The 144,179-nt window shown below is 41.1% G+C and overlaps 1 protein-coding gene across 1 annotated transcript; it reads right to left on the reverse strand.

Annotated features, from left to right (window-relative positions):
- Nucleotides 1–12,385: 12,385 nt before the first annotated feature.
- On the reverse strand, nucleotides 12,386–95,844 carry Kit (KIT proto-oncogene, receptor tyrosine kinase). Its single transcript, XM_090343586.1, has 21 exons — nucleotides 95,738–95,844; nucleotides 61,112–61,378; nucleotides 59,251–59,532; nucleotides 57,637–57,773; nucleotides 50,863–51,031; nucleotides 47,836–48,025; nucleotides 45,592–45,707; nucleotides 30,871–30,985; nucleotides 29,095–29,276; nucleotides 27,739–27,845; nucleotides 27,512–27,638; nucleotides 27,069–27,173; nucleotides 26,819–26,929; nucleotides 25,015–25,165; nucleotides 21,972–22,063; nucleotides 21,153–21,280; nucleotides 19,947–20,069; nucleotides 16,788–16,899; nucleotides 16,590–16,689; nucleotides 16,156–16,261; nucleotides 12,386–14,618 (listed from the first exon to the last, which is right to left on the reverse strand). Exons 1-21 carry the CDS (start codon nucleotides 95,802–95,804, stop codon nucleotides 14,490–14,492), a joined length of 2,916 nt encoding a protein of 971 aa, XP_090199712.1. The 5' UTR covers nucleotides 95,805–95,844; the 3' UTR covers nucleotides 12,386–14,489.
- Nucleotides 95,845–144,179: the final 48,335 nt, after the last annotated feature.

A 144,179-nucleotide genomic window follows, 5' to 3' on the forward strand; every position in this document is an offset into this window, starting at 1 on the left:
TAGAACAAAACAAAAACTAATGAGATCCTCATCCTGACAAAATAAGCCAGCCTTGCTTTTAAAACCTGTCATCCCAACCATTCAAGGCTGTGGTAAAAGAATCAAACTCCAAGGCCAGCCTGGAGCTACCAGTGATACAATATGAAAGATAGGGAAGTGCACAACTGCCATCTCAGCACTTAGAAGGCTGAGTCAGGAGAATTGTGAGTTGCAGGGCAGACTGAGCTACATAGCAATATCTTCTCTTAACAAAATAATGCTGAGCATAATGCACACCTGAAATCTCAGCACTTGAGAAGTTGAGGTGGGAGGATTGTGAGTTTGAGACAAGCCTAGGCTATATCATGAAAACGTGTCTCAATAAAGCCAATGATAATAATAATAATATACATTTAGAATGAAATACTACAGAGAGTACATATGTGAAGTGAATCTTGCAAATACAATGGTGAGTTAAAGAAGCCAGACATACAACAACACAAATTTGGTGGGTTTTTTTCTATTGGTAGTGGTAGTCGTGAACTCAGGGCCTTGCACTCACTGTCCCTGAGCTCAAAGCTAGCATGCTCTATCATTTTGAGCCAAAGCACCACTTCTGGTTTTCTAGTGGTTAATTGGAAATAAGAGTCTCAGGGATATTTTTGCCTGTGCTGGCTTCAAACAAAAATCCTCAGATCTCAGTCTCCTGAGTTGCTTGGATTACAGGCCTGAGCCACCACCCTGGCAACAACACAAAGTTTTAGAACCAGCAACTTTGTCGTGTGAGACTGAGAGTTGGACTACTGATTACCTTGGGAAAATGGAATGGGAAAAGAGTTAAAGAGAGGAGGGACAAGGGTTAGTTAGAGATTCATCTAATAAGATGAGCAGTGATCTGATCATTCTATGATAGCTGACATAGTTGTCTGTTAAATTGTATGTCTCTGAACATATATCATTCTTCAATTAGATTTTTCTGGCCAGGCACCTGGCTCATGCCTGTAATGATTTAGGAGACTGAGATCTGAAGATCATGATTCAAAGCCAGCCGAGGAAGGAAAGTCTGTGAGACTCTTATCTCCAATTAACCACCAAAAAGCCAGAAATAGAGCTCAAGTGGTAGAGCGCTGGTCTTGAGAAAGAAGCTCAAGGACAGTGCCCAGGCCTTGAGTTTAAGCACACAAATACACATGTGCTGGAAACTGAACTCAGGGTCTCAGGGTTATTAGGCAAGCCCTCTACCAGCTTAGCCATACCTTCTGTTCTTTTGATTTCAGTTGATTTATCAGGTAAGGTGTTGCACTTTTGCCCAAATGTGTCTTGGACTTTGATCCTCCTACCTCTGCCTTCTAAACAGCTGGGATTATATCTGTGAGCCATTGTTAGGTTTCCCAAGGTTCTGTCTATGCCCTGTTTTTCACTGTAGGCCTAGAATTTGGTTTTGTGCCTTCAGAGGAGGTATTCAGGAACTGTGTTAGGTGGAGAGCTGTAGGGATTGAGTTATTAATTAATAATGTCCAGGACTAGAAGTGAGTTTCTGTGATAGATAATCTGTCTAGCAAGTATGGGCCCTGAGACTGAACCACATTGTCACCAAAATAACACACTATCCAGGTCATCTAAGGTGATTTTAAGAATAGGGCCCTAGATTTCAGATTTCAGGCTTCCCTTGATTAATATAAAATACACATAGTCATGAAGCAGTCAAAAGAGAAAGTATAAAATTGCCTATCTAGGGCCTAATTCATTTACCTCAGACTTAAGCAGCGCGGGGCAACAGGAAGAGAAATTGTAACGAGCAGGGAAGAGGGGTCTGCAGAGTAGGGGATATGGCTGGGGGCTTCTGCTTCTCCAGCAGCTGCACATTCCTGGAGGATTGGCCCTCTGCTTGCATCTTTGGGTTCTGACCCCTGACTAATGCTCTGAGCAGCCCTCATTTACTCACATCTACGGGAGCCTCACTGGGACAACAGCCACATGAGAGGTCACCACCAATTCTCAGCAGACCCAGCTTGCCTCCCCAGATTCACACACTCTGGGAATTCATCTGGCTAGTGATTTTCAAAACCTTTTCTTCTTTTAAGTAGCAGGGCTCTCCCTGCCCGCCTCCCCACCCCCCAGATCCACAAGCCACACAAATGTCAGATAACTCTGGCGAAAACAAAAGGGGAGACCTCGAGTCCTCTAGCTCACGGAGTATTTTAAAAACCACTGGTGTAACATGACCGTCTCATCCCATGATGAATCCAGCCCCACAGGGCTGAATTGACCTGTTCACAGCCATCCGGCTGCCAAACTCAGCCTATCTCAGCAGGATTAGACACACCTGAAGAAGAGTTCCTTCCATGTGTCCCTCTGCTTCCTTTCTAGTCAATCTGCTCTGGAAATCAATGATTACATAGTGCTACTTTCTATCATGTTTAAGTTCCAGGGCAGTCTCTGAAGCCTAGAGCCCCAGATGCTGCTGTATGATAGGGCCAGCCTGATGTCAGAGGAGGTGAAAGGGGAGCTAGAGGGATGTTGTGCGCCCCTCTACAACGCTTGGCAGATCTAAAGCTCTTTTTCAGATGCAGCAGTATAATTTGTTGAGAGATGAATTCGTGTGGCAGGCACAGGTTACCAGAAGACAACTGTCTCTCCCTTTTGCAGCCTTTGTTTTGCAGGCAAGATACCTGAGAGTCCTTCTGGGTAAGTTTTCTCAGAGCAAGTGAAGAGGGATTTAAGCAGTGGCCACAGAAATGTCTGGGGAGGAACAGGACATCTGTGATACTCAGGTTTCTAGGACTCTCTCAGTGAGGAACATTCTGGAAGATAAAGTCCAGTCCGGCTCCTGAATGTCCTGACTCCCAGCCAAGGCAAAGACCCATGTTGTCTAGCTGGTGCAGAACCAGCAGAAATGCCTGGCTTCCAGGGGGTTGTGTGTGACTTTGAAATGAGTATCACACAGTAACCAGGGTAGACATAACTAAGGACTTCTTCCTTTTTACTGTGTAAAAACCCTCCAGCTTCTCTCAGATTTCTGGGATGAATAGGAGGCCCTGATAATGATGTGGATTAAATCTCTTGCTGGTTGGGAAGGATGGGACTATAAAAACAAGTATCTTATACTTGTTTGTTTTTTCCAGTCCTGGGTTTGAACTCTGGGCCTGGGCGCTATCCCTCAGCTTCTTTTTACCATTTGGACCACAGTGCCACTCCTGGCTTTTCTGAGACAGGAGTCTCACAAAGTTTCCCGTCCAGGCTGGTTTCAAACTATGATCCTCAGATTTCAGCCTCCTAAGTAGCTAAGATTACAGGTGTGAGCCACTGGCGCCTGACTACGTTAGCATCATTAATAAGATATATTGTGAATACATTATTATTATTAGGATGCATTATTAATCTCTTTTATGTAAAACACTTTAAAACAAAAGAAATGAGGTCCTTACACAGGAGATATACTTCTACAGTCCCTGCAAAATTTCATGGGGGTAGTTGGGATACGGAAGATATTATTGCTCTCCTATCAGTGAGAAAAGTAGGCCTCTGGTTTTGTGTTCTAGGGTAGTGAGAGGTGGAGTCAGCTCTGCTGAGCCTTGGCTTTTCTACAACTGTAATATTCTCACCATTTTCCTAAAGAGATTGTAATGGGAATGACATTGTATAATGAGTCGTTTGTGTGTATGTGCTGATACTGGGTCTTAAACTCAGGGCACTGTCCCCTAAGCTTTTTCACTCAGGGCTAGCACACCGATATTAGAGCCACTGTCTATATACAGCATTTTACTAAGCGGAAATTTGAATCTCTTTGATTTATCTGCTATGCTGGCTTTGAACATGGATCCTCAGACCTCAGCCTCCTGAGTAGCTAGAATTATAAGCATAAGCTACATACCCAGTTTTATTTTGTTTATGGTAGAGATTTGAAGGCTTTTTCTTTTTTTTTTTTTTTGCCAGTCCTGGGCTTGAGCTCAGGGCCTGAGCACTGTCCTTGGCTTTCCTCAAGGCTAGAGCTCTACCACTTGAGCCACAGCAACACTTCCAACTTTTCTATGTATGTGGTACCAAGGAATCAAACCAGGGTCTTCGTACATGGTAGGCAAGCACTCTACCACTAGGCAAAACTCCTGGCCTGCAATGCGTTTTCTACTTGACTTATCTCACTTTGGACCAGAAAAGAGTTATGGTGGTTCACTAAAGTATATCAAGTTAGATGAACCAACCCTTAACCTCCATTGCAAACTTCTGTTTGAATGCAGGACTGCAGTGCTAAGAAAATTTCTTTAGGCTTCTAGAAGCTAGCTTCTTGCTGCAAATTCAGTTCTCATCAGGAGAACTTGGACAATAGTTAGATGGTGGAAGCCATCTTTTTCTCCTGCATCTACTGTTGCTTTTGGTGTCTATGTGTTCTCTGCACTGCATTGGCAATCCTAAGCTTCTCAGGCCACAAAAGGCACTGGCTGTACCAGAGCTCTTTGGTCATCTCTCCATGACAGCTATGAGATGAGATTTCAAGTTCAACAGTCCTAGTGGCTACCTCCTGACTTCCCTTTCCTGGCTGTGTCCTCAAGCTCTTGCTTTCCTTCTGGGTCTGTGTGGCTGTGTTTTCCTAAGGATAGATTCTGAGAGGATCAACCTAGAACTCACCCTTCCAACTGTCTAAATTATTCTCTAAGTATCTAACTCATTATGTTAAATCCCTCTGTGCTGGGAGAAGTCAGAACAAAATCATGGGTTTTGCCCGTGTTTCTTGAATGGCACATAGTTACGTTAACAATACAAATCTCAAACACAAAAAGGAAATTAAATAAGGGGAAAACAAGGAGCCAGGCAGGAGATGAGTACAAATGGCATATTTTCAAACCATCTCCATTTGCAAGGGGTTGATCAAAATTTGGCTCTAAGCTTTATAAGAGTGAATACAAACAGGAAAAATAATTATCTGATTCACAAAATCTATTAGGACAAACAGTTTGATTCATGAAAAAGTACCACTTGAACCAGGACCAGAAAAGGGCTTCTTTTGTGAGTCTTGAAAATGTTGTGAATGAATAATTGAATAGAAATGGCTTGAGTCCAGTAACTTTTGTCATCCAAAACTAAAGCAAAAAAATTATGGGCAAATTGGAATACTTGCAAATAGCATCATGGTACAGAAATACCTTCAACCTTTTATTTACATTAATCCTCTGTTTAGATATCTATTTCCTCTACCTTCCAGTATAGGGTAATGCCCTTTCTCTGATTTAAGAATTCTGATTGGAATTATAATGCTATCTTTCTTTTATAAATTATATCCACAGTACATCATCTGTGATTTGAAATTCCAGCTTGCTTAAATTAGAATGTGAAAATTAGACAATTTATGAAACATTTTGAGTGTGTGTTTCTTAGTTATTTTTTTCCCCTTCTGATCTGGTCTTCTTTTTATAGTTGTTATACCTACATTGTTGTTAGCCCTTTTCCTTAGCTTTTCATTTTCATGAAATCTTTCCTAACATTTTCCTTTTGATTTTTACTGGAATAACAATTATAATCATATTTACTGAAATGCTTTAATGGAAATCTTAAAGTATATTATCATTCCAGCAAGCCAGACTGGCATACATTTGCACGAAAATGAAGTTGACTTGGGGAAACACAAAGCTTAGTCAAGCTAGAGAATAATCTATTGGTCTAGAACATTCTATGAGTTTGGATGTGAATCTTTAGGATGCACAGCAAACCTAGGTGTTGCTGGTTAAAGCCATGGCTACACAAGAAAGTACTGACCACTGTCCTGGCAAAGCTTCACATGGATTATTTTGTGATTATGCAATAATCACTGTGCAACAGGCCATTGTGCTTTGGTACACTGTGCATCATTGTGCAATCAGCCATTCTTCTTTGTGTGCAATCAGTGAAACAACTGAGGCTCAGACGCCTGGTTTAACTCCTCAAAGCCTAGCTAAGGCAGAATTAAAACTCAAGACTTCTTGTCTCCACACACAAAACATTAATCACAACAATGTTCTTTTTCATCATGTCCCTAATCCAGGGCAGTAGCTGATAGATAACAACAAAGTATAATTACAATGAAGTATAAAAAGCACTTCTGGGACTAGGGTACTGCACACCCTTATTCATCTACACAGTGTTCTTGTAGTCATGGATGGAACTCAAATTTCAAAAGAGAGGACAGATGTACTGAATATTCTTCATGGTATGTAAGTATTAATACTATAAACTAGGCTTTTGATGGTCTCTATGTGTCAGAGAGTTGGAGACTGTGCTCTCTGGTAAGTACATGTAACATAGCTATTTGCAATGTCTGGTAAGAGCAGGCTGATGCTTTACCAATCAACCCAAAACAAGACTAAGGATTGATTGATGTTCTTGGGAGAGCAATTCAAAGCAAAAGTGATAACCTACTGTTATCTGAACAGTGAATCCCTAATATAACCCTGGTGTGGTTTGGGTTTGTTTTAGTCATAGGCATCTGACTGTAGAAACATGTAGACGCCTGGAAAATAACTCCTTTTCTTCCAATTTCCTTCAGACACCGAAGACAAGCAGATAATCTTCCTTTTACAATACATGCAATAAAAATCAATCCCAGCACACTATTCCTTTTACTATTTCAGTCCATTTTTACTTACTAATGTGTATCATATTTTTAATGTTTAACTTTCGTGAGCACAGATACTTCTCTCAGCTCTGCACTTGCATTAGGCCCTTGCATGAATTATCTTTATTAAGTAAACAGACTAAAATTGAATTCCTCACATTTACCCCAGTTTATGACATCCTCTACATTTGGTAGATGTGGCCTCCGTGATGTCATGACATAATACCTTCCAATAGCCAGGAGGATATATTTTTACCTGAAAACTTACACATTTTTGGTATATTCATACCATGAAAAATCATAAATTTAATTTACATGTGTTGATACCACATAATAATCATGACATGCTATAAGTTAAATGTTAAGTTGCAAGCTATACAGTATGATCTCATTTCTTTTAATAATACGTGAAAGAACACATACATATAAAAATGGAAGGTATCATACCAAAATTGGTCACCTACGGAAGACTAAGAGTTGAATAAATCTTTTTAAAGCAGTATAATCAGCCATCTATATCTACAGGTGTATATCCATGATTTCTGACATCCAAAGACAAAAAAATATGTATTATTGTTACTGTCGAGGTTATGTACAGAGGGGTTATAGTTACATAAGTCAGGTAATGAGTACATTTCTTTTTGGACCATGTCACCCCTTTCCTTACTTGCTCCCAGTTTTTCTCTCCTGTCCCCACTCACATGCTATATAGTTCATTTTCAGAAAATACTTTTAAAGTCACAATTGTAGTGAACATAGAGATTTTTACCCTTGTCAGTCCCCTAAACAATATAGTATAGGAAGGATTGGTATAGTGTTTACATTGTAATAGATATTTTAAGTATTAAGAGAGATGATTTAAGTATATGGAGGGCTGGGATGTACGTCCATGGCAAAGCACTTGCCTAGCAATGCAACACTGTAAGTTTGCTCCCCAGTACCGAAAAAGACAAAATGATAAAGTATATGGAATATATACATATTCATATCATATGCAAATACTGAACCATTTTAGTATCCAAGAGGGTGACAATGTTCAAAAAGAAATGCACTTATGACTTATGTCACTGTAATCCTGTATATCACCTTTACAGTTAACAACTGGAAAAGAATTTTCTAGAACAAATTTGTTGCAGATTTATTTTCCCTCCTCCTTCTTCTCCTCTTCTTCTTTGTTACAGGTTTGGATGAACCATTGTGTATTATGTAAGCATTTAGGAAAAATGTGAATATAAGAAACCACCTTCTCCTGGCTGAATCTGTTTAAGTGGATGGTAAACATCCCGAGTGTTCTGGAAACAGGAAGTCTTTGAGTAAGAGGAGACATTTGCACAGTTAACTACATTGTGATAGGGTGGGATTCTGAGCTGCTAAATTGCAGGGACTTTCCCAAAGGTAGTCTATGAGGGCCTGTTGCGGCTATGGGTTGGAGAGAGTGACTTCCTGAACCCATATTGTTACTGTCTTGCTTCTTGGCATTTTCACTTACTAGGATTCAGTGGCAATAATAAGGATACAGAACTGACATTTTCAGGGTTAGAGGTCTGGTGCAAATGGTAGGGCCTCTGTCATTGAGTGAAAGCATCAGATATTGAGTTTGAGACCCTATCTTGAATCCCCCCCGCAAAAAAAAAAGACAATTCCACATTCCATTAAGAGAAACTTGGGAGTCACAATATTTACTTCATCTAGGCTTGCCTAGAACTGTTTCTGCCTTCCAGGAAGGGGTCACTTTAGGAGTTACAGTACAAGAGAGGTCTTTAAAATCCTTACACTGTGGTATTGTCTTTCAATTTCCCTGCCACCCTTAGATATCTCACATTGCAGAATCCTTGGTTAAACTATCATCTCTCTTTGGGATATGTTAGAAAAGTCATCTCATTCAGCAAGGCCAGGATTTGCAATCCTTGTTGTCTTATGAGAAAAAAAAAGGCAGGAATCCATGAAACTCGTGTCTAGTAAGTACAGAAGACTGCCCTTTTGTATCTTATACCAGAAATAAACCTGAGACCTTTTTTGGTGTTTATTAACAGGCTGACCTAGGTTGTCTTAATAAAAACAAAAATTAGAGAATTTGATATAGTGATTAGAACCCAATTGAAGTCAGACTCCCTAGATTCAAATTTTGCCTTGGCCACTTAGCAGCCAACATGACCTCTGTAAGCTTGTTTTCTCATCTATGGAATAATAACTACTACATGTGGTTATTGAAGACATTAAATTGAAGTATAAAATACAAGTACACAGATAAAATTCTCCATACTCATGTCCATGCAGCTATAACTAATCAACTATAGAATTCTTCATCTCTGAACCTGTTAGGATCTATATTCTTCATAACAAAGTTACTGTATATAGTTACTAATTGATAAGCTCACCAAATAAAATTATTTACACATTGTATTATATTGACTGGAATATGGCTGTATCAGTGGAGAAAATCAATTTATCCATTTGAATTTTCTATACCAAACACTCCACAGTAGTAAAATGCAGCCTGATTAGAAGCAAACTGTCATAGAAGCAAAGTTCAGCATTCAGGCCAGGCATCCTGTTGTGTGGACACAAGGTTTGCGTTTTCCCTAGAATATCCTGAGACAATCAGCCATGAAGCAAGTCCTTTTGCCTGTCCTCATTCTTCATTTGTATTGAACAAAAGTGACTGCTAAGCCACAGACCACAAAGAAAAAGATCAGTCTCATGAAATCTACCACAGTCCAGCTGATGTGCTCATAAAAGCACACATACTTCAAAGCAACCATGGATGGAGACATAGGCAAGCCACTTGAGAATATGCATTCATCCAGCCCTGGTGAGGTCAAATCCTTTCCTAGAAGAGCCCACATCAGAAAGGCTGCATTTAACAAGCATGGAATGGCAGAGGAGCAGACATATGGGTAGCTGTTTCTTAATTTATAACCAGCAGCTAAGAACAGCTGAAGTGAGGGAGAGGTGGCACTTTCTCTCACACTCACATTGGGACTGAGATCCTCCCTTTGCCTCTCCAGTCTACTCACCACTGTTCAGACCTGCAGCTCAAGGGGAGTCCAGCATGGCATTTTTTCTCACAAGGCTCAGAAGGACAAGACTGTTTTTGAAACACAAGAGGAGAGGTGCTCCTGGGAAGGTGACAGGGGAGGGATGAGAAATTCATGTGACAATCCAGGGAGTGAGCAGATAATGTACCTATAAAAGCACCAGCTAACTCTATGCCTTATATCATTTTAAACTTCAATCAGCTTTATTATTATTATTTTTTGCCAGTCCTGGGCTTGAGCTCAGGGCCTAAGCACTGTCCTTGGACTTTCTTAAGGCTAGAGCTCTACCACTCGAGCCTCAGCACCACTCCAGCTTTTTTGTATGTATGTGGTACTGAGGAATCAAACCTGGGTCTTCGTGCATGCTAGGCAAGCACTCTACCACTAGGCCAAACTCCTGGCCCTCAATCATCCTTTTAACATCTTAGGCACCAGCAATAGTGGCAGTATTTGGTCTGATTTCTTTTATTGTATTTTTAATGTTTCATAAAATAAAGTGTCACTCCATGAATAATAAAGGGACTTCTCATGTCAAACTAGACTGACAAAGGAAGGCACTGTTTATAATTCTAGGATGCAGAGGTCAATAAATAAACTACAGCTTTCTTCTCAACTTCACTGTTCATCACCATCAGGTTTAAGGCAAGTTAGTGAGACTCTCAGAGTCAGTTTTCTCACTTTTCAATAGCGATAAACATACCCACTTCCTAAGTATATCCTAAGGTTTAACTAAGGTAACACAGCAAAAACAACAAATATAGATCCAGTCTTAGTGCAAATAGTAACTACCATCATGGTCACTTCTGGTAATAAGCTATGCAAAGTAATTAACAATTGCCACTGCTATTTCTAGAACCAAAACATCTAGATCTCTCTAGATGTTTTTAGAGAGAATAAGTCTATGAGCTTATGAGAGTCAAGTATACGGTATCATTTCAGAGGAAAATAAGGAAAAATAGCTAAAATTCATTTCAAACTAGTATGTCATGAGGGATTTTTTTTAAAAGATGACAATATTCTAAAACAACTGTGAGACTAGTTGTACAATAAAATCACTGAATATATACTTGCCATGGATACATTTTATGGCGTGTTAATGCTTCAGTGAAAGTGCCGAAAAACATTCTCCATAGATAGAAGCTAAAGGATGGCTCAGAGGACTGAAATTATCTTGCATGCAGCACAGCAAGTTGAAAGAAAGACATGCTTGATAGATTAAGAGACATGGAGGAAAGAGTAAGCTTCAGTGGGGTCCCAGAGGAAGAGAAACAGGACAGGCACAGCAATTTGAAAAGGAATATTCCTAGTATTGGTGAACCCATAGATACAAGAAGCCCAGAAAAGATATATTAAAAAAACAATCAAGCTTATACTCATGATAGTGAAACTTTGAAGATTAAGGACAAACAGAAAATATTTTGAAATAAGGAAACAAAGATCAAGAATCTTCAGAAGAACAAGACTAAGCTGATCTCTGAGTGGAAAACAGGCTGCCAGTCTATGGTTATGCCATTGTAGAGTGCCATAGGTAACCACGGTGATAGCCATGGCTGAACACCCTGGGCTTTAAGGCATATGAAGTGGTCTTGACTGCTGCTGTGGAGCTGAGCTTTCAACTACTCTGCCCAACTCCACAGAGCAGTGAGTGATAAAGCTGGGGTGGGCACTAGAATTTGCATGCAGTTCTTGCATCAAGCACTTGACATCAACAGGGCAATCAAAAGTAAGGGCTAGTAAGAGAAGACCAATAATCTATAGGCCCCTCAATGGCTTCCAATTCAGGATTTTAAACACATAATGAAGGCTAAATGAAATTAAAAAAAAAAACAATCTGGAAAGGACCTCTTTGCTTTGTGGTCACTTAGCACCCATCTGTCTGTAATAAAATAGTGACCATCACCTGACTGAAATATGGGTCTGTTTTCCGCTGATTATTGACATGTGCCTAGACACACAATTCCTTCCTGACTTGCAGAGGATTCCTCTTTATTACAGATCATCTTTGCCTCTCCACTTTCCTTTCAGGAGATATGTCCATAGAGGGACATGACACAGCCATAAAGGACCTGGAGACTGATGGCTCTGGGTGCCTCACAGGATTGCATGGTGCACATGGTCTTTATTTCAAGCTCATTCTACTGATCTAGAACCACAGGTTATCCCAGCCACAGGGCAGTACCTATGTCCTAGGCACAAAGTGTTACTAAGTAAGTGAAAGAATTTAACTCTGTTCCAGAAGCCAGTAGAAGCAAGGGCTAGGGGAAAAAAAAATGAGGATCTATCTCATGATTAAATAACCTCTCTTCAGAATCTAAGCCAAAGCAAGGATATAAACTGCTTTCTTCAGATTCTTCATTTCAATTTCATGTATTACACCTCATTGTTCAAGCTAATTTGGAGACAATCTGGTTTAGAAGGAACTATGCCAGGTATAATGGATTGGACCACATGAAATTGCTGTTACTATTATTTTTCCTGACAAACATTACTTCCCATGAATCAACTTAATAATCATAGCTATGTGCAAAATTCTCAAATGTCTTTTACATTTACTTTCCAATTTAAATAAAGACCCCAGGTTGCAAGAATAAAATGAGAAAAAACATAGTATATACAAAAATTCTTTTCAAATATCTATTAAATCTGCATATATACACATCCAAATGTGTTGCAATGGTCCTGTGTGCATTTTAATGCAACTAGACATAATATTTTCTGTTGGGGTGAATGCACTTTAAGGAATTAAAAACACAAACCTTCATTTACTTTATATATTTACATTTTTATTAGAATTCTTCAGAACTGTCAACAATTGGACAACATATTAGGAAAAAAACACATGAAACACAATATCTTTTAAACTTGCACTGCTTAATATTTACACATAAAGTTACTGTATATATAAAAAATATTTTCAAGGGCTCATGGGCTTGGGAATATTCAAAAGACATTATTGCTACATTTCCATATTTACAAAAAAGCCACAAAATAATCTCAAACATTAAGCAACTGAAAGAAACATCTGATGTAAAAAAAATTATAAAAATATAAACTTTCAAGAATTTCCAAGACAAAATTCTCAATGATGTGCCCCTGAAGTACCTAGACATTTTACAATGAACAATTACGTTGCTTATTATAATCATAGTCAATAAGAACACAAAGAACTTCTCAGACCAAGTATGGAAAATGGCGACAATCACTTATGTGACAACACAACCCCAAAACCTGTTAACTTTGGAAAGGTGCGAGAGCATAGAACTCCAGTGCAAATGGTCAGTGCCGGAATAAAGGCTCCTCTGAATGCAGACTAAAGGATGGAGGGGGGAAAACCGTGGAGGCAAATTGTGCAAGACAACACGCAAATCTTGCCATGGATAGATTTATCTTTTGTATTAGACAGTAATGGAGATGGAGGAGGAATATAAGCTACAAGAACCATTCCCAGGCTACAGCCTAAAGCAGAAAATTTAAATATGTTTCAGTGGAATAATAGCATCATCTAAAGTCTATGGAATGGATACAGTATGTTGAGTATAAATGAGAGTGCCTTACGTGCACGTGGATTGCAAATAAATAGGTCCTTATGCACTCCACTGCAGATCAAGCCTCTATGTCAGCTGGAGCATGCTACTCCTGACAGCCACGTGCAGAGAAAGAGGAAATGATGATGAAAGCCAAGGTGGTTCCTGGATACTGGAGGACCTCTTGGTCTCAGGGCAAGGATGCCCACCAAAATCCCTTGTCTACACGCATCCTCGCATGCACACGCATATACAGTAAAATCGATACTGACCCAATGTCCAGGACAGGTCCCAAAAAGGAAGCTGGATCATCTACTTCCTGCCACCTAAGAATCCAAACTGAGATATCTCCGTTTGCTCACTCCTGTGAGAACCCTATGGGAAATCAGTCCCTTTTGCAAACAGCATCCAATCCATTGAGTACGATGAGGCCCTTTGAAGCTGGTAGGCTTGTTCTGAAGAATCTACAGAGCAAGTTCACTGGCTAAAAGAGGAGGTTTTAAGATTGTGCTTGGCAGTTACAATATTTTTTTCCTTAAAAAATAAAAATATTAACTATTTCCTTCAAATTTCTATGGCTCTTAATTGATTACTACAGAGCAGACATAATGCCAGGGTTGTGCACCAGAACTAAAGCTTGTGGATTTCCCACCTCTCACTGTATGAAGACACACAACCAATAATGAATATGTACAAACACCGGCTGGGGAGGCCCTGTCTCCAACTCTGGAGCAGCAAACTCGATTTGAAAACCGGGTCAGCTGTACAAAAGCTCTTGTGGTAGTCAATGGTGGAGTCTCTATTCATGCTCAGGGGAGAAATTTTCACAGCCTAGACTCCTCAGCATGAAACAGGAGATTTCTTAAGCCTTGATATTCATGTTTGGGTCTTTTAGTCACTCTGTTTTCTGTATAAAGGACTCAGGCTGCAGTTTCTAATTCTGCTTGTCTTTGTATCATCATGGACTGTTCTTTAGGCCAAAGGTGACAATTCCTAATTATTCAAATAAACTATCAGCCATACTTTTCGTACAGAATGGAGAGGCATTAAGAGAGAACACTGAACATCTACCCCATTGCAGCCTCCCTTTCTCTGAATCAGAAGATTCTGGTTACAGTAGGAGCTATTTTGCTATAGGACTATATACAGTTCGAACCTTTGTAATGGGAAGGTAGCTGATGATAAAAATCACCGGCCACTAAAGTGTGCTCATAAAGACAGGATTACAGTGTTGGGGAGGGGGGAACCACCCTGGAGTAGGTTGCAACTTGAAGGAAAACAAAATAACCATCACTGAAGCCAGAAGAATGGGGACTGCTCCTTCAGGGGAGACTTCCCCACCCCTCTCAGCATGCTGCCTGCTCAGGCCTCTTCATGTACCAGCAGAGGCTGCGTGGAAGAGGCACTGCTCCCGACAGAATTCACTCTCATGGCATGGTCCACCACGGGATTCTCTGGGGTGTGGTTGCAGTTTGCTAAGTTGGAGTAAATCTGTAAAAAACAAGCCCAGAATCAACACTGAACTCTTCTACAATCATCACAGCAAGCAAGGGGCACTAGCAGCTTCAGAACTGCAAGTTATACACGAAGATCATGGGTATGATTATCAGTGGTAGTTCTAGGATTTGAACTTGGGGTTTCATCTTTAAAAGGCAGGAAGGCACTCTGTAACTTGAGCCCATATTTGTTGGATAGGGTCGCGCAGTTTTACAAAGGCCAGGCATGGGTAGTGATCCTCTTACCTCCTCCTCTAGTGATCATGGGTATATACCACCACATGCAATGTATTTGTTGAGACAGGGTCTCACTAGCTTTTTGTTGCCCAGGCTGGCCTCCAGATGAAATCCTCCCAGTCTCTGCTTCTCAAGTAGTTGGGGATTAGAGAGGTGTGAGCCACTGTTTCTGGACCCAAGACTTAAATAAAAGTGGTTTGCAAACACTTGGCAGCGAAAACCCAATCGTACTGACAAAACACATACAGGCCCAGTTTAACCCTCTACTTTCCCGGCCCCTAAGGAAATTACTCAAAAAGTAAGGGAAAACCCTCTTCAGGAGTAGTCCTTTTGATGGGTTCACAACTGAGAACAACCACTAGCCTATTAAAAAGGTTTACAAATTATAGCCAAGTACTACTTAACTGCCAATATAATCTATTTAGAAACCAACCCAAGGCTCTGCCAGGGATCTTATGTCAGGAATCAAAGCATTTGGGTGGAAAATGCTGTTTAACTTGAAATACACTGTGGCACCCTGCAGAACGGACTTTAATCCTAAAGTATCAGTGGCATGCTATTATGAAACAAAGAACTTGCTCTAAACACATAGCCTGGAAAGGAAAGAAAGTGGCTTTAAAAAAAAAATCTGAGACAAAAGTAAGAACGGTTGATTCATCCTTAAAAGCAGGAGAGGAATAATGGATTTGAGTTTTCATTTTCCACTTTGCAAATCCCTGGGAACAATCTTCTCAGTTCAAAGGACTCTGCCTGCCTGCTGATTGGCGGCCATCTGTGGCACGAGAGCTATTGCCATCGGCTGGTTGTGGATGTTTTGAGAAGTCCACTTCACTGTAGTAGCCAATGGAAAAGACACTTTCTGTGCTTTCACTGTGGATTTTTATACTACTCGACTCACATGATATGAATGATGACATGTGAGAGTGAAACAATCGGGGGCCCTCAATCAACATTCAGAGTGGAGGAAAAATTAGGGCAACTTCTTACAAGAACATGTCCTTCCACACTTCTGAGTACAAATTCCCCTGTGCTTCCCCCTCCACAACTCATTTCTTTTGTTTAGAGAACAAGGGTTTGGAGCCAGGCACCAGTGACTCACCCCTGTACTTGCTGGTACTCGAGAGGCTGAAATCTGACGATGGAAGTTCAAAGCCAGTGTGGGTAGGAATGCATCCCAGACTTATCTCCAGTTAACCACCTAAAAGCTAGAAGTGGAGCTGTGGCTCAAGGGTCAGAGCACCCATCTCAAGATCACACCAGGCAATGGAGCTGAGGCTGACCAACTGATTACTCACATGATTGGTGCTATCTGAAATCTGCTTCTCAATGAGCTGAACAATCTGCTTGAATGTTGGCCTTTTCAGAGGATCAGCATCCCAGCAAGTCTTCATTACATCATATCTGCAAAACAAGGGCCATGACTAATACTCTTCCAGGCTCATGACAGATCTTCCCAAGTGTGCCCCTGACAACTTCAATAAGAAGCCAGGGCTAAGCACCCAGACACCATGAAACGGCATATGCTTCAAACAATGTATGAAGGAGACATTGAGAAAACTTTGTGTACTCTTATTGGCAAGTAGCAGGTGATGAGAAATGGAAGCAGTGATATCGGATCCAGAATACCAAAGGAACCAAGTGACATTCCAAACTACAGTAGTGAAAATTGTCAAATATCTAGGTTGCCGCCTTTGCAAAGGAAATTAAAAGTGGGGGCGGGGTGTCTTACATTTCAGCAGGCGCATGCTCAGGGCTGAGCATCCGGAAGCCTTCCTTGATCATCCGGTAGAACTTGGAATCCACCGGCATCCCAGGGTAGGGGCTGCTTCCTGGGGCACAGACAGTTGGCAAACCCATGTTAATCACATGAAACCCCAAGAAGATATTCTGAGTCTAATGAGGGTGTCTTTGATAAGGCTCATGTTACCTAGAGAGAACAGCTCCCACAGAAAAATCCCATAGGACCAGACATCACTTTCAAATGTGTATACACAGTTGAAAATGCTTTCGGGTGCCATCCACTTAACAGGCAGTCGGGCCTAGGAGAGAAGCACAACAGGTTAATGAAGAAGCTCCAGAGACAGAACAGGAACTATTCCTACAGATGCTGTTTCTACTGAAAGGTAAGGATAAGAACTGAAGAACCATCTCACAAAAACCTTATCTATGGTCTCTTTACCTATACCTGCCCATGGTCTCTGAAAGGAGTGGCTGCCCCATGTTAAAGATGGGAACATTAAGTCAGTACAGTGCAGTAAATTAAGATCCTGAAACTCAGAGACCAACAGGCAGATTCCAATCCTCGATCCATTATTAGCTTTGTGCCAAGTCGATTCATTAGTTGTCATTCAATGCCCCTCTTCTACTTTAGTGACAAGAAATATGGCCTCTCATCTTAGGACTACATTTCCCAGCTGCCCTTGAAGCATGTGACGCAGTTTTGGTCACTAAGGTGTAAGTACCATTTGGCAACTTTAGAAAAACCCCTTTAAATTTAAATAGCATGTATTCTCTAACCTTCTTTCTGGTGGTGTCTCTTCCTCCCTGCCTTTTGGATGTGGGAGACTGGCTGTCTATGTGGTGTGCAACCTGGGCCAGGAAGATGAATACTGCAGCTAGGACTGGTGAAATGTGGAAAGGTAGAAGGAACTAGGTCTGAGCACCTGGTGGAACTTTTATACCAACCTGGGCCTGTGTTCTCTTCTCCTTCCCTTTTATTCTGGGGGTTTTCATATGCAATTCAAACTCACTCTCCCTAACCCATTAAAAGTCACTTATACATTGATAATTTAGCCTGAGAATGTTCTTCCTGTGAGGCAAAAATAACCCTTCCAATTTTAAGAAATGCTTCATGAGACAATGAGATGGTATGGGGTAGAAAGGCTTATTAGCACACTCTAACTTGGTGATCTGAAAAACCATTCACATCACAAGTGCTCAATGAACAGTGGTGGCTGTTCTGAGGTGAGGAGCAGCAGAATCAGTATTTCAGCTGCACAGCTGGACTTCACAGCCTGACACCTCTGGTTAAAGTCAAGACAAATACTGTGCGATTATGCCTTAGAGACAAGCTGGATTTCCGGATATTAATCTACCTTGAAAAGCTAAATCAAGTCTTCTCTCATTCCTTTTAGGACTCAAAACAAGGAAGATAATTTTTTTTTTTTAGGCTTAAGAGTTATTTTATGGGACTCCATTTTGGAGCTCCTCTCTGAATGGAGAGTTTTGTTTCTTTCTTGGCCATGATTTCCTGTCAGTTTCAAATAAGATGTTTAACTTAAAATGAATGAATGAATGAATGAATGAATGAATGAAGGCTGGGTGTGGTGGCTCTAGCCTGTAATCCTAGCTACTCAGGAGGCTGAGATCTGAGAGGATCAAGGTTCAAAGCCACCCTGGCACAAAAGGACAAAGGAGAGACTCTTATCTCCAATTAATCACTAGAAAAAGGGAAGTGAGGCTTGGCTCAAGAGTAGGGTGGTAGCCTTGAGCTGAAGAGCTCAGGAACAGTGCCCAGGCAAGTTCAAGCCCCATGACCCACAGAAAGAAAAAGAAAGAAAGAAAGAAAGAAAGAGAGAGAGAGAGAGAGAGAGAGAGAGAGAGAGAGAGAGAGAGAGAGAGAGAGAAGAAAGAAAGTAAGTTATTTTAGTAGGCTAAAAACAATGCCACCAACAAAATCTTATATTAGCCACCTTCAGATTTTGTATTAACACGCCAACTGATGCTATTAATTTGAGATATATGGGTGCCTTGAATTCAGGTGTTTGTGTACCTGGAAGGTATCATATCTTTATTCTCACCAATGTCTAGGTAAAATCAAGCACTTAAAAATTTCCCAACGAAAACATTCACTGGCCCTGTCTGTGACTTAGCTGCCTGTGGTACCACAAATGCCTTCACATCCATCACTACATGTACCGGGATCTGTAACACTGACATCCACACCACTGTGAAATGATAACAATGGTTAGAGTATGTTGCTTTTCTTGGTTAGTCCTCTGTATTTCAGGCTAAGAACTTAAAAACGATAATCTAGTAAGGGCTCTATCTACATAGGCCTCACTTGACTGACAGGGTCCTGGGCTAAGAACCATTTCTCATTCTTCCTTCCATTATCTGAAAGGACAGTAGTTGTTTACAAACTCACCTGATGATGATACTTGGCTTGGGGGAAAACTTTTTTGGAATTGCAGTTTGGCCAGGAGATAAACCCAGCCATATTTTCATAAAACCAGGTTGAACACAGGCAATAAAGATGGCATGGTGATGAAGGAGAAAGCATTACATTATCATAAGGGACACAGAATCTATCTCCAAGAATAAATCTGTACTGTCCAAATGGGCCTGGGCAAACAGGCCCGGAAGAATAATTGCAAAGGAGAATGTAGCTTTACATACCCATGGGATACTGGCTCTGGAAATTATGAGCTCTGGTTTCAGCCTCTACTGACCCATGTCATCAGATAAAAACCACTGAGATACACTGTACCTTACTTCCCCCATTATTAAGATTGGAAAGTCTTTGCACAGTAGGCCATGGGTTTGTTCTGAGGATACAATGAAAGCTGACAATGAAATAATTCAGCATTCTAAAAAAATGTCATTATGTCCTCCAAATCACTGATTACTTATGAATCTATTTAAGAGACCTCTATTGACTCTAAGATCCAACAGTCCTTATGGCTAACTCAGAACATAATCTTAGATTTTAATCGCTTTCACATAGTATGTCAATCTCCAAAAAACTCTCCTGCTGCGACCTTCAAGGCTAACATTTGTTACACTTGAGAAAAATCAAGTTCATTGCTATTCTCAGGCTACAATGAAAATTAAGGCTATTTCTGTTTCCTTCACATGCCCCATAATTACACAATTAGAATTCGGAATTCTATTATCAACTGTTAGTAGTAGAAACGTTCAGCATTCCATGCAAATTTTGCTGGAGTACACTTAATTTGACTGCTAAAATGCATGACATTACAAGGTAGATTTTGCATTATGAAAATCATAGAAAACAAGTATTTTTTTTTAATCAAAACTTGAAGCTCAAAATCCTTTGCAAGACTGTCAGAGAATGGATACTCACATTTCCTTTAACCACATAATTAGAATCATTCTTGATGTCTCTGGCGAGACCAAAATCACAAATCTTTGTGATTCGACCATGGGTAAGGAGGATATTTCTGGCTGCCAAGTCTCTGTGAATACACTATTAGATTGGGGAGAAAAAGAAAGCCATTTAAATTCATTTTAACTTTCAAAGAGTGAAAACTATTTTTAAGACTAAAATGTTGTTTATACTATTTTTTTAAAATCCAACTTTTTAAAAAAGTATTCAGCACACCAAAAATTTTTTTAAATATCAAAATTGCACCTCAAATGATATTCACATCTTCTTTGTCTCCTCATTAGGACGCTAATTACTATAATCACTTTTGAAATCAATTCTAATAAATACTCCAGCCCTCAGGACAGCTTTTATTCATAGTAAGATGTATTATAAATAGTCAAATTGTATTTTTTAAGCTGAAAATTTCCTTCTTATACATCTCTGAATGTCCTTTCAAAGGGCTCCTAAAATGTCTTTGCCACTTTGGAGTTGACATTTCCCAAGGACACAGGAAGGTCTTATTTCTGCCATCCTGTATCCTCTTTTAATTTTGGTAATTGTTCAGAAATGCCACCAATGACGTTTAGTTTGGAAGCTATGACTTCATTTCTCTTTGGCTAGTCCTATTTTTGACAGAATTCTTGTCTTTCAGAATCCATGTTCCCAGTTTCAATCCCATCGTCTTCCCATCCTCTTTCCCTAAATGTTCATTGTTCTTTCTGACCCCTTGTTTACTCATACCTTGTAAGCCATACGTATAATATTTTGGTGAGGGTATCTCGATTCAATAATGACTAATTGTGTATTATGTATTTCACTGAGCACAGAAATAATGAGTTATGACCCTGCTTGTACTAGTAAAATGATTATCCTATTTTCTAGGAGCCTACCCTCTATCTTAAAGCCAAAATTTTAAGTGAATTCACTGCACATAAGAGAATATTCCTGGAAGCTCATTTAGGCAGGTTTGCACTTTAAAGCTTATAAATTAGAACAGGAATTCCAAAGAGACAGCAGTTGGAACATGAAGAAACTAAATTTCCTCTGCTTTGGGTTACTGCACTTCAAAATGACACTCTGCATTCTAATTAAATTAAGGCTTTGAAACACCCCATTCTCAAAAGAAAGAAAAAGAAAAGAAAAGAAGACTGTGGGCATCATCTGCGCACCATTCCCACTCACGTTCTTGGAGGCGAGGTAAGCCATGCCCTTGGCCACCTGGTAGGAGAAGCTCAGCAAGTCTTCTAGGTCTAGGGCCAGCTCATCATCCTCCATGACAGCGGGAGTCACATCTCTTTCTATGTATGAGCCTAAATTAGGAGAAGACAGCCACATCAGTATCAAAGGCTGGCAATGAATGAGTGAATGAGAACTGACAGGCCAATCATATTCCCAATACTGAGCAAAGCTGAGTGTTAAATCACAAAATCAGAATTTAACAATTCCCAAATCCTCAGGGAAGAGGGATGTTGGGGTTTTTAGTCCTTCTTGCCTCCTGACCCACAAGAGGGATAGAGAGAACATGCCCCGACTAAGACAAGGCCGAGAAAGGAAAGGGCTGACTGGCTGCCTGCACCCAGCCCTCCCTTGCCGGAGGGAGGACAATCAGATGCGCCAGGGAGACTCATCAAGGCAAAGACTCTCGTTTATTGGGAAAATACAATGAGTTAGTATAGGATGCAGGAGCCTATCAGCATCAAGGTGGGCAGGGCAAGGGGAGATAGGTGCTGTCCGAGAGGGTGGTGGGGCCAATCCCAGAGGTAGCCTTAAAGCCAAGCCTTCCAACCAGGTGACAGGCAGGTTGAGTCCCCAAACCTGGAAATGAGCCCATTTCCCTGATGTGACGTGCCCCACATTGGGACAGCAGATCCATTTCCCAAATCCCATCTACAGAGAACGATGTTCTAACCCCAAATACACACTTCCAAAATCTAACTGCTATTGAGTATGTATTTGCTAAGATGTAAGTAAAGTAGCTTTTATCACTTGATAGGGACCTACCTATTCTTGCAGATCTCCTTTTGTCAGCTTTGGTTGGGACAACATAGGAAACGCCAGGCTTCATATCCATGTACTCATTGGTACTATCATTGCTGAGAAAGACATAAAGCACCAAAAGTTAAGACTGAATGGACCAGAAATTGGAGAAAGGAGCCACTAATGGGAGAAGGTCATCTCTTGTCCACTTTGTCACCTAATGCACTGGTTTTATTTGAGAAAAGAAATGCAATGCAGCATTTGAATAAAATGTTTTTTATTAGTAATATTATAATTCAGTTACTCAAGCTAGCCAATTACTCAGGCTAGAAGGGTCCTAACTGATGGGCACTGATGATTTATGCTAGCAATCATAGCTTTCCACTTGACTGAGATCAAACATCATGATTTGAATCCAGCCCGGGTTAGACACCTATCTCCAGTCAAACAGTAAAACGTTAGAAGTGAAGCTATAGCTCAAGCAGTGGGCCTTGAGCAGAAAGAAACCAACCAAATAAACAAACAAACAAGAGCCACAAGGCCCTGAGTTCAAACCCCAGTACTAACACCAAAAAAATTCAAAAAATTGTAATGGTGGAGAAATGCTGTACAAATGATGAAATCAATAGGAAACAGCCACAAACATCCTTCATTAGTCCAAACTCTAAATGAGCCCCCACAGAGACCAGAGTTTCCAAGATGTGTCATCAGAGAAATCGCTAACATATAGCAACGGATGGAAGAAGGTTTAAAAAAAAAATCAAGTTTGGTTCAAATAAACACCAATAATTTGGATGATTTTCTGAACCATCTGGACCTCTTGAATCTGTAACATTTGGCTGGAGACTCTTCAAGATTTCTAGTACTTCCTGCTTCTGATTAGCATAGAAACACCATGACAACAACCTCCTTCAGACTGTGCTGGTGGCTTCAAACCCATATGGGATCCCAAAGCGTAAGGAACACCACACAGGACAGAACAATTCAGGACATCATTTCAGAAAGTTAAAAAATATAGACAGGGTCACATCATAACAACAACAAAAATGACCCCAGGGGCCAGAGCATAGATATGCCCAGGAGACACTAATAAGGTTTTGAAGTACTTACCATACTCTACTAGTTTATTGGGCTGAAAGAAAGATGAAGGGCTTCATCTGGGGCTTTATTCAACTTTAGCCAAAGGCAGAAAAACAAAACAAAACAAAACACTTTAGGGAATAAATGCTCTTCAAAGATATTTACTGAAGTCTCTGAAGAGCCTGGAATTATGAGCTCAGGAGACAAAGTCTGACTATCCCCAAACATGGGAGACATAAGGTTAATTTCATTTGTTGGTATTGGTGATGGAACCCAGGACCTTAAACATGCTGAGCACATGCTGTATCACTGAGGATACCCCCAGCCCCACACAGTAAACATGTTAAAGGGCATTTAAAGCCCATCACATGGGGTAGCAATGCTAAGTACAATGGACTGGACCCGGTTATAATTTCAATCTAGTTAGATGATGCTGGAAAGTCTTGTTCTTTTTGTAACAAGATTGAGGCTTAAACTCACGGCCTTGCCTTCTTGCTCAGCTTTGTTACTCAAGGTTGGTATTCTACCACTTTAGCTACAGCTCCACTCCTGGCTTCTTACTGGTTAATGAAGATGAAGAATCTCTTAGATTTATCTGCCCAGAATGGCTCTGACCCTTGATCCTCAGATCAAAACTTCTGGAATCATTAGTACCAGTGGTTTCAACCACTGGTGCCCACCTAAGAATGAAGCCTAAGTGATAAGAGTTTAAGAGCATATGGAGAAAAAACACAAGCAAAGTATGACAGAGATGACTTCGTAAGTGGTAGAGTTCAAGAGTATATGGAGAGAAAACACAAGCAAGGTATGACAGAGATGACTTCCATTCTGTTTGTAAATCAAATTACTTCTCCTTAAAGGAATTTGGAATTTGCTCCTTATCCATCTTTCAAATTCAAAATGGCATAGATAATTGGATAATACCAGCTATCAGGTTCAGGCTTTTATTTTATTATTTTTAATTAAGAGGGAGCCTGACACTCAGGAATAAATCAGAAGATAAATGTCAATGTGGAAATCAATCATCTACCCAAATATCTAGAAACAAAGCCATACCAAACCTACCAGCACCACTATGTTCACTGCAGCATTATTCACCATAGCTAAGATATGGAACCAACCCAGATACCCCTCAGTAGATGAATGGATCATGAAGATACGGTGTATTTACACACCATGCTGCCATTAGAAAGAATGTCACTGCCCCATTTGTAAGGAAATGGAAAGACTTGGAAAAAAAAATCATATTAAATGAAGGAAACCAGACCGAAAGAAACATCTGCTGAAAATCTTTTAAAGGACTTTACAGTGCCAATCTGACAGCCTTTGGCATGTTTCCTATAAATAGTTGCATTGTACAGATACCTACAGCACTCATCTCAGCAGTACTAACAGAAATATACACAAGAACGGAACTGTGATAGCAGGGCACAGGTGGCTTATGCTTGTAATCCTAGCTTCTCAGGAGACGGAGATCTGAGCACAGTAATTCAATGTCAGCCCAGGCAGACAAATCTGAGACACTTATCTCCAATTAACCAGCAAAAAGCCAGAATTGGAGATGTGGCTCATAAGGTACAGCACCAGCCTTGAGTAAAAAAGCTAGGCAAGAGTGCAAGGCCTGAGTTCAAGTCCTTGTACTAACACACATACACACATATACAGAAAAAGAATAGAACTGTGATTAAAAAAAAATGTTAAAACTGGCACACAATTCATGCCAATGCATGCAACTAAGACGTGAAAAAAAAAATCTAAGCATGCCTTAAAAAAAATTAGCCAAAAACCTAAGTTTACCACAATTTGACTCTTCAAAAATGTGATTTGAACTTTCTAAACAGTTAATCACATTTAAATAGTCTAATAATTCTGATTTCTCACTTCAGAGTACCTCAGCTCAGTTTTTAAAGAATCAGCCTTGATTGCGAACCTTTATGACCCCAAGAACTGCCTGTCAACAGAGACTCCTTATGCAAATCAGCCTTACCAGGAAGACTCCTTTGAATGCAGAAGGTTCTTATACAGTGCTGCCTCAGCCTGATCTTCCTGCTTTGAGCAAATAAACGAATCACGTTTTCGCCTCAAAAAATTCAAAAGATCTCCATAGCAACAATATTCTGTAATGACCAGGGTGGGCCCTACAAGGATAAAAGGGAAAAAATTAAAAGAGGCAAAATATACTCTAGCTAATCCTATCTCTTGTTAAAAAAAAAAATACCCTAGGGTGATCTAGGCTGTTAACATTCAGCTTCAGTAGCTAAGTAAGCCTTCTTAGTCCTAATATAATTCTGTCTATTAACAGCACTCATCCAAAAAAAAAGTAGTATTATGTATATTAAAATAAAACAAGCCATTCGCTTTCTATCTGAATTTCTAAATAACATGAGACTCTGGGGCCAGGATTGACTGCTGATTTTACAGACACAAGTTGCTGCTTTCAAGGATCTACTATTATCAAGCTTCCTATGTGGATCCTTTGATTCAGAAGAGTTTCATGTCCTCTCTGTAATGTTATTATGGAAAGGAAGAGCCAAAACTGTAGCACAGGAAAATAAACCACATGGAACAGCCAGGTGAGACCAGATTAGGAAGTGGCAAAACCCCAAATGACCTGCATTCTGAACACTACTAGTCAAAAAGAGTTCTACTGCTAATGAAAGTTTAAAAACTGCAGTTCTGAAATGAACAGGCAACTAATTGCCATGGTGGGAACTGTCTTAGGAACAATTCATGATAGGGTAAAGCCCCATTGATGAGACTGTTTTAATAGATACTGTGTAAAATGGTCAACTTCCCTGGGAATCTCCAGCAACAGCTCCTCTCACACATCTTTGTTCCTTTATACCCAAGTGCATTCTGCAGACATGCTTGACAGGAACCTTAGTGAAGGCTTCACAATTGGAAATGTACTTTTACTGAGTGAAAGGCTTGCTTCATTTGGTATATACTGGACAAGCAGGAGGCCTAAGGGCCTACATTCAGCGATATAGGACACAAGCTCATCTGCTCCCGAGTGACTGATGATGACCCAGCAATATAGAAAGCTTGCAGGACAAGAAAAGTCTTCTGATTAAAATGAGATATTTAAGAGGTCAGTGTTGTCAATGATATATGACAAGCTCATATTCTGGGCTATTCCTCTCCCTAGGGTGTAAAATTTTAAATACGTTTCTTTTAGTTCATCAATTCATCTATTTGGGCACTCCTTTAACCCTAAACTTCCCCTTTTAAATTGACATCTAGTGCTTGTCCTTTTTTTAGCAGGTGTAAGTGTTGTAATTTGGTATGTGTACACAATCTGTCACGATCAACTCAGGGTAACCAGTGGGCAAGCAAAGAGACCAATGTTATATGTTCTTGTACTCATTTGTAGAAGCCAAAATGAGCTGACCTTATGAACCTAGAGCATAGAATCCAGGTCACTTGAGGCTAGGATGGGAAGTGAGAGATTGAGAGGGTAGATATGAGTGCCAATCATAGGTGGTGGGGGTGGGGGTAGGGGTCAAATGCTCAGTAGGGTTACTATAGTTTATGAAATAATACCTTTCAAATAACTAAAGGGGAGAGTGTGAAAGGTTGGAACACATCAACAAATGATAAAAACTCACAGAAATGATCATCTCCATTAGGTTAAGAACAAGTAGGAAAATAAGATCCACTAAAAGACAATGAAAATGTGGATAAAAATCTAGCATGCAATTAATAATCAACCATTTTTCAAGTCCTATTTTTTTAAGTTCCTCTTTTGACAACCTACGAGATAGTAAGATGGCATCTGGATCTGGGCTCACCTCCAATGGTACATGCACCAAGAAGATTCACAATATTCACATGGTTGCCAAGGTAGCTCAGGACTTTCAGTTCAGACATGAGGGCTTCTCGCTCTGTTAAATGGGCACTTGCTAAAAGTGGAAACATCTTATTTTAGCATCTTACATCTAATATTAACCCAGTTAAAGCAAACCCATTAAAAAACTAAATCCCAAGTGGACAAATGCAAACAAGTGTGTGTGAAGGTACTGGCCTATGGGAACCACTTACGTTTGAGCATCTTCACAGCGACAGTCATGGCTGCATCTGACTTGATTAAGCCATAAGCAGTGGCCTCAACAACCTTTCCGAAGGCACCAGCACCCAAGGTCTTCCCTTTAGAAAAGAAGAAATCTAGGTAAGATGTGGGGCAGAAGGAACACAGGAACATTGCAGGATCAATAAAAGGATTAACCACAGAAAGAACATTGGAACATTGCAGGATCAACAAAAGGATTAACGGCAAACGTGTCTTCTTTAAAGACATTTCCCTGTTGTGTGTGTTCTGTGCCAAACATATCAGTTTCTGTGCAATTTCACAAGGAAAAGAAAAACAACAAAAAACCACTTCTTTGTTTCAGGTGGAATGAAACAAAGGAAGCCTTGGGGTTCCCTAAAATCATTGTTACATGTACACAAAAGTGCTGTGTGGAAAGCCCCTGCTTTATACTGACCAAAACTCAGCCTGTTTCTGGGAAACTCCCATTTGTGATCGTAAGGAAGTTGTGTTGGGTCTATGTAAACATAATTGTTTCCATTTATCTCCTCGACAACCTTCCATTGTACTTCATACATGGGTTTCTGGAGGAGAAAAGGAAAGACAGATCACCATTTAATAATGAATGCCACAGTAGTGGCCATGGCACTGGAGGATTGGAAGACACAGCTAATCAATGGTTACCTGTAAATATTTGTAGGTGAGAATCATGACAACGATACACATCAGGCCAGCCGTGATCACAAAACCAATCAGCAAGGGCGTGAACAGAGTGTGTGAATGGATTTGTTCTAAAAGGAAAGAGAAGTGGGGAAGTCACAGACTATTAGCAGGATAGGACGTTGGTGATAGCCGCATCCCGACAGACCCAACAGACATAGCTATGAGTTTTTAGGTCCTTATCTTAGCTATGTCTTATTCTTGGTTAGAAAATGAAGCTTTTAACAATATAATTTGAAGCCAGATTACCGACAAAAACTATATGAGGTCTACGGTATATGCAAAATTTTATGTTTGGCGTCGGTACTCTAAATTCCTTCTTTTTCTAGTCTAGTATCTTTAAGTAGTTGTACAAAGGAGTTGCCATTTAACAAAGCAGTTTATGAATACAATGCATCCTGGTCACTGTCACCCCTTTTGCTATTCTCAAATTCTTTATAAAAAAAAAACCAAAACAACTTATTATATTGGTGATTTATGGGCTTTTGTTCCTGCTTTGTTTTGCACTCCTGACTTCTTCAAATTTCATAAATGTCTTTCCAAACAAAAAAAATTTAAAGTGTCTCTTTCAATAACATAACGTTAACATTCGTCTTCTCATTACTCAAAAACTGAAGACACACACACACCACAAAAACCAAGGCCTAGAAACTGAAATGCCCTTCTTTTGGCTTTTGAATTTAAACCAATTCATCCATTTGTCCTCAAGAATGATTTCATATATATTATGAGGAGAGTTGATCACTCAGAAAATACATCGTAAAGAAGTAATCTGTTGGCTTGAGAGCTCAGCTTTCCAGCATCTTGGTTTTTTATCTCCAGCATTACAAAAAAGAAAAAGAAAGAAATGAGGAGAAAAAGAGCCAAAATAAAGAAGGCACTGCTGACTAACATGATTACATTAAAAAAATGGTATAATTTTTAGGTATGGTTATCTAGCAATGTTAACTCATTCCAAATCACTAAAAATTAAAATTTAATTTGAAAATGTTCTAATTGTGGTTGGGACACAGGTAAAGTATGTCCTCTTCAAACTTTCTACCCTCTTTGAATGGAAACAGTTATAAGTATAGTTATAGAAGGACTTACACACATGCATGGATAAAGTAAGCAAGGCAAAGTGGTTAAAATGATTAACAAAACATACATCTCTAATACCAAACAGAATGAATCTGATGACAGCATGGTTGGTGAGCTACAGGCATTACTAGAAACGACATGGCCAATGTTGGAATGGATGTAATGTCATGATGGATATGGTAGACACAGCCTAAACATCCCCTTAAATTGGATTAAAAAGAAATATACCTTTGTTGTTACCTTTAAATGCAAAGTTAAAGTAAGCAGAGGTCTTGCCCACTTCGTTGTAAGCCTTACACTCCACTGTGCCATTGTGTCGGAATGCACTAGAGTCTATGAAACTCTTAACCGTTAGTTTTCCAAATGGTGGCTTGGATGAGTTCTGAATGTGCACGTCCATGGGTGGAACAGGGACAGAACACCTAGGGGGAAGAGCACAAAGGTGCCTGCTTACAGTGGGAAACTAAATACATGAAACACCTAGCATCTGGCATGCTGTCAGCACAGTTAGAATTCATCATCAATACAAATCCCCTTTGATGATCCCCAAACTGATGAAGACAACTTTGTGGGGTTTTAGGGGCAAGAAAAGCACCACATAGAACAGAGAGGAGGTCTGGGGTTTGAATAAAAACTAAAATTGGCCTAGTCTCTTTGTTTAGGCTTGGTTATGTCATCTCCTCAAGACGCAGTTTCCATAGCTGTACATGGAGATGGCAATACTGCTGGGTTATTGAAAGGCCTAGACATAAACAGTGCCACAGATACATCTTTGCACACAACTGGCTCTTAAAATAACCCCAAATCTTAAGTATCTTGGGTGAGGACATGAAAGCACACACAAAAAAATTGTGCCCCAAGACTCTGGGCTGTAAGCAGGGAAGTACCATCATATGGTCTGATAATGTACCACATGGCATTACTACTGGGAAGATCTGAGAACCAGACTCCCAAATACCCAACTCCTGGCCACTTCCCTTTCCCTTCTTAACACATACCTACAGATACTAGTTGTTGATTGTTGATCTTACCTGCAATTTGTCCACTCTGTAGAGAATACAGAGAGGCAAAGAATTGAGCACAGTGTTCTCTGGATCCGCATCTGGCACATATTTGGCTCCCCAAATATTTACTGAATGCAATACTATTATCACTGGGATCTGCTTACTGCTGGGGGGGTCTTACACGCCCCCTACAGCCCCCATGATTCATGATTCCCCACAAGGAACATTCCACTAAAGCTCAGACTAGAACAATAATCCTCGTAACCTCATCTGATGTGTTGTCATAGAAAGGTTTAGTTCACGAAAAATAAAATTTCCACTAACAACCTTACTATTGGGTTGTGATGTTAAACTGAGCTTTTAAGGGTGGACCATAAAAGTGCATTTGAGATATTAAAAACAAAAACAAAAACCAGCAAAATTGACTCTGTTTTCATCTTTAGGTAATAGGAGAGGACAATTTAAGGCTTAAGTGTAGGCTGTGAGGGAAAAGTGACATAGTATCAGATGGTCCCTGTTTGTGGGGGGCTGGGTACCTCATCAAGGAGAAAACCCTTTTACAACCTGCCACTTACCAGCACCATATGTATGTTATAATTGTATGATCATTACTTTTTGGTAACTTGGCAATTAACTTCTAAGGTAATTTTTTTTCATGATAACTACAATCACATTTCCCACACACATTGCCTCCTGTGTATACAATGGAAATCTAATTACTCTGTCCTGGAAAATTGCTTTATCTACCTGCAGGCTAAAAATTGTATGATAAATCCAAAAAAGATAACCACCCAAACAGAGAAGTCATTCAGTAATCATTTTTCGGCAAACAAAATTAATGTCTACCAGGGAAAATATAGACATTATCTCCTGCTCTGAAAAGCCACATGGACAGAAAAATAATAATCAAAACAAAGCATTTTTAAAAACAAAAAAAAAATCTCAACACACATTTGAAATCCAACCAAATGGATTTCTGCATTTTAAGCAGTGCCAAAAATAATCATCTCACCTCTGCTCCACTCCTACACAAAAATACCAATCTATTGTGGGCTCTGGGAATCCCTCTGCCACACACTGGAGCATGTCATTCGTGGACCTGCCATACGTCACGATTTCTGGTTTTGCTGTAGGAAAAAGAGAAGTGGCCATGTCAGACTCCTGAAAAGCCTCCGTGAGAACTGCTCTAATTCTCTCTCATTTCTCCCATCCTTAGAACTTTCTAGAAGCTGTAAGAGAGAACAGTATTGCAAGGGGAGAATCTGAACCAACATATGGAAGAAACAGAGAGGTGAACTGAGGATCTAGCCAAGGAAGATGCTCACATCCATCATTCTCGTTACACACATGGGGGGTTTGTGATGTCTCTTAAGGAGAGGTCAAAAGACCTCCTGTCTAGGTTTTGCTTCCAGAGATGGGAAGTCTGAGAGACTGCTTCAGGTGAAGATGCTAACATTCCAATTGTTCTAAAGGTGGAAATTCTGTTTGATAGACTCTTAAGGGGATCTCTAGTTATTGTGGGGATGAAATTAGGAATTGTTACCAGAAAAAGAAAATCCCATCTCTCTTTTTAGGGAGCAGGAGGAGTAGTATTCATAAAGAGCTGAATCATTATATTTATAGGGAAGCTAGCATATGACAGTAAGTGACAATATGGGCTTTTAACTCCAGACCTTTATTCCAAATGCAAAATGCAGTCAGAAAATTATAAGACAAAATCAGCCAAAAATTATATTCACACATATATTTAGAGTCTGGGTAGAATCAGCAAAAACATAAATTGTATCAGCAGGAAAGATCTAATTTGACATTTCAGTATAACTAGAATAGTCAATTGATATTCAACCAATTCAAATTCCAGAGATTATTTCTAAAGTAAAAGGAAGACGAGCTTGTGTTTGTTGCTTTTAATGGCAATGTACTTGAAGATTTCATACACTTTGAGAATAAGCTACCAAAAGCATCTTGAGGACAGAGATGCTGTGGTGTTTGCCTGCAAACTTGGAGGTGAACCCAGAAATGAGTTCACAACTATAAAGGCTATGTGTGTGTGGACCACCTTTACCAGTTCTCTACCCTTGGTTAAGTTGCAGAATTTGTTTCTGCATGGGTAAAATGGGAATAGTAATGATAGCCATTTCCAAGAGGTGATGAGATAATTAAATGAGTTGGGGCATAGAAAGAGCTAAGAATGACTTGCACAAATGTAGCACTATGGCTAGAGGTATGGCTCCATGGCAAAGCTTCTGCCTAGCAAGCATGAAGCTCTGAGTTCCAACCCCAGTATCAAAAAGAAGATATACTTATTGCTAATTTTTATTACTAATTCAATAATTCTTTACTAATTGGAGTACCCACCCTCTTTGGTTAAATGAGTTCTCTACAGATTAAGTTAACTGTATCTGCCACTGCCATTCAGTGATCTGAAAATTACTTCTTTAAAATAATGTGATAATATGTGTGTGCTTTAATCTGATACATAGGCAATTTTACATCAATTATGTTGCAACTGATAAAAGAAATAGATGTGGTGAGAATGAAAAATAGATTAGAAACACGGGACAGTTATTTCCCCAGAGAAAGCTAACATTGGTAAGTGGCATCTTTGCAGAACTACATCTCAGCACCTTACCTCCCTAGAGGCAAATGAGTTGGCAGGGATCAGGAGTGTCCACATGCATGACACACCCACCTGTCACTCAACCTGGTCATGCTGATGGGCAGGCCAACTGGCAGACACACACACACAAGAGTGACTCTCCAAAGCCATCTCAAGGTAGGAGCATCCTTGAGAGCTTGGATCCAATGCCAGCGTTCACAAATAGAGCAAGAAGACGAGCCATCATCTTGCAAAAATATCCATCTGGCAAGTTTCATTTAATTATCATGGGCAACTGTGTGATCAGGCTGAAAAGTAGGACATAACACACAGAAAAACAGTAGACTCTTAGGAGAATGTTATTTTGCTGGAGACTATAGGTGCCATACGGTGAGTCTCTCTGGACTCAGCTTAAATGTCACCTCTATTTCTAAGCAATACCCAATTTTCTCCCATGCCATATCAGTTGATCTCTCTTCTCTCCTTGTTTTCATGGCATTTAGCAGCAATGACTGTTGTGCTAGATCTTAGGTTGCTCTCTCCATCAGACTATATGTTCTCAAGACCAGGAAACATGTCTTATTGTCTGTACCTCTGACTGCAGAAACATAGCAGAGCTGATGAATTAATAAGATTCCAAAAGTGCCAGGTGCCAGTGTCTCACACCTATAATCCTAGCTACTTGAGAGGCTGAAATCTGAGCATCAAAGCTCTAAAGCCAGCCCACAAAGGAAGGCCCACAAGATTCTTATTGCCAATTAACCAGTAAAGCCAGAAGTGGAGTTGTAGCTCAAGTGGTAGAGTGCTAGCAAAAAAGTGAAGATACAGTGCCCAGGACCTAATATTGGACCAAGAGCACATGCCTCCCCCACCCCGCCCCCCACAGATCCTACCCCAGTCTAGGGATATACTTCGTACAGCTAGGGTCTTTTCCAAGATCCTGGCATTTTAAGATGGTGGCAGAAGGGAAAGAAGGGAGGATAGTCTAATCAGTGAATAAGTCTCTAAAATTCCAAAAGCACTGACTTAAGAATCAAAAGAAGAGAGCTAGAATAGCATAATGGTGACTTTCCTAGGGGATACATTTCTACTGTTCTTGCAACTGATGGCCCCAAGAAATTCATATATATGTTAAGACATGTCCATTCTTTTTTCATTCTGAGATTAATAATGTGCCCCAAGTCTATACACAACAGCATAGATATTTGGACAGGAGATTTAATACCACAGATGGACTTTTAATGGACCTAAATTCTGTATAAGGAAGACATTTGAAAGTTGAAGAGATATTGCAAAATGCTGACAATGGTCTTCTGGAGTCATAAGAATGTTTCTAGGTGATTTTTTTTTTTGTGCCAGTCCTGGGCTTGAGCTCAGGGACTGAGCTCTGTCCTTGGGATTTCTCAAGGCTAGAGCTCTACCACTTGAGCCTCAGCACCACTTCCGGCTTTTTCCTGTGTATGTGGTACCGAGGAATTGAACCTGGGTCTTTGTGCATGCTAGGCAAGCACTCTACCACTAGGCCAAACTCCCGGCCCCTCTAAGTAATTTTTTAAAAAATTATTTGGGGTTTGTTTTCTAATTTCACTTTACAATGCATACATACCCCAAGATGTACCTATAAAATACTTTTCAATTAGAAAATTGGAAGAGTTCAAAATTACATAACCAAGTACATTTCACTTTGGTGACAAGTAGTCAAAGATCCAAGCCTTGCAGCATGACACCTGGTAGCAGTTACACAACAACGGTGCCCAGCCATGGTGCAGTCTGTCTGGCTGACCTACTTGTTCCTGTGTGCTGCTTAATTAGGCAGTTGTTCTTAAAGCCATTATTCCAGGTGGATCATAACCTGAGGCTGGTTGAGCCACTTTTGTCCTGGTGAGCCTTAAAGAACCTTAAAACTTTCCATATGTGCCAGACATCCTGAGAGATGTAGCTCAGTGAAGATTCTGGAAGCCCCTCTACAGAATCTCAATAGGCTCAGGATCTGATCCACCAATGTGCTTTTTAAGAGCATTTTCAAGGAACACCATCTGGACCAGGCCTAGACTAAGGCAGGAGAGACAGTGACATTTCAAAAGACATCAGCACTAAAGGTGTCACAAGACGGTATTTGTGAGGACCTGGTTCTTTGCTTTACCCTCCATCCTGGCCTTTCCCCAGTGGGAGTGGTATGACATCTCATTCTGCAAAGGTTGTTACACTAGCTCAGTCCATGGCATGTTGCATTAGGAAAATGTTTAATGCATAAAAAGAATGAGCTAGGTAGAAATCTGATGCCTAAAAATGAAAACCTGAGCTCATCTTCATTTTATAAGTGGCTCAATGCCCATGAACGGCATTAAATATGCATTTTACTGCTAAAGATACATACTCTTCCCCCAATTCTCCAGGTTAATCTGAGCTGCTGTTTCTCAGATATTCTGTAACAACCAGTATACCAAATGACACATTCTCTAATTCCCCCCAAGTTGGAGGTTTTAGATAAGCCTAAAAGGTATATAAGTTATGCGTTTCCTAGGGAGATTTAAAAAATAGCCATTTTCTCCTCTCAAAGCACTGGAGACTTGTGTCATTCTGATGTCTCTAACATTGATCAGCTTGTACCAGTGACTCAACTGAGAATTTGTTGTTCACGCAATTAAAATCCTAAACAGTCACTGATTTAACCCACAGATTTGTGATCTTGAAAAATATTCTTTCTACCACCATCAGGTCCATGTGGAATGCAGGAACAAAATGAATTTTAAGAACTCAGCACAGACAACAAGAGCTGGCAGCTGAGGGCGTGCAGCATGACTAGTAGGGGAAGTCCTTGGTTTATCTCTGTGTGGGGAAGCATTTTTGAGAATAGCTCTTCTCTTGCCCGGTCCACCTTAACTGACTCCTGCTATAAATGTACATCTGCCCACACTCTATAATCAGCAGGACAAAGAATACAGACTTGAGGCTCCAAATAATAAAAGACTAAATGGAGAGCAATCAGAGGATCAATTTCTGTTTTTACAATTCCAGGCTTTGCTGGAGTAGAATGCTGGTGTAACAGCACTTCAGTGATTTCTCACTATCCTGGTTTAGACCTGAGTGAAACCTCCATTCCAGCTCTTAACATGGTTATAATAGAGAACTAAGAAACTGAGGTGGAGGCTGGAGGTATGGCTCAAGTGGTAAGGTGCTTGCCTAGCAAACAAGAGGACCTGGATTCAAACCTCAGTACTATAAATCAATTGATCAGCTTAAATAGACTCATAAAATAACTCAATCTAACTTTTTAAAAAACAAAATATTATACTTTATTATTTTTTTTTTGCACCAGTCCTAGGGTTTGAACTCAGGGCCTGGGCACTGTCCTTGGGCTTTCTCAAGGATAGCAGTCTATCCTTGAACCACAGCAACACTTCTGGCTTTTTCTGTGTATGTGGTACCGAGGAATTGAACCCACAGCTTCATGCATGCTAGGCAAGCATTCTACCACTAGGCCATGTTCCCGAAATAATATACTCTTGAGGAAATCTCCAGAATTGAAGTTTGAGACACACAGTGTTTTCTGGAAATTGGTGTGTGGGTTTACACAGATGTTTATTTAACAAATAAAACTTCAATCATGGTTTTCTTCACCCAAATGTTTTTAACCAAGTGTTTTTTAAAGAAAAAAAGCCAGGCACAGGTGGCTCATGGGAAAATTCTAGGTATTCACGAAGATAAGACTTGAAGGATAGAAATTTAAAACCAACCCAGGCAGAAAAGTCTGGGAGACTCCATCTTCAAAACAACCAACAAAATTTAGACTGGAAGCATGGCTTAAGTGGTAGAGCACCAGCCAAGCAAGCAAGCTGAGTGAACCGGATGTTCTGAGTTCAAACTGTGCGTACTAGCAACAGTGAAAAAGAAAAATTTAAAGAAAAGGAAGTGGTAGAGTGCTAACCTTGAACAAACGAAGTTCAGGGACAGGGCCTAGGCCCTGAGGTCAAACTCGAGAACCTGCACCCACACACATGAATGTGCACGTACTCACACCCCCCCCCCCACTCACATACAAAAGAAAGAAAACAAACAAACAAAGGTGTTGTCCTGATTAGATAATATTCCCAATTAGGAGTCAGCTCTGAAAACATTTTCTGTAGAGGCAACATTTCGGGTAAACACGTGGGACTTGCCTACTTTAGGTCTCTTTTAGAACTAGGGGACAAATGAAGCCATAGATATTACCTGAACAAATGACCGTGACTGCCTTCAAATATACCTTTAACTATAAGTCAAGGTATGGTAGCTCATGGCTTTAATCTCAGCATTCAAGATGATAAACCAAGAAAATCATGAGTTCAGGGCCAGCTATAGTGACACCCTACCTCAACAAACCAAAACAAAAATATAGTAACCCTAATCTTAAGCTTTCACTTTTTCTTTTACTTGTACAGCAAAATTTGAAATGTATTCATTTTTCCATAACATCTTTCTGATTCTCCCCACTACTCAAAACATAAAAATCCTTAGTTAGTGGGTTTATCTTCTACTAAATTCAGTTAGTAGACTGAATTTAGATAAGGTGGAAAAAAACGTCTATACCTGGAGAAAGCCAGAACCACTGTGTTCATTTAATAAGTCCGGTGCTGTGGTATGGCCTAAACACAAGCAGGGGCTCTGGGCTTACTCACCATACAATCCACGTATGGTCAAGGTCTTTGGGCAGGGGATAAAATGCTACTTCTCTACCCTATAAAGTAGCTAATTCATTGTACCAGTCATTCAGAAGTGGAGAAGGGTATTGACACAGTGCCCACAGAAACATTACGTGTCTATTCCTGGAGTCATCTAAATTTCCATTGAATTATAGGTGACCCTGCATACACTTACAAATAAAGGGAGCTAATTTGATGTTAAAAAAAAAACACACCTAGCTCAACTGAAAAGACAAAATTTCCCTCAAATGGTAATTCTGCAATACAAAGGGATTGCTTATGGTGTTGGAAAAGTTCAGACAAGCTGGTTCTCCTGCATCTCTAAAATCTACTCAGCAGCAAAGGGCCTTTGCATACAAGGCCGAACTCTGCTCTCTCCTAAGAGGTTCAACTTCAATCTCCCCATTAGTAACACATCTACAAGCTCACCCCTGCTTGTTATACACTGTATGAAATTCCTTGTAGTAGTACAACCTGAGGCCCAGCCCCTAACATCACACACCCCACAAGATCTATTTCCTCATGAAATATGGAGGAAAATAATGATGTCAACACTTTGGGGGGGGGGTGAGAGATACGTCTGCTAATTTCATTTTTCAGACAAGAAGGGAACCAAAGTTCTACGTTAAAATCTGTGTCAATGTCTTTTATTTACCAGTTTAAAACATCTATATCCATTCTTGCATCTACAGAGTCTTTATAAGAAGTCACACTTTAAAAAAAGTATTAATTCCCAATCAATTTGAGAAGTTAAAAAAAATAAAGCCATTTCAAGACAAGAAGGGGAAATAAAGAATTCAAACACTATCCATATGCTCAATAAGGAAAAACACACTACCTATTAAAAGATGCAAAAAAATAAGCAACTATTTACCTAGGTGAATTGCTATCCTAAAACCATCAGAGAGTGATTTTTCTACTTAGAACTGTCCTGAGAGCAGGCACAGAAAGAATGGAAGGTAATGACAGAGGATAACCTTACTAACTTGCAGGCACTCACGCAAGGTCATTCATTTGAGATTAAACACGATAACACGATAATTATAAACATTAAAAAAATCATCTGACAGGTTTCTTTGAAAACTGTCACATCATTTCAGAATTCTGCCTTGTTCTGTCATGTCTCAAAGCTGCATCAATAGGAGCTAATGGGATTTTGGAAATTTAGACAAGAACACGATACTGGCTAAGTGCCAGTATCTCATGTCTATAATCCTAGATGCTCAGGAGGCTGAGATCTGAGGATCATGGTTGAAAGCATGGCTGGGCAGGAAAGTCTGTGACAATCTTTTTTTTTTTTTTTGCCAGTCCTGGGCTTGAGCTCAGGGCCTGAGCACTGTCCTTGGACTTTCTCAAGGCTAGAGCTCTACCACTTGAGCCTCAGCACCACTTCCGGCTTTTTTCTATGTATATGGTGCCGAGAAATCGAACCCGGGTCTTCATGCATGCTAGGCAAGCACTTCAACCACTAGGCCAAACTCTCGGCCCAGTCTGTGACAATCTTAACTATAATTGAGTACTAAAAGGCTGTGAGTTGAGCTGTAGCTCAAATGGTAGAGCACGAACACTGAGCAAAAAAGATAAGGAACGTGCCCAGATCCCAAGTTCAAGCCTCAGGACTGGCAAAAGGAAAAAAAAAAAAGAAGACTGGGAAGATACAGTATATGTTACTCAATGCAAAACAAAAATAAACAAAAGCCCAATTATAAAAAACTATGACTTCATGTTTATAAATTAAAAAAAAAAACACTTGTAATGAAGTGATCAAGATTCCCTGAGTAAGCTGCCTTATTGAGTAGCATCTCCATTGTACATCACCCAGGTACAAATGTTTGTATATACCCCACTCCATTCTACTTACCATGGGAGCCCCAGCTTGAATTCTCAGAAGCAAAAGAGAATGGGTTGGGAGCTTGGCTCAAGTGGTAGAGCATAATACATCAAAGTTCAGATTCTAGTGAGCACCAGCCTTATTTAAAGTACAGGAATTTCAAAGATTTGATGCATAGTTGAGTCGAATAAAAGCTACCTAATGGGGTAAATGCTAAAAGACAAACTTCATAAGCAAAAATTCATAGAGAAATTTAAAAATTTCAGCCTCAAGACAAACACAGCATGGTTTGGACATCCATCACTTTCATGATTCTACCTGTTTTCCTTTCTTTTCTTCCCATATATTTTTTATTGTAATTAATAGAAGGGTTACATTATATTCACCAGAGAGAAGGTGCATTACTTCACAAACCTTGACACCCTTTCTCATGTTTTGGTTCCCATTTCCCTCTCCCCTCTCCTGCCCCTTATGGATAGGTCCTGGGGCTTGAATTCAGAGCCTTTTTTTTTTTCTTGAGGGCCTTGATGCTGTCCCTTAGCAAGGCTTGTATTCTACCGCTTGAGTCACAGCTCCACGTTCAGCTTTTCACTGGTTAACTGGACATAAGTCTTTCCTGCCTGGGTAGGCTTCCAACTATGATCCTCAAATCTCAGGCTCCTGAGTAGTTTGGCTAGGCTTTTAAAAATAGAAATAGAGGGGGCCAGGAGTTTGGCCTAGTGGTAGAGTGCTTGCCTAGCATGCACCAAGACACAGGTTCAATTTCTCAGTACCATATACATAGAAAAAAGCCAGAAGTGGTACTGTGGTTCAAGTGGTAGAGCTCTAGCCTTGAGAAAACCCAAGTACAGTGCTCAGGCCCTTGATTCAAGCCCAGGACAGGCAAAAAAAAAAAAAATAGAGGGATCCGGATACTTCAGCACTTTTGTATACACAATCCCTAGCACTGAATGAATGAATGAATGAATGAACCTACAGGAGAAGAAGTGGTATATTTTTCAAAGGGCCAAGTTCTAGTAACTGCACGCTCCTTGATTCTTTAGGACCATCTTCAAGAGTACAGTGGGCTAAAAGCCCCCACCTGAGCTGTAGTCTTTAGGGTTAAGCCAGCCACTACAGTGTTCCAGCTTGGAGAAGGTCTCTGAGCTTCCAGCCAGGTGGAGGACCCAGATGGCTGACAGGCAGTCTGAAAGCATCCACATGAGCAGGTTTCACAAGTCTACCTACACTTTTGGAAAATATGGGCCATCGCACTGACAGTGGGGTCCCTCCTTAGAGTTGGTTCAATCATCTGTAAGTAAACTTGAATACGACCCAAAATACACAGACTTTGTAAATGTGTTCAGAGGTGAACTTTCTTATCAAAGGTCTCATTCTGGGTGACTTATTCCTTTGGCTGATTTAGCTGTACTGTATAATCTATAAATAATCGGTAACCCCAGGCAGGATGTTAATTATAAGATGCAATGATTTAGGTATAATACATTATTTAACATTTCCTTAAATTGTTTCTCAACTCCCTGTTAATACCTGTCCATAAATAGAATGAAATTGATGACATCTGAGTTAATTTCATGCAGTACAGCAGTCAATCCGGGTTCTTTGATCTTTGATCTATTCCATAAGGCAAAGAAGAAAGGCAAACCTTTTAGTGCTCAACATCTACCTTTCCACTCCTATCTGTGGACTACAGCAACTGTGTAACTGGCTAAGGCTTGTCCACTGAAAGATAAAACTTTCAGACAGAAATGTATTTATAAGGTTCAGGAGTTTGGCCTAGTGGTAGAGTGTCTGCCTAGCATGTATGAAGACCTGGGTTCAATTCCTCAGTACCACGTACACAGAAAAAGCTGGAAATGGTGCTGTGGCTCAAGTGGTAGAGCTCTAGCCTTGGGAAAGCCCATGGTCAGGCCTGGAGTTCAAGCCCGGGGACTGGCTGAAGAAGAAAAGAAATGCATTTATGACCTTAAATAATTTCTCTCATCTGTTGAACTCATAATACTGATTTGAAAATGTTGGAGGTTTGAAGGTTACTGGCTCCTTTGGAAAAAAAAAAAACAAAAAAACATTGGAAATGCTTAAAAAATAACTGATTTACCCTAGCAATAATAACTTCCTTCCCTCCCTTTTTCCTTTTTTTTTTTTCTTTCTTTAAATTTATGTGTGTTCCAATCCTGGGGCTTAAACCCAGGGCCTAAACACTGTTCCTGAGGGGCTAGTGCTCCACCACTTGTTCCATTTCTGGTTGGCAAAAAAAAAAAAAATCTCATAAACTTTACTGCCCCAGCTTGAAGTTTTCTTATTTACTCAAAAAATAATGGATAGAAAGCCAGGTTTGGCGCCGTGGTTCACACCTGTAATCCTAGCTACTCAAAAGGCTGAAATCTGAGGATCAAGGTTCAAAGCCAGCCCAGACACAAAAGAAAAAGGACCTGAGATTCTTATCTCCAATTAACCTCTAGAAAACAGGGAAGTGGGACTTGGCTCAAGGGTAGAGTGGTAGCCTTGAGCTGAAGAGCTCACAAACAGCACCCAGGCCAAGTTCAAGCCCCACAACCACATATATATATATACATACATCACTGTCTTGGGTCTGGTAATAAACCTTTTTGGATGACATTTGCTGTAACCAAAGAAAGCACAGGACCTAAGTAACTAGCATAGCCTACCTTGTCGTCTTGATGGTGCTATTGTCTACGACATGGACAGGAATTTGAGAAAGTCATTACCTACGAAGGAATTATTTTGTGGTAAAGTTTTTAGAACTCTATTTTCCTTTACTTTTTGTAAGGGAAAGAAATCATCAGTATCAGTGTTTGTAGAAGTTGGAAATTTATTTCTATGCACGACTTGGGTAAGCACTTCCAATAACAATTACAGTAATGCAAATTCAGTGAACACTGACTGTTTCACTTTATGCGTGAGAATGCCCGCCAGTTTCCTCTATGGAACTCCATGACAGAAAATGTGTTCCAGCTCTTGGCCACTGAAACCACTGTGAATATCACTGGCTCATGTAAACCATGGTCTGGTTAGAGAAACTATAAACAGTACTAAAACATGTATGGGTTTAATATGTTACATGGTTAATTGTTCTCTTAACATTAAAGATCGGGCCATAATATTTTAAAAGTCTGATTTGTAAGTGATAAGCCCCTCCTCCCCAGTCTCTCACACTCAATATATTGAAGTCGGAAACCTACATTATGGAATTATCAAAACAAATGGATTTTTCAACCACCAAACATTAAACCATCTCAAATCAAGGGCATTTTTATTGGCATTTCTTACAACTAAATCTATTAAGCAATTACGTATCAGTGTCACTAGTAGTTTAAATTTCTGTGTTAACCCTATGCATTTATTATCTTGACTTTTATTAATTCACATCTTCACGGAACCTAATTCCTTTCTCCCTTGGGAAGGTGATTTACAGAATAAGCCATCCAGTAGACTTCTGCGTAACTGCTTCAGCTAAAATAAACACAGTGCTCAATGTTTTAAAACATGGTTTAAGCTGTTGATTTTGAAAGTTCAGTATTAAAAAAAAAATCCTCATCCATAACGCTATAGACTTGGATGCTTTTTTTTCAATCTAAGAAAGCAACCAACAACAACAACAACTTTTTTAAACCAATAAAATGAGCTAACTGTAACTATACAGAGACTAGGAGATGATTCATAAGCAGCAGACAATTCACAGAAAAATGCCAGCTTGCTGGCCTGCCACTGGCTCATGCCTGTAGTCCTAGCAATCTGAGGATTACTGGAGTCCATGAGGATTACTGGGCCTGGGTGTTGTCCTAAGCTCCTCATCTCAAGGCTACCGCCCTACCCCTTGAGCCACAGTGCCACTCCTGTTTTCTGGTGGTTACTTAAGGTAAGAGTCCCACCGACTTTAGTATCTGGGCTGGCTTTGAACCACTATCCTCAGATCTCAACCTCTGAGTAGCTAGGATTACAGGTGTGAGTCACCTCACACCTGTAATTATCTTTAATTAACCAACAAAAAGCTAGAAGTGCAGCTGTGGCTGATATGGTAGAGAGCAACCACCTTCAGTGAACAAACTAAGGGACAATGCCCAGGCCCTGAGTTCAAGTTCTAGTACATATATACAAATATGTGTACAACACACAAATAAACATGAACACACACACACACACACACACACACACACACACACACACACGGCTCTATCAAAATACTTGGCATCCCAATGGGCTAGGGAAGTGAAAAAAATAGCTTTAGAACCTGTACCAAACCCATTAGAACAAAGCCTTGTAGAGCAGCTCAGCCTCAGTGGGCAGAGTCTACTTTATCCTGTTCTGTATCCTTGGTGTGATGAAGCAGGAGCTCAACCGCAGGAGAGTCACAGCAGATTTCAGAAACGGCCTCTTTCTAACAGGGATCATTTTAGACACTAATGACTTATTTTACCCGGTTTCAGATAAGCATGAGTTCCCCAGCAGAAGTGATTACAAGAGACCTGTCCAATAGCAAACTAGCCTTGTAAGTAAGATGATGGCAGTCCTCCCCTCCCCCACCCCGCCCCGCACCTCCCTCCAAAAGTCAAAAACACCCTTCTATCATCAATGTCACATAACAAACTGAAAGATCACAAACTGGCAAAAGAGAAGACAAAGGAGAGATAGAACTGAACACAAAGCACCTGACTTTATAAAATCCCCAGTGGCCCAGCTTCTCGAGGTCAGCTATGTGGAGAACAGCATATCCTCATGATCTGCCATCCTCGAGCCACAGGAAAGAAAGGCCTGCAAACCAAGGCAATATTTGGAAGGGCTGATTTGACAGTGACTTCTACATCTGGGGAGATGAGTAAATAACAAGGCGCATACTAGTATTGTATATATCTGTTTATTTCTTTTCTATAGTGATTGGTTTTTACTGTATTTTCCAGACATCTTGATCCACAGCAAATTGAAAGTCTTTGTGTGGAGGTGTTCTCTGCCATAGATTACCAAGTCTTACTACCCTATGACACTCCAAATAAAGTTTTATACAAGCCAGTTGCATATTGTGTTTGCAAGGATATTGATTTGTCTACAGTCACCTCTTAAATTAGTTGAATATTAAGATTTTTCAGAAGTAGCTAATTTTACCCATGTATAGTAATAGTAAGCATCTTTGATTAACATCTGAATTAATCTAGAACTGTTTGAATTGAGGGCCAATGAGACATCAAATAATCAAAACTGTCTGAGTAATATTAATTAAGATTTCCCTTGGAAAGGAATAGTTTGGAGTCAAATAACTTTAGGATAATTCTCTGTATCTCAGAATCTGCTCCAGGGGAAGTGAAGAACCTATTAAGAATTCAGGAAAGGTTGTTAATAAAAACTGTATCTTTAATTATAAGCATGTGACCCTTTTATTTCTTAACGATACTGGGTATTGAACCCAGAGTGTTGCACCTGCCAGGCAAACACTGTCACTGAGCTATCAACACTTTCTAAATCCGAGCCCATCAACCCTTTCTAAATCTAAATTCATATTAACATTATATTCAGGAAGCATAATGCTGGAAATGCTGACATAGTGAAAAAAACAAACCTTTCTAGATGAGCAATCAAAACTCCTGTCCAGATGGTCATTTCTTAGCTGTTTCTCTTCCCTGTTTGTAAGTGGAATGGACTACTCACTCATCACCCTGGCTGCCCTGCAGCCTCAGATGAAGAGTCCTGTGTGAAATCACAGCAGGTGGAAAATTCAGGATGGGGCAGAGGCCCCAGCCTGTATTCCCACAACTATCTTTGTGGCCAATGCACAGAAAACACTCAGACCTGTTCTTTAGTTCTGAAGGGAAATGTTCTTTGGTGAATCCTAGTCCCCACACTGCTTGTCAACCATTACCAATTCTGTCTGATAGTCATTTACTGAGCCATGTGGTCTCTGATAAGGCTGGTACAGTAGAGATGGGCCCAGCCTCCTTTGCAAATACAGAGCAGAGCCAGGAGGAAGCTCACTTAGTCAAAACCTGAGCAGGAGCTCAGGCATTAGCCTTTCTCTAAGTAGTTGTTGGGTGAGAGGTAGGTGACTACAGCAATACAGGACTCAGCATTGCGGGTTCCATGAACATAACCATCTGTCCCCTAAACTACTTGCTGTGCATCTACAATTCCCATTTCTCAGGAAAGACCCATCAGCTAGATTCACGTGCATCAATCTTAAAAGGGAGAACAATCTAATAAATGTTAATAGTGGGAAAAGAAAGTTCTATTACAGTGCTGTAATCATATCGTATTTCCCATGTACTTCCCAAACCCAGATCCTTCTCAACATCTGCTTTTGTACTTCATCAATCCATAATAGTCTACTGTCCTTCAAACAACTGTTATTCTTCAGCACTGACGGCCCCTGTTTACTTTAGAGACAGTCTCTAGAATTTGTGCCACATTTGAGGTCATGTGGCCATTGAAATGTAGGACAAGGGATCTGGTTTGACTCTAACCACCAAACCTTTGTAAAGGTCAAATTATCATGAAACATTATTTACACAGTACACAAGATACACAGTTGTGCAGCTGTTATAGACAGGAGCTTCGACATGAAATAATAAATATGTATATGAAGATAAGGAAGGAACTCCACATTTTACTTACTGTTCACATAAACACTAAAGAGCACAGAAGCATTGACATCAGAGTTGGACACAAGAAATTTGTAGGTGCCTCCCTCGGTCCCTTTTAATCTGGTTAGATGAAGTTTGCTCACATATCTACAAAGAAAAGATGATAATCAACCTCTAGTAGACAAGGCCTGTCCTTCTTACACATCTATCTAGAATTACGTGCATATCTGAAAAGAAACGTAACTTACTGAATTCAGCAGTAACAAAATTCATATAAAAAATGCACACACAGTTGATCTGAGACAAATGCCTGCCCCATGAGAATAGAATTGTGGAAAGGCCAGCTAAGCAAGCAGGTGACCTCAGAGCTGGTGGCCCCTGCTTTTGCCCTCATGGGCCATCCTTGTGACCACTTCCCTCTGCCCACACTGTTTTCTCAGTCTCCCTCTGTGGGTATCCTCAACTTCCCCTACCTGGATAAACCCCTACATTTGTATGTCCATCTCACCATGGGGATTCTTTAGCACTTTCAGAATTATCTACTTCACCACCACCATACCTGTTTCTGGGGGTCCCACAATCTGCTGAGATTTCTTCTATCCCACTGAATTCTTTTCCCAGAATCTACTATATTAGTGACTGCATGTGATCCAATCTCAAGCAAATCCCTGACATGTGCTCTGATGTGCATGCCTGCAGCCCTCGAACAACTCTCCCCAAATGGAGTGCACATGCCACTCTCTCCTCACCAGAGGACAGCCATACTCGCTGCGAACTACCTGCTGTTTGCTCCTAACTTTCCAGCCCTAATCTCTAGTGCCAGTATCTCTGTTTTGTGCCTTGTATGCTCTGCATTCTGCTATCCCATCTCCTCATGAGCCTTGCTGTGGGAACTGCTCATATCTTATGCAACTTTCTGTCAAAGACTGACTGCCCTGCACACTGAGACTGACTTAGATATCAGTAGCCTTCAAGGTCTGTGGACCATGAGTAACCGTGATGGGGAGTACATAAGCCCAGAGTGTGGAGCATTCAAAGGTCATCTCCCAATACATACACCTTTTACTTGTATCCTTCACCTATCCCCTGAGCCTAGATTCCTTGTTTCATGGAACTTGGCCCAAGATGCCTCTTACTTGGACATTCCAGTCAACATTCTCAAGACTGAACCTAAGAGCATTTTCAGTTTTCTCCTTTCTCTTCACTCAGTCACTCCCCAAATTCATCATTTTCCACCTACCCTCAGTTCTCAGCACAAAGCACTGTCCTATCTCACCCACATTCTTTCAATAATCAAGGGCTCCTGACTCTACCCAACTCTATCCAGACACCTGCTCCTCATGAGTCATCTCACCTCGGTCAATTTTCTTCATCCCTTTGTCGTTTCTTTTTCTGTAAAAATGGGGGAATTGAGCATCTCTATATACCGTTTATGAGGATTAAAATGATATATAAGGCACTCACAACTGGCCCTGACAGAAGGAAAGGCATGTTCACTATCCATAATGTATTTATTTACTACTAGCCAAACATGGTGGTGACCTGCCTGTGATCCCAGCACTTAGGAGTTTGAGAATAGCCCGGTTTACACATTGAGACCCCATCTCAAAAAGTATTATTGTTACTATTATATTGTTTTGAGGATCAAATAAGAGTTCCAACATAAAGGCACTTGACTTCACTGTGTGGCTCAAAGTTAGTCAATAATCCTAGTTTAAGACTTAAGAAACTTCTTTTTCTCTAATTTTATTTATTATATCCTACATATATATGTTGAGCCATTTGTGGGGGGGCGGGGCGGCTATCCTCAGAACTCTTAAGAGTGAACTACTCCCATTTTACAAATGAGAAAACTGAGGTAGAGATTTTCTTTCTCTCGTCTGTCTGCATACAAAGGAAAAAAAGATTATGCAGATGAAGATTTAAGAAGTAACTACTTCCAGGCCTGATGCTATTGGCTCATTCTAGCTACTCAGGAAGTTGAGATCTGAGGATTAAGGTCTGAAGCCAATATGGGAAGAAATGCCTGTGAGATTCATCACAAATTTGTAAGCCAAAAGATGGTAGTGGAGCTGTGGCTCAAGTGGGAGAGCAGTAGCTTTCAGTGGAAAAATCTAAGCTAGTAAATGAGCTCTAAATTCACACCTTAGAACTGGCATAGGGAAACAATAACAGAGACAGCCCTAGCTTCCTTAGCTATGTCATGCAATAATGGGACAAAATCAGACAAGTAGCAGATGGAGGACACGAGGAATCTACAGAGCCCAGGTCTTACCTGATATTGCTTTCGCTCTCAGACATGGGATAATCTTCCCATTTGTTGGTAGATGTCATGTTCATATATATCCACTGCTGGTGCTCAGGTCTGGGGTAGGCTTCGTACTCAACAATCAAATCTACATTTTCTCCATCATTTACAAATACCGTCGTGTTCATCATGGAGAAGATATTAATGAATCCTTTATCTAATTATAACACAGTAAGACCAAAACTGTTAAGCCTCCACTGTCTGGCAAAAATCACAACCTCATCTTAAGAGTTACAACGATGATTGACTGCCTTCCAGTATTAATTGGCAACAAGAAGTAAGAAAATGTGAGCTAGCTGTGTTACCTTTTACGCTGCTCTCGCAAATTCCCTGCCATATGGTGAGAAAGAACACACACTGGAAATGGAAAATAGTTTCTTAAGAGATCCGTCTCCATCTCAAGTCTTCTAAATGTACTAGTCTTGATGTATTTAGGGTTAAAAGAGATCTGAGCTAAATAGCCCGTTCCAGACCCAATGTAAATGTGATAAAGTCAGTATTTTTTTTAAAAAAAGGTCAATATTTAAATAAAAATAAAAGAATCCTAAAGTGTAACAGAGATGCTGAAAGAATGTGACTTTGTATTTGAAGAAAATTAAACTTCTCATCACACCAAACATATTACTGGTAAATCACAGGTGACATTTTAATAATGAACCTATACTTTTAACTAAGCCATAGAACTATTTAGTGTCTGACTTCTAAAGAGTCAGCAGGGCCAGCTATGATAGTACATGCCTTTTATCCCAAAATTAAGAGACTGGGGCAGGACTATAATGAGTTCAAGACCCTTGCATAGTGAGACTGGGTGAGAAGATGGGAAGAAGAGATGAAGAGATAGTCAGAAAGGCTGCGAGAGGAAAGCGGTTTTGAAGCATTTAGGAAGCAAGAGAACAAAAATACCTTAACAATTTCAATGCATAAACATTAAAAATTTTCTACATTGTACAATTAACAAGAAAAAGGACATTAAAATAAAAAAATGTTTGATCAAACTTGTAATTAAAATCTAATGAAACTTTTTACTTATTAAAAATAGTAAAACTAATTTAAAATAAACTCCAAGCACATGCAAGTGTGATAAAATAATACTAAATTACACACTACATGCTGGCATGTATTTTAAGATCTAATCCTATAGTTCTGGTTTGAGATTTCTCCTTAAAATGGGGGTAGTTACACACATACAAAAAACTATACTAGCTATAACATTTTAAATGACAAAATAGAAAATGGTTAAATAATGCAACTTTCAAACACACATACACACACAAATATGGGTATGGGTCAGGATAGTCCCAAAGTTGTATTCTCTTCACTATTCCATATTTATATTCAGATCCTATTTCTTTTCCTTAAAAAAATTACTATTCTGTCTCTTCCTACTCCTGCCCCAACCTTAGCCACTCCTGAAACAATGCAGGCCAGATTCAGATTTCATGACCACAAGTCTTTCCAGTCACACATTTATAATTCTTGGAAATTGATGAATGGATTTTTAAAATCCGATTACATACAACAATATGCTCAAAACATCCTTTCTAATTGCTTTCTGGAGCTGAAGCTGATATATCAACATGCTCCCTAATCAACTTAGCAAATTAGTGCTTATGGAGTTTAATATTTTAAAAGCATGGCCTTCTATTCAAATTAATAAATGGTTCACAATCACGTTTGGGGACAAAGTAGAATACCACTTTCTGTGTGCGGACTCTGTAATTACTAGGGAGGTTTCTTTTTTGTGTTCAGTCTGATGAAATATTTTCCCTAGAACACAGGCAGAAACATCAAAATTTTAGGAGATTATTGTAAGATAAATCACGCAGCACTGTTTCATAAATGACTGAAATTTGGGGGAGGAGTACTGTTTCATAAATTACTGAAATTTGGGGGAGGAGTAAGGAGAGAGATGAAAGCAAACATTGTATCATTTCATTATTGCTCATGATGACAAATTTCATGATGCTACAAATACTTAATCAGAGCCAAGCTCCAAGAGAACACCTGTTCATATATATCTATATCTATATCTCTCTCTATACACACATATACATATATACATAATCTATTACATATATATAATCTATTACATATATAAATTCTATTATTAACTAGATCTGAATAAAGTTGGGAAACTTTTTTCTAAAACAAACTAAAGTAACCTTCAGAAAACTGATGAAATAGACTCAAAAGATCAAAAATGTATGAATGGAATAATTTTAAAATAACTACTATTTTTCTCAGAAAATCAAAACCATCAAGTAACTCACATTATTTGCTCTCTTTATGTGTATATTTAGGAAATAGCGCTGTGAGTTTTGTTTTTTTTTCTTCTACTTTTGGGGGGCTGGGCACTAAACCAACTGGCAGACCAGACTAGATATGAGAGACTCAAGCAGATCACCATGTTCTGCTACGTAGAATTAGCTGTTGTTGGGTAGTAGAATCAAAGTTCAGTGCCCTCCTTCCTGATGGTGTTATTTTCAGGCTGCAGATGAGGCTCAGGTAGAAGGGAGTTACAGGACAGGGAAATCTCAACTCAGCCCATACTACAAGTGAGCAGGGCCCATGAGTGACAAAATAATGAGGCAAAAAGTAGAGAAGCTCAACCAAAAGATACACAGAAACACTCTAGGCTCTAAATATTAAGCTGCTTGACAAGTAAAGTCAACAGTCATTTCCAAACTTAAGTCAATTAGCAAGTATGAGAATTTTAGAAAACTCAGTGTCTACTTTATTTGGTGGGAAGGAGGCAGTGGGTAGTACAGTGACAGGCTGGAATATTAGCAAAAAGTTTTAACTTTCTCCTGCTAAAACTGGTGTTCTAGGTGTAATAGAGTACAGGGATGATAATATTCATTCATTCACTCATTCAGTGCTAATAAAATTCTAAGAATCTGTTCATAGAATTTCATTTACATAAAAAGGAAACTATCTAGTAATTTCTTTTTTCACTATTTCTGGTAATTTATACATTCCCAGAGAGATATTTACCTACTACTTTCAAGGTTGTTGTGACATTTGCTGATCCAAAAGAGTTATTGGCATAACACATGAACAATCCAGAATCATTAACTCTTGTTGAGCTGATAGTCAATGCTTCCTGGCGTTCATAATCGAAGTCACCCTGATGCCAGCTACTGCGTTTTACCTGTGCTTTAGTCTGTTGGTTTCAGAAGAGAAGAAAAAATATATATACACACACAGAGATTACCATATAATTTATATTCACGGATCTTTCCTAAATTAAAAATAGCAGCAATTAACTTCTCCATATTAGCATTCATTAGACCCTACTGAAGTAGGAATAATAAAACATGGTGACAAGCCTGTCACTAGAAGCCTTCATATTCCAGAGTTACATTGAAAGATAGTCATTATTAATGAGTAGGGAAACCATGAAAATTAATTTCAAATTCTGTGCTATATGTATCCTATCTTCAAAGTTACTACCTAAGAAATATTACAGAATACTGATGATTTATGAGTCAGCTTATGCTCAAACAGCTGGGTTCAATTCCTCAATACCACGTACATAGAAAAGGCTAGAAATGGGGCTATGGCTCAAGTGGTAGAGCCTTGAGAAAGCCCAAGGATAGTGCTCCTGTCCTGAGTTCAAGCCCCCCCTCCCCAAAAAAGAAAGATAAGTAGAGCTGGGTTTGGTGGTTCATGCCTGCAATCCTAGCTACTCAGGAGGCTGAGATCTGAGGACTGTAGTTCAAAGCCAGTCTGGGCTTATCTCCAATTAATCACTGGAAAACTAGAAGTGGCACTGTGGCACAACAAATAGGGTGGTAGACTTGAACTGAAGAGCTCAGGGACAATGCCCAAGCCCAGAGTTCAAGTATCATGACTGACAAAAAAATTTTTTTTAAAAAAAAGATAAGTAGAGTTGAACCCAGTTCACTGTATCTTCCAAATTTCATGTAATGTATGTACATTCCTATTAGAATGAAAAAAACACATGCATATCTATCTATCTATCTACAAAAGCAAGAAAGAGCAAGAAAGGAAAGAAGGGAGGGAGGAAGGGAAGGAGGGAGGGAGGGAGGGAGGGAGGGAGGGAAAGAAAACAGTTGTTGCTGATTAAGATAGAGTGACTCCTTGTCCAGGTGGCTATAACAGAGTTAATCCATCAGCCAGTGTTGTCTGTTAGAGCCATCCTTCTAGAAAGTAACTTTGAAAGATGCTCATAGCCTCTGATCTACTCTAGCAAATATCTAGGAAATTAAAAGAAGACAAGAGCTTCATAAATTGACTAGAGTGGAAACTTAAAGTGATCTCAAAGCATACCAGAACAAGAAGAGATAGATAGGTAGATAGGTAGATAGATAGATAGATAGATAGATAGATAGATAGATAGATAGATAGATGGATCTTGGAATAGGAGTTAGCAATAAGAGTTATGACTATGTAGAAAATAAGTGTTTGTGTTAACTAAAAAGGATAAATTGAGTGGGGCACTGGTAGCTCACACCTGTAATCCTACCTGCTCATATGGCTAAGATCTGAGAACTGAAGCCAGCCCCTAACAGGAAAGTCTGTGAACCTCTTCTCTCCAATTAACATCAAAAAAGTGAAGCTGTAGCTCAAGTGGTAGAACACAAGCCCTTCACAAAAGTAAGCATAGGAACAGTGCCTAGGTCCTTAGTTCAAGCTCCAACAAAAAAAGAAATAGGATAAGAGTGCCTTACAATTGCCACTATAATGGGAGTGGGAGCAGACAAAATACAAAAAACTACAGGCTATATAGGATTTATGAAGGACAAGCAAACCACTTGTGATCATGGAGCACTTGACATGCAGTCAAATTGATTTATGCTTTTACTGTATAAAAGATATGTCCCAGATTTTAATGACTCAATATGAAAAAATGCAAACTATCTCACTAACTAAAATGATGACATTTTGGATAATGGGCCAAAGAAGACATTATTAAAATTATTTTTTCTGTTTTTTGTTTTTTGCTTTTTATAATGCACTTAGTAGGAAATTTTAAATCATGAGACTCACACATGTTATACAGCATTGATAGCTATAAATAAGGGATTCAACCTGGTCTTTTTCCTGTTATCATACTTAGGAATTTCCATATTCAGTACTGGAGATGAAAGCCCAAGGCTATTTACATAGTAGCCAAATATTATATCACTGAGCCATACCCTGTCCCAACTTTTTGAATACTTGTTAACATCAAAATGAGCACATAAGGGTTAGGGATGTGGTTCAACTGGTAAGAGAACCTGCTAATAAGAGCAAGGCCCTGACTTCAAATCAAGCCAGGAACCCAAAAAAGCAATAAAAGCAATTTTTTATTAAAGAATTTATTAACATTGATTTTTACATCATATTTCAAATGACATGTTTAACAAACAAGTATTCAAGAAGGGAATCTCTATATACAACCACTGGCACTTAGTTTTTAGAACATAATCAAAATCAGGCTAAGCATTTGTATATCATAGATACAATTAATCTGTAATAAAACATTATGTCTATAGACTCATAGGTTTTTATATCTATGTAGTTGTGTTTATATTTCCAATACCATATCCATAGTATTGGGTATGCAAATACTGAGTCATCGCTCTTGTACTGTTTGGATCTAATAGCCACATATTAAGGATACCATGCGCCTTTTGTTCCTTTTGTCTTGACTTGTCTCACTCAACATGATTCGCTCTAGATTCATCCACTTCCCTGCGAATGCCATTATTTTATCTTGTCTGTTGGCTATGTAGAATTCCATTGTATATATATATATATATATGTATATATATATATCACATTTTCTGTATCCATTCGTCTGCAGAAGGACATCTGTATTGTTTCCATCACCTGGCTATTATGAATAGTGCAGAGATGAACATAGCTGAGAAGGTGTCCTTATCATATCTTGGGTTGTGATGTTCAGGGTAGATGCCCAGAAGTGGTATGACGGGATCGTAGGGAAGGTCAATTTTCAGTTCTTTAAGAAACCTCCACACTGCTTTCCAGAGTGGCTGAACCAGTTTACAATCCCACTAGCAGCGTAGTAGGGCTCCTTTTTCTCCACAACCCCGCCAGCAACTGTTGTTGTCTGAGTTCAAAATCTTGGTCATTCTTATTGAGGTAGGGTGGTATCTTAGGGTTGTTTTTATTTGCATTTCCTTTATAACCATGGATGATGAACATTTTCTCATATGCTTTTCTGCCATTTTAATCTCTTTTGATAAGTCTCTCTTTAGTTCCCTTGCCCATTTAGTGAATGGTTTGTTGGGTTTCGGGGAGCGGGAAATTCGTTTCTTAAGTTACCTGTAGATACTGGATATTAAGCATTTGTCAGATGTATTATTGGTAAATATCTTTTTCCAGCTGGTTGGCTGTCTACTTTTGTGGCTATGCTTTTATCTGTACAGAAACTTTTTATTTTTAGGTAGTCCCATTTATTGAGTCTCTCTCCATTCTGTTGTGACCCTGGAATTCTGTTCAGGAATCTTTTGCCTATGCCTATGAGTTCCAGTGTCTCTCCTACTCTATCATGTAGCAGTTTCACGGTTTCCAGTCTGACATTGAGGTCTTTGATCCACTTTGAGTTAATGCTTGTGCTTGGTGAAAGGCTATGGTCAATTTTTAGTTTTCTGCATGTGGCTGCCCAATTCTGCCAGCACCAGTAATTGAATAGACTGTGTTTATTCCACTGTATAACTTTGGCTCCTTTTTCAAATACAAGTTGACTATAGGTTTGTGGTTCTATTTCTGGATCTTCTATTCTGTTACATTGATTTTCTGGTCTAATTTTGTGCCAATACCATGCAGTTTTTGTTATTATGGCTCTATAGTAGAGTTTGAAGTCTGGTATTGTAATACCACCAGCATTGCTCTTTTTGCCTAGAATTGTTTTGGCTATCCTAGGTCTTTTCTTGTTCCATATGAACCTTTGGATTGTATTTTCTATTTCAGTAAAGAATGTCTTTGGGATTTTGATGGGGATTGCATTGAATTTGTATATCAATTTTGGCAGTATAGCCATTTTCACTATGTTTGTTCTCCCTAACCATGAGCATGGGGTATCTTTCCATTTCCTATACCCGCTTTAATTTCTTTTGTTAGGCTTAATAAAAGCAATTTTTTTAAAAAAGTAGTAAGAAAAGCAATAAAAGTTGAATGTGTAAGGTGAAGGAAAAGAAGAGCAATCGGCTGTCCTGTTAGTAACTGGGTTTAGGGGCAAATCAAAAGTACCATCAGCATTAACTTTCACTTATAGAAGGTGTGAGCGAACACACCTTCTGTGAGTCTCTTCTAAGGACTGGTTGAAATCTGCCATTCCACTGTAGAAGATTACTAAACCAAAAGGTGCAACACCAAATCAAGTGACAGCTTCAAAGTAAAGTGACAATGGTCATTGTCCCTAAGACTCTCCAAAAGCAAAAGGACAATGGGTAGATTAGATATTAAGTTCTGGAGTGAAAATATCTTCCTTTCACTTTTTTATTCCACACTAGAGCACAGGACACAAACATTGTCAGTGGTCAGTGCTAGATGGACAGCTTGGTCCTATGTGAGGTGATATTAACATCTAATCCCCAAAGGTAATGGTATAGGTTGCTGTCAAGATCAGAAATAGTGGTCTGGGAATGTGGCTTAGTGATAGAATGCTTGCCTAGCATGCATATAGCCCTGGGTTTGATTCCTCAGTACCACATACACAGAAAAAACTGAAAGTGGTGCTGTGGCTCATGGTAGAGTGCTAGCCTTTAGTAAAAGAAGCTCAGAGACAGTGTCCAGGCCCTGAGTTTAAGCCCCAGATTGGAAATAAATAAATAAAAATAAAGATTAGAAATCATAAAATACAAACACCAGTGTTCAGTAGCATTAGCAATGTTAACCAAGATTAACACATAAACTATCTTATGCTTCAATGAATTTCAACATCTTTAAAAACTTATTGTATCCTAACTTCCACTGAGATAAACTTATTCTAAATGGTCAGGATCAAACATTTTTTATTATTTTAAAATAATTTCAGAGTACTAACAGTATTCCAAACTAAGCCAAAGAATATCAATGCAACATTCATGGATGAACTCTGGCAGAGAGCCAGGAGTGCCATCTGCAAGTCACATATGACATATTGTTTGCATGTGAGTTGGTTTTCTTTAACCCTTGGAGGTACACACTGAGCTTTCCCCAAAGAGCTCCCAACATTAAAACCTTATCTGACAGGAACAGAGGATTAATTGGGAATGGCATGCAGGGCTTCTGGGAAAAATGGTTCAGAACAAAATCACCTGGGGCAATTTAATTTCTCATCTCAAAAAGGCTAGTTTTTTCTTAAATTTTACACACACACACACACACACACACACACACACACACACAGAGGTTCAAATATACACATGGGCTAAATCATCTGAAACCAAGGATTAGAGAAAGCTAATTAATATAAGATTGTGTTTAGTAAGGTTAGCCAAAAAGCCATATATAAGCTATTATTTTTATTAGATTATATGACATAGAAATTAAAACTTATTTCTCTGAACCATCAGTGTGAAAAAAGTCTCTTGTATGATCTATTTCCCAGGCCAGAGGAAGGCTTCATTTAGCAAGATACCATCCATCACAGGTCTACATGAATATATCACCATGTCCCTGCATTAAGCTCATCACCGTGGTTATTTGTTTAGCAAATCATTTTTTAACTGGGCATGAAATTGCCGATAGTAAATAAAAGGCCTGTAGAGGGGAAAGAGTTATAAAAAGAGTATTTCTTTTTTTTTTGAAGTGATGGATCCAAAAATGTATAATGAAGAAAAGCCTCTGGTAGCTAGTTAACAAAATGGCCAAGATTATTTTAAACAAACAAACAAAACCTACCTAAGATTTGTTGAGTTTTCAGATATGTTGAACATACAGTCTGACAAATAGTAGGGATTCAATATGCATTTGTTAAATGAATGAGAACCTAAACATGTTCAAATATTTTGGATTAAAGATAACCAGTTTATTAATAGCAGCCAAAATAAATAGAGAACCATTAGCAATCTAACCCCAGGTAACCAGCTTCAAAGGAAAAAATCAGATGCAAAATACCCATCACTCAAATGAATAGGCTATGCTGTTAGGGACAGAAGAGCTTCTTGATTCATATCTGCTCATTTATTCTTTAAAAACATGGAGGGGGGAGATCTTAGAAACTCTGTACTATTAAAGTCATTCAAAGAAAATGCATTAAAATAGTAACATAAGGCTGAAGTCGCCTCCAACTTTTTCAAAAAAAATTTCAAGAAGTCAGTTGTCAGTAATAAGAAATGTGGTCAGTCATTGGTGCCTCACACCTGTAATTCAAGCTCATCAGTAGGCTTAAATGTGAAGGATCAAGTTTCAAAGCCAGTCTGAAAGTCCATGAGACTCCAATTCTAATAAAAAGCTAGGCTGATGAAATGGCTCAAGTGGTGAAGCACCAGAAGAGCAATCAAGCTAAGCAAATCTGAAGCCTTGAGTTCAACTCCTGAAAGCTGTAAAATAGTAACAGTAGTAGTAGTAGTAGTAGTAGTAGTAGTAGTAGTAGTAGCTATTGTTGTTGTTGTTGGAGATAAGGGTCTCAGGTCCTTTTGTACCCAGGCTGGCTTTGAACTTTGACCCTCAGATCTTAGCCTCCTGAGAAGCTAGGATTACAGGTATAAGCCACTACTCCCAGCTTCTAGGACATGTTTTTAAAGGAAAACTTCAAAATCTTTTCCACACAGAACAAAATATTGAAACAAATGAAGGAAACAATTCACTCACCTGACTGTTCTCCTTTATCCACATGGAGCTCACAGAAGAAGATACATCTTTTATTGTGCATGTCACTGTAAAGACTTCCCCTTCTCTAAGAAGATAACTTGGTTTGGATATAGACACAACTGGTATAGCTTTTATAGCTAGAATAAAAAGAAATAGAGTCTCAAATAGTTCTTTCTATTACAGATTGAAATTTTAGCTTGTTTAAAAAATATTGTCTCAAATGTGCACATCTTACTTCATTAAAAGTAAAATAAAAAGTATATCTGCAAACATTAGCAGCTGGGTGGCTCACACCTATAATTCTAGCTACTCATGAGACTGAGATTTGAGGATCCAGTTTGAAGCCAGTTTGGGCAGACAAATCAGAGACTCCTATCTGCACTTAACTAGTAAGTGGCCAGAAATGGAAGTGTGGCCCAAGTGGTACATTACCTGTCTTAAGTGAAAAAGTGAAGCAAAAGCTGGAGGTCCTATGTTCAAGCCCCAAAACTGGCACTACAAAGAACTTTAGCAAGTAAATCATGCATCCTTCAAGTAAATACATTAAGCTTGAAGAGAAAAGATAGGAATGTTGATGAGGAAACTATAATGATTCTGGAAAACTGCTGTTTCAAGATAGGAAGGAACTCAGCATAAGAAGGAGGTTTAGTCTTTACCTCAGACAACCTTGGTGATTTCATGGAATGTGACTTAACCATAATTACATCCTTCTAACCAAACAGGCATCTTTGCTACGCACTATACAAATAACATCTTGCTTGTCTCAAAAACAAAATCTGTCTTTAAATATCTAAAATTTCCCATAATTTCAATGAACATACCTTTTTCAAAAACCTTAATAAAAAACTGTACTCAAAAGCTGAATGCTGGGGCCGGGAGTTTGGCCTAGTGGTTAAAGTGCTTGCCTAGCATGCATGAAGACCCGGGTTCGATTCCTCGGTACCACATACATAGAAAAAAGCCAGAAGTGGTGCTGAGGCTCAACTGGTAGAGCTCTAGCCTTGAGAAAGTCCAAGGACAGTGCTCAGGCCCTGAGCTCAAGCCCAGGACTGGCAAAAAAAAAAAAAAAAAAAAAAAAAAAAAAAAAAGCTGAATGCTGACTGCTGTCAAATTAAATAATGTCAGATATAAAATCTAGGTTATCTTCTGGTTACTAAAATAGCCTATATGGTGTTACAATAGTAACAGGCTATAGTTAGTTCTTCTCAGGTCTCAGAATTTGAGAATGTTTGAAAATGGATTAGCTAAAATTGTCATGTTAATGGTAAATCAAAGAATGAATCGCTTGTACAATAATCTTTTCAAACAGTATAATGAAAGCTTTCCATCAGGTGGGAACTATGACACTTTGAGATGTCCTAAGTCAGCAGATTTAATGACCACTCCAGTATATTCTAAATGCCAATCTCAGGCAGGCACACCTACCTTAGCCAACAATGGTCATGGGTGAATTAGTTGGGGCTGGAACTGTGAAAGGATGAAAAAAGGAGCTCAATTTTGGAAGCTAGGAATTAGTGAAAAGCATGTGAGTGCCAAAACTAAGACAGGCCACAGTGAAAACAAATAGTCAACACGGCTCTCCTCTGATCAAGAAAGGAAAGGAACGGGCCATACCTGCCCTTACTTTCAGGACTAGTTTGTCCGACAAAACCAGTTTGCCATTTTGTTCTGCAGCACAACGGAAACAGAGCCGGTGGTAGGCTCGCTTGACGTTTTTGATAGTTATGCCAGCCTTGGGGTCAGGGATGAACATCAGGTCCTTGGGGAGAGGTTTCCCTTCACACTCCCTGAGGGAATAATTGACCACTTCTGGATCTGTCAGAGGACAGCGAACTAGTGTATCATTATCTTCTTTCCCATACAAGGGAAGGCCAATGAGGAAGAGCTTGTCTGGATCTATAAAGCATATCAAACAATATTTTTAAGTGAAAACATTTTTCAAAGAGGTAAAATACACTTTTCATGTAATCTCCAGCATCCCAAACAACTTATTCTCTATATGAACAAAAGCAAAATCTGTCCATGTCGTAGTAACAATTAAGAATGAACATTAAAGAATTTCCATGTGTTGAGCACTAACACTGGACCATTAAACATGTTACCTAAATCTCTGCATGATCAGAGATTGACCAGAGATACTTGTGATTTTAAGAGGTTTTTTTTTTTTTTTTATAGTTTGGAATATCTGCTGAGACTTTATTAGTGAAGCAGCTAGAATTCAAAATTCCAGATCTAGAACTTTGCCAGTAGCAGTTCAATGGTCAAGAAGTTTCAGGTGTCAGAGCATTTTAGGTTTTGGATATCTGTACTAGGAATAGTGCAACCTGGACCATTCAAAATGCTGTTTTGATGAAGAAATCAGTCTTTATGTTGAGTGGAAATTGCTGTGCAGAAGCCCAAACCTAGGTCTAACTGATAATATACTTTGAGTTCTTAAAAGTCTAAAATTACTTTATTACACTAATTTTTCATTTTTGTAATAGGCAATAAATACTCCGAAGGCATCATTTGAGAATAAATTAGTCTGAAGACTCCTGGTGAGAGCAGAAAAATATCTTTTCCTCTAACTCCTCTATGTGGGAGCCTTTCCAGATCTGAAAGGCCCCAGGCTGTTTAGTTTCTGAAGAGATTCTAGAAAATCCTCAATACACTGAAAAGAACTGATAATTCTGGAAGGCAAATACCTTCAAATGCAGGAGAACAGATAGTGAATTTTGGGAGATACTTTTCTGTGCAACCCAGGACATTTATGAGTGCAAGAAGACACTATGCATAGTTATGCAACAATGGTCACTAACGAGAAGGACTGAAAACCTACTATACAAACTTGTGTTAAATTGTCCTTTCTGTCTGAAAATCAGTTTTCTTGTGAAAATGAATTTGAGCTAGGCACTGGTGACTCATGCCTGTAATCCTAGCTACACAGAGGTTTTGAAACCAGCCTGTGTGGAAGTCAAAGAGATTGTCTCCAATTAACTGACAATTCAAAAAAGAATCAACTCTATCAAGTTGTATCGGACAAGGGATACTAAGCTGACTGAGTTGCTTTCCTAGAACTATTACATAGGAGAGGGCCAAATCTTTTGAAGTGCCGATCTACTTAGGCCTTGAGATGCCTTTGGTTCGCTAATGTTTGTGCTAAGTGGGAATATCTAGTATCTCAAGGCATTCAAGCTTTTCCAGAGGGCATAATTAATTGTCAGGGTTTACTCCATGCACCTAGACAAATGAGCTACACATACCATAATCTCATTAGGAAAAGTACCACAACCTTGTACAATACCAGCTGGGGTCACATTCAAAGCTGCCATGTAATAAAAGATGGAGAAAACCAGTGAAGAAACATGATTGGAAGCTTTCTAGACATAGCAAAGAAAATTTTACCTATGGCTCAGTCAACTATAAGCTATCTATAATTAAGAATAGGGCATCAAGCCCTCTAAGTCAAAGCATCACATGAAAGCTGAACATTTACCTCGAACAAACACATAAATGGAACTTTTTAAGCCATCTTTGTTGACACATGTGTATTTGCCTGTGTTGGTGACCTCGGCATTTTCTCTGATCCATTCATTGTGCTTATACTCATTCAGGTGATCCAAGCTTTCGAAAGTCCATTTGACAAAGGTGGGATCGGAGCATATCAGCTTGATGGTGTCACCGACACTGACTATTAACTCTGACTGTGCTGGCTGGATAGATGGGGAAGATGGTTCTGGACTCACAGATGGTTGAGAAGAACCTGCCAAGAAAAACAAGGAATGTGTTGAATCTGATTTTCTTTGGCGAAAGGAAGCATTTCTTCTGTATTGAATTCCATCTTCTGTGTGTTCTGCAATAAAAACAGGACAGCACTGCCCAGCTATTTAGGGCTGAGAAGAGAGTTCTGTTCACGTTTCTTCAGTTCATCTAGAAAGTTATTTTCTGCAACCTTCAATTAGTCCTTAGGGTCACATTTGATGTCTAAGACAGGCCTAGCCACATGCCCTGACTTCTTTGGGTTAAACACACAACTAGATCAAGTTTCCACTCTGATTGTAGGCCATCGTCATGGCAGTGATATGCTGATACTTAGCTTAGAAATAACAGAAACAAAATCTCAAACCATGGAAACAAGAAACAACAACAACCACCACCAGCCTATTGGCAAAACACACATGACTAGGACATCTTGGCTGCTGCTTCAAGTTTCTGAATTCAGTCATTTCCATATAATTTTCTTTATATGGCAACGTTCACCAAAGAAGAACTATTCACCACCAGGCATGGTGGCTTATAATTGTAATTCTAGCTACTCAGGAGGAAGAGACTGGAATAAATAGGTGATTCAGGACCAGCAAGAGGGAGCAGTTCATGAAACTACCATCTCAATCAATGAAAGTATATGGGGGGGGGGACAAGCAGTGGGTGAAAGATCACTTGTCACTCAGCTATGTAGGAAATGTAAATCAGAGGATCAAGGTGGAGGCAGGCCTGGTCATTTGAAAAATGCATAAAGCGAAAGGGTCTGGGATATGGTTCAGATAGTAGAGTATATGTCTAGCAAGCACAAGGCCTTGAGTTAAAAAAACTAGGACCATAAATTATTATCTTTAAAAAGAAAGAGAACTATTTGCAAACTCTAAACAATAAAGGAGAAACCAATAAACCTATTTTAAGAGCAGTCCATGAGATATACCACACACCTCCTTCCCTTTCTCTCTTCCTCTCTTCCTCCCTCCCTCCCCCCATCCTTCCCTCCATTATCCCATCCATTTCTGCCCAATCCCTTCACTAGCAGAGACAGTGGAGGGGAATAAAGACTCTTAAGTTGTCCCTGCCTAAGTGCCTTCTGATGTCTGTGAGAAATGGAAGCAAGATCTCGTCCTTCAGAGGACAGGACTCACTGTAATTAGGTCTTCATTCGCCCTGCCAGAGAGGAGGTTCTTAGTGAGATCCCTCTCTCAACTTTCAATCCTCCTGCCTCAGACTCCTAGCCTAAGAGCTATTACATGTTATCTGTACACATCCCAAGGGGCTGAACTTTCAACAACTTCTGTAATATCTAAGAGGAAATAGCTTTGGTGCACAGGTTTTGTGCTCCTGTCATACATATACAAGGTAGAGACCATGACTGACCCAAATTCTTTTGGAGGAGAAAAGGCCATGTAAACCAGGTGAAGAAAGGAGCAAGTAGGGCTGGGAGTTTGGCCTAGTGGTTAAAGTGCTTGCCTAGCATGCACGAAGACCCAGGTTCGATTCCTTGGTACCACATATATAGAAAAAGCCGGAAGTGGTGCTTTGGCTCAAGTGGTAGAGTTCCAGCCTTGAGAAAGTCCAAGGACAGTGCTCAGGCCCTGAGCTCAAGCCCAGGACTGGCAAAAAAAAAAGAAAAAAAAAGAAAGGAGCAAGTAGAAGAATGTGAGAATAAAGATAGCAAGTGGCAGAGTGCCAGCCTTGAGGAAAAAAGCTCAGGGACAGCAGCCACACCATGAGTTCAAGCCACAGTCTGGCATCACATGCATCACACACACACACACACACACACACACACACACACACACACGCACACACATATGTCAAGACCAGACCAGAGGAAGCAAGAAAGGATTAGAAGACCCAAGGAAGGTAGGAGAAAGGCTAGAGAAAAGCAGCAAGGAAGACAGGGTTGGGGGGCCATAAGGAACCAAAAAAAAATCTTCCATTATAGTTACAAAGAGACCACTGGAAGTCCAATAGCACAGTTACAGTTGAGCAGAAATTTCTGTTTGGTCCTCAAATTTGTTTATAATCTACAGGCTACCATTGTCAACCTCTCTATGAATGGCAGTAGCAGACTTGGGTAAAAAATAAATAAAATAATAATAATAATAAAAAAATCTGTAGTTGAACAAGGCTAAAAGGTTTAAAAAGAGAGCAAGCCATTTATTCACACATGAAGCCAGAAGGAAGAGTTGAGGAAGGAGCACACCAAAGGTATAGAACAGAAAGTTGTGATTGTGCCCTGCAGGTATATGCGTGAATGACCAGCCTCAGACAATTATTCCATTCCACCCATAAGTACAACTGTAGCCTCGTGGTGTACATACCAGATCAAAAGACAGCCTTGCTTAGAAAACAGTCGAGTCAGTTATAATCAATCAATTTTAGTAAACAGCAAGGTGAGAGGCACTACAGGGTGACAGCATCTCATTGCATCCACCAGGTTCTGCATCCCAACACAGCAGCAAGAATAAGGACACAAAATGGCTAATATTATTATCAGAGCTGTACAGAGTGATAAATAATGCAAATAGATACAGTAATAAGGAGATGCTATTATTTTAATTATTTATCCACTTAAATAAAAAAACACAACTTAGTTCCAAGTACATATGCTCATGAGACTAACAGTAGAGGATATGATCCAAAATATTATACACTGCAAAAAGACTGTATATTACAATATTTCAACTTATATTTCTATCAGATTGTCCCATGAGTCAATCATATATAGGTCATATATAGACCAGTCAAATCAATATTGCTGATACTTTTTTCATCCCTAGATATGCTCTATCCACCTGAGCCACAACTCCAGTTCTGGATTTTTGCTGGTTAGAGATTATAGTTTATGGGATATGTCTGCCTAGGCTGGCTTCGAACCGTAGATTTCAACTTCCTGAATAGCTAGAATTACAGGCATGAATCACTGGGTGCTGGGCAAGCATTACTGACTTCTTAAGACCTTCCAGGCCAATGTAGGCAAGTCCTGCTTATGTGGCTAACTGTATATAACAATACCATCACCTTATAAGTTCTCATGAGAATGAATGAGGAAACACAGGCAAAGATCTTAAAACAGGGCTGGGGCTTTTTGAAACACTAGCTAGTTAGCAGGCTGATGAAAGAAAAGAAAGAGGAGGGGAGGGAGGTTCTTCAGTTAAGACCAACCATTTGGACCGGCACCAAGGCTGTGCCAGTTACTAATCTTGTACTCCTTGGACAAATACTTCTCCATTCTGTCTCCAGCTCCTCACCTACAGGACTGCACTCTATTCTGTAAACGTTGTGAACAGCACTTGCAACCTCACTTGGACACACAGAAACACACAATAAATCTTAATCTAGAAACAAGTTACCATCTCCAAATTAGTCCTGACATGCCCACTTCCGAACAGGGTATGACCTGATCGCTCCCTCTCCAGCAGGAAATCCCAGCCATCTTTCCTTTGTGGCTATCACCAGACACACATCATCCAGTATTCCTTTCCACTCCCACTGTCCCAACCCAAACAAGTGATTTACCACATCACAGAGAGGACATTCTCTTCTTAAAGACCTCCCTGCCCCATCCCCCTCAGGTCTACCAGCCTTAAATCCACCTGCTTAAGCAGACCATCCCAGCTTCAAAGCCCAGGACAGAGCAGAGACAGCTAACACTGCCTCAAGTGTGACCAGAAAAGTGTGTGCATGGGATGTCTTTCCAGCTGTTTTCCTCAGACCCAACTTGTCTCTCCCAACAGGCTTATCTTTTTGCCCATCCTGGCCTTGTAACACATCTTCGCTAGTTAGTCTTCCTTCTGGTCCTGTGGAAATCCCAGCTGAAGGCCAAACTCACAATGGACATTGTTTTCTGGCCTTTTAGATAGTTATCTTTACTAAATCCCTTCATATATTGTCAATGCTCACCAGTGGACTCTGCCCATATTTGACCTCTCATTTCACTGCCAGGCATTAGAGGCCCCAGCTACATCTTCCCCTAGCAGAGTTAAAAACAACAACAAAACCCTCACCACCTCAGTCACTTGAGGTGAATACTCCCAGTATGATGTCATCAGTCTACTGCCCTGAGCCCCAAGGATAGTATGTTAATTCTGCCACTCCACCAAGACCAGTATCTTGGTTCACTCAATAGGATAAGCCTGCAAATTCAACATCATAAATTCATACCTTACTTCTAGTTTTATGAAATAATTTTCAAAATAATGACCACCAAAAGCATCCACAGTATTATTTTCAAACTGAATTATTTAATAGTTCAACCCTAAGACTTACACTATAGTTCAAGTAGTAGAGTGCTAGTCTTGAGCAAAAAGAAGTCCAACGACAGTACCCAGGCCCTCAGTTCAAGCTCCAGAATGGGCATGCATAAATAAACAAATTAATTAATTAATTAAATAAGCAAGCAAGCAAGCTATCCATTCTTTTAGGAGCTCCACATAGTTGTGCAACTGTGCTTTCTTCCACTCACCAGGTACTGACAACAGAACCTCTTTTAACTCTAAGCAGAAAAAAGTCTTGTTTGGAAATCATACAGCCTAAGCACTTCATGCCAGGGACTATTAGCTCTATCTTAAGCTCTTCTAGTCACTTGGTTTTATCCTCCAAATCTTCCAAAAAGTTTTACTTGATAGTACACTGTGTATACTTACATGAATAAAGTACATGCTTATGGAAATAAAAAATTAGTATATGTATTTATTTGAGGAAGAGCTGATAATCATCCACTACCTTGCAAACAAGGTAGCTGAACTAGAAAAGGTAATGTGAAGTTTAGTAGATTGAGAGACATTCACGAACCCCTACCCCCAACTGCCGCAACTCTCCAAAAGCTAGAGAGATTCACCTTCATAAGATCATGTTAAGAAAAGTGAAGATACTGCAGATCTTGTATTTTGGGTGTGGAGGATAGCAAAGATAGGAGACCAGAGCACTCCTGACAATTCTTATCAACAAACCAAAAAAAAAAAAAAAAAAAGACTTTGGCCCTCTATCCAAAGATAGACCAACTGTCCATCCATCTTTCATCCTCACTTTTTAGACAAAAATCACTGATTTTTGACAGTGTATAAATGAACTAGTTGGGGTCCAGACTGTACTTGTGAACTTGTGGACCTATGCTGACTGAGCACCCGTCCCAGAGGCTGCTCTTCCATCACTGGCTGTGGTAGAAGCCTCAGGTTAACTCTGATGGTCAGCTCTTTGGGTTTTCATATATCTCTATTGCTCCTTAGACTGGCTTTATAGTTGGGGTTAAAAGTAAGGAAGTCATTTCAAAACCTTTCCTCCTTTGGACACCAAATATAAGGAACTGAGCAAAATAATGGCTGGGAAAGGACCCCAGGTAGAGAAGCCTAGTATAGTTTTGAGGAAGTAGAGCAGAAGCAACTCCTGCCTTGGAGTTCAGTATTTGGTTCACGTACTGTTTAACCACAACTCATAATAAAAAAGCTAATGATTTGTATATCATATTTTTTCTGACATACTTTCATACCCCCATAGGAATACAGTGGAGAAAAACCAAGATGGAAGGATTGTAGTAATTGCCCACAACACCCTGGAGGCTTTACAAAGAGATGATTCTGGAAATAGGATAAACTAGGGAGGGGGAGGCTGATGAAATGCACACAAGTTCCCCAAAGGCCCTAGTACTACTTCTAACTCTGGGAGAACCTCCTTAGACTCCCCACAAAGGACATGCTATACCACATAGCATGGGGCCTACTAGCAAGAGTCTGTGCCCACACTGAAGGAAGCCACGTATCAGAGAAGCCAGAGTTGTGGGCATGCTAGTAGAAAGAGTATACCACACTAACTTTTACGGAAGCTTTATTCCAGGCACATCTATTGTATAGAACAAGGCTTGAGCTCAAGGCCTCATGCTCTCACTCAACTTGTTTGTTTCAAGGCTGGTGCTCTACCACATAAGCCACTATTACAAATGAAGAAATAGGGCTGGGAGTTTGGGCTGGTGGGAGAGTACTTGCCTAGCATGCATGAAGACCTGGGTTCAATTTCTCAGTACCATATACAAAAAGCTAGAAGTGGTGTTGTGGCTGAAGTGGTAGAGCCCTAGTCTTGAAAAAGCCCATGAACAGTGCTCAGGTCCTGAGTCCAAGCCCCAGGATTGGAAAAAAAGAAAGGAGGCAGGGTGGGGGGGAGGGAGAGGGAGAGGGAGAGGGAGTGGGACAGGGAGTGGGACAGGGAGAGGGAGAAGGAGAAGGAGTGGGAAAGGGAGGAGAAGGAGAAGGAGAGGGAGAAGAAGGAGAAGAAATAATACTGGAGAGAAAGTCTGATGGGCTTTTATGTCTGGATTGATTCAAACCAGGATCCTCTGATCTCAGCCACCTAAGTAGCTAGCTTTATATGAGAGAGCCATTGGCACTGGGTAACCTGTAAGTTTTTTTGAAGGTGGCAAATGATTTTAAATGTTTTTACATTGTTTTACATACATTAAAATAAAAGACTAAACTGAGTGTACTTTTAGTAGGAGAAAAATCCAATGCTACTTAGGAGGAGAAGAGAAGGGGAGGGGAGGGGAGGGGAGAGGAGAGGAGAGGAGAGGAGAGGAGAGGAGAGGAGAGGAGAGGAGAGGAGAGGAGAGGAGTTCCAAGGACAAGTTTGAGAACATACCAAAGAGATCTCAGAGATTTACCATTCTGCTATCTCCAAAGGACTTTCTGGATAAGGCAAAGTTCCAAGATTTCTTTAATGCAGTAAAATAGGGATGAAAGTACTTATCTTGGTAAAACTCATCTACAGTTTAGACATAAGGTAAACAATATTTGACATCATCTCCTTGATGTCTTTCAAGTATAAAGAAAATTTCCAGGGGCATGCCAGGTCTCTGTATTCTATTAGGTATAAGATATTTACTGCCCACACAATATCTGTTTCAACATTTGAGCTAGTATAAGGGTTCAAGCAATAGTGATACAACTTCATAAAATAATCAGTCAGTTGGAAGTTGTTTTAAAACTCACCAATCTGAAAGACTTCTTCACAACATGTTTTTTAAAGAAGTTCCTTAAATATATTTTGAAATATATTTCAACCTACTGACAGAGAGAACTGAAAGAGAAAACTAAATAAAGCTGAAGCTAACACATCAGTCATTAATGACAAACAAAGCTGGTTCAGTATCAAAGCAAACACTTCAAGATGGTGTCTTCAAACATGCATTGGTAACTGGATTCCTACCATTTGGCTTAGTAGAAACACAGAAAGGCTCACGAGCCAGTAATGGAGGTAGAGCCACACAATGAATTATGAGACAATAAAAAGCAAGGGTGAGCAAAAACACATATAAGGCAGAATTCAGAAATTCAGACTTCATGATGCTTCAACCTTTACTTTTCCACTTTAGGTTGGAACAAAATAATGTACATTGAATAGAAACTGCACTTCAAATTTTGAATTTCCATCTTTTCCTTGGTTAGTGATTCACAAGGTAATTTCTCACAATGGCTCAGCCACATGTGTTTAGGTAAGTCACACAGGTGACTTTATTATCACACAGGTTTTGTAAGAGATGTTTTTATCCAACTATAGGTTAACAGAGTGTTCATGATTAAGGTAGGCTAGACTGAGGGAGATGTCTGACAAGTTAGTTGTATTAAGTGCATTTACAACTTTCAATATTTCAACTTAGGATGAGATCCCATACACTGAGGACGTCTCCACACTACAGGAACCAAACTGAGGAACTAAAAGGGAAAGGGACAAGAGGAAGAAAGATCAGAAAAGGATTCCTAGAGTTCAAGTTGAAGAGAATGTCAGGCAGGAGAAGGGAGGGGAGAGGAGAGAGAAGGGGTAGGGAAGGATTTATCTATCAGATGAGAAGGGGCAAGAAGAAACGACCACAGAAACAGTCAAGGCCAGGCACTGGACCACACAGAACTGTTCCGGCACGTAAGTGTAAGGCCAGAAAACTAGGCAGGGCAAGATACCTCCTTTCCCCACAAATAATAAAGGTATCTAACCTGCCCTGACAGGGGCACAGGATTGGGACCTATCACTCTAGGAGACAAGGGGGCTATCTAGATAGGGGGCCATGGAAACATAAGCCAGTGAAGTGGGAACAAAGGTGAGATGGGTATTTCCAGTGGAGTAAGAGACCCTGGGTGGACTAACCCTGCATAGTGAAGAAACAAAAGGTAGAAAGACACTTCTGATTTTTTGCTTCCATGTTAGGGAAATGGGATGAGGGACATTTTTGACTAGTAAGTGACAGCTAGTGGTTCTGGAAATTTGGAGGGAGATGAGAGTTACAACTTCTTCCAGAGTCTTACTGACAGCATGCTGGGTGGTAACCACTGCTGTCAGTAAAACCATGCAGGCAGGGGAGGCAGAGAGGACAAAAAGCACAGTGGGAAATGGCAGGGACAAGGTAGCTGCAATGGAAAGGAGATGCCAATAATTCAATTGGAAAAAAACAAAAGCAAAAACCCAACCCCTAACATTCTTGCTATGGGTGGATGGTTCAAGCCTGTAATCTTGGCTACTTGGGAGGATGAGATCTGAGGATCAAGTTTCAAAGTCAGGCTAGGCAAACTAATCTGAGAGACAATTATCTCCAACCAGGAGGGGGAGGGGAGTACTGGTGAGAGATTGGGGGGGGGGGAGGTGTGTCAGTAGTAACCCCAGGACCAGCTATCTGGTGAGGAAGGGAGAATTCTTGGTGTAGTGGATGAGTATGGGTGGTGGTAAGCATGCACGATACTGGGTACTCCCACAGGGTTCATAACAAGACTAGAAGCAGGTGGCTGAGAGGCAGAAAAGGGAAAAAAGGAAGGGGTAGAGAGGGCTGGGACACAGGGGCTGGAATGGAAGAGCTCCTGAGCTGAACTGCCTGCTTCCAGGCTGCTTGCTGCCTGTGGTCAAGAGGTGAGGAGCCCACATTGAACACAAGAGACAGGACTGAGTCTTGCAGAGAACTCTTTTGTTATGGCACAAAGGAGCCTCAGGTGCAACAGATGACTTCCACATTCCCATAGATATTCGAGGCTCCCCACTACTAGAGGGATGTCTGGCTCTCTGGAGGTGGGGTCAGCTACTCCCCTTCCCACCAGCCCTTCTGGGGGAAGGGAACTTCACCTGGGTGATCCACCTGTGGTTTGGCCCTTCCTGCTGCCATAGCTGCTGAGATGTTTCCTCTGAGAGCGACTCATTTCTCTCTTAACCACATGGACAAACTCAATGCTAATAAATCACTTGTGCTGATCAGACTGTTGCAGTAACATCTGCACTTTCTTCCTTTCTGGCTTTTTTTTTTTTTCTTCTTGCAATGGGACAGAAGTCCTCACTATACTGCAGAGGTTGCACTCCAATTCCTGGGCTCAAGTGATTTCTCCCACCCCAAGCCTTCCCAAGTGCTACAACTACACATATGGACCACTATACTTGGCTTTTGGCTATTACTTCTTATGATCCCTGGGCAAATTAGGCAGAATTCACTTATTCTCTGCTATAAAGTATTTCTCCACTTGCATCCTCCAATATGGCCTAGATGGAGCTTCATCTTACAAGCTCCCCCCCACCCACTCATTTCTTCTACCATGTTCCAACTCCCAAACCTGCCAAGTAGCTGTGAGAAGATGCCCTCAGGCTGCTTCTGCTTTTTTAAAAGTACAATGGAGATCAAAGAGATGTCAGATGTTCATCTGCTTCTAAGAAACAGAATGGTAACCACAATGTAGAGATTCAAGCGTCTAAGGAGTGCCTTTTAAAGCAAGTCAGTGTCTGTCTAGTTGGAGAAATCAAGAAAAACCATAATGTGTTTGGAGTTCACTATAATATTTACTATTTGTCCATTTCAGATAAAACATTTAGCCATTTATGATTGCTTTCAAGCCATTAGTGATTGCTGTAAAGAGAAAAACATTCTGGCGGATATGTACATAATTTCTGGATTCTTAATCCTGAATGAATCAGTTCAGTTCTCTTAAACACAATCTTCTAATCTGGAAAATTAAAAGAGGTTCTCCAAAGTTGCTGGGGCTCTAAAACTCTGTAATCAAATATTCAGGGACTCAAGATAAGGAGATTCCTTAACAGAAAAAAAAAAATCTATAGCCTGGCTAGAAAAAATTTCCAAATGTTTATAACAAGAGTAAATAACAGTGATTCTCCTATGACTTGAATAACAAGTCACCTACTCTTTATTTAAATTAAAATTAAAATTAGAATAAGGTCCTAAACATGGAAACTGATCCCTGGCTCTACAACACCAATGGCCAATAAAGCCTTAAGATGAACCTATCATTTTTACACCTAAAAGAAGGTTCATTGTTTTTTGTTTTGTTTTTTACAAATTTTCTTCTAGTCACACTCTCAAAAGTAAAGGTTTCCATAGGTCTTCTTAACATGTCCCTACTCACAAATCCCAACAAAAATACAATCCAGTGTTTAAGGAAGCAGGACTTCCCCTCCAGATCTCAGCCAGATACCCAAGAAGAGAAGTCTTCCTCTGCCTTTATGAATTCAGTCTTTGGGGAATTAGATAAGGTCTGTCTTTCTCAAGCCCAGTATGGGAGGGTCAGCCCTGAGTAGAAAGGAGGAACTTTCTCATTTCCAGTGGGCTCCCCCACAATCCTTAGTCTAGGATAACTCCTGTTGTAAATATGGAGATTTCCGTGTTTTGATTTCTGGAAATCACTTAGTGAAATGTAAACCAGATAAGAAGCACTAAAGACTAGAATCCTATAAACACCAGGACAAGGCCCTCACCATCTGTGAAGCTTGGGGTGGGGTGGCCTCTAAACTTCTTTCAACATTAACTTCCTTCACTAAAAGAACAACAAAGTGAAATGAAACACGGTCAAGAACAAAGGTCAGCCACACTAGTCACAGGCCAGCTTGACAACACTTCTAACCCCCACCTTCAACACACACATACACACTCAGCCAGCCCAGAGATGCCCAGTTCCAAGTACACTCTTCCTGGCTTCTTGGGGAAGGGTGAAGCTACAGTCTCTTGAGATTATGCAGTAAGCCCACAGAGCAGGTGCTTCCTTCACCTTAGTGTGGGCAGGTGTGCAGGTTAAGTGTGCATGCAGTATGCTCAACCACCTCATCACCAAATCTGCTTCCTTTCCAACAGCAAATTTTCAGTTTTGCAGAATGACAATTCCTAAAGGCTCAAGAGAAGACATGAGTTTTGTAAGAGCAAAAGATAAAAACTTCAGAAAAATACAAAAAAGCTGATAGCCTAAGTTCTAGCTCTAATCCTATGGCATCTAATTGAAATGTTTCATCAAGGTCAAACAACAATAAGTTAGGAAGTAACTAACATTCACTCACACTCTCACTCACATACACATACACACACACACACACACAAACATGGCTTTTATGATTGTCCTTATGATGGTAAATTTAATTTAGCACATAGCCATTCTTAAGTTCACGGTTGAGTGGTATGAAGGACATTCACACTTATGCTACCATCACCATCGTCCATTTCCAGAACTTTTTCTCTATACCAAACAGAAACTCTTTACCTATTAGATAATAATTTTCCTTCCCCTCCACCCCATCTCCCTAGACAAGATTCTACTGTACATGAATTGGGTTACTTTAGGTCCTCATGTAGGGAATCATACATCTCGTTCATGTAACTCACAAAATCAGTAATGTTGTAACACGTCATAATTTCCTTCCATTTAAGCGGGGAATAATATTCCAGTATATGTATAGGACAACACTGTTTTCAATTCATCCGGACATCTGGGCCAGTTTTTCAGAGGCGTGATTTTTTTTTTTTTTTGGCAGTCCTGGGCTTAAGCTCAGGGCCTGAGCACTGTCCTTGGATTTTTCTCAAGGCTAGAGCTCTACCACTTGAGCCTCAGCACCACTTCTGACTTTTTCTAAGTATGTGGTACCAAGGAATCGAACCTGGGTCTTTGTGCATGCTAAACAAGCACTCTACCACTAGGCCAAACTCCCGGCCCCAGAGGCACATTTTTAAACCTATCTTCAACTACTTTTGGAAAGAACTCTCTGATTTTCTAACTCGAAAAATGCTAGGGATTATGCTTGACTTATATATGGCTTTACGGGCACAGGACTGGCTTACAGCAAAGGAGTTCAACACAAAAACATTAATAATCTGTTCAGATACAGGAATTTTATCTGAGGCCGTTGTTGAAGAAAAGGGTACTGACACTGATAACAGTCCTTTAGACAAACTTGAATTCTGAAGGGGAAAAACAGTTTACCTGTGTTTCTGGATAACAAGCTGGGCTGAGTCTTCTTCCTCCTTTTTGCAGAATACCTGGAAATATCTTGAGAACCCCTTTCAATTTGCTTTTGTGGTGTTTTGCCAAAGAAGAGAATCCCATTTTTTTAAGTACTTAAAGTGATTTCCAGGAAGATAGTGAATGTTTTAGGGTCTAAATCTAATTTAAAATACCCAGGCAAAGAGAGCTAAGAGGTTCATGACCTGATAACCTCAGAGCAACCCTCCTGGGTACAAGGTCCTCTGCCTTACAAGTAAAATGGGGAATACTCCACTGGGGTCAAGGACAAAAGATACATCCTGGGTGACCTCAATGTTTACATAAAATACAAGGCTGAGGTTTTTGCAGGGGATTGTCCAAGGGGGGCACAAAAAAGGTGGGAATTCTAACTACTTGCTTTCAAATGGTCTCAGGAAAGTACTGTTTTATATAAACTGACCAAGCAAATGTAACAAAACTGTAGCACTTGGTATACTACAAATCTTCTTGATACTCACCTTGTAACATTTCTGTATGCTTGCAGCTGTTGCTAGCCTTTTAGACCTAGCTTTGGATTTTAAAGTCTAGAGGTAAGATCAAAGGCTAGAAATGATGGTGCTTCTCTGAGCCTGGGAAAGCAGGTAAAGACTAGGCTTAGAGTCAGGCAGGCAGGGATTCTAATGAGTCTTGGGAGAAACTAGACTTGGAAGTGCAGAAAGAATATGCCCTCTGTGATCCAAGAAGGAGGCACTTCTTGGAAATCCTAGGAGACAAGATAAGTTCCCTCCCTGAAAGCTTCCTGGTGCCCCCTTTATTCTTCCAGGTACTGGCTTCTGACCCACATATTATAAATGTCTCCAAAAAAAAAAAAAAAGGATGTCTCCTCTTCCTCTATGCCTGAAATACTGATATCAGGAACCGTCTGCAGGTGTCCCATAGCCAGACCCAAGATAAGAACCAAGTCAGAAAATACCACTGTGATGGCAGGAGTAGATGAGTCTTTCAAGAATTCGTTAGGAACTGGCCAGTACTAGGCAGGGGCATATGCCTGTAATTCTAGGTACTCAGGAGGCTGAGATCTGAGGATGAAGGTCCAAAGCCAGCCTGGGCATGAAAGTCTGGGAGACAATTTCTAGTGAACCACCAAAAGGCTGAAATGGAAGGTGTGGCTCAAATGGTAGTGCTCTAGCCTTGAGCAAAAAGCTATGGGGCAGGCCCTGAGTTTAAGCTTAAGCGCCCCCCCCCCCCCGTGCGCGCGCATGCACGCGCATGCATACATGCATACACACACACACACACACACGACTATACAAGATAGATTGGATGTAATCCTTATTTCCATCCTATGTCCTGAAATGAGAGATTTGCACTACTCACCTCCTGAAGGCTTGCTATATGTTGGGTCCTCACGTAACAGTGAACTCCACAAGAGCCCTCCACACCCCCAATGGAGTTTATATTTAGCTTCATGGAGAGCCAGTAATTATACAATTACATAATTACAATGCATTGAGTGTGAAGCTTCTGTCTGTACAATGAGAAAAGACCTGACCTAACCTGGGACAGAGAGAAGCTGTGAAGCAGACCTGCATCTGGAATGTAGAGTGTACCAGGAGGCCATGCAGATGTGCAGGATCTTTGGCAGGAAGCTGGACACCTTTAATGGGCTTCAGGAGCAAAGGAGAGGTAGGTGCATGCAAACAGGAATGTAACATGGTTGAGAGAGCCCTGTACATACTGGACAGGCTCCAAAGGGTTGCAATCAGGGTAGGTGATAACCATTTTCTTATCCTTTTAAAATACACTGCTAGGGTGTCTTTCTTTCTTTCCCCTCTCCCACCACACATGCATGTTTCTGGAAGCCTCAGCACTGCCCCACAGTACTACAATGGTCTGTTTTCTTATCTGTACTACACTGAAACTCCATCTATCTTTCTTACCTCAACAGAAGGAGAACTGAGAAGTGCACTCTGGTCTGACCTTAAAGGGATTCACAAGGCAGTACACGCCTGGCTCTGTGACATAGCCCAGTAATTCAGATAGCCATGTCAGTGACTCTCAAAACCAAGATTTCCACTGCAGCAAGTATAGGGGGCTATGGCATCTCTTCCAGGTGCTAGGATTATCACAGGTCCTGGCCACAGTTGGAAAGCCAGTGGTCCCCTGTCTTACAAGGCAATCAGCTCGCAGGAGAAAACCAAACCTGGGGCACAAATACAGTAAGAAACTGTACCAGGATCTGTGTCTTGGAACTCAAAGCAAACCTGCAAAAAAAATTAAAAATAAAACCCAGATTTTCTTGAGTGAGCAAATCTGCCTGGCTTTTACACCTAGAAATCGGCCTCGTGCTGGGTCCCCCTGACAAGCCTTGGCAGCTACTTGGGTACAGATTTCTCAAATCCCCGAGCTTTCAAAGTGGGAAATGTTGCAGAATGCTACCAGTCATCACAGCTCCAGGACTCCAGCACAGTGACACTGGATGGCACAAACTTCTACAGCAGCACATCAGACCACAATCTGGTGCACTACTGTGTGAGAGGGGCCTGGGGCCCAGGGCCACACACCATGCTCACCCACAGGGTTCTCAGAGTCCCGGAACAAGAAAGCTTCAAAAGAGCACAGGGTCTCTGTACCCAGACTGTGTGCATGCCCAGGTCCCTGTTTCATACATATCAGGCATATCGGTGAATAGGGTGATAGTCAGACACCAGTCCCCAATTTCCTGAATTGCTAATCAGATAATTGCTACAAGAGTTAATTCTGTAGCCATTGAACATTTGAATAAACAAAATAGAAAATAATTAGACCAAAACAATCACATCGGTTTAAAAGCACGCTCACTAATGGACAAAATTGGTTTATTCAAATTTGTTTCAACATTCATCTGAACACTTTGCTTAATGAGTGTTCACTTTTCTCTTAATTTTTCTGGGGTGACATTCACTTAAGAGTCGTGAAGCCTGCTTTCCTTTTGCAAGGAATTCTTAATGAGCAGCCCCTGTGCAAAATAATCTATCTTTGAAGAAATATGATAGCCTGAAGACTATCTTGTGCTGTCTTCCAGAATTATGACTAATTAAAATAACAAAATAAAATAAAATGAAGCTTCTGTTCTATACATTGAGAATTTCTACTTTTTCCTTACATGGCTGTATTATAATGACCATTCCTAAAAGCCAGAGTAGGGAAGAGGCCAGCTCTAAAATTGTAACCTTTTAAAACGGTAATTTAAAGCAATGGCCAATTGGAAGAAACTCAAGTTGGAGGAAGGAAATGTAATACTTTTGAAAATCTGAATTAATATTATGTCAAGCCCTGAGAGCATTTTTTTCCAAATGAATATAATTAAAGATATGCAAAATTTTCACTGAGGGAAAAGAATGAGCTAAGAGGAAAATGTGCCTAATTAAGAAATTATGTTATCTTTATTAGATGCTGTTACAAGTATGTTATGTAACACTTTTAGAACTATGAAACTCAAAGAATCTTAAAGCAAACAAGTAATAAAAAAAGGGTATCATGTCTTAGATAGCTGTCTCAGGAACAACAGCTCAGCTATGAACTTCTTGGTAGAAGAGTGATTTCAAACCATTGTTTGGTCTAAACAATAAACTTAGAAAGCTCAGTTGAAAGCTATAAAGTGCTTTCTCCATTCAGATCTACTTTCATGTAACTTGGGTCTCCCACCACAAATGTTTAAACAAGTATTTTGAAAGAAAAAGAATCCAGATTTAGTGGGCCCAGAGGTTAAGAAGTTCTACAGAGTAAGAAGTCAACACAGACCAGGAAGATGTTAGAGGCCATGTGGTGGTGACCTAGTTGTCAAATCCCCTCACCATAAAAAAAACAAAAAACAAAAAACGGGCAAACAGAGCAGAACAAAAATCCACAGAGAACAAAATGTACAATATGAGGTGATAAGGTATCCAGGAAACCTTTACTACAAGGACTGAGCACAGAATAAAAGCAGCTTACCATCATCTACTCATTCTGAATCTTGGAGAGTCACTTTAAACAAGCCTCACAATAGGAAAGAGGACCTGATAGGTTCCAACTGTATTTCTGAGTGTGAAAGGGCTTATAGTGCATCTGTTTCCCATGTTCTAGAATATTCTGGACTTGAGGAGGCCTGAATACAATGAAAGAATAGCCTAGGACAAAGCCCAGGTAATAATGCTGGGAATGGAATCTAAGAGTAAAATAGGGATAAAAGGAAGAAAAGTGGGGGTGAGTGTGGCCACTTTCTACCCATTTCCCTACTCTCACTGAGTAGGCACAAAAGAAATAAGATCTTAGGATGGAGAGAAGTGGAGTTGCAGCATTTTTTTACTGCTTGTCTGGCTCTAAAGCCATCAGTGATCAGTCTTTACCTGCTCTCCCAGGCTCACAGAAGCACCATCATTTCCAGCCTCTGATCTTGCCTCTAGACTTTAAGACACATAGATCTAAAAGGCTGGAAATTACTGCAAACTAACAAAAATGTTGCAAGATGAATACCAAGAAGAGTTGTAGTATGCCAATTGCTACAATTTTGTTACATTTGCCTTGTCAGTTTATATACTTAGGACTTTTCTGTGACCATCTGAAAGCAAGTGGTTAGAATTCCCGCCTTTTTTGTGCCCCCCTTGGACAATCCCCTGCAAAAACCTCAGCCTTTTATTTTATGTAAATATTGAGGTCACCCAGGATGCATCTTTTGTCCTTGACCCCAGTGGAGTCTTCCCCATTTTACTTGTAAGGCAGAAGACCTTCTACCCAGGGGGGTTGCTCTGAGGTTATCAGGTCATGAACCTCTTAGCTCTCTCTGCCTGGGTCTTTTAAATTAGATTTAGACCCTAAAACATTCACTATCTTCCTGGAAACCTCTTCTAGTACCTAAAAACAAGATTTTTTTCTTTACCTTCTTCTTTACCTTTTCTTCTTTATTCTTGTGTAGACAAGAAAATCATGCTTAAAAAGGCAAAACAAAGCTACAACCTATTATTTCAAAACAAGTGAAATGAAAGCAACTATAAAGGGCAGCATGTACCAAAATTTCAAACTTAGAAATGAGTCGGGGAAAATGAAGATGTAAGGATGGAGGCAAAAATTAAGAAATGGAGACTAACATACAGGGGTGAGGTTGATAGATCTATTGTATATACAAATGGAAATATCACAATGAAGCCCCTTTTATACAGCTAATGTATGCTAATAATTTTCTTAAATGTGAATATTCTGAGTCCCCTTTAAAAAGTAAAAGGAGATACTTTGGATATAAAGGATAAACAGAACACAAGAATAAATAAAAAATGAGTAGTGTCTTAAATGAACTATTTAAGTTCATCTTGTAGTTCAATATGAAAAGGGAAAACTTTAAATTCAAAGTTAAAGGTTGGGGGGGTGTTGAAAGAATGAAAGGAAGTCATATAGAAGATAGCAAAAAGCCTGGTACCAGTGGCTCATGCCTATAAATCCTAGCTATCCAGGCAGCTAAGACCTGGGGAATGTAGTTCAAAGCCAGCCTGAACAAGAAAATCCATAAGACTCTTATTTCCAATTAACCACCAAAAAGCCAGAAGTGGAGCTATGACTCAAGTGGTAGAGTGTCAGACTTGACTCAAACAGCTCAGGGACAGCACCCAGGCCCTGGATTCAAGCTCCTGGATCAATAATAATAAGTTTAAAAAGTAAAAAGCAAAGATCATACATATGTGTCTGTGTATGTATATGGATACGCATGCATACACGCATACACACACACACACACACACACACACACACACACACACACACACACACACACACACGTGTGCGCGCGCGCATTCAGGGTTACAAGCCAAAAAAGAAAAGAAGAGTAAACGTTCTACTTCAAGAACCCGCGCCCAACCTCCCCCCCCCCCCGGCCTTTTTTTTTTTTTTTGTTAATCCTGGGGATAAAACTCAGGGCCTGGGCATGGCCTTGAGCTTTCTTAAGGCTACCACTCTACCACTTGAGTCACAGCATCACTTCTAGCTTTTGGGGGCTATGTTCCTAGCCCTCCAAAAAGGTTTCATGAGGAGCTGGGAGTGTGGCCTAGTGGTAGAGTGCTTGCCTAGCATGCACAAAGCCCTGGGTTTGATCCTTGCTACCATATACACAGGAAAGTCAGAAGTGGTGCTGTGGCTCAAGTGGCAGAGCACTAGCCTTGAGCACAAAGTGCCCAAGGACAGTACCAAGGCTTTGAGTTCAAGCCCCAGGACAGAAAGAAAGAAAGAAAGAAAGAAAGAAAGAAAGAAAGAAAGAAAGAAAGAAAGAAAGAAAGAAAGAAAGAAAGAAAGACGGAGGGAGGGAGGGAGGGAGGGAGGGAGGGAGGGAGGGAGGGAAAAAAAGAAAAGAAAGCAAGCAAGTCTTTATTGGGAGGGAGGGAAATGGGGACAAAAACATAAGAGGGGGTATCAATGTGTGAGAAGTAATGCACCTACTACCTAAAAAACATAACTGTAACCCCCCTATGCATTGTCCTGACAATAAAAAGTCTGCAGTTAAAAAAAAAAAAAAACACAAACCTTTATTGGAAGAAACTAAAGCGGATATTTGTAATGACATATTGAACTAGTATGTGAGGGGGGGGGAAACAGAATAAATCAAACAAGAATTAACCAAGAATAAAATATCAATAAAATAAAAATCAGATGCGTGCGGTGGCTCACACCTGCAATCCTAGCTACTCAAGAAGCTAAGATCTGGGCCGGGAGTTTGGCCTAGTGGTTAAAGTGCTTGCCTAGCATGCACGAAGACCCGGGTTCGATTCCTCGGTACCACATATATAGAAAAAAGCCAGAAGTGGTGCTGAGGCTCAAGTGGTAGAGCTCTAGCCTTGAGAAAGTCCAAGGACAATGCTCAAGCCCTGAACTCAAGCCCAGGACTGGCAAAAAAAAAAAAAAAAAAAAAAAAAAAAAAAAAAAAAAAAGCTAAGATCTGAGGATCAAGGTTCAAAGCCAGCCTGGGAACAAAATGACCTGTGACTTATGTCCAATTAACCTCTAGAAAATGAGAAGTGCGGCGTGACTCAAGGTAGTGTGGTAGACTTGAGCTGAAGAGCTCAGGAATAGTGTCCAGGCCAAGTTCAAGCCCCATGACCCACAATAAATAAACAAACAAATAAATAAAATAAAAATCAAATAAGAATAGTCAATACTGGACCTTCAGGAACAAAAGTAGTACATAGGCAAACATAACTTGTCAAATGTGAGAAAAAGAAAATTAGATATCACAAGATTTTGAAAAATTAGATACCACAATACTGTGCAGAAATGCAATACAATAAAATACAAGGTGAAAAATACTTGAACAAAGAGAAGATAACTAAAAATTTTCAGTCAACCAGCCTGACTTTTAACATAAAAGACTACAGGAGAAGAGTTGGAGTCAACACATTCAGAAAACACTTTCCCTGGGTCCCTCTCCAGGTATCTGCAACAAGTAGAGCTGAGCTTCTGAAAGGAGGGAGATAGCTGGCAGATAGCACTAGATACATCTTTATCTACAGAACTAAGTTTAATGATATAGACTGCAGAGAACTGTGTTTGTTATATGTGCTAACACAGTAGTTCTGTAGCACATCTGAAAAATAACAGGAAGCTCTGAAAACAGATTTCTGATTTATAAATATTGGCTTGAAGTAAAAAGGTTATTTTCTTAATCCTGGCTACTCAGAAAGATGAACTCTAGCATTGAAGCTAGGCCAGGCAGAAAAGTCCATGAGACTCTTGAACTCCAATTTACTAGTGCAAAAAGCAGCAAGTGGGTATGTGACTGAAGTATAGACATAAAAGCATCAAATAACAGCAATCATTAGAACAGGAAGTAAAAATATTCACAAATATTCAAAGGTATACTAGAGGGGGGAGGGAGAGAAAGGGAAAAAGGGAGAGAGAGGAGGGGGAGAGGAGAGAGAGAGGGAGAGGAGGGAGGGAGAGGGAGAGAATACATAGGAAAATAGAATACATCCCACCTACCCCAATATTAGTTACAAAAAAAAGAAAGAAAACAAAACTTGAATATGATCAAACTGCTAAATCAACAATTTACAGGAAATACAGGGAACAGAACATGTTAATTACCACAGGAATGTAATCAGCATAATTCACACTGACAAGCTGCACAGAGCAAATACATAGCTTCTTCCAAAAAAAAAAAAAAAAAAACAGGAGGCTGAAACCTACAGGGAAGCAGTGACATAAGGGACGTTAAAACCAATTACAATGTGAGGATCTTACTTGACATCTGTCAAATATTTACATATTTGTTTTTATTTTATATTGTTTATTTTCAGAATGGAGGAAGTGAATAATGGACACTCAGTAGCAGTGTAGAATTGTGAATTGTGTTAATGGTTTGGACAGGAATGTCCTTTAAAAGGTTCAGATCTTGAAGGCTTGTCCCACACCAACCCTATGCAAGGCTGGGGGTGGGAGTGAGGAAGTGATTGGATCATGAGAGCGAGGGCTTAATAATGGGTTAAGTCATTGATGGAGACACAACTGAATGATCTACTGGAAAACGGTGAAAACTAGCTAGATGGTGTTAGAAGAAATGAATCATAGGGCAGGCACGTCTTTGAAGGTTACATCTTGTCCAGCACCTCTTCCTGTCCTTCTGTTTCCTGGCTGCCAAGAGATGATCAGGTCTGTTCCCACTGTAATCACCCTGCCTAGCCATGGACCTAGAAATCAAAGGAGCCAGCTGACCCTGGGCTGAAACCACTGAAAAACCAAGGTCCAAATCTTTCCAGTTGATGATTCTGAGAAATTTTGTCCAAGAGATGAAAAGTAGCTAACACAATGTAGAAGAAGGTGACCCCATCATTATGTTTAAGAAAAAAGTGGGGAGGGAATTATTTTTTTTGGGGGGGGGGGGTCATGGGGCTTGAACTCTGGCCCTAGGTGCTGTCCCTCAGCTCTTCAGCTCAAAGCTACTTCCTTACCCCTGGGCCCGGAAGTTGTCTCTGAGCTCCAGGGCTTAAGGCTACCGCCTTACTCTTGAACCACAGCACTTCCTGTTTTTTAGTAATTAATTGGGAGATAAGAGTCACCTGGCTTTGTAGTGCCTGGGCTTTGAACTGACGATCCTCAGATCTCAGCCTCCTAAATAGCTAGGATTACAGGCATAAGCCACTGCGCCAGGCTAGGGAGTCTAAATTCTAGAGGTAAAAACTGAAACAACTATGTGAAACTTCCATGATGCTTAAGATGGGCTTCACAGATTGGCAGGGTGAAATCTGAAGAGGTAAGACAGAAAAGTTGCCAACAATAATTAAGTGTGCAAACTGGATAACAAAGATGACAAGAGGATAGTTCACCACTCTATTCCGCTTAAAATGCTCCCTGAATAAAATTACAATCTTTCCAAGTTAACATATGAATGAGGTTCGGCTCCTCCCATATTAAAACAAAATGGCCACTAAAAGGTTTCAAAACAATTCAGACAACAGCCCAGGAATCATAGATTCCCTGCTGCTTTTTAAATTTTGTTTACACTTCCCTATTCCACTGATAATAAATTTAAACATAGTCTATTTAAATTTGGGCCCTGAAATTCTCACCCAAAACAATAGCGGCTTAACCAATGATGATTACATTAGATAAAAGAAATTGCCAGACCTGGAGTGAATCCATTAAAAAACAACTGATTTTGTGATTACTTAAGTACTCAGGACATCTCCTGGAGCTAGCAGTTCCATCCTTATTACTCATGGACACCAGCCAACCACCTCTAGATGCCTCCTTGATACCCTTCCCTGTGGCCTTCCTCCTCCCTGAGAAGGAACCACCTCTGTGAGTCCCTAGACAATCTCTAGCTTGGATTCCTTTCCAAAGACCAGAACACTAGCCATCAGCAGCAAGAAAGGCCTTTGCCAAGAAGAGACAGAGAGGAATCTTCGGCCCTGAGGAATCCCATGGTGTCAATTCTCATTTGGGGAAGTGTGTCTTAAAGAACCACTTAATGTGACTCTGAAAGGCCACACAATGGCAAAGATGGGAAAAGTCAGGCCAGGTTCCCTCAGGGGCCTCACCCAGCTCAGCTAACAATAACAGGAGAGCTGATACAGTGCACAGTAGGACTGAGGTTGGACAAACCAGTGTTTCATCAAAAAGCAACATGATTCTGCTGTAATGCTGCAGTTATTAAAACCAAAGTTCTTCAAATTTAACAAGAGACATAGAAAATAGTACTGAATCGCCTACCCTTATAAGAGTCTAAAGAACACTGGGTTGGACACCTGAAACATCCCTCTCAGCTGTGAAAGAGCATTCTGGTATTTTCTGGAGGTTTCCAAGCCTTCGGACTGACACATTGAAGGCTCTCAGTCTTTCAGGTGAGGACTTTCCTTGTGGTTGGATGTTGATACAGTCTCCATCACAGAAACACCAACTGGATCAAGAGGACCTCCTACTGTTCTGAGGTTCCAAAGACTGAAAGCAGGGCCAGCGGCCAAGGCTCATCCTTTCCCAGGTTAGAACAGTGTCAGTAAATGATAAGCACTCTAAGCACTCCCACTGACTCGGTCCCCTAAGACTTTCTCCCAAACCCCTGACTTTTTCCTGTTCTCCTGGATGACTTCTCTAAGCTTTCTTCTCCTCCTGTCCTGTGCCAGCCCTCTGACGCTCTCAATGACCTTTCTTCTGTAATTGACCATAATTTGGAGCCTAAATAAATTCCAATTAAACTGTTTTCTGTTACAGACCTTTTTTTTTTTTCTATTTCCTTTCTGAGTTCCAGGATGTAAGGTCTTGAGTTTAAAAAAAAAAAATCACTAGAACATAAACCCAAAAGAGGATTTAGGCATGTTTATTATTATATCCACACCCAAAGTGTCAATAATCATGTGTGACTAAATCTATGAATTAAAGACACTGCAGCAAAGTGTAGTGGTAATTGTCCACAGGTGATTATAGCTGTTCTAGGTGTTCCCCGTGTTGGGAGAAGCTGACTGGATGCTGCTTGAGCTTCTCTTCACCTGCTGGTATTGCTCCCCTTGTCTAATCTCTCTCCATTTCAAGGCAGAGTTCTGAAGCTGTGATGATCATCTTAAACAACAAGCCCTTCAAAATGCTGGGATGTAAAATAAGGCAACACAAAGAGAACTAGCCAGAATTTTCACAATCCTTCCACATCTGCTAGCTTATTTTTAAAAGATGTAGATGGATGTTCAGCTAAAATTGTCTGTTTCCCTGCAGCAATTATATAGTGTATACTAAACTAAATACAAAAAACACTTACTTAGTTAGGAATTCTTATTCACTTAACCTACTGATTACTTCAGACTAAGAATTGGGCTTAATAACCCTGAGAAACAGTTCACATGGTGTTTACCAACCAATCAAACAGTGTACATTTCTTTAATTAAAAAAATCTTTCTGAAGTACTTTGGCCATTAAAGAGGCAATCTACATTCTGAAAACCAAGCTGGAAATGCACTTTAAATATATGAGCTAAAAAATATTACTTTAAAAGTACTTAGATTTTTTTCATTCCAATCTTTGCCATTAGAATTGTCAGGATTTTTGTTTGTTTGTTTTGAAAACAACACAAAAAAAACATAAATCTGTTTTGACTTTTAAGTCTAGAAGCCACAAAGAACCACTGGTAGTTCAAATCTCCACTTTTCACATGTAAATGTTATCTCCACAAGCCAAGATCTACATACAATTCCTTTCCTTAAATACTTCCCCCAAGCCAAGGTAGCTATTCTCTTCTAAAGTTCTTAGGAAGACTCCCTCTTCTTGGTTCTCACTTCCCCAAGCAATTCAGCCTAAGAAAACACCTAGGCAGGGTTGGGAGTTTGGCCTAGTGGTAGAGTGCTTGCCTAGCATGCACGAAGACCTGGGTTCTATTCCTTGGTACCACATACTTAAAAAAAGCCAGAAGTGGTGCTGAGGCTCAAGTGGTAGAGTTCTAGCCTTGAGAAAAATCCAAGGACAGTGCTCAGGCCCTGAGCTTAAGCTCAGGACTGGCAAAAAAAAAAAAAAAAAGGAAAGATTTAGATTGTATACAAATTACCAAGCATCCCAGAGTGAGATTTTCTAAAAACCTAAATCACCTGGGGCAATCCCAAATGAAGGTAGGTAGATTAGTAGTTTCACTGATCAAACTTAAAGACCCAAGTAAAAAATCCAATTCTCTTCAGTTTATTTTCCTCTTCTTTCTTCTCCTTGGTCAAGAGCTAGGCATTCCCAGGCAAGTGTCATCAATTACACACCTGCCCACCCTAAATAGCCACCTGCTCCTTCCAACACTGCTTTGTGTCTTCTAATGCTGAGAAACGGGGAACAAAATCTGGAAATGTCACGGCCCACAGGACCCTCATGAAGGTTGGAAGATGCTTCTTGCTGCTTTTGCTTGAGTCTGTTAGGCAAAGAATCAAGATCAACTATTGCTACAGGGACACTCACATTATCCGTAATCTTGACATTGTAAGGGAAGTCCAAGGTGAGAAAGGAGAAGGCAATTAGCTTTGTATTTAAAAACTCACAGTACATACCCACACAGGATTTGCATTATACATACAATGCAACTACATGCAAAAGTATGATGTTACTATTTTTTAAGTTATTTCTCTGAATAAGCATTTACTTGACCAGATTTCATCAGAAAAACCTCATCACACAGTGCACTGTAGGAAATATTGCAATTAATGAAGTGAAATCCAGGTATTCTAAAAGTTATCCCCACCTCCTATCACATCCCTCTCCCTCTTCCTCTCCCCTAGTCCCTACCCTCCCTTGATTGCCTTTTTCTGGAGCCATTTATCTAGATATCATCCTTTGCTTCAAGATTTATTTTACATCCTATCATTTCTTTTGAATCAGCCCTTTTGCTCAAAGACTGAGACCTACATCTTCCAATCCTAAGGAAAGGAATAGGACCAGACTGGTTAAATATTATTATAAATGGCATCCCATTAGCATCTACCCAGCATAGATCTTCCAGTAGATCTGGCCTCCTTAAAGGCAGAGATCCCACATTATGCCTAGTAATACATTTCAATATGACAGGTTAAATGATGTTATCAACCAGAAACTCTAATGAGTCGTGATTTCATTTCCACCACCTTCCCTCTGGACCACTGGCTGCTCTAATGCAAATCACTGAACCATGACTGTGAAATGACCAAAAGGGAAGGACAGATGGGAAGGAAATCAAAGAATGGGGGGGTGAGCCACAGAGGAGTAATTCACCCCTGCGTGATCAAGGGAAAAGGACCAGTGATGATGCATCCTTCATTCTTACAGACCTGTTGACCTGGTATGGGGTGGGGTATGGAGTGAACACACAGCACAACCCTCCTTAGGTTTGGGTACAACCATCAATTATGGATATCTCTAGACCTCAAACTTCCTCTTCTGTCTCTATCTTGACACACAGTTTAAGCTCCTGTTCAGTGGTTAGAGTCCCCCACTCCAACAGATCAATAACGTATTTTTAGATTATAGGCTCCTCACTGGTCATTTTCAATGTAGCTAAAACTTTGAGAGTTTACCCAGCATTTATGAGAAACACTAGCCCACAGACAAGGGGTAAAGAAAGAGAAATGGCTATTTTCCCATTTCCAAATTATTTAGAAAGGATTTCAGACAGGGCATTCTGAAGCATCTCCATTGATCAACTGGAGCAAGACCTAGCCATTTCAAAGTACTGTTTGGCTTTCTTCATATCTCCAGCAGAGATCCTACATTCAGCTGGGGAAATGTAAGAATGTCTTTTCCACTTCATCCAATGAAAGAATTCTTGCTTTAAAAAAAAAGTCTGTTTTCTTCTGGGGCAATTTAAACTAGTTACATCCTGCCTCGGCTTTCTCTTTCTCTTTCTCTCTGTCTCTCTGTCTCTGTCTCTCTCTGTCTGTCTCTCTCTCTCTCTCTCTTCCCCCCCCCTCACAGACCCCTCCCCAAACACTTGAAAACTGGCATTCACCAAGCCTCCTCTCATCTTATTTTCTCCAGCCTTAATAAATCCAATTTCTGTAAGTTGCTTTCCAAGGGCCTCTTCCCAAGGTTTATTAACTCTATGTCCTCCGCGATGTTCAAAATGTCCCTTTTATTCTGAGGGAAAAAAAAAAAACATCTCTGAGAAAACAACAACCATAAATGCACACCTTAAAAAATAGCCTCTGCTGGAGAAGACAGGATTGTCTTATCTCCTTCTTTTGATGAAAATTTTCATAATAACTAGGATGTACTTAACACAAAATTCTTCCTAATCCACAAATCCTACCAGAATGTTATAGAGCCAGGTTCTGTGACTTTGAAGTTTTCAGTGGTGACCTAACTTGGAGAATTACATTTATATCTACCACTATGTCTGTGAAATTGAGTTTCAAATAAATGTAGCCCGTAATAATCAATGAACAACCCAGCAGAATCCGACAACATAGTCTCTCCTGTAAACAGAATGCACCTCTCCTGGCCTTGACTCTGCCAATCCCACGTCATTTTTACAGCTCCTACCAAATACCTCCTGCTGTCAGGATGAGGAGATTCATTCAGGCAGGCCTGTCCCAGAAAGAATCTAGAAATCCAGATGCCACCCTCACATGCCTCAGGTCTCATGGACCCTTTCCTCTTCTTAGGCATGTGCCTAACATTTTCCAAAAGCCAAACCCCACCTAAAGAGCCCAATTTAGTTCCCATCAATATCTGGCTCATAGCCTCCAATTTAGCCAACCCAAAAGAGCCCCAAAATTCTCCTTTATGCCCTATGAATCCAAGTGCACATCAACACCATTTATAACCTCCAAAAACTGGAAACAATTTATATCCATGAAGGACTGGAAAAACAAGTGTGAGGTGCACATACACTGGAATATTATTCAGCCTTTAAAAAGAAAATTCTGACACCAGCTTACAAGATGGATGTAACCTTGTCTCCAAGGTTACATTATGGCTAGTAAAATAAGCCAGTTAGAAAAGTACAAATATTGTACAGTTCCACTTATGCCAGGTCTCTAGGGCAGTCAAATTCAGAGACAGAAAATAATAGCCTGAGGGGGCAGGGAGACATTATTATAAATGAGTACGGACTGTGTGCTTTATGAGATGAAGTACTCTGGAAATCAGCTACACAATCTAAATCCATCTCATAAGAAACTGAATGTACTTTAATATTGAGCTCTACATGGAAAATTGGCTAAAATGGTCAAATTGAGGTCACATGCATTTTACTTAAAGAAAAAAGAAAGGAGAAGGAAAAGAAAGAGAAGGGGGGAAAAAAAAACAATTTCTCCTAGTCTTGGCTGACCACAGAAAGGGGGTGGTGCAACTTCTGTAGTAAGTTCTGGCACTCAGCTTCCATAGTTATGGCAGGCTGGAGCATGCTTAAGTGACAGAATGCAGAGCAGTTGGGCTTGGACAGTGACCTTGCTCCTGGGTCAAGTCCACCTTAGTCTGGCCTTCAAAGCCTTCTTCATAATCTGGACCAAATTCAACACTCAACTTGCCCCCTCCTGTGCTCCTTGAAGTTAATCAGGAATCTACCCTTCCAGCTTTTTCCCTCCAGATCCTTACCCTAGCCATCTGATGATCAAAGGAATGACCAAACAATCCTTCAGCCAGATCTAGGATTTTGTGGTTTTTTTTCCAAAGGAAGTTTCAGCTACAGACACTCTGTGCTCATCCTTTAAAGTGCAGGAATTGATCCTCCCTCCCACCTCTCCCCCTCTCTCTCTTACTGATTCTCTGATCTCTACTATCACCTACCCACCAGGACTCCATCTCTCTCCTACAAAATGAGGCCCAGAGCTCCACATGCTCTGCCCTCCAAGTTCATCTTTCAATTGGTGGTGGTGCACTTGCCCCATGCCTCCCAACCCCCAGCCCCTATCTGCAGTTCCTGGGAGGACTCAGCAAGGGGTTGATAAACCTCCGTTAAACTGAATCCAAAATGCTCCCTGAATATTTCTTGCATTCAAAGCATGATGTAAGTGCTGAACCACAGAGCAGTAGCACAGTATTTACTGAACAGCAAGCACTGTGGTCTGAGTCAGGGTAAAGGACCAGGTCAGACTGGTGCCTGCACTCCTGCAGAAATGGTGTTTTCAAAGCTGCTTTACATAAGGTCATAGAGCTCATGAGTCCCAATGAACTACTTATTCACCTGGAGAAAGTGGTCATTTACAGAATGACTATCGCCCCTCACAATTTTTACCCCAAACTCTGTATTCCCAACGGTAGAAAGTCAGAGAAGTATAAGAGTAGCATGAACTATTGCTAACAGTAAACTACCCCAGAACTGGACTGTAAATCTTAAGACAAAAAAAAATAAGACTATATGATTTGGTTCTAAGTGTTTTCTAAGAGACAAAGTTAAACGAGGAGCATTAGAATATCACCTGAAAGCAAAGCCCATGACTTCCTGTGTAAAGACTCTGCTCTAAGCACATCCCCTGCATGCTCCCAGCAGAAAGGTCTGTAATCCCAGCCAGAGCCCTAAGCCACCAGCCTCCATTTACAGATGAGAAGATGAAGCCAAAGGAGAGGGTAAGTATCTGGTCCCTGATCACACAGCCGGCAAGAGGTAGAACTGGAATTAAAAGCCCAGGTTGTCAATTCCAGAAACCAAAGTCTTAACTCTGGCACTACATGCCCTGAATAATAATTCAGCTTAAACCTTAAATTTGCAAAACTGTGGAAATTGTAGCTGTCAAGGTGTGCACTGGAAGATATCTAAGAAAACTGTGCCAAGACCAAAATGTAATCATAGAGACTAACGCCTAAGATGAATAGAAAAATTACCAGGCTTGAATATTTTTACTGGAGAAATCTTGGGGGGGGGAGGTGTCCTAGGATTGTATGTGTATGTGTGTTTGTGTGTGTGTATTGTGTGTGTATGCAGTGATACTAGGGCTTGAATTTAGGGACCTGGAAGCTGTCCCTTCACATTTTCTATCAAGGCTAGCACTCTACCACCTGAGCTCTACTTCCAGTTCTTTTGCTAATGAACTGGAGATAAGAGCTGCAAATACTGCCTTAGCTAGTTTTGATCCATGATTCTCAGATCTTGGTCTCCTGGGTAGCTAGGATTACAGGAGTGGGTCAATGGTGCTGAGCGGTAATGAAAAAGAAAACGAAGCAAAACAAAAAAGCAGCAAGACACCTCGTAAAAATCTCTAGGACCAATGAGTCTTCAAAAGCTATATAAAACTCAACTGAGGGGCTGGGAGTTTGGCCTAGTGGTAGAGTGCTTGCCTTGCATGCACGAAGACTCTGGTTTGATTCCTTGGTACCACATACATAGAAAAAAGCCAGAAATGGTGCTGTGGCTCAAGTGATAGAGCTCTAGCCTTGAGAAATCTCAAGGACAGTGCCCAGTCCCTAAGTTCAAGGCCCAAGAATGGCACACGTGCGTGTGTACATGCACACGCGCGCACACCCACACACACACACACACTCAACTGATAAAAATTTATGGAAAACTGAGACAAAAACTAAAAACTTATTTCAACCTAACATCCTAAGGCTGTCAAATGACTACTTACTGGTACCCTGGGCAAGGTTACAGAGATAAGAAATTGTGCCTGCTGGAAGAACTGCACTCATTTTTTTTTTCAGAACCCCTCCAAACCCACACCTAATGCCAGACAAGTTTTACAAGAATCTTGCTCAGACTCTATATATCACATTTACCATAAAAATTAAAAACAAAATAAAATTGTAAACCAATACATTATAATTACAAATATTTATAGGGTACAATTTTATTTTAATGCTTGGTAATAAAATATATCAAACATGAAAGAAAAATAAAAGAATCCTTTCTCATCTTTATAACAACCACATGAAGAATGGTATCATCCCCATGCTAGAGCTGACAATGAAGGTGAACGGTACTCTGAGTATCATACTGCGATAAAGCACCAGTTAAAAATGTGTAGCAACACAGTTACTGACACAAAAAGGTTAAGTAATTTATCCAAAGTCACACAGCAAATTTAGGATGGCAAAAGTAGGATGAAATACTGAAAGGCGGAAAGGTTAAGTAACTTGTTCCAAGGTCACAGAGCTGTGTGCCACAGCTATGAGCCATCAGACTGCAAAGCAGCCTGCCAGATAGTCCTTTTACCATGGACATCTGCCTGGTCCTACCAACATTCACCAAAGACCAATACAAACTGACAAAAGGCCCACCAAGAGATCATTTCCGTCTTAAGGAACAAATCTTTTTCTTTTCCTTTTCTGTTTTAGTTTAATTGGTGTTAGGATTACAGGTATTTATCTTTTTTTAAAAAAAAGATCTCATTTTTTTTTAAAGAAGAAGATAGGGATTTTGATTTAAAAAAATAATAATTTAATCCCATGAGCTCAACAGGCAGATCCACACGCTACTTACTGTCTAACAACAGTTCTTTACTAACTGGAGTCTTGAGACAACAGACTGATCATTTCTACAAAATCAGAGCCACTGAGCTAGGCTTTTCCACTGTCAGCACTGGATTTGCCCCCCATTCAAACTTGCCCCTCCACTACCTCTTTTCCAAGCTCTCCTCACTCTGGATTTACAGCCGAGAAAAATCTCTCTTTGAATTACTGAGAATGCATATGAAATTTTACATATTTGGATTCCTGCAAATGTCTTTTAATCCCACTTTGGAAAAGTTACCACACATGAACACAGCAAAATAAAGCACTTCCCACATCCTAGCCTGCCAACTCTTCAACTAAATTCATTCTGGAGAAAATGCTGCCACCACAGCCCAGCCCGCCACTTCTAAGAGGGCCAGCCCGGCTGTCCAGCTTTGAGAATTCCGCTCAGGACACCTCGGCTCATTTGGCTCATTTCCTTGTGTCCTTTTTTTAATCCGCTGGAGGAGACTTGAGGAAATGAGTCAAGATCCTCCGGGTAACTTCTAATGGCTGTCAACAACAGCAGCGAAATTCATCACAACAACATCTGTACAGAAATGTGTTATAAGGGAAGCCCACAGAATACTTGGCACACTCTGGATGAGAATTTCTTCTGGAAGAAGAAAGGCTAAGAGCAGTAAATTGTCATTTTACCTCACTATATTTATCCAGAGTAAACAGCCAGCAATATCAACCATTGTTGAGGGCTGGAGGGCGGGTGGGCAGGGGGAGGGTGCTCAGGTACGGGAGGATTGAGTTCAGGGTCTCCACTTGAGCCATGCCCCAACCTGGGTGCTCTCTTTCACAAGTATTCACAAACATTTAGAACTATGATTATTTGTAGCAGTGGGGGATAGACTTTAACTGATCACCATTATTATTTTGGAGACAGCTTATCTTCCCTTCTGAGGGGCCCTAACTGGAATGAACCACTTAAAATCTAAAGCTCTCCTACCAAAAGGTCAAATGTACCTCTTTCTCTTGCAGAAGAGTCCCCTCAAAATGACAGGTAAATCCTAAGCATTTTTTCACCAAATTTGGCCATCTTATCTCCCTGGAATCTCCAACAACACCAGGGTCATAAGAAAACATTCAGTAAATATTTGGGATAGGAGGTGTTGGAAGGGGGTTGTACAAGCATTACTTTACAACAGATTCTGGAGAGCTATATAAATGGATATGCAATTGGGCATATGGTGCTAAGCTCAGGCTCCTCCACTGATTATTTTGGGCAAGTGATTTTTCCTTAGCCAGTTTCTCCAGTTGTACAATTACAGGGGTGGATGGTGGTGGTCTCATCTCCTGGATTTGAGAGCATAAGCAATAATAGCCAAAGCCCTCAGCAAAGGTGTGCCCTTCCAATGACAATAAACAACTGTGTACACATGTGTCCTATGAAATCCAAGGCATGTTAGAATCTGTGTTACAAAAGCACAGCACATAAGATTTACAAAATCATCAAAAAAATGTACATTTGGGTGGGAAAGATCAGGACAAGAGAGATGTGGATTATCTAGGAATCTCTTTGAGAGATCCCATTATTTCCAGCTGGATAAGAATCCAGAAAGCTTCCCACCAGGTGCTGGGAAATGACTTGAGCCCAGCACCTGCAGATGATTCACTGTTCCTTGCATTTGTTCTGTTGGGAACTGGAGCTGTAAATGCTGAAGGGGACAGACCAGGCTCCAAGAGATCCAGCACCTTCTAGAGAAGCATGGGGAGTGCCTGGGATTTGAGGAAAGAAAAACAGAAACTACAGCTTCCTGTCAGCGGCAGAGCAGACCCCCAAATTCTAGGTAGGGGGTTCAGGAGGCAGGACAGGATCAGGAAGAGTTATGAAAAGCCTGTTGCATCTGAACTCAAAACACTGGAGAGGTGTTCTGTGCCACCCCCCTCTACACTGCCCCCAAGTCCTTTAGAAAGCAGATTCTTGGCAGATCCCTTCAGGAAATTGCTTCTTCTCTCCCTCAATTACTATGACCTGTTCAAGGGCACACAGCTAGTGAAGGGCAGAGAAAGAGACTGAAAGGAACTGAAGCGAAGCTGGGATACTGCACAACACCACATCATCACACTGCCGCCCAGGACACAGATCTTAAAATTCCCCACTGCCGATAAGCTACTGAATAGAGAGCAAGCTAACCAAAAGGGAGAAGGAAATCCATTTATTTTTTTTTTTAAGGAATTGTTCAGTGTGGTCTTTCCAATGTTCCACCTTCAATGAAATCAATAAGGATAAGGCTAAATAAATAAATAAATACCAAATCCGCCCAAGAATCCGGACCCCTGGTGACCCCTGGCGATCCCTCCTCCTCCAGCAGCGGGGTCCAGATGCAAGTTCCCGACAGCAAAGCCCTCCCCAGGCCTTACCGGAGGGGTGGGGGAGCCGGGCCGTACGGTTTTCCTGGGAAACTGGCCCGTAGGATCTCTCAAATCATCGCTACACCCGTTTTCCACTGCCCCATTCCAGTGCAGAACTCATTTTTTTTCCCCCACCCTGGCACGACAATATGAGGGGAACCTCAAAAAGATTTTTTTTGTTGTTGTTGTTTAAAAGGATCTGGAGGAGGACCGACCCGGCTCCAGGAACTAGCCAGGCGACGCGCACACGCGTGCACACCACCGACACCTGGAGAAAAAAAAAAAAGGCGAGGCGGAGGGGGGTGGGGGGACCCGAGCCTGCAGATCCGCGTGCACCTGGGGACCCAAGTTCCCGCACGGAGCCCGGCGTTTTCCTCACAGCCGGGAGAACCCGGTGAGATCCGCAGGAAGTTCACTCCAGCCTCCCAGCCTACCCTTCCCGGTAGAGCTAAGCGATCGTGTTGGGGGGGGGGGGGAACAGTGTGGCGAGTCTCAAGATTCCTCCAAGAAAACTGGCACCTGCGATGCTAGGTCGCGGGGACCGGCCGGGACGCGAGCCTTCCAGAGCCCAGCAGCCCCACACTCCGGCTGGGCGCGTGTGGCAGCAAGGGGGCGGGGACGGCGGCGTCCCGGCGCGTGGTCCCCGGCCTCCCCGGAGCCGGCGCGCCGCTCCCCGGGCGCGTGGCAGGCAGGGAGGGAAGGACGAGTCTCCCCCGGCACGGGATTTACCCAAAGGAAAAAGAAAAAAAAAAACAACCCACACCCCGGTAAGTTGTCCTTGTAGCAGTCGCCACCTCCAGGCTCTCAGGGTCCGCCCGCCGCGCGCTCCCCAGGCCCCCCCACCACCCGAACCGGGCGTCGAGAAGAGCGGCCGCCTCCGATTCCTCCCCGCGGGGGGCGCCGCACGCCCGGCCGGCCGGGGCGGCCGCAGATCCGTCCCCAGCTCCGGTTTCCCCGCACCGCTGCACAAAGAAGCGCCCGCGGGAGGAATCCAGGCAAGGCTTCTCCAACTTTGCCCCGGGCGCGTCCGCGGGCGCTCCGGGTGGCGGGGCACACACCCCGCAACTTTTAACAAAAGGAAGCTGCGACCCCGCCTCGCACCGAGAGACACCCGCGCCCCGTCGCCGCAAAAGCAGACCCCAAGTCGCCGGCAGCCTCGCTCACGCCCAGGTCCGCATTCCCAGAAATAAAAGACACCCCCCTCCTCCCGCTTCGGCGTCCCCCAGCTCCAGCAGCCGGCGGCTCCTGGCGCAGGTGAGCGAGGCGGGGCGCAGACCAGTTCCCCCAAGGCTGCCCCGGCCCTTCCCGGAGGCTGGAACACAGGGCGCATGGAAAAGGCCGGCGGCCACCTCTCTGGATGCACCCCCGATGTGTGCAGCCCCCGAGGGGTGCGGTCAGGGTGGCCGCCTCCGTTCTCCCACCTGTCTGGACGCTGTGCAGAAGGAGCAGGACGCCGAGCAAATCCCGGGCGCCGCGAGCGCCCCTCATCGCGGTGGCTGCGCTGAGAGCCGAGCTCCGCTCTCCCTTCCAGCTCTCGCCCAAGTGCACCGAGCGCGGCAAAGCCGAGCCCCCAGAGCGCCGAGCGCCGCGCGCCGCGCAGCAGCCCCTCCTCCCGCGCCCTCCCCCCCGCGCGCCGGCCACGCCCCTCCTCCGCGCCCCCCCCCGTGCCCGCCCTCCTGCCCGCCCTCGCTCCCGCCCCGCCAAGGGTCGCGCTCCCTCGGGCGACGTCTGGGCCCCCTGCTCAGTCGACGTTGTAATCCGGGGGCGGGCGAGAAGGAGCACCCTGGATCCCCTTCGTCCCTCCACGACTCCTCCCTGAGTGATCGGGCCGGTCCTCCTCAGGCTGATCCCAGCCCAGGGCGGTGCTGCCCCCGGGGCTCTTTGTGCAAACCGGCGCCGCCGAGAACACATTAGGGCACCGGCCCTGCCACCTGGCAGGTGCGTCCCAGACAATAAAGATTGGCCACCAGCTCTCCCACCCCCCACCCCGCCCCATCTCCTGCACGCTGGAGAGGGCGGGAGGAGGGAAGGACATCCCTGAGGGGGAGCAGTGGTGTGGTGATGGAAGAGAGGGGGCTCCATGGGGGTAAGGAAATCGGGTTTCGAGGTTCTCCTTCAGGCCGGTTAGTGGGGGGGGGGGGTCAAGTGTGGTGCGTCTGGCACCAGCGGTGAAAGGCTGAGCCCGGGTTGGGGTCATTCTCTATGCTGGGTTTCTCCACCTGCTCCCCAGCCCTGCAAGTACACACTTGATTGCTATTGGTCCATGTGGCCTCGGCCCTACGAGCTCCTGCTGAGACTTTTCTGGGGTCCAGGGCAGTGTGGAGCTATTTGCTTCTTTCCCTTTTTCTGTCTTCTTGTTCTCTGTACGGATACTCTGTATTGAAGTAACAGTTAAGGAACTGCGTTGCTTTGGGGGCTCCCCCAGTCTGTTGCAAGAACAAAATTAAAACAAAACCGTTCTCTCATACCAGGTTCCTCTATGTAGGGAACGCTTTACTCACTTGTTATGGGGCTATCTGTATTGGGTCCGATAGTTCATAGAGCAGCATAAGGCGGGTTCTGAAAGTTCTCATAGCTAATAGGAAGACCCAGGGTCTGAACCTTGTAGGGACATGGAAATAAAAGATACTTGTCCATCAGGGAGGGAAAAAAAAATCGTAGAATAAATATTCTTAAGACCTTGAAGTATTACCTGAAATTTCTAATTTCCCGCCTCTCTGGCTTCATTTAATATTGAAACCTATCCTGTTTTAGGTGAGCTGGGCATAGGTATAGTTTAAGAAACATTATTTTTAATCTTTGAAAATTTATCAGTACTAGAAGTTGATCAAATAAATGATCATTGTAAATAATTGTCTCCAAGTTGATTCTTAGCAAGCAGGCTTTTAAGCATCTCCTGACCAGCAAGGAAAAGACACTATTGTTAACAGATGGAAGATGATGTAAGGTCTATGGGCCCTACCCATAGACTTTAGATTCAGGTTTGGGAATCGTCCAGTGTCCTAGCAAATGGCTCAAGTCATAAGACTATCCAAGGTCATTAGACCACACTTTTTTCTTAGGATGACAGAGATTTGAAAAGATATCACTCAAAACAATTGTTCATTTATGGGCTCTTGATTTATTTCTAAAAATCCATTTTGTAATGAAAATAGAAAATCCCAATGAATTGCCAGGTGCCAGTGGCTTATGCCTGTAATCCTAGCTACTCAGGAGGCTGAGATCCGAGGATTGCGATTCAAAGCCAGCCTGGGCACAAAAGTCCATGAGACTTTAATCTCCAATTAACCACCAGAAAACTGGAAGTTGTGCTGTGGCTCAAGTAGTAGAGCAACTAGCCTTGAGCTGAATTGCTCAGGGAGAGTGCCCAGGCACAGAGTTCAAGCCCCAAAAACCCACAAAAAGAAAAAAAAGAAAGGAAAATGAAAATCACAATGAATTAAAATATCAACATTATATCCACAAGAAAAGCATTTTCTTCAGCTGATATAGGAGCGGTTAATGTCATCAGAAGAGTGGATGAAAAGAGACCATATTGCAGTTTAATTCCAGGTAAGAAACTTCTATTAAGGATTCTCTTCAAAAAAAAAAGGCTCAAAATAAACAAAAAAGAAATTAGGAAATATACAGTGGTGGTCAGTTATTCATGTTTGTCATTCAACAAACATTTGTTAAACATCCTGTAGGTACCAAAGCCTGGCAGGTCTTGACACTCTTTTATCTCCAGTTAACCAGCAATGAGCAGGACGTAAAGCTGTGGCTGAAGTAGTAGAGTGCCAACTTTGACTGGAAAAATTCAAGAGAGAGCACAAGTGAGAGTTCAAGTCTCAAATAAAATAAATTTAAAAAATTAAAGAAAATAAGACAAAATCCCTACCTAGTGTAATTCATAGCCAACCAGGAAAAATGCATACCTAAATGAAAAACCATGATCTTGGCTAATAGAGCTCATGTTCATACCAACTGGACCACACTGGCTGTTGAACATTGAAATCCTATATTGATTTATTTAAGTCATCTCTTGAACACCTCTTAAGTATACCCCCCACTATTGAGACACCTTACATCTCCTTCCAGATTGAATTACAGATTGAGTACAGCAGACCTGTGCTTTTAGGATTATTAGATTGATTGATTGATTGATTGATTGTGGGTCATGGGGCTTTAACTGGTCTAGGCACTATCCCTGAGCTCTTAACTCAAGGATACCACCCTACTCTTGGGCCTGGGCGTTGTCCCTGAGCTCTTCAGCTCAAGGCTACTGCCCTATCCTTGAGCCAAGCCCCACTTCCCATTTTCTAGTGGTTCATTGGAGATAAGAGTCTCAGGTTCTTTTGTGCCCAGGCTGGCTTTGAACCTTGATCCTCAGATCTCAGCCTCCTGAGTAGCTAGGATTACAGGCATGAACCACCACACCTGGCTTTAGCTGGCCTGCTTTGTACTGAAAGAACACATGTATAAATAAGCTGCTATAGTGAAGCTCTGTGGTACTGTCAATAGAACGTTTGTGATGTTAGAAATGGTTTGTGTCTCAGGTAGGATATATGGATGAGTTCCATGCAATGTTTTGTGTCATTAATTGTGCTTTGTACATTTCATTGTTTTATAATTCTTTTACTGAAAACTCTTGGGGACACCTTATAGAGGAATAGTTCAAATTGACTTAAGCAAGTAAAGAAACCTAAAACTTAATTAGCAGTTAGAACTGGAAATCAGGGATGATTGTGTCTCAGACTTTACTATATCCCAGACCTTGAACAGTAGGGTTTGTGGACATGCATTCAGGCAGCTCTAACTTTACGGCTATTTAGTGCCAATGGAAGCAATGCTTCCCTGATGCTCTAAACATCTCCTGTAAAAGTATTGAAATTGAATCTACTTGTTTAGCTTAAGTTCCAGAGCAACTTCCTGAAAGCAGAGAGGTAGAATATGGTGATTGGCCCACACTGGGTCATAGACCTGTCCCAAGGGACTGGGCTGGAGGTTCATTTCTTCTATACCACATGGGCTATGATGGACAAAGATGTGTCCCCAAAGAAAAATTGAGGTACTCTCACCAGAAAGAATGACACTGGTGTAGCCAGGTGTGGTGTCACACCTATAATCCTAGCTACTCAGGAAGCTGAGATCTAAGGATCACGATTCAAAGCCAGCCAGGGCACAAAAGGACCTGAGACTCTTATTTCCAATTAACTCCTAGAAAACAGGAAGTGGGGCTTGGCTCAAGGGTAGGGCAGTAGCCTTGAGCTGAAGAGCTCAGAGACAACACCCAGGCCCAAGAGTAGGGTGGTATCCTTGAGCTGAAGAGCACAGGGACAGTGCCCAGGCTGAGTTCAAGCCCCATAACCCACCAAAAAAAAAAAAAAAAAAAGAATGACACTGGACAAATAGATTAAAGATGTTTACCATACTCTGACATAATCAAACTCTCCAGTGCAAAAAAATTAGTGTCTGTAATTATAATAGCAAAAGTGCTTATTATAGAAAATTTGGAAATCCTAAAAATAAGAAAGAATAAAACAAAAATCACCCAAAGCGTAGATACTAAAGAGTTCATTTGTATAGTTTTCCATCCAGTCTTTTTCTTTCTCTCTATATATATGAGAGTCATTTTGTTGTTTTGGGTGTGTGTGTGTGTGTGTGTGTGTGTGTGTGTGTGTGTGTGTGTGTTGGTACGAGGGCTTGGAATTCTGGTTTGAGCATTATTCTTAGCTTTTTCTCTCAAGGATGGTGCTTTACCATTTGAGCCACACATCCACTTCTGGCTTTTTGCTGGTAATTGGAGAAAATCCCCTGGACAGATTGGCTTTGAGTCATGATGATCCTCAAAGCTTTCTGGGTAACTAGGATCACAAACATCCACTAGTGCCTGTTTTTTGTTTCATTTCCTTTACATAATATAAGATCTTACTATATTTGCTGATTTGGATGTAGCTCTTTTTTGTTTTACTAATGCCATAAGTGAACATTGTTCCACACCATTAAAAATTCTATGAAACATAATATGCAATGATAGTACTACTACTACATTCACTTGCATAGATCTACCACAATTTGGGATGCTTAATCACTTCCCAATTGGTTTTTTTTTTCAGTGTTTATATGACTATAAATTACTTCATGCTGAGCAAGTTGGTGAATAAAACTTGCTTACCTCTGCTAATTTAATTAGAACAATTCCTAGAAGTGAAATTACTATACCTAGGGTAGAATCTCTTAAATTTTGTTACTTAAGAGTAGCAAAATTTATTTTGTTACTCATCTGAAAATGTTTTGTCCATAAAGTAAAATGAAGAGGTAGTTCTCATTGGAAGATGAAAGAGGCAGTGTGTAGCATCCATTCTGGCTTTCACTTGGGATTTATTCAACACATCCTATGTGCCAGATATATTCCATGAGATGTGGGGCATACAAAGTTAGACAAGACCCAGATGCTGCCATCCCGAGATTGTCAGTGAGATGGGAAAGACTCATAGAGGGAGCAGAGATTGCCTTATTGTAAGTATTCTAACAGTGGAGCTCCTAAATCATACATGTGGTGATCTCCCGAGGTTTCCCCAGATGTGGTAATTAGATTCTGAAAAATGGGAAGAAGGGGGAAAAAAAAAACAGAAGAATGTGTAAACATGGGAAGTACAAGTGCAGACACTAGAGACCTTAAATAGAATGAGGAATGTGAGGAGCCAGGAGGTCAGCAAGGAGGTGGGGAATTGGGGCTTGGAGAAGAGGGCTGGGACCATAGGAATAGGCTAGAACCTTTCAGCTGGGTGCTGGTGGCTCACTCCTATAATCCTAGCTACTCAGGTGGCTGAGGTCTGAAGATCACAGTTCAAAGCTAGCTGTGGCAGGACAGTCTGTGAGAGTCCTTATCTCCAGTTAATCACCCAAAAGCTGGAATTGGAGTTGTGGCTCAAGTGGTAGAGGCTAGCCTTGAATGAAAAGGTAAATGACAGTGCCAGGTCTTGAGTTCAAGCCTCAGTACTAGCATAAAATTAAAAAGGAAGAAAGCGAGGCAAAGACAGAGAAGGGGGAGGGAGGGAAAGAGGGAAATGGAAGGAAGGAAGAGAGAGAGAGAGAGAGAGAGAGAGAGAGAGAGAGAGAGAGAGAGAGAGAGAGAGAGAGAGAGAGAGACTCCAAAACAATCCTAATAAACAAGAACTAGGAAAATAAGGGAGAAGTCCATAAAGACAGGACAGAAAGACAACCCTGTGTACTAAGCCAGTTCATTCATTTACTCACTCATAGGTACCTTTGTGTGCCATGTTGCAGGTGAGGAAACGGAGGCACAATGAAGCAATCGATACAATACGAAGCAAGATTGGCCCCCTTGGTAGACGGACTGCAGAGTCCTGTTCTGGGTTACTGGACCATCTCCCTTCTCTAGGCAGCTGACAGGACTTTGTACACACACTTCTCACCCCATGTTGAGTGTGTGGTGCCAGCATTTAGTCTATAAGGAGGATTGCGCAACATACATCAGAAGTGGACAAGTAAACCAGGTACCCCGGGCTCATACCTGTTATCTGACCTCTCAGTAAGCTGAAAGCTGAGGCTTGGGATTTGAAGTCAGTCTAGAAAGAAAAACTCTAAGATTCTTATCTCAACTACCCAGCAAAAATGCTAGCTTGGAGACCTAGATTGAGTGGTAAATAGAAACACACACACACACACACACACACACACACACACACACACACACACACACGAAAATCTAAGAATTACCTCTTGAAAATTTCCCAAAAGTTCAGTGGCATGAAGAAGGAAGGAATGAAATGAGAGATGAATGGGAAATTGGGGAGTCCTGCGTGGTCCTGAGAAAAAAGTACCAGAAGAGAAAAACTTTTAAGATCTAAGTGTGTGTGTGTGTGTGTGTGTGTGTGTGTGTGTGTGTGTGTTGTGTGTGTGTGTGTGTGTGAGAGAGAGAGAGAGAGAGAGAGAGAGAGAGAGAGAGAGAGAGAGAGAGAGAATGATTTTGAAAAAGAAGTTGGAGACAGTTAAAACAGAGAAAAAAAAGAGCAGTAAGCCAGGCACCAGTAGCTCATGCCTATAATCCTAGTTAAGAGGCTGATATCTGAGGACGGTGGTTCAAAATGAACCCAGCTAGGAAAGTCTATGAGACTCCTATTCCAAATTAGCCAACAAAGAACTGGAAGTGGAGGTATGGTTCAAGTAAGAGTACTAGCTTTGAGCAAAAAAGCTAAGGAAGATGGGAGTGTGGACTACTGGTAGAGTGCTTGCCTAGCATGCACAAAGCCCTGGATGTGCTTAGTACCACATACACAGGAAAAGCCAGAAGTAGTGCTGTGGTTAAGTGGTAGGGCACTAGCCTTGAGAAAGCTTGTCTTGGGAAAGCTCAAGGACAGTGCCCAAGCCTGAGTTCAAGCTCCAGGACTGGCAGGAAAAAAAAAGCTAAGGAAGAAGGCTCTGGCTCTGAGTGTACCAGCACACACATCACACACACACACACACACACACACACACACACACACACACGAGACAGAAAGAAAGGCTGGACACAGTGGTTCATACCTGTAATCCTAGCTACTCAGGAGGCTGAGATCTGAGTATCTCGGTTCAAAGCCAGCATGGGCACTAAAGTCTAGACTCTTATCGCCAGTTAACCACTTGAAAACCAGAAGTGATGCTATAGCTCCAGGGGTAGGGCAGTAGCTTTGAGCTGAAGAGCTCAACGACAATGCCCAGGCTCAGAGTTCAAGACCCACAACTGACAAAAAAAAAAAAAGGAAAGGAAAGGAAAGGGAAGGAAGGAGGGAAGGAAGGAAGGAAGGAAGAAAGGAAAGAAGAAAAGAAGGAAGAGGGAAGGAAAGAAGAAAGCACTTGAGAAAACAGAAGGGAGAAATCGGAGCAAGGTATATGGATAATTTGAGAACCCTAGGGCTGGAATATAGCTCAGTGGGAATAAAGTACTTGCTTGACATATGACAGGCTTTGCATTCCATCACAACAATAAATAAAATAAAACACGCCTAAAGAAGGTCATAATCATCAACAATCATTCCTGAGAACTTCCTGAATTAGAGCACTGCTTATAAATAAATAGTAAACAAATAACCCTAGAGCCTCCTATCTAAATCCATACTTCCTTTCATAACTATAGTATTTCTAAACTTTGAGAGCCACATTCAGAGTTCTATATATTCCTTCAGTTCATGGTTTTATCTCTCTTTTTGCCCTATTTGGGAATTATTTGTAACCTCAGAAACTCTCCACCAAATAATAACTGATTTTATAACTGCGCTATAAGTCAACTTTTGGGTCATTCATAGGGGCTTGCTCAACACAGAAGTAGGTGTTGTATGTTTGTAAGACTGACTTGCTGGCAAATTTTTTTATCTTGGTGCTAAGGTTTTATTTTACTTCATTTTATTTGGATTTTGTTTTGACCCAGAAAACATACAGTTATTTACTATTATTAATTTGTATCATCCAAATCTATTCATTTCAGGTTGACTGCCATGACCTTCTCATCTTTTCTAATCTGATAAAGAGGTCACATTGCCCAGCCACAGGACAAAGAAATACTTTAAGACTAGAAGTCTTAAATGATTGAGTAAATACAAGAAGTAAATATGTGTTCAACATGAGAAAAAAAAAAAAGAGATAAATCAGATTCCCTGGGTAGCCAGGAGGGGAAGGCAAAGTTACTTATAAACTATACATAGTTCCTAAAATTTTCAATTAAATGATGTTAGATTAGGTACTGTTCATTTTCTTTTCTTTTTTGGGGGGGGGGTTAATTTTTTTAATTTTTAAGCCATTGTACAAAGGGATTCTAATTCAACAGGTCAGTTTAGGAGTACAAAACATCTCCCCCCCCCCCCCACTGGTCCTGGGGCTTGAACTCAGGGCCTAAGCACTGTCTTTGGGCTTCTTCAAGGCTAGGGCTCTACCACTTGAGCCACTGCACCACTTCTGGCTTTTTCTATGTATGTGGTACTGAGGAATTGAATCTAGGTCTTCATGCATGCTAGGCAAGCACTCTACCACTAGGCCAAACTCCCAGGCCTTGTACAAAGCATCTTGATCGATGTTACCTCTTCTGTTCTCTTCCATCTCTCCCAATTCCATCCCTCCCATCAAGTTTCCAGGCTCCATTTCCATGTATGTATATGGAATATCATGATGAAGTCTTCTAGCCTTCTCTCCCTATTCATCTTGACCTTCCCTTGCTCCCTTATTCTTACTGGATAAAAACTGTTTCCACCATGGAAAACAGAGAAATGTCTATGGTTCCTGTCACCACTGCAAATACCATTCCCAGCCTCAGAAGGTCCTCTGGTCATTGTTTGTCCCCAGGCCTCCTGTCCTGAAAGTGACCCTGGGGAATAGAGGACATAAGGAGATGAGGACTGTAAAATATATGACTTTAGAAAACACCTTCTATTTTATGTTAGCTATGTATTCACCATCCACAAGGCCACTTCTCAGTGTAAAAAGGGACAGTGGGCCTACATGGGACATTTTAGGATGGATGGTCCTGCTGAGCACAGAGTTTATAACGCCTGCCCTCCTATTGTGGGGTTTTGAGGTAGAACCAATCTTTCAGGTAGAACTGGACTTACTGTCTTCCAGCCTCAGCCTCCTGAGAGCAGGGATTACAAGCATGTGCTACCAAACGAGACTCCCTAGAAGAGAAATGAATTCTCTTTTAGCCCTCTGAAGAAGAGAACAAGGGTGGAATGTTCCTGACTGCAAGTTGAAAGAGGATGTGAAGTGAACCTGAGAGAGTCTGTGTGAACATAAAGGAGCCAATAGCATTGACTTGGAAACTAAAATAAGGAAAAAAAAAATCTGGTCAAAACCATCATATCATCATCATCATAATAATAATAGTAAATAATAATAATTAAGCCTTATTGTTTGTGGCATAACCAGAACCACCCATCTTTCTATTGCAAATGCCTTTAAGGTTCACTAGTGGGTCATAACCATGCCAGGGTAATTATAGTTAATGTTTACTGAGCAATAATAAAGTTCCATTATTGATCCAAATGTCTGTATCCAGCATTTTTCTTTCAAAAACCCTTTACAAGAGCTTTTTGGTTAGGTAGGCACGAATGGCTCACATCTGTAATCCTACCTATTCAGGGACACCACCAGGCCTTGAGCCTGAAGATCCAGGACTGGCAAGGTGTGTGTGTGGAGGGGGGGGGTGTTATAATTAATCCCATCTTTTTTTGTTTGTTTGGTTGAGACTGTTAAGGGGAGCAGGGACTAGCGCCATTCTGAATGCCTAAGAGTTCCCCCGCCCCATTGTGGAAGGTCAACAATGGTAAAGCAGCCCAGCCACCTTTGCCCTTCTAGGGAGGGGCAACCTTGACCTTATCCCCACCCCCATGAGGAGGGATATCCGCTTGGATGGAGGGGGGCCTGCTTTGTGTGACATGCTCAATTTGCACACCAACTCCAACTAAGGTGATAGGTAAATTCAAACACTGGGCTGTAACCCTATTGGCTACCTGCGTGTGGCCAGAGTTGACCATGGTCCCTCTGTGTATGTAACTATCCCTGTGTGGCCAGGTTCGACCGCATGGGTTTTGCCCTTAAAAACCCAGCGTGACACAGTGTCAGCTCCCGAGTCTGCACTGTGTCCCTGGCCGGTCAATTCACCATCTACTTCCCCAATAAATTCACCTTTTTATATGAGACTGTCTCTGTGTGGTGGACTCTGGTGGGACCTGGAATCCCCACCTGGAGGGCCGTGGAATCCTCCCTCCTGCTGACCCCATAACAAGACAGAACTCTGTATAGCCCAATTTGAACTCAAACTCACAGTCTCCTTGCGTCAGCCTTCCAGTGTTAGGATTATAGGTATGTACTACTACACCTGGCTTATTGATAAGAAAGCTAGGGATCTAGGCAGCTGGAGTAGTCCCTGTATCAGGTACCTTACTCCATACCACCGTGTACTCTTGTAATACTCTGCTGAATTTTAACTGCTCAGAAGCAAAGGACAGGGGCTGCTTTTTTTAACATTCCCGTATCTTTCATAGTGCCATCCTAGAGAAAAATTCAAAACTATTTTTAAAAAATAACAAAATAAAAAAAAATGTGTGGCAAATAAGACAAATTGAATCCTGGCAGGATAGTAGATTGTTTTAAGCATGAGTGTTATTTTTAAGGTGTGACACTAGCATTGAGATAGTGTTAAAAAAAAAAAAAGAATCCTTACAGTTTAAAGATAAATAGCATATTTATGATGAGATGTTATGGTGCCTGAGAGTAACTTTAAAATCCTTCAGTGGGGGATGAGGGGACTGGAGGAGAGGGGAAATATAGAGAAAGCAAGATTGGTTACGAGAAACTGAGTTGTATGACACAGGGTCCATTATACTGTTGTAAATGTTTAATTCTTTCCACCATAAACTGTTTTTAGCTGTTTGTGGAATTTAACTAGATGGCAAAAACCATGGGAATAACCAGGCTGAATTCAAGCAGCAAAATCTATGTTCAGCGCTCATCTGCAAATCTGAACCTAGCCCAAGTCTCTTGAATGCTTTGGGCCTATCTTCCTATCTTACCCTGTCACTTAATGAGTTTCTGTACAGCTCTCACATGTTATAACTCTCCAGTTCAGAGATAATAAAGGCCAAAACCATTTACCAACTCTTTGCCCTGGCTAAGTCTTCCTAAGAAGAATGATCAAAAACAACCCCTACTTATGTCTTTATCCTGCTTCATGCCTTCATTTTCTAAACCATGTGTCTTTGGGGTAACTATTTAACATCTTTTCCCTTCAGTTTGCATATCTGTACAATGGGGTGAGATAAGAGCCCTAACCATTTAGAAATTGTGTATTTGTAAAGTGCTGACAGCAGTGCCTGGCATACAGTCAGCTCCCAATAGATGACAGATACATCTCCACTTGATAGCTATGAAAACTAATTGTGGCTCAGTGAAGAGAAGTGATTTAGCCCAAGTCTATCTGTTCTAATAAACAGGGCAGAAGACATTTAAGCCTAAGTTTCTGACCATAAATCCAGAGCTGTTTCCACTTAAATTGCCCTCGGAGGGCATTATTATGAAAAATAGCAAATGATGAAAGATTATACTAGACAACAATGGAGGCAGATCAGGTAGTGTCCTCAGACTCAAGCCATCAGAAAAATAAGTTAACGTTTGTTATTAACACAAAAACTTAGTCTGAGACCCAGACTGCAGCCTCTGGGTCTTGGAGCCAGCCGGCCTCTCTCCCAGACAGCCTGGAGCCCTACACAGAGCTGTTGGAGAGAGCTGGGTGACTGGGAGGTAAATTAACCCAGCCAGCAAGTGCCAGCCCATCCCAGAGACCAGGGCTGGGGTATTCTTTTGTTTACATAGTAAAAAGCCTTCATAACTCTGCAAACTGGGCCCCTTGGAAAGAGTTAAGCATTCTGGGCTCGCTGACCTCAGGTAACCAGGAAAGATTTTTCAAAAGTATAGCTTATGTGAAATTTTTCTCAGGCGCTCTACCCTTTTCTTCTCTGTAGACTTAATCCATCCTCTCAAGACTAATTTTTATTAATACTCTCAGAGATGCTGAGTGCCAGAGAAATAAGATTAATCACCATGTTAAAGATGTCCTGGTAAAGGAAAGCAGAGCTCACAGAAAAATATGTGCAGGATGATGTACATTATACATTATTTCACATAGTTTGGAGATTCTACAAAGTTGTGGACAATTCAATTGCTTTCAATGATGGGGGGAGGGAGCAATTATCCATGGTTACCCTAATAAATATATCACTGAAAAGACATGCATTAAACTGTAATTGTTCATCTTTGGTGAGAAGTAAAAATGAAGTATGAGTGGGCAGGTGGAAAACTTCATTTCTTCTCTGTGTGTTATTTAAAATTGTATTCAAATATCCTCTATTTTATTTTAATCTGTGTATATGCTGGTACTGGGACATGAGCTGAGTTTCTCTCTCTCTCTCTCTCTCTCTCTCTCTCTCTCTCTCTCTCTCTCTCTCTCTCTCTCTCTCTCTCTCTGCTTTTTCTATCACTTGAACCACACTTCTACTTCTGCTTTTTTGCTTCTTAATTGGAGACTGAGTCTTAATGTTTTTGAGCCTGAGATGGCCTCTCATCTTTTACTTTTATCACTTAAAAACTAGAATCCACATACGAGAGCAAACATATGCCCTTTGACTAACTTACTTCATATAACATAGTTTTTTCCAGATTAATCCATTTCACTGCAAATGCCATACTATTATTCTTTCTGACAAACAAGTGAAATTCCATTGTACACATAAGTCACATTTTCTTGATCCACTCATCTATTGCAGGACAATGATGACATAACTTATTTTACCAACTAGCTAACAGTGTAACAAAACAAGCACCAGATAACTGGAACATATGTCATTGAGTGACAGGGAGGAAATTAAAAAAAAAAACTAGAAAAAAAGTTGATGTTTGTTAACTGTATCTATGTTAAATATTTTCTGGAAGGAGCTTAGGAGCTGATACTATTTATGACAAATTAAACATGTTTTTTTTGTTTGTGCTTACACTGGGGCTCTGAGTCTCATTGGCTTTTTGTGCTCAAAACTGACTCTCTTTTACTTGAGCCTCACCTCCAGTTCCTCAAACTAGATATTTTTATCTGCAAGTGCTCATTAATATATATGTATGTATTTTACATATGCAAGGGCCCCATAGTCTTCAGACATCACCTCCTCTGGTTCCCAGTTGAGTTTTATATTTTTATCAGGGGAAGGGTTATTACTGTTTGTTGACATGAAGTGGAAGTGTTGCAAACCCCTCAAAGACTGAGCTAGGGGACATTAGATCTGTTTCTACTGCCCCTTGGGTGCACACTGATACCCCTGTAGATCTGAACACTTCTGGCACAATACTGAGTCCCACATGGACTCACTCCTGTCCCTCAGCCTCCTGCCTTTGGCCACTGCACACAACCGGAAACAATTACCACATCTTCACATCAGGACCTCTGTACTGGAGCAGGTCTAATATAATAGGAGCTCATCACTATTCATTAAAGGGATGGAAGCTTACATTCATGGGGGAGGGAAGATGCTTCTTCATAAACCATTCATTTTACCTTAAAGAAAATACATGCCTTGGTCATAGGAATGACAGAGCTTTAAAGAAGTCCTCGTGTAATAGTTCAAGGGCAATGAGCTAAAAGCAAATCTGAAACTTTGCTGTATTTTGTTCAAAGCCCAGACACACTTCAACATGTATTAAATGTTAATAAGCAGCTATCTGGGTCAGTGGGTTAAGTAATAGCTGTGTGGAAGGTGAGAGGTGAAGAAATACACGGAAATTACATTCGGAGATGGCTTGGCTCACCAGAGCGCAACTTATGAGAGCATGCAGTCATTTAGTCATGTTATCTCCTTCCTTTGCTCGTACAGTGAGCTTGGGACAGTGACATTCTCTTTCCCCATCTCTCTCTCTCTCTCTCTCTCTCTCTCTCTCTCTCTCTCTCTCTCTCTCTCTCTCTCTCTCTCTCTCTCTCTCTCCCCCCCCCCCCCCCGCTAGTACTGGGGTTTGAACTCAGGGTAACATACTCACATCTGGTGGGTTTTTTTGTTGTTGGTGGTAGTGGGGTTTTTTTGCCAGTCCTGGGCTTGAGCTCAGGGCCTGAACACTGTTCTTGGACTTTCTCAAGGCTAGAGCTCTACCACTCGAGCCTCAGCACCAGTTCCAACTTTTTTTCTATGTATGTGGTACTGAGGAATCGAATCCGGGTCTTCGTGCATGCCAGGCAAGCACTCTACCACTAGGCCAAACTCCCAGCCCACATCTGTTTTTTGTTTTTGTTTTTGTTTTTTTGTCTCTCAAAATCGGCACTACTACTCAAGCTATACCTCTATGTCAGGTTTTTGTTGGTTAATTGGAGTTAAGAGTCTCATGGATTTTTTTTTTTTTTTTTTTTGCTCAGACTGGCTTAAAACCTTGATCATCGGTATCATCAAATCTCAGTTTCCTGAAGAGCCACTATTACGAATGTGAGCCACCAGTGCCAAGCTGACAACATTGTTTTCCTGTAGACATCTGCAGGGGTTTGTAAAGTTCAGAAAATATTAGGAAGATCCATGAGTCGCATATTGAGTCACCACCTCCCTAGAGAAAGGAAAAAGAAATTACTACTTTTAACTCAATTGTTTGGAGCTGATTATAGTTTTGGGGTTATCTTTTCTGTACTGTTTACATTTAATTGTTTTCTCTTTCTTCCTTTCTCTCTTTTTCTCTTCCTTCCCCCCTCTTCCCCTCCCTCCCTCTTTCCTTCCTTCCTTCACCCCCCTCTCTCTACTCCACCCCCCCCCCCCCCCGTTAACTGAAGTACCAAATGAAAACAATAATAGCTCATCTTTTCCAAACATGCATGTGTCCGGTGCATTCTTAGCCATAGGTGAAGGATGAGAGTGATTTGCCCAACTGGAGACATCTGGCAATGCCCAGTGACTTTTTAAATCATTAAATCTAGAGGAGAAAGGAGGTAAGGACAGGATTTAGTGATGGCACCTCAGGATGCTATTATACACCCTACAACTTACAGGGCAGACTTTCACAGTGAAGAATTAACTGGTCCCAAATGTCAGCAGAGCTATAGTTGACAGATCCTACCCATGATGAATTATCTTGTTTATAATGCAAAAAAAAAATCCCTTGAACAAGTTGGGTACTGGTGGCTTGTACTTGTAATCCTAAGTACTCAGAGATCCCTACTGCTGAGATCTGAGCACTGTGGTTCAAAGCCATTCTAGGCAAGAAAGTCTGTGAGATTCTTACTCCCAAATAATCACCAAAAAAATTTAGCTGTAGCTCAAGTGGTAGAGTGCTACCCTTGAGCAAAAAGCTCAGGGACAACTCATGGGCCCTGAATTTAAACCCCAGGACACAGACACAGACACAGACACAGACACAGACACAGACACACACACACACACACACACACACACACACACACACACACACACACACACATTGAGTGTCCATTTGAAAATGAGAAAATCGAAACACTGGACAGAACTCACAGCTTGTAAACAACAGACTAGTTTTTTACCATGATGTTCAGATTCTGGTGGCCTTAGCCAGATCTACCGGGATATCAGATAGTTTTTGAGTTAGGGATCGTTTTTATGACTAACAACAGAGAATTATTGCCAAAAGTTTCTTGTGTCTCCCACTGTCCCGTCTTAGGAGCTTAGAGGCAGATGACTTCATATCCTCCTCTTCTCAGAGAAAGAAAAAGAAAATTATAATTTAAAATAAAAATGTGAGTTCTATGAGTGTAATAACTGCTGTTTGCCATCTTGCCAATGGAAACATTCTAAGATTATACAATTTTTATTAAGATATTGATTTATAATTAGGAATAGTAATATTTAATAAAAAATATTCACAAAGGAGTTTGTAAGTAGTTCTCTAAAATAATGAAAGTATTAGCCAAATAATGAAATATTAAGTTCAGCCCTTTCTTATCATTGAATTTTGCTTCAGCCATGCATATTGGTGACAGAACATGTTCAAAGTTATGTGAAATTCATGAAACAGCCTTATACTGCTTCTCAGCTGTCATTTTCCAAATTTAGAGGAGTTGAACATTTAAGTCTATCTCACCAGAGAAGTCCAATAATTCCAGACTGGGCAAGAGGACATTCCATATGGATGTAATTGTATTTTATCCAAAAAAACCCTCTTTCTCTCTTCTAAGACCCCAAACTCATAGGTAGACTCTACTGAAAACTATCCATTTTTCATAAGGCCAAATCAAGTGCCATATATAATGGAATAAGGTAGAATACATTAGAAGCAGTAGTGTGTGTTTGTATATTGTCTCCTCAATGAGTTATGTTCCTTTTACATTCTGACATTTATTGGTTTATTACCTCATTTAACTTCATCGTTTTTTACTCCTTGTGTTTCACAACCATCCCAGCCTTCTGTAACCACACAGAGAATCATTGGTCCCAAATTACCTGAAACTACCACCTCTACTTCAATACCCAAATTGTTAGACAGCTCAGAAAGTACTGTGGGATTGTTGAGACAGTGAAAGAGACAAAGAGAAGGAAGAGAAAGGGCTGAAGGAAAGACATAAAGAAATGGAAGAATGATGATCCATATATAAACTCACAAAAACTAAGGGAATCCTTAACTCATTGATTTGTGGAGTTTTAGGGTGAAGGGTTTTTTTTTGTTGTTGTTATTTGTTTGTTTTTCTGTATGTGTTAGTCTTGGGTGTTGAATTTAGGACCCAGATGTAGTCCCTGGGCTTCTTTTCCTCAAAACTAGCACTCAACCATTTAAATCACATCTCCACTTCTTGTTTTATGGTGGTTAATTAGAGATAAGAGTCTCATAGACATTCCTCCCCAACCTGGCTTTGTAGCATGATCCTTAGATCTCAATCTTCTGAGTAGCTTGGGTTACAAGTATAAGCCACAGATTTTTTTCCCTTTTTTAAACAAAGTAATAAGTACTAGAACAAAATAATAGTTTTTATTTAAAAATAATTTAGGGGGCCGGGTGCTGTAGCTCACGCCTGTAATCCTAGCTACTCAGGAGGCTGAGATCAGAGGATCAAGGTTCAAAGCCAGCCCAGGCACAAAAGGACCGGAGACTCATATCCAATTAATCACTAGAAAAAGGGAAATGGGGCTTGGCTCAAGGGTAGGGTGGTAGCCTTTAGCTGAAGAGCTCAGGGACAGTGCCCAGGCCTAGTTCAAGCCCCATGACCCACAAAATAAAATAAAAATAATTTAGGGGCTGGGAGTATAGTTGAGTTGACAGAGCTTTTGCTAGTATGTGCAGGCCCTTAATTGAGTCCCTGGCACAAGAATAAATAAATAAATAAATAAATAAATAAATAAATAAATAAATAAATATCAATTCACTGGGAGGGCTATTGCTGAAGTCTTAAATTAGCATTGAAGTATGTCATTGAACAAAACATAAATTAATCAATTTTTCTTTACCTTGTGTAGACACAAGGTAAAGAAAGATAGTGACAAAGCCAACTTGGAAACCTCAAAGTAACCGTGGCTCTTCTCTTTCCCTGCCCCATAAATTCCTTCTCTCCAGTGCATGCTATGAGCTTTAGGGAAAATTTATTTTCTGAACTAAACTACAACTCTGATCATAGACAAAGCAGTGAAATGATTCCCATAGCTGGCACTATTGTTGGCAGCTGAGATACTCCTGATTTGGCCAAGACGTAGCTTTCTAGCCTTATTCCTTACCACTTCTTTCATCACCCAAAAAGCTGAAACCTCATTCCCAGCAGACTTTAAATGCATACTGCTATTGTCAAACCTTTACCTGTCATTCCACTGCCCAGCTCGACCCAATCTTCCAGATGAGTGTCAAAGACTTCCTATTTCCATAGCACATTGTTCATGTTGTCCTTTCCTTATGCTCATTTCTGGGCTCCAATTTTACCTATCTTCTCTAATAAAATAGCTGGAGAGGAAAATGTTTGGTTTGAATTAAGCAATTTGAGAAAGGAAGGTTTGGATTAAAGCTGGCTTTGGACAGCTGAGAATACTGTCTCCGCTGGGCTATTCTTGGCCTTTGCCAAAAGTCTAGGTAGACTTTGTCTAGTAGGAAGAACACATTCTGACTAAGCCAATCCTATTGCTCCCCAGTAACTGTGAATCTGGCTTCATTCATGAGCAAGTCTATGTCAGACCAAGAGCATCTCCCACACGGAATTCCTCCACTTTAAAAAGTACTCAAAGCCGGGCGCAGTAGCTCACACCTGTAATCCTAGCTACTCAGATCAAGTTTCAAAGCTAGCCTGGGCACAAAAGGACCTGAGACTCTTATCTCCAATTAACCTCTAGAAAACAGGAAGTGGGGAGTGGCTCAAGGGTAGGGCAGTAGCCTTGAGCTGAAGAGCTCAGGGACAGTGCCCAGGCTCAGGGGTAGGGCAGTAGTCTTGAGCTGAAGAGCTCAGGAACAGCACCCAGGATGAGCTCAAGCCCTATCACCCACACACAAAAAAAAGTACTCAAGATGCAACAGCTAGAAAAAAAAAATCCACCCCCTTTTTGTTTTCCCTGAAAAGCTACTCCCTTTCAGTAATTCTCATCACAAGGTAATTATTATATTGGTATAAGGATTTTGGACTCAATGCCATACAATTTTCATTATAACTTGTACAAACATAGTAATTTAGCCATATCATTGTTCTGGAAGGAACGACATGAAACTATTGGTACTTTACATAAGACCCATCTGGATATATTGTACTTAGGGATTGGTCAACAAAGAAACTTCCATTTTTTGGTACCTTTCTGAAGAAGCAGTCACCATATTCTTTCACTCTTTTTCTTACACTCTTTTTCTTCTTCTAAAGAGGAGAATCTGTGGGATTTTTTTTTTTTGGTTGGGGGGAGGGTGGGGGAGTGAGAGGGGGAAGCAGAAATAAGTGTCCTGACTGGAAGATTAAGGAGGAATCAGTATCTGCCAATGGTGCCAGGCTGACACAGGACTAGTTATCTACAGAACCAATGTAATCTAAAGAATCAAAGCATATTAGCCATAGAAGTGACCTTGGGACAAAAGTCAACAGATCTAACATCTTCAGTCGCCAAGCAGGAAGCAAGAATCTACAAACTGGCTGGTGGGTGCGGGGAAGCCTCTGTTGGGATATGAAAACTCCATTTACAGCTGTAAGGGACAAATATTACTGTAGCTAGGAATTAGTTACCTGGTCTGAATTTTCAAGTTCTCAGGGAAAGATGAAATATTGATTTTCTTATATGAAATATACATATTTTGAACCCAATTGGAACATCTTCAGGTTGGATAGGGTCTGGGACCACCAGTTTGCAAGTGGAGGCCTTTACTCTAAAGATTTCAAGATGAGATGAATGTCACACAGTCAGTTGGAAGAAAGAAGGTGACTGAAACCCAAACCTTTGGGTTGCCAATCCCCTCACAACTACACATTCAAGATTTGGTATGGAATCTGCAGCAACTGGAATATAAGAAACAACCCAGCCTCTTGCCTGGCTCGATTTCCACAGATGTCAAGCTCACCTGAGTTATGAGATCACGGGATGACAGATCCATTTCGGTTCCCCACAGCATTTCTGAAGTCTCAGAGAACTGGACCATGACTTCCCTAATGCCTACACATTCGATAACATTTCCAAGAAACCTTACAAAATAGAGATGTCCACCTTACAACATAGAACTGAGCAATCAGAAACTCTAGGAACGTAACAGTTTTTGAAGTTCTCATCCTGGCTCAGTCAGTAGCACATGTCTGTATTCCTAAGTACTTGGGAGGCTGAAACAGAAGGCTTGATTGAGATCTAGTGCTTAGAATCTTCTTAGGTCAGAGTAAGACCCCATCTCAAGACAAACAAAATAAAGAAATACATTCCTGTCAGATTCATCAGTGTGACTGCTCTAGGCTGGGGAATCAAAATGGACCAGAGATCCCAGGTTAACCAGAACTCCAATCAGCGACTCTACAACAGGGACAAAGGCTCCTGACCTAGTGACTGTTAACTCTTTCATGTTTTAAAAATCATTATTTTACAATATCCTTATTATGTTTTCATATATGTTTAGGAAGAAAGGAAAGGAAATAACAAGAGCAAATTATTGTGGTACAACTTCTGGTTTTCAGTAATACTGCTGAAAGAAGATATTTTTATTCAGGAATGAACCTGAACAGCTGCAAAGAACTACTTAATTAAATCATGAATGATAGGTTCCTCATAAATTATACTTAAATGTTTCATAATTTTGATAGTTCTTATTTTTTACTATAATCTGTAAACATTTAAGTGGAAGCCATGAATTAGATTTCAAAATAGTTGAGTAATTTTAGACTGTGACATGCATTTTTCACAGCATTCCAGTTTATTTTAAGGGACAATTAGTAGTACTTATAAAAATGTATCTAATTGCTAGCTAAATCAAGCTCAGCAGAATTGGATGTTTTTACCCTCATTGGGCTATTTTTTTCCAAGTGACCAAAACAAGCCAATACAGGCAAAAAATAGATTTCAAAAGGCAAAATGCTTACAATAAACTTAATTATTTTTCAAATTGGCTCATATTAACCGGGGTCAAACTCATTTCTGGGGCTCATAAAATCACTTTTTATTTTGACCCCATTTACCCACCCAGACAATATTTTCTGATCAAATGTAACTTGAATCCCATCATAGTAAGCACCAACAGTTACTTGAATTGTCTAGGGACTTAGCTTTCTTCAGACCAGATCGTATTAAAGCTTAGATTTGGTGGGAATGGTGGTAGTGACGGAGATGCTGCTGAATGTAGTAGAGAGAGTGATGATGGTGGTGGCAATAGTGATAGTTAATGATGGTAGCGATGGTGATGGTTGATGGTAATAGTGATGATGGTGATGGCGGTGATGATGGTGATGGCGGTGATGATGGTGATGGTGGTGGTGAAGTTGATGATGGATGGTGATGCTATTCTGCTGCTGGGTTACTGTTAGCTGGTAGACTCTTTCCACTTGTCTCAGAAAGGCACTGTCAACTTTCAAGGCGTATGACCCAGGAGTAGTTTTACCTGCTGCCTTTACATTTTTTTCTTTTTGTCCCATGGAAATTAGAAGTATGACAGTTATAAATAATAATGAATTGAATCTGCTTAGTCCTAAGAGGGACAAAAAAAACCCCTTCTTATTCCATGTCTAGAATTCAACAACATAGAAGAGCTCAAGGGTAAATAGCTATTATTCTAGGTACTATAGAATGCTTTGAACAAACATCTGGACTCACCAAGCCTGGATCCATATCTGTCTCATACAAATATTTTTAAATTAGTTCTTTATTTCGGATTATTTTGGGGGTAGAATTTTCAGTTTTCAATTTACTTGGCTTAAAAGTCCCTCCCTTCCACCATCCCTGGGTGCCAGAGGCTCACACCTATCATCCTAGATGCTTCAGAGGCTGAGATCGAATGAGTTTGGTTTGAAGGCACCTCAGGCAGAAAAGTCTGTAAAACTCCATTTCTAAAATAACCAGCAGAAAGCTGACCTGTATGTGTAGCTCAAGTGGCAGATCACCAGCCAGGCAAGCCAAATGAGGATGAGTTATAACTCTGATACCAGAGAGAGAGCACGGAGGGAGGGAGAGAGGGAGAGAGAGAGAGAGGGAGAGAGAGAATCACTTTCAAAGCAAACTACTTCATGGAAAATGCAGCCATGTTTAAAATGCCCATTAGAAGAAAGTGTTTCTTCATTTAGCAAATATTTGTTGAGTTTCTACTTTGGGCCAAGGGCCTTGCTAGATACAATGTGACAAGAAAGGCATGGTTTTAGTTTGGAAGTTAGGTGTGAGAAGCAGAGGATAAAGCAGAAAAACAAAAATAAATAATAAATAAAAATTATGTCAAAAATGCCATGGGAAAGCCTAAAATAAAGATTAATGACAAGACTATGAACACTGGTCACAATAGAATTGTCAGGGAAGTTCTCCCTGAGGTCTGAAGACTAAGAAGAAAAAGCTCATACCTGTTAGCAAGTTGGGAGGCTGAAATCAAGGTCCCAGGTGGAATCAAGGTCCCAGGCCAGCCTTGACAGGTCAGGAAAAGTTCTTGAGATCCATTCTCATTGAAGAGCTAGCCACAGTGTCTCATCCTGTTATCCTAGCTACTGGAAATCCTAATATAGGTGGATCCAGCTCAGGTACATGCAGGGGGGTTGGGGTGGGAGGTAGGGTAAGAAGCAAGATCTTATCTATAATTAATCATAATGATTTTGAAAAACACTAGCAAGCTGGAGATAATGGTTAAGAATACCTGCTTGGAAAGCACAAGACCCAAAGTTCAAACTTCAGTGCAAAAAAAAAAAGAGTTGCCGGAAAAGCAGTGAGCTTGGAAAGAAAATACCTAAATAAAAATTGCATGCAGAGTTCTGGATAAGTTTTCTTAAGGACTGTTTTGTGGATAATTGGCTGAGCCTAGAGACATCATCATAAGAAAGCCCATGTATGTACAGTGAGAACTTGGGCTTTCTTCACTTCAGCACAGGGGAAGGTATTACAAAGTGATGATCTGCTAAGTCACACTTTTTACCCATCACTCTGGCTGTTACACTTTGTACATCACTCTGGTGTATACTATGCACACAAGACGTGAGCACTGACACAGGCAGATGGATGACTTAGGAGGCCACTGCAAGGAGGAACCTCAGTACGTGGATCCCCTGCATTAGGGAGACAGCATTGGAGATGGCGAGAGAGGACGACACTTCAGACACATTTTTGTCGAAGGGACTTTCCCTGAAGCCTCATGACTTTTTGTTTTTCTCAGTCTTCTTACTTTTTTCTTTCTAGAATATAAAAACCACATGATTGAAAGTCAACTATGTCTTCCGATAGCAGAGTTAATGCTGGAAATGGACAGTCAACTCTAGCTAGAAATAACATGTCTAGGAACTGACTTCCATGGAGCTTCAGTCCACAAGGAAGAAAGTCAAGGTCAGGATCCTGTCTGGTAAGTAGCTCCCTTCATGCCACAAATTTGTGTCACCAGGAGATCTTTGCATAAAGATCTGAACATGATTGCCCCCATTAGCAAAATCATCCATGCATTTGCTCTACTGCTTACATACAAAATTAATTTAGTACCATAGCTGTAAAAGGAAAAAGGAATTTTTATCCCAATCCTTAGATACTCCCTCTCATCTCCCACCAAAACAAAACAAACAAACAATGAATCTAAAACATTGACCTACTTTAAGGCTTGGGGTGACTGTGGTTGTTCTATCAGACACCAGGTTGTAGCACACCAGAGAAGCCAGGCACAGTGTTCCAAGCAAATTGGGCCTGAAAATTAAGCCACATATGAAAAGGAAACTCAGAGTTAGTATCAGATCTTTTTCAACTTGGTACTGATGGAGGAGCATGAAGAGGGCAGAAGAGCATAAGGAGGGAAGAGGAGCTTGCAGAGGAAGGAGGTGCATAAGGAGAGGCCTGGGAGACGGTTGCACAGACCAGTCTCGGAATCTCCCCCATTCAAACAGCACAGACGTAGCTTTATCTGATAATGCACATCTCTTGCAACCTTTCCCAGTATGGGTTTGCCACTGGGCTGAGCTGAGGATAAGAGAAATTGGAGACACGTAAGTATTAAGGGAAACACAGAATTGTGAGGGCTAGGGTGTTTGGAAGTTCAAGTTTTCCCTTCCCACCTGGAAAGGGAAGTATGATCCACACAATACATCAAGAGTTTGGCCTGCCTTACTATAGAGTATTTCACCTTAAGGGAGGCCCGAGATTCTCAATAAAGAGCAACGCTTGGAATGATTTTTCCTAAAGTTGTCTTCTCCATCCACTACCAACTCAAACTAAAGAAAATATCATCTTCTTGGACCACCTGTTGTAGTTGTAAATGATTAATTTCTTAATCTAGTCAGACAGGGTTAGTGAAGGATTAACTTACTAACACTTGACACCCAAGATTGGGTACAACTTTAGGAATTCAGTTGGTGTATGTGAACTGTTTTAAGCTTCTTGCAGAATTTGTGAAGCCTGGAATCCTAGACTTCTTCCCCCGAGTCTGTCTTTGTGAATATAACATAGTGTAAAAATAATATATTTTATCACAAGAGACCTACTATGTGTCAGGCAGTGTCCTAAGAGACGTGTATTCTCTCATTCAGTTCTCAGTGACTCTGTGAGGACATCTAGCTAGTTAGTGGCACAACCGAGTGTCTAGGCAGTTCATGCTCAGATTATGGCTCTTAACCATCTCTTAGCCCCATTTTTGAATCCCCAATCCCTGTCTCTTCACTTTTTCCTAGAGGGAATGTTAACTCTGTTTGTAATTCCATTCAGAAGCATATGGACCTTTACTCCCTTTCTCCGGCATTTGCCCTCCATGTCTCCTAACCAGCATGTTCTCTCACGAGCATTTACTCACCTGACCTCATCAGAGCAGTACTGGAAAAAAAAGGCCTAAGGGAAAACAGGCCTTTTGTGTTAGTTAGCTCTCTGTTGCTATAATATCAAAGACAGGGTAACTTAAAATGAGGCTCATAGCTTTAGTCCATAATCAGTTGATCCTATACTTTTGGGCCTGTGGCAGGGAAGCACATCGTGTTGGGAGCATGTGGTAGACACAGCTTATTCTCCTCAGGGCCAGTGGGAAAAAAAAGTTTCACAATTCCCTTCAAGGGTACATTCTAATGACTTAGGAAGTCCCACCAGGAACCTTGTCTCACCATTCCCATCTCTCGGTAGAGGCAGGTGTGAACAAGCCTATGGTAGTATATAACCTCACAGGACAGCCCAGATCTGAGTACTTGGTGTGATGGCCTTGGTGAACTGTCCTTGCACTTACCTTTAGCCTGTGTTCACAGAAACTTGTGTCCCCGAACTCAGGACAGATCACTTTGTGAAGTCTGTTCTTCTTCTTCAAAGTCGAAAACTTCTACCACTGCTAAGTTACTTGGATTTTGATTTTTTTTTTTTTTTAGGTTTGGAATAGATAGGAAGAAAAACAAAGCAGGCCTATGCAAGTCCCTATTCAGTGTCTACAGGAGTCCTATTTTATACCAACACAAAAATTAAGGAGCCCCAGATACAGGGAAGAAAGTGACAAGAGGTAGCATTTATATCTGTTTCACCTTTTTGTGCTTCCTTGATAGACTGACCTTGCTAGACAGCTTGGATTTTAAGAATGATGGAATTGTGACCACTCAATTTCCTATATTTGATCCTAATTCATTAATTACCACACCAATGATGTCAAATTGCTACCCCACCCCACCCTCCTCTGAGTCCCGCGTTTTACTCCAGGTGAGCCTGGCCTGTCTCTCTGTGCTCTTACTTCTCTAGGATCCAGACATTCTCTCTTCTGTCCAACTTCCTAATATTAATATCACAATTAAATAACATAATTTGCGTGATTATACAAAGCTCAACAAATGTGGGTAGTCTATTGGCATTTTTTTCAAATGGACCAAATACTTTAATGAAATAGAATTACCAAAATGTTATATATAATGACTTAAGAAAGACTAACATTCATTGTGGCAAAGTAGACAGGAGCAACTTAGAAAATGAATTAACAGATTGTTTCATTCTTCTAAATTCTGTTTTCTTTGAACTACAAACCTTGAAGTGCTCCTTTGTGCCACAAAGTCTTCATCCCTAAAATGGGGAAATGAAAGTGTTGTCAACTTAGAGTGGTTGGGGAAATGAGGTGAGATCATATAAATTAAGCATCTGTTATACAATAAAGGCTTAATGCTTGTTAGCTCTTAATGTAAGAAAACAATGTGGGCTTCTCTCCTTTATGAATCCGTTAACTCTCTCTTTAGTTATTTACTAAGGCAAGATTACTAGGTATACATCATGTTTTATATTAACAAAATGTGTTATAACTTTCTGATTGAACCTATTAGCATGTGTTGTTCAAAGTAGCCCTGAGGTTCTCTGTATTTATGGTAAGTTGTGAAAAGTCAAGGTCACACAGGGAAAGTTGATAGTTGAACCAGAAAAGGAATTTGCAGTCACCTGTTTTTGTTGCTCATGACCATACGAATCTCCTCTTTTCTATCCATTTTCAATTGTTTATCATCATCCAGATAACTACTTGCTAGTCAAATTCTGGTGGTTCACACCTACCATCCTAGCTACTCAGGAGGCTGGGAAAAGAGGGTCCCAGTTCAAGCCAGCTGAGGGACAGGGGAAAATCTTTGCATGTCCAGTTAGCCACCAAGAAGCTAGGAGTGGAATTATAGCTCAATTGGAAGAATGCTAATCCTGAGGGGGAAACAAAAACAGAAACCCTTAGGAACAGCAGCCAAGCCTTGAATTCAAGCCTCAGGACCACCCCCCAAACAAACAGCACCAAGAAAACCCTGCTTGTTTATTTGGGTGCCAATAGGTAACTGAAAATGTGATTTTGGAGGACGTGTTCAGTGCAGACACCCCCCAAACTTGGTAGCATCTATTCTAAAAGGAGATTTGGCACAATGTTTGGGAGACATTCTAATCTCCAGTTTCAGATAAGATCAAGAGTGGGTAAACCCCAGAAAGGATTAAAGAACATAGGATTCTGAAAACCAGAGGAGGGGAGAGGGGAAGAGCGAGAGACCACAAAAGACAGGAGAGATTTCTAGGTGGGAGGGGAACAATAAGGAAGGAAAAAGAACTTTGAAGAAAAGCTGTGCCCTTCTGGAGACAGGCAGAATTAGCCAACCATTTACAAACTTCCCTAACTGTGCTAGCCCTGTATTTCCAGCCCATGTCTTCCTAAGCACAGCTCCCTGTCAGGGAGCCAGCCACAGATAGGTTTCTAAAGGCTCCTGAAGGAGAGTACAAAACATGCTCTCTGATCTGAGTGAGGTAGCTCACGCCTGTAATCCTAGCTACTCAAGAGGCTGAGATAACCAGCCCGAGCACAAAAGGACCTGAGTCTCTGATCTCCAACTATCTCCTAGAAAATGGAATGTAGGGCTTAGCTCATGGGTAGGGCAGTAGCCTTGAGCTGAAGAGCTCAGAGACAACACCCAGGCAGAGTTCAAGCCCCGTGACCCCACCCCCCCCAAAAAAAAATAAAAAAAAAAAACCCATGCTCTCTGGAACTGTAACAGGGATAAGCCTGGGGCCCGCCTCACCTCTATGTCCAGGATGCTACAGGCAAAGACTTCCAAACACCTATCAAGGTGAAGACTCTCTGAGGTCCTGAAATGTTTGTCCACCTTTCCAGGCACAGGAGCTATCTTTCCTCTACTAATGACTGTCCCACAGGTACGTGGACGGCTAGAATTCTAATAAATACAAAGATTCTGAGCCCGGAAAACAAATATCAAAGGCTGCTTTCCTGTATGTGTACCTGCAAACTGAATGGCCGTAGCTGTAGAGGGTGCCTGCTCACTCCAAGACTCCCTTCCTGGAGTAAATGAGTTAGCCTCTGAGTTGTTGTTTTTTAGTTTTATTGGTGGTGTTTTCTTATTTTGAAAGAATGAACTATTGTCCCTCGTTTCTGAGTGTAAAGTATACATTTAACTTGTAAGTGTTCAATTTTTTTTTTTTTTTTTTGCCAGTCCTGGGCTTGAGCTCAGGGCCTGAGCACTGTCCTTGGACTTTCTCAAGGCTAGAGCTCTACCACTTGAGCCTCAGCACCACTTCCAGCTTTTTCCTATGTATGTAGTACCCAAGAATTGAACCAGGGTTTTTGTGCATGCTAGGCAAGCACTCTACCACTAGGCCAAACTCCTGGCCCAGCTTTTTTTTTTTTAAAGGATGCTAACAGTATCCTTTAAAAACAGTATGAGTTGGTCATAGCCTTCTTTCTTGGCCTTTGACATAAAAACTAGGCCCTCCTTGGAAAAAGCCCAAGGGACATTCTTGTGAAATCAATTTATTTGCATAACACGGTGCTCACCCCCAAGGACACCTTCTCATTCCACCGAAAGCAAGGAATTTGGACGGAAGTTCCCAGTGACTGTTGAGAGATTGTGAAGTCCTGACACAAGGCAGCCATCTTATAGGGCTTGGGAACTGTGTTTCCAACATGGCCTCATTTCTTCCTAGGTTTTAAATCATGCCAACCCACTGAATGGAATTTGAATTTCATACACAGAATACCAACCTGTTTGAATCCTGTACCACATAAGATTGCCAAAGGTGGTAACCTGGGGATATAGACTTATTGTCTATGGACTCAACCCATCAAGCTCAACTCCAGTCCTACGAAGGGAAGGCCAGCAGATCTTGGTCCCCGACAGTCAGTAGTCAGGCAATTCTCACGGCTGGAAACAGTGGCAGGTATCTAAATGTCAAGACTTTCTGCTTTGAATACCCATTTAAAACTGAGAGGCCTCAGCAAAGAGCAACCTGGCATGTCTCAACCGTTACCAGGGGGATGAAGGGTGATTAGGCAGATGCTGGTACCCAGCTGTTCCCAGGCTCCATGGAGGTCAGAGCAAGCAACAATGTTTGGCATCAGCAGGAGTGGGTGAGTAGAGTGGCAATTTAGACACGAGAATAGAAAGTGTTTAGGAATTAGAAACTTTCACAGTGAAGATACTCATTACATTGCGGCTCAGTTCATTCTCAGGGGATGCATGAATAGACAAGTGAAGAGGCTGTGGAATCTTCTGTCTTCCATGTATCAGGCTCATTCCCAAACATCTAGAAATGGATGACACGTGACTCCATGTGCTGATTTGCCCATGAATTCCTGAAACCCCTGAAGGGTTATAATCCCACAGATACTAGATGGAGGACAGTCACAATTGTTTGATTGTAGTGAGTACTGAGGATTCCTCTGAAGAGCTTTAGTATGGTGGAAAAGAGATACTGAATGATAGAGTCCTGCCAATTATGGAGGCCTTAAAAAATTGCAATACTAAGTCTTAAACTCAAGGTCTTGCTTTTAGCAGCCATGTACTCTACCACTTGAGCCAGGTCCTAAGGGGGATTTCTGAGGAGGAGCTTCCCTAGAATTTAATATGGGATTGGAAAAACCTGCTTCCAAGTCCAACCTGTAGACTGAATACATATATTATTGACACTTCTTATTAATTCATTCAATCATCAAATATTTATTGAGTGCTTACTGAATCCCAGGCACGTTTTACCCTTGGAGATCTGATAGTATATACCACAGACAAAATTCCCTGTCTTCCCAGGGAAGAAAGCGGTTGAAAAATAAATTTGTAATGTGTCAGGTGGTAATAAATATTGGGAGGTGAGATAAGTAAAGAGAAGAAGTTTAGGGAGAGTCATAGTAGGGAACTGGTCCATACAGGCTAAATGGGGAAGCCAACCCAACAAAGTGACATTTGAACAGATAAGACATTTGAGAAGTAGTGAGCAAAGCATTATTGCTATAAGGGAGCAATGTATTGCAGAGATGAGAGACTAGAAAGTGCAAAGGCACTGAGATCCCCATGAACTTACAGTATCCAGGTAAGGAAAAGAACTTAGAGCTGCTGGATCAGAATGAAGACAGTGGAAGAGTCAGAAGTCAGAGGAGATGAGGTTGGAAGACATGACTAAGTCAGACACTGGATGCAGTGTTTTTATGTCTACACAAAAAATCCTGGGAGAGATTTGAGCAGAGGCTTGACAGGCTAGGACTCACATTTGGAAGAAAAAAAAAAAACAAACAACTGTGTGGAGAATGTACTTACAGTGGACCAGGATAGCAGGAGGGAGGCCTTTAGGGTCCTTGTAAGAAAGTAGGCAAGAGATGATGTTGTCTGAACTTGAGGTGGCAGGTACAACGATAGTTAGAAATGATAGGATTTTGGATATTGTTTGATGATAGTGGACAGAATTTTTTGTAGATTGGATGGAAGGTGGAGAGAGAGAGAACAGGAGAGAAAGAGAAAGAGATACAGATGGAGGGAGATAAAGACAGAGCGAAAGTGACAAGACAGAAAGGGAATTAAGACAGAGAGAAACAGGTAGAGAGGTGGAGCAAACCACAAGATTGGAGCCTAACTGACTGGAAAAATGGAAGTGCCATTTCCCGACATGGGAAGGTTGTGGCTCAGAGGAGGATCACTGGGCTCTATTTTGGACAAGTTAAGTATGCAGTGCAAGTGCAAGTGTCAAGACAGCAGCAGGTGACTCCAGTCCTGGCCCCGATTCAGGCTACAGACTAAACAGGAGTTTGAAGTGTAGGGTTCACATTTAAAGACATAGGAATGGTCAAGGTGTGTGGGTGGAAGTGACCAGAAATGGCCAGAACCAGATGACCCCCTGTGGAGGTGACAGAGACAGGCAACACCCTGGGTCCAAAAAAAAAAAAAGTATAATAGAATTCCTGGCCCAACAGAGAACTCCATTTCATCTACTCAGCACAGTTAGTGATTTAACCCCAAACTAGCCATGTTATTACATCAAGAGAAAGAGAGAGAACGAATAGGAATATGTGGAGGTAAAAAAGTAACTAACACATGGCTGGAGCTCGGGTGGCTTGCGCCTGTGATCCTAACTACTCAGGAGACTGAGAACTGAGGATCACAATTTGAAACCAGCCTGCACAGGAAAGTCTGTGAGACTTACACCTGTAATTCTAGCTACTCAGGGGGCTGAGACCTGAGAATTGAGATCTGAAGCCAGGTCAGGTATCTTCTCTTCAATTAACCACCAATAAGCAGAAGTAGAGTTGTGGCTCAAGTAGTAGAGAAGTAGCCTTGAGCAAAAAAAATCACAGGGACAGCATACAGGCCCTGAATTCAAGGCCCACTAGTAGCACATGCACAAGCCTGTGCACACACATGCATGCACACACACACACACACACACACACACACACACACACACACACGAAATATAGATTGTCTTATCTTTCTTTTTATGTATTTGCTGATTGACTGATTTAGAGGCAGCATTTCTCTGCCCCAGGCTGGTCTTCAGGGTTTTTTGTTTTGTTTTATTTTCTGTTTTTATTCATTATTTATTTATTTACTGTGGGCCATAGGGCTTGAACTCTGGGCCTGGGTGCTTTACCTGAGCAATTCAGCTCAAGGCTACCGCCCTACCCCCGAGTCAAGCCCCACTTCCCATTTTCTAGAGGTTCTTTTGTGTCCTGGCTGGCTTTGAACCTTGATCCTCAGATCTCAGCCTCCTGAGTAGCTAGGATTACGCCCAGCTCAGTTACAGAATTTGTCTCAGACTCTCATGTGCTGGAATTACAGCTGTCTACCACCATGCCTGGCATCTGTAACTTTCATTTTTCAATTTGTGTCTTTATTTTCAGCATAAGTGATTTTTCAGCTTAATTTCCTAAAACAGGGAAGTAAAAAAAAAAAAAACAAAACCACACATCCAAAAAAAAAAGGTAAGTGACTGGTACATTGTGTTTCTTGGAATGCCGCTGGCTACTTTTGCTCCAAAAGTGAAAAGCTGGGCTCACAGTGCATGTGTCTTTTCCTTCCAGGTCAAGCTCTGTTGTCCCCTTGCATTTAACCTAAACACGAATTCAAAGCTATAAGTCTCAGAATATAGAGACTGCAGAAGAGAGCCCCAAACCAAACCCAGGGTCCTTGTAAGTCCCGAAACTAGTCCTGTGGGAAGAGCCCAATTTACACCCACAGCCCCACCTTCAACGGGACAGGAAGATGTCACTAGCCGCATCTAGTACATATGCATACTGAGAGGCCAGAAAATTAGATTGAGTCCCAACTGCCTGACTACGTAGCAGATCCCATTCCTTTTTTCTCCCCTGCTAGATTTCCTTTCCCTCTCCGGACCATCTTCTCTCCTCTCATCTGCTCTTTCCAACTGGAGAGAGCATTTCAGGCCCATCACTACTGTCTTCTAACAAACAGACTGTGTTTCTGCCTTCCTCCTCTTTTGCCCTTAATTTTCCTCTGTCTAGTTTCATTCAGGCTGCTAGGACAAAATATTACTACTGACTGTGTGGCTGGTAAACAACAGAAACTTACTTCTGATTCTGGAGACTGCAGGCTCAGTGTCTAAGGAAAGCTATTTTTTTCAGGAGCAGATATCTTCTTACTGTCAGAAGGACACGGCCTCTCCTTGGGAATCTTTTAAGGGGTTGCATTCCTCCAGATGTAGCCAGAGATAACCTTGGGGATTCAAGTTTCCACATCTGAATGTGGGGACATGCCAGCACCCCCTCTTTGACAGTCTAAGTTGGCTCCTTCACCTTCCTCCAAAAAATCTTCCTGTCATTTTCTCCCAGATCAGTTCCTCTCTTTTTTCCAAGACATAGACAAGCCCCTCGTGCTGTAGTGGCCTCTCTTTGAACCTCTAAAACACATCTGCAAACACAGTATAGTTGCTGAAGCTTTCCAATTCTTGTTACATTTTGTTGTTGTTCCCACATTGTTTTTCCATCTTCAATTAGATTATAGTCCTTGACCCCCAAGAAATCTCTTCTGCTTCTTTGATATCTTTCCAGTTCCTATCACCGCTGTGTGTACAATCTCCAATAAATGACTGAAAAAGTAAATGGATGAAAGTATGTGCAAATGGAAAAAATAAGACAGATGTTAGAAGTTGGGAGGGGGTGGTAGTCAGAAGAATCTAAGACCACCTCATGGCTTTTCTTATTCATTTATTTATCCAGTCACTTGGTTATTTCCTTACGATTTTGTTGTTGTTGTTTTGAGACAAGCTCTCATGATATAACCCAGTCTGACTTCAAATCATGAGCATCCAGATCCAGCCCTTTCTCCCTCCCCTCTCTCCCCGCAGAGTGCTAGGATTACAGGTGTGAACCACCGGTCCCAGCTTCATTACAGACTTTCTGTATATTGTAGTTGACAAGCTGTGAATGTATTTTTCCCGAACTGTTTTTGCATTTATTAAAGCAAGACATTTCAAGGATCACCCTATTTTTGCTCACAGTAAATGCCATTATCACCACAATTCTTAGCATCTCTTGGAAGAGAGGACAGTAGTCATGTACCCTTACTTCTTAATTCCCGTGATGATGGCAAGGATGTCTATTCACCTTCCTCTTTGATTATTGTATCCTTAATGCAAAAAGAAGCACTGATTCTAATAAGTGTAAGTAAACTATACTAAACCTTGGTGTGTCTTGGAAAATAAAAACACACTCTGGTTCATGATAAATCACCAGTTTCACTGATTTTTTGGTGTGTCATCTACTTTTTTTCCCCCAAATCTATACCCTGTATTGTTGCTTAGTTTAACAACTTGCTCAAACACAAAATGAGTATAAATTTTGATATACTATCAGTGGTTTACACGTGACAAAAAAGTTATAGAAAAAAATTGGTCTTTCTATTAGCTTTCAAGGGGAGATAGATGGTTTGCTGAAATGGCCTTATTCGAGTGTGAAGCTTTGATGGAGTGTCTGAGTTAAGTTTCCTTCCCCCTTCCACCCCAGCTCCCAAATAGACCCCTGTTAACCTACCCAAACAAATCCACTTGGTTCTTGAAATGCATCCTCCAAGAAGGACCTTAACATGAATACCCATGACAAGTGATGGAAGAGGCATCTGTACTACCCAAGACCAGATATCTTCCTGGTGCTTATGTGTGCATTTAAATGAACAACTAAGGGACACTGGGGTTTCAGAGCTTGATTGGCTTGCCACATTGGTAGCAAGTAGATGAGCTTAATTCTACTGTTAGGCCAGCAGTTTTCCACCTTCCAGAACTTACCTTTCATTCAAACAGTGGGAATATTAGAACACCTAAGGATCTTGAGTAGACCTCTGCATTTGCTATCTTGTCTTAAACACAAACCAGACTACCAGACATGTTAGAAAATGAAACAGAAAGACACCAATGAACTCAATTGCCATTTATTTGCATAGGTGTAGATGGAGAAGTTGATGTCACAAATTCCTGTGCTCCACTAATTTGTAGAAAGACAGGGATTAAAGGGTTTGTGGTAGAAGCTGTAAGCTGCTCATCAAAATAACCTTCTCTCCTTTCCTGGGGTACATCTGAACTATGCTTCCTATCCTCCTGTGGTCATGTGACTGAGGTCTAGCAGATGGGAAGACTGCTACCTCCAGTCTATCTTATAACCTTGGAATCCAGAGGTGTGGAACTGCCATCCACCTAGTCTGATAATTGAAGAGTCGCCCTCATTCCTTCTTGCCATTCCTGGAACAACTTTGGGGTGTCAAATGAGCAGTTGTTTGTTGTATTGCTCTATAACTTGTTTGAACTTATTTGTTACTGTAACCCACCCAACCTATCCTAACTAAGATGCTTCCTTTTCTCACATGGAACCAATGCATCAAGACTGATTTCTTATTCCTGTGCATTATGCACAACTCTAGACTCAAACTGATGATAGGTAGGTTGGAGGAAAGAGGAGGAGGAGAATGGCATTTGAGGGTTTGGGCTTTGCATATCTAGCAGTAATGGAGGTGCTACTCTGCTACTGCTTTCTACCACTGCTAGGTTGGAGTTTATGCCATTAACTGGCCATTCTTTTCTTCTTTGATAAAAAGAGGGAGTGGGAGGACAAAGCCTGTAAGGTCCTGGTTCATTCTAAAAGATAGGTTAAATTCCAGTGCCAGAATCCTACCTTCCCAAACAGAATTTTGTAGGGCTCATGACCGAATCCTCATTAGATCATTAATGCAGCCTTTTCAATTACCTGTACTGTTTCTCTTTCAAGGAGCACTTTCTCAACTGCATTTTTTCATTATCTAATGGGAAGTTCCAAGTTCAGTGGGTCCACGGATTGGTGTGTGGTTAGGGACCAGTCCTTAGCTTTGAGATGGCTGTGTTCTGGTGGTATCTGCACCTGGTGAGAAGAGAGCACACTCTCACAGGTGTCAAGTCCATTCTGAGGGCTTGTCCTTATGATGTATTCACTTCCCCAAAGTGAAGTCTCTTAAGACCGTTACACTGCGGGCAGGACCGTCAGTTTAGTCATTGGCAGGGGATGGAATTCATTCCATAGCCGTCATTGGCAAATCACCTTTCTTAAAAACAAACCCTAACCCCACACTTTTCCAGGGAGGAATCTGCACCCTTTGGCTCCTTGCTTTCATTCACCAGTCACCTCTTGGTCCATTGCAATTTTCCCAGCTGTCACCCCAACGCTCCGCAGAACCTTCTCAATGCCAGCTCCAGTTCTTACTTTCACTAACAACAGCTATGACTTGTAATGACTGGGCAGGCCAATGCAGTTAGCCTGCCACTACTGTCTCCCTTAATCTCCCCAATCCTTTAAAGACAGACTGGAGTTAATAATGGAAGTTGGAGCTCAAAGGTCACACATCACTTCCTCAAAGGAGGCTAAGTGCTTCTTGCTATTTTTTGCAAGCAGAGTCTATTTAATTTTCTGCTCTTCCATTTATAATCGGACACTAGGTAAGTCATGTTATCACACTGTCTATATTTCCTCATTTGCAAAGTGAGGATAGAGGGAAGCAGGTGTTTCATAAGAAAGCTGAGCATGGCAAGAGTAGTCATCATATAGGAATCATGCACGCAGAGCCCGGCATGTAGTAGGCCCTCAAAATATATTGATGTCCCAATACTACTTCATTAGTAATATCCCTCCCCGCTCTTGAGAACACACCCACAGCAGCCTGCCATTGAGAGGACAAGAGCTGTCATCCACAGAGAGGCACATCGCAAAGCATGGGCTGCAGGGAACACGGCCCATACATCATGGGACATGGTCCACACATTGTGCATTCTTCTGCCTCCTGAAAGCATTGTGTGATGTCTTACAACCCCGATGCCATTGAGCTTAGTCTTTCTATAACACAAAATTTTTATTTTATCCTCACCCGTTTCTGACCTCATTTCTCTTTTGTGGCATGAGCTAGAAGCAATTTCTCTAAAATTCTCTATCTTTCCGAAGAAGGTGGCTAATTGTTTCGGAAGATGGTTGTTTTCCTGGCTTCTACTCTACCAGTCTCAATCACAGCCTGGGATATGCATGTGTAGCCACTGGGCCTACTATTAACTTCAGAAGCCAAGTCTATCCATTATTGCTGGCAGGTATTTTGAGTTCTATGATCTGTCCTTCCTTCACAGACCGTAAGGGTCTCCACCTGCTTTCCTCACTGATGGTCCTCAAGTCCCACCGCTGGGACTTACCCTAGCACTATGCACAAATCCCACTGGAGGTCCAAACCTGACCCACCCAGGAGTTTGGTTTGGAATGCATAGTATTTTCCATTGGATTTACTTACTCATACTTCAAAGGTGCAATTTCTACACAAAACACAGAAATGAGTCTCTCAGCATAGAAGTCTAGCTGGGGTTGGGTACCTGCTCTCCACACAACCTGCCCCCCAATGCCCCTCTGCCAGTACTGGAAAACAGGGCTTCACCCAAAGGTGACCCTACCTAGTCAGCTCCATAGGGTCTGCATTTCCTGCCCCTACTTCTGCCTAGCAGGAGGTTTATAAATCACACAGCCAGTTATTCTGGGGCAGGGCATATTTGCAACCATGGACCAGGAGGAGCCCAAATTAGGTCCTCAATTTCTTCTCTGCTCTAATGCCATCTTCCCTGCTCCATCCTTGGCTCTTTGCAGCTCTCTCTGCATGACAGTTATCCTCTGTCTCTCACATTGTTCTGCCACCATGGTGGAGCTGGCTGTGATTCTGGCTGCTCTGATGTATGGAAATGTTGCTTCACCTTCCCCACTAGAACCTCCAGGCCCCACTATTTGCCAGTCTATCTGCTGACCTTTCACGACACAGTGCCTAGAAACTCTCACAGAAGGCAGGTGGATATGAAGGTGGACTGTGCAGGCGGAGCAGTGAGAGTGCAGGTACTTAAGAGTTATAAAACAGAGCTGAGTACTGGTGTCTCACGCCTGTAATTCTTCAGTAGTCTGAGATCTGAGGATTGTGGTTTCAAGCTAGCCTGGATAGGAAAGTCCACAAGACTCTTATCCTTGATAAAGCTCCTCCCTCTGTGCAAAAAAAAAAAAAGCTGGATGTGAAACCACTACCTGTGGCTCAAGTAGTACAACATCAACCAGCCTTGAGCGGAAAAAGCTAAAGGACAGTGCCCAGGGCCCTTGAATTCAAACATCACTACCAGCACACACACACACACACACACACACACCCACACACACACAAATTGTAAAAAAAGTTTAAGTTGAAAGGCTTCATCCTTCATCTCCTTTAGCATCAGTAAAGGAAATGTCTGAATGTGTTGAGTTATTTAGGAATTCATCCTAACTAGCTCCTTTGGCTTCAGGGAAATTGCTCATCAGGAAGGCCATTCACCTGATAGGCTGCCACTTTCTAAACAAAACAATACCTGGGAGATGCCTTTATGCTTTTTCCCTGAATCAGGAATGTATGCTTTCAGGGTCATCAGCTTTATGCAAATAGGACCCATGAGCCTGCCATAAATGATATTTTTTCCTGTTGTGTTACAGCCTGGCAGTCTTGAGTCCTGATCTCATTACCCCGTGGATACTCAAAAACCATCTATTTGAAAACATCTATTGTGAGCTCTCTGAAATTGCTTGCTGGCAAAATTGCCACTGGGATTGCAATTTGCATGTCTTGTTTGTTCCTCCAGATCTGGGCTTTGAGGAGGGGAAGGCTGGGGGCTGCTTCCAGCTTCTGGAAGAAAACCAGGAGGACTCCTTAAATGGAGGCATCTTCCCCTAAGGCTTCTTATTTTGTAGTCAGATTGGCCAGCCTCATAGTCCAATGCTTCTCCAGTGTAGAAGTGGTGCTCAATTTGCAGCACTTAGAGTGCATAGAAGTCCCTGTGAAAGGGCTGGGAGTTTGGCCTAGTGGTAGAGTGCTTGCCTAGCATGCACGAAGACCCGGGTTCGATTCCTCGGTACCACATACATAGAAAAAAAAAAAAGCTGGAAGTGGTGCTGAGGCTCAGGTGGTAGAGTGCTAAGCCTTGAGAAAGTCCAAGGACAGTGCTCAGGCCCTGAGCCCAAGCCCAGGACTGGCAAAAAAAAAAAAAAAGTCCCTATGAAGACTCCTCTTCGCTCTTCCTTCTTCTGCCGACTCTACCATATCTGGTAGTCCTTCTTTGTTTCACCTTCATGTAGTCGCCCCGGATGTGAGCTCCCCTTCTGCATGTCCATTCATTTTTACACATGAAAATGGGTAGTTATCCCAGGTATAGGATGTTATACTCAGAACTGACGTCCCTGAGTCAGCAAGATTTGGTCCCTGCCCTCTGTGATACCTGGCTTTCAAGGACTGGCCTTGCCAAGACAGGACATATAAAGAGCAAGACAAGTGCAATCATACAGAATCAGTGAAGAAACCCAAACCCAAAGTGCTCCCAAGAGAGGTGAGGGTCAGAGGCAATGCAGAAGCTATTTTTTTTTAAAGTATAGCTAGGAGTTCTCCAGGAAGACAAAGGAGCAATTGTACTCCAAACAAAAATAAACAGTATCCTACATTCAGGGTGCATTTATTAAGCACTTGCTAGGCATTGGACATCATTCCAGGCCTTCTTTCACTGGAGCTTCCATTCTAGAGGAGAAAGGTAAATATCCATGAATTGCACAAAATAATATGGAATTGTATGAGAAAGGCCCAAGGCAGAAAACTATAGTGTGTTTGAAAAATACACTAGTTGTGCAGGGAAGGTTGGAGATATCAGGAAGAGGCCTTTTCTAACTTCCTCCTCCTTATATAGCTCTAATAGCTCCTAACTCATCAATGATGAAAATACCAGAGAATTGGGAAGAATTTGGCTGGCTTCTCACTTTGGAAGACTCCCATGCTCATTTTTTTTTTAAAGCCTGATACTCAATGCCAAATTCAGAGAACTAATCTTTATCGAACTCTTCTACAGCATCATTTTTACAATACAGCATGTTGACTCAACTGACAGGAAAAAGACAAGAATAACAGGGAATTTGCCCAAACCTGGCTGCCATGTTTTCAGCTTTCTTCCTCACTTTAGGAATCGGGGACATCTGGATATTTAGGTTTTAAACACACCAACTTTTTTTTTTTGCCAATCCTGGACCTTGTACTTAGGGCCTGAGCATTGTCCTTGGGCTTTGTCAAGGCTAAAGTTTTACCGCTTGAACCACAGCACCACTTTCAGCATTTTCTATGTATGTGGTACTGAGGAATTGAACCCGGATCTTCATGCAGGCTAGACAAGCATTCTACCACTCAGCCAAACTCCTAACCCAAGCACACCACAATTTTTAAGACTCCCTGGCTTACGAGGCTTCTAGAAACCCATGCTGGTCATGATTTCTGCTCCATCTTGGTTATTAAGAATACCTGGCAGATTTTAAACATCAGAATATCAAGATCAGATTTGCAAAGTATAGCTTGGGCACCAGCACAGAAGATTGGTGGAGGGCTGGAGGAAAGGCAGTGAAGATATGATCAAAGAACAGAGGGCCATTGGAAGGATATTGCGACACATCAAATGAAAACTATACCTGCCCAAGTGAAGGCTGTGGCAGAACCACTGGCAAGCAAGTGACAGATCTGAGAGCTCTGGGGGAGGTAAAAATCAATGGCATTTTCTGATTTTTCTGGCTGCAGGGGCTAAGAAAGGAGGTAGGATAATTTCTAGGTTTGGACTTGAGGGAGGGAATGAAATGGTATAATCCGTAGACAATGAATGAGGTCCACTTGAGACGCATCACTCGCTTTACAGGAGCCCATGTGAGTGTGAAATTCCTTTTCTGCATCCTGTAAGAACTTGGTTAGAGACAGTCAAGGAAACGAAAGTTTATGAACAGTTCTGTATGCCAAGCACCCAACTGGGTGCCTTAAAACCTGAGAAGTAGGTATTTATCAGCTTATTTCACACACAGGGAATGTGGGATTTGTGGATGCTGAGTAATTTACTCTAATTCACCAGCTACACAGGTAAGGATGGGAAATTGTAATCCATGTTCACCTGATTCCATGATCCTGGGGTTAATCAGTAAGTGTGATCTAGGAATAAATATTTTCCAGTCACCATGACCTCAAATAAGTCACATGCTAGTGAGATTTTTTTTGTTTTTGTTTTGTTTTAAATTGGGATAATATATAGAAGGGTTGCAGTTACATTCCCCAGGTAGTAGATGCGTTACTTCTCACACATTGATACCCTTTCTCATAGTTTTGTCCCCATTTCTCTCCCTTACCCCTTCCCAATCATCTTATTTTCCCCCCTCCCTTCCCTATTTCAAATAAACATATATACAATATACCAGGTAACAAAGTCAGATACAGTAACAACATGAGATTAACCATAAGGGCAAAAAAAAGAAAAGAGAAATAATACAGTACATTAAGAATAACAATCACACAAGATAAACCTCTTGTTTCTATATTCTAGAGATTTTTCTATTTATGAGTCTATTGTCCATTGATAACAAGCTACTTAAATCAGAGAATATGGACAAATTCTTTGTTGAGTGGCAGTAGATCATAGATAGATGATTTTAGGGCATGCCTGAAAGCGTGGGAAATTGTCTCCCCTGACTTGTCCTTGCTTTTCTTCTGTCATCATGATGCAGCTGACATGCTCTTCTCAGCCACAGTTTGATCTAATTGAGTTAATTAATCCATGCTAGTATTATTGGGCTCTTATCCTGTGGACTGCTTGACAGGGTTTGTGGCTTTGAAGGCTCTCTATTAATTTCCTAGGGTTTTTGTCACACATTACCATCTATATGATGACTTAAAACATCAGAAATTTATTCCTCCCCACAATTCAGGAAGCCAGTAATTTGAAATCAAGGTATCTGCAGGGTTGTTTACTTCTGGAGGCTCTGAAGGAGAATCTCTTACCTATTAGGGGCTATTCACATTCCTGGATTTGTCAGTTCCATCACTCAAGTCTAATTCCATCTTTACATGCATTTTCCTGTGTTGAGGCTCTTAAATCTCTTTCCCTCCTCTTGGAAGAACACTATTCATTGTACATAGGATAATCCTAAATTAAGGGGGTGTCCACTTGCTTTCCTTAATTCAATTATATCCTAAAAACCCTTATTCCAAATAAAGGAATATTGCAACATATTAGGTGGACATATCTTTGGGGAGCTATAATTGAACCCAACTTTTGCTCATAACAAGTTCACTAGGTAGAGCTCCAAGTTCTTTTTTTTCAAATTGCTATTATAAAAGTGATATACAGGGGCCAGGAGTTTGTCCTAGTGATAAAGTGCTTGCCTAGCATGCACGAAGACCCGGGTTCGATTCCTCAGTACCACATACATAGAAAAAAGCCGGAAGTGGTGCTGAGGCTCAAGTGGTAGAGCTCTAGCCTTGAGAAAGTCCAAGGACAGTGCTCAGGCCCTGAGCTCAAGCCCACGACTGGCATTGCTAGGCAAGTTCTTTGCCACTCAGCTACATCCCAGCCCATTGTTCATTTTTTTGTCCCTGTATTTCTAAGTCCAGTTTCTTTTGTTTTATGAATGAGACCGAGGCACAGAAAGGGTGAGGAATAAACCCTATATTCCTCTCTAAGGACATAGAAACAGGATTTGAATCCATGTAGTCAATTTCCAATAACTTGTTTTAAATATTTTGGTCTTGTACTCACGTATTTGTGCACACAAATCTGAATTTGCTATTGGATTTGCTATTGGCTGGGCTTCTTCTCTCTATGGCACAAGTGCATTTAAGGGGAAATTTTCAATAGATGGGGCTTTTTCCTTCATTGTCAGCTTGGGAGAATGTGTCCTACTGAAATCAAAAGGGAACAAAAAGGAATAGATCCAGAGAGAAGGGGAGGAGAGGGGAGGGGAGGAGAAGGAGGGGAGGCGAGGGAAGGAAGGAAAGAAGGAAGGAAGGAAGGAAGGAAGGAAGGAAGGAAGGAAGGAAGGAAGGAAGGAAGGTGAGAGTGCCTGTATCTGTCCACCAGCCACACAGACCATTTATATTCTTTCTGCAGGTTGCTGGATCCCATTTGCTAAAGGATGTGAGTATGGCAACTCAGATTATTTTTTTTTAATGGGAGCTTATTTTCTCTTTGTCCCAAGGAAATCATTGGATTGCACAAACAACCATTCTTCGAGCCCGTAAATCTTTCTCCTGTGATGTTACTGAGCATGTGTGGCATAAAGACGCGCTGATTAGTGAGAACTCCAGACAGCCCACCAAACAGCACAAGAGGCTTTCTCAGACCCCTTTCATGTTCTCTGGTACACCAGAAGGTCAAGTAGCCTGTACACCTACCTCACTTTGCATGCTGGCATGGACTGGGGTGGGGGGGGCTCATTGCTGTCCTCCCCTCTGCTGCTTGCTGTTCTACCCAGCTGGGAGCTGGCTGAAAGCAATTTCTCTCACCATCTGAGACTCACCATTATATTAAATCTCTAAATGTCCTGCATGCATCTGAGCCTGGCTACAATTTTTTAAAGCTATTTGGGATTGGGTAGGTAATATAAGGGTTATGGGGTGGGAAGAAAATTTGGCATTTTCTATCACAGTTAACCTGGATCGTTCATATCACTCTTGGCTTGTTGGATTGTTTTTTTTCCAATTCTGAATCGTAGGTTCTGGGCTATTCTGATAATGACAGGTGTGATTATTTAGGTAGATGGCTGTGCAGATCTGGATTAAATGCAGGTCTTGAAAAAATACATTTTTTTTGTAAGAAGGAGAAATATCACTCACTGTGTATTTTCTGAAAAGAAATAATGGTAGAATGAAGAAACAAACAACTTAGGGGAATCTCTCCTCTGGGGAGCCAGGGAACAAATGGGGGAAGTCAAGCTAGATTTCTCTGGGTGTGACTTTGGAACCACTTAAGTACCTTAGATTCTCTCTCTGTCTCTCTGCCTCTGTCTCTGTCTCTCTCTCTCTCTCTCTCTCTCTCTCTCTCTCTCTCTCTCTCTCTCTCTCTCTCTCTCTCTCTCTCTCTCTCTCTCTCTGTCTCTGTCTCTCTCTGTCTCTCTCTGTCTCTGTCTCTCTCTCTCTCTCTGTCTCTCTTTGTCTCTCTCTGTCTCTGTCTCTCTCTCTCTCTCTCTCCCTCCCCCCTTCTCTCTCTTGCCAGTTTTGGGGACTGAACTCAGGGCCTGAACACTGTCCTTGGGCTTTCCTGAAGGCTGGTTCTCTACCACTTGAGCTGCAGCACCACTTCCAGCTTTTCTAAGTATGTGGTACCAAGGAATCAAACCCAGGTCTTTGTGCATGCTAGGCAAGCACTCTACCACTAGGCAAAACTCCCAGGCCCTAGATTCTCTTTAAAAAAAAAAATTAAAGGACTTCGTATAAACCCCAAACCAACCTGAAACAATGAGCCCAATTTCATGTCAAATTAGTGGCGAGTTACAGAAAAGAAAATTCCTTCAAACAAGGGGGCGAATTCTCCTGGCTTGCCTGGGACTGTCCAGGTGTTAGCCTAGGGTGAAGGCTTAACCTTGCATTCCTAGGAATAACCTAGGATAATCTAGGGCAGCAAGTTATCCAAATAAGTGATCAGAAGTTCCAGACTTTGACTATATATCCCTAGTAAGACAGTCTAAGGACAAACATTAAACACAAGTAACTATTTAAGGACATTTAACCAGATTCAGTAGAATTAGAGTTTCAGAGGAAGTGTTGTGGAGAACCCATTCTTGTATACTTATCATAACATATATAAAATAAATTAAAAAATAAACAGCTCTATGAATATGTTTAGGGACCCAGGCATTGGTGTATGAAATGAAAAGAGAAACTTAAAGAAGTCATGGGAACCTGGTGTGCTAGGGACATCGTTTGAGTGGTACAGGGCTGGAGTGAAGTTCCAGAGTCAACCTTCAGCAGTGGAGGGGGTGAAGGGGAGGGAAGGAATTTTAGAAAGAAACACCAGCATGAACTCATGATTTGATGCCTATGTCCTCCTTTTTTTCCCTGAAAATCCTGGTATTAAGATAATCAGGGAGGAATGACCCATTAGCTATTAGACTGCAGCTTCTGCTCACCTTCAAAGGATTCAAAATTCCTTAGAGAAATCTGGAGCAAGAAATGTACAAAATGAACCTCGTCCATCTTGCTACTCCCAGAGCAAGGAAACAGGCAAGGCGGAGCATGGCGACTAATGCCTATAATCCTAGCGACTCAGGAGGTTGAGATTGAGGATCACAGTTCATAGCCAGACTAGGAATGAAAATCTGTGAGATTCTTATGTGAACCACCAAAAAACTGGAAGTGGTGCTGTGGCTCAAGAGGTAGGGTGGTAGCCTTGAAGAGCTCAGGGACAACACCCAGGCCCAGAGTTCGAGTCCCACCATGGGCCAAAAAAAAAAAAAAGACTGGCAAGGTCATAATAACAGGAACCTGATGCATCCTGGCGTGCTTGACACTGGTCTGACATAACTAATTTAAGCATCAAAAGGAACCATGACCATTGTGGATAGATGTATATAACTATGAGTCCATCTGAGGCAAACAAACAAGTGACACTGATAGCTATAATGCTCGTTGAAGAGTGCCAAAAACTATAAAGTAAAAAGTTAGTAGGGAACATTATCTTGAATGGATCCAGATAACACCACTTAATCCTCTAATCAATTTTACAAAACTAAAACAATCTCAGGCATGCAGAAAATTTGAAATTGCAAATGTAATTAAATTATCTTCTTTCATTCCTTTAGAGTAATGTGCCCTCTCTATGCCCCATCACTCCTAAACAAGTCAGTAAATATCTGCCATAAATATGGACCTAATTATCTTAGGACACAAAGCAAATAACACATATATATTAATGTCCTGAACTCAGAAGGCTCTGAGATTCTGATATTTCCCCCCTGCTTTGCAGACCAACAAACTAGGCTATCAGAGATTTGATGCTAGTGAATACCCCCAGAGACAAAGGGCTTCATGACTCATTCATTGCGTTAGAAAGTGTCTGTTCTGATATCTTGGTTTGTTTTCTGTTTGCTATAACAGAATGCCCAAGGCTGGGTTTCTGTAAAAGAAGTTTGTCTTGGCCTACAGTTCTGAAGGTTAGAAAGTCAATGAGCATAGGTCTTCCACACTTCAGGAAGAAGACTTGTGCAAAAGAGACACAGAACCAGGGGTTGGCCTTGCTTTTGTAACCCACTCTCCCAAGCAACAAACTCCCATTGCTATAATAATCTCTTAACTGTCCTACCTTTTAAGACTTACACTGCGAATCAGATTTCACCATGATTTTTAGGAGGAGATAGACTACGTTTGGATTACACATTTTCCCACACATGAATGCACAGCACACACACACACACACACACACACACACACACACACACACGGAGACCATTCTTAGTTTATGCATAACTGAGAGGATTCCTAAGCTTAGCAAAATCATGTTTTATAAAGCACAACAGGTGTACCTACCCTTTGTTCTGGATAGAGGCATTTTTTATGTCTTAAGGCTAGAAGCCAGCTTATCCTTTTCTCATGCACATGCGTGTGTGTATGTGTGTGAGCACATGTGTACGCTCATGTGAGAAAGGGAAAAGAGATAAAGAGAGAGACAGATTCTTGCAAACCTAGTTTGGAACAAGGGCAGTGAGGACCTCAGTTTGAAAGGTGTATGTATAAACGAAAGAATTCCATTGGGTAACTATATCCTAACACTACAGCATGGATAGCAGTTTTCATAACTTCAAGTTATGAACAAGGTAGTCTAACAGGAGCTACAAATATTGGCCAGCAAATAAATAGGTTGACCGGCACAGATCTGAGTGACACAGCAGAGTTTTCTAGGATGGAAAGAACATTGTGGATAAATAAAAGCCCAGAAACCACAGATAACCTAGGAAATTCTGTGTACAACACAGCTGGAGCAGAGAAAGGGAGTAGGTAGGATTGGAGCTTTGGTCAGAGAAGCAGTTTGATCTTGAAGGAAGGGCTTTGTAATCCATGAGATGCCGTTAGAACTTGATACTGAGGCCTTGAAAGGGTGTAAGCTGGGGAGTGGCAGGATCAAATGTGTGCTTTCAAAAGGCCACTGGGTTGCAGCTGCAAGTGGACTGGACTCAGCTCAAGGTCTGTGGTTCCCCCCACCACTGTTTCCTATAATCAGATTGGGGACGATGAGAGGATAGACAGGAAATCTGCCACTTGGTCATTTCGACTGTCCTTGAAGGAAAATGCATTTGGGGCCTAGCCTACTGCCCCTTTCTTAGTCACACACCTAACATGGTGGTCACAATTGTAACAGATACCTGAGTAAAGCTTGAAGGGGAAAGGGGAAAAGATCAGTATGGTCCGTGCAAAATGATTAGTAAGATCTTTGTGGGCCAGTTCACTGAAGATCAGTTTTCTAAATGATCACCCAGATTTTCAAAGAAATCTGATTTGTCAATGTACCTGTTTAACTGTTCATTGCATTTACATTTACCTTGAGGATTGCAATTTTTTTAACTAGATTCTCATGAAATATTAGTTAATACGCTCTATGTTTTCTTTTAGTCCCAGTTAGTTTTCAGTGAGCCTGGCTGTTTGTAGTAACCAGTCTATTCAGTATCAGGGTTCAGTATTTTCTGTTTTAGGTCAATGACTTTGAGGAATGAGAATCTCCTAGGTATTTCCAATTAGAATGCATATATTTCAGATGCATTTCAGTTCATTGCCTTTTGTATGTCTCTTCACTCACAGATTTGTTCATCAGCTTATTCAAATAAATAGTTCCTTGTATTTCAAGCAGTTGAGAAGGGGATTAGTGTCTTATATGAGCGTCAACCACAAATCTGAAATTCAGTTGAATTGGACTGACAAATCTACTGGAAAACAGCTGGGGTAAAACAGCTACTATACAGCTAGTTTTGAGGTCAGGTTCCAGGTGTAAGAGTGAGCAGGCTATCCTTAACCATTTCACTGTAACATTGTCACAGAATTAACACATTTCCTCACATGATTTATTTTATTTTTTTGCTGTTATTTCATATACTCCTACATCTGTAATTCCCACTTCTAGTGTGTGTATTGATGTCCTTAAAATGCATGTGCCTTGTGGATAGCATTTGTGTTTAATTTACACATATCCAATGCTACCATGAGCTGCTACCTTTTGTTTCTTAACCTAATTTGAGTCTCACTCCTTGTTGAGGCTTGTTCATTTAGCTCATGACATTACATGGCAGCTTCATGTTGTATAGGATATATCTGGTCCATTCTATTATCACGCCTTAGTAATGGTTTGTTAGGTTGGTTCTACACTTTTCAAGGGACATCCTTAACCATGACCCATTACAGAGAGATGGGATCATTTCAGGGTACACATCCTGAGGTGGGTTGTTCATCACAGGGTACATACACCTGTAGTTTGTAGTATGTTATCTGGATAATCTGTTTATACAGTCACCAAGGAGGAAAGCTGCAATATGGATAAATGGAGTGAGATTAATTTTAAGGAGTCTAAAGACTTAGTAATCAAGCTAAATATTTTAGCACTCTATTTTTTTAAAATTAAAATGAATGCAAAATATTCAGCAAGACAAAAATCACACTTTTAAATGAAGAGGGAAAGATCCCTCAATTATCAAAGAATATAGGAAACTGGGAGGGAAAAATAGGTTTATTATTTCAATTACAGCAGCATGAATAAAACACCTATGTCCAAACTTGGCAAATCATACACGTTCATTATACTCAGTGATTTTTGTATACTCATTGCACTCAATAAAGCTGTCAAATTTTTAAAATAAAGACAACATTCAAACGTACTTGTGTGACTACCACATCTTCTTTCAGAAATGATGCTCTGTCTGGGTCCTCCAATGACTGTGAATATTCTGGAATCAGTCTCAGCACAGGTCATCTTGCCTGCTACCAGCAAGAGCACACTCAGTTATGATCCACATCTGGCCATTCCTGTAGTTCCTAGACTCAACATGGACCCTCCTGGAACAGAAACCGCTGGAAAGGAAAGATTAGAACCATTGCCTCACCAACTGGCTCACATTCCCTTCTCATCCAGTTCCTCACAGAATTCCATTCCCCATTGCCCAACCAAGGGGGCTTTTGCTAAATACCCATTGGCTCCCCTTTGTTTGAATTCTGTAGCGACTGCTCTCATCGGCACTGCTGCTCCTCCTCTAGAAAAGATTTGCTTCAGGCTCTGTAATGCCACATACTCACCGTGCTTCTTCCACATTCCCTGGTTTTTTTCCTTGTCTTGGAATGTCTCCTGCACTCAGCCTCACACTGTAGGTGCTTCCCAGGGCTTAAAGTCTGGCTCTTCTCCATCTACATTGTCTTCCTCTATCTCATTGAATAGCATTGAGTTGCATCGCCCTAAATGACACCTTTGTGTATTATTCCTTTTCTCTTCAAGCCACATTCATTCCCACATTTGAGCTTGCATGTTGGCTGTTTCCTTAGCCTGGAGCCTCACACCTGCTCTTCCTCCTCTCTTTCAGATACCATCTTAAATGTCACCTCCTCAGGGAGGCTTTCTCTGGGTAGACAATGTATAGTAACTGCCAAACTACTCTTCAGTACAGTATACTCTGTAATGGTGTGATGGTTTGGGTCACTTATTTCTTTTCTTTTTCTCTGCTAGACAG

The sequence above is a fragment of the Megascapheus bottae genome, chromosome 13, assembly GCF_031878675.1.
Source record: "Megascapheus bottae isolate mThoBot1 chromosome 13, mThoBot2.hap1, whole genome shotgun sequence".
Taxonomy (NCBI): Eukaryota; Metazoa; Chordata; class Mammalia; order Rodentia; family Geomyidae; genus Megascapheus; species Megascapheus bottae.

Excerpts from the sequence above, each read along its gene's own strand:
- Kit (XM_090343586.1), bottom strand. The coding sequence starts at position 95,804 with ATGAGGGGCGCTCGCGGCGCCCGGGATTTGCTCGGCGTCCTGCTCCTT. Across the intron at positions 45,708-47,835 it reads GAGAGCGAAAGCAATATCAG|ATATGTGAGCAAACTTCATC; the intron begins GTAAGACCTGGG and ends TTTTCTTTGTAG. Across the intron at positions 22,064-25,014 it reads CATTCAAAGGAGTCTTCCTG|CAATGATAGTACCAATGAGT; the intron begins GTAAGGCTGATT and ends TGTCTTTCTCAG.